This window comes from Bos grunniens, chromosome X (genome assembly GCF_055505025.1).
Source record: "Bos grunniens cultivar Pamir isolate PY7600 chromosome X, Bosgru_T2T1.0, whole genome shotgun sequence".
Lineage (NCBI taxonomy): Eukaryota > Metazoa > Chordata > Mammalia > Artiodactyla > Bovidae > Bos > Bos grunniens.
Window position 1 is genome coordinate 43,296,330 of NC_141194.1, and position 144,179 is coordinate 43,440,508.

The following is a 144,179-nucleotide window of genomic DNA, read 5'->3' on the forward strand; positions in this document are numbered from 1 at the left end:
TAAAAAGTTTGATAATATGTATGCACAATCTTATAGATGCCACTTCATTAATCCCACTAAAAATCAGTGCCAAAGACAATAAAAGAGTCCTTATGCATAAAGATATTCATTGTAGGGTTTCTGTTTTGTTTTTCATGATGAAAAGGAGTAGAAACAGTAGGGGACGATAGAAAGTGTCCAATAGTAGATGAACAGTTAAAGAAATTAGGGAATGTTATGTTTATAAAGACTGTAATAACAAGAAAGTGCTTAAGTGAAAAAGCTTGTTTACCAAATTGCACTGACAATTTTATTGCAAGTGAAAGTGAAAGTCTCTCAGTCGTGTCCGACTGTTTATGACTCCATGGGCTATACAGTCCATGGAATTCTTCAGGCCAGAATACTGGAGTGGGGAGCCTTTCCCTTCTCCGGGGCATCTTCCCAACCCAGGGACTGAACCCAGGTCTCCTGCATTGCAGGCAGATTCTTTGCCAGCTGAGCCACAAGGGAAGCCCAATTGCAAGTGATTTATTCAATTTCTGCTAAAAAATGCAGACTTGATAAAATGGAGTAGATAATGTTGCAAACTTGATTCTAGCCTGTTGGCTATTACTGGACACAAATTCCTGTGCCCCACACACGGTGAGGCCAAACAAACTGAAACATCAGGGTTCAGAGCAAAGAAAGTTTTATTGCAGGGCTATGCAAGGAGAGAAGGTGGCTTGTGCTCAAAACCCCCAAACTTCCTGGTGGTTTTGATAGGGATAGAAGAAGATAGTTATACAGGTAGTTGTAGAAGTCTCAATGGGATTATAGATAGAGAGGGGAACATAGAGAACTTTGGAAGACCACTGTAAGTTAATGATCGCTCAAGAAAGCTATTGGAATGTTGTGGAATGAAACTGGCTTGCTTAACTATAGAGTCATAAATAAAAGCATGAGATACGCCCCAGGTCATTAAATGAAAGAAAAAATGTTACCACCCTTCTGCTGATTTGAATAAGCACTATGATGGTCCTAGTGTAACCTCAAAGGATCAGACACTCTCCTGCCCAATGTGAAGAAGGAGCTAGTGATGTAAGCCTGATGTCTACTCGAAGAATAAGGAAGAAGCAGTCTTTTCCCCCAAACCCACTTTCCTTTGATTATAAAAATACAACCCACTTAATCCTTAGGGTAGAGCATGCTCCCTGCCCACTTGCATCTCTCAGAAGTGGCCTATATTAATAAATCTACTTCTTACCTGTCACTTTGCCTCTCACTGAATTCTTTCTGTGCCAAGACAGAAAAGAGCCTGATCCTCAGTAAGTCCAGACACCAGGTGAGTGATTCTAATTAAAAGACTATAGGTTCAAGTCCCAATCTGGATTTAGACTGGTTTCGAGTCCCAATCAGAGGTGCATGGTTTCAGTTTTAGGGGAAAAGTTTTTATAGGCAAAAGTTACCTGAAGTTACTATACTCTGCCTGGGTGGGAGCATTAATTCCTGCAGAACTCAAAGTATTGTTATGTGTAGTCCTTGAGGAGGAATCAGGACCCTGCCCCAAGGCTGCACTGTTTTTTTTTAAGTTGTTTTTTTTAAACATATTTTTATTTTTGCCTGTGCTGGGTCTTCATTGCTACCTGCAGGCTTTTTCTAGTTGCAGCAAGCAGGGACTGCTCTTTAGTTGCAATGCAAGGGCTTCTCATTGCGGTGGTTTCTCTTGTCATGGAGTATGGGCTCTAGAGCCCAGGGGCTTCAGTGGTTGTAGCACATGAGCTCAGTAGTTGTGGCCCTCAGGCTGCAGAGCATGGGTTCAGTAGTTGTGGCACACAGGCTTAGTTGCCCGCCACGCCCGCCCCGCCCCGCACCCCCCACCCCCGGCACCGCCCCGTTGGCATGTGAAATCTTCCCAGAGCGGGGATCAAACTCCTGTCTCCTGCACTGGCAAATGAATTCTTTGCCACTGGACTGCCAAGGAAGTCCTGCAGTATTGTCTCTTGATGTCTCCTCCCTTGTTTCTGCATCGGTTTCCTTCCCTGATTAGCAAATGTTTGAATCTGCCCTTTGGAACTCAGGGAAGGTCAAGGGGGCTGAATGAAGCCTATTTCCTATAAACAAGAAATGAGGGACATGATAAGGATTTGTACCAGGGAGGGCCCCATAGAATCCTGCTTGTTTGAGAGCTAAATGGTTATAAGATAGTGTTACCAAACCAAACTTGGGTCTGCTTACCTATGCCCAGTAAAACCAAACTACTGACATGGGTGAAACAGGAGGGAATGGGGCAGGTCACAAATTTTAAAAGAATGACATAGTTCAAGGACATGACATAAACTGATTAGAACCAAATAGATCCAAGTTGAGAGACAGTCAACTTCCACTAGACCTTGAGCCTCATTATATACACATCAACAAGCTAAATGACACACCCACGGGCACCATGACAGTTCCAAGGCCAACCATAAAGGTGAAAAAGTGGGCAGTGGCTCAATTCCTGGAAATCCCCACCCGTTCCCCCAAATAGCTGGGATACTGTTCCCACTAATTAGCCTAGGAGATTACTCAACCCCATAAAAACTGACAATCCCATATCCTGGTGCCGCTTTCGCCTTCTGAGCTAGCCCACACTCTGTCTGTGGAGTGTGTTTTTCTCTAAGTAAATCCACTTCTTACCTATCACTTTGTTTCTCCCTGAATTCTTTCTGAAAAGAGACACCAAGAATCTGAGCTTCAGTAAGTCCTGAGATCAGGTGTGATCTCAGGCAAAAGACCGTGGGTTCAAGTCCCAATCTGGGTTTGGCTGTGTTCAAGTCCTGGCCTGTGAGTTCAAGTCTCAGTCTGAGATGCAGTTTCACCAGGTTGTGGTAAGAGAAAGTGCAGCATTTAAGTTGCCACACAAGTAGTTCAGGACAACTAAGGCTCAGAAAGCCTGAACACCCCAGTGGGGCTCAGCAAAGCATTTTTAAAGGCAAGGGGAGGGTTGGACCATAAAGAAAGCTGAGCACTGCAGAATTTATGCTTTTGAACTGTGGTGCTGGAGAAGATTCTTGAGAGTCCCTTGGACTGCAAAGAGATCAAACCAGTCAATCTTAAAGGAAATCAACCTTGACTATTCATTGGCAGGACTGATGCTGAAGCTGAAGCTCCAATACTTTGGCCACCTGATGTGAAGAACTGACTCATTAGAAAAGACCCTGATGCTGGGAAAGATTGAAGGCAGGAGGAAAAGGGGACAACAGAGGACGAGACTGTTGGATGGCACCATAGACTCAATGGACATGAGTTTGAGCAGGCTCCGGGAGATGGTGATGGAGGGGGGAGCCTGGCATGCTGCAGTTCATGGGGTCACAAAGAGTTGGACGCAACTGAGCCACTAAACAACAGCAACAAGGAGAGGGAGGAGGAGTCCCAGGGCAAGTGATCAGTTCCTGCACAGTTCTCTGATTGGTTGATGGTGAGGTAACAGGGGTTAACATTATCAGTCCTTTCAGTTCAGTTCAGTCACCCAGTCGTGTCAGACTCTTTGCAACTCCATGGACTGCAGCAGACCAGGCCTCCCTGTCCATCACCAACTCCTGGAGTTTATTCTAACTCATGTCCATTGAGGCAGTGATGCCATCCAACCATCTCATCCTCTGTCATCCCCTTCTCCACCCGCCTTCAATCTTTCCCAGCATCAGGGTCTTTTCAAATGAGTCATTTCTTCACATCAGGTGGCCAAAGTATTAGAGTTTCAGCTGCAGCATCAGTCCTTCCAATGAATATTCAGGACAGATTTCCTTTAGGATGGACTGGTTGGATTTCCTTGCTGTCCAAGCGACTCTCAAGAGTCTTCTCCAACACCACAGTTCAAAAGCATCAATTCTTCAGTGCTCAGCTTTCTTTATAGTCCAACTCTCACATCCATACATGACTACTGGAAAAACCATAGCTTTGACTAGATGGACCTTTGTTGGTAAAGGTCTCTGCTTTTTAATATGCTATCTAAGTTGGTCATAGCTTTTCTTCCAAAGAGCAAGCATCTTTTAATTTCATAGCTGCAGTCACCATCTGCATTGATTTTGGAGCCCAAGAAAATAAAGTCTCTCAGTGTTTCCATTGTTTCCCCATCTATTTGCCATGAAGTGAGGGGACCAGATGCCATGATCTTAGTTTTCTGAATGTTGAACTTTAAGCCAACTTTTTCACTCTCCTCTTTCACTTTCATCAAGAGGCTCTTTAGTTCTTCTTCGCTTTCTGTCATAAGTGTGCTGTCGTCTGTGTATCTGAGGTTATTGATATTATTTCCAGCAATCTTGATTCCAGCTTGTGCTTCTTCCAGGCCAGCATTTCACATGACGTACTCTGCATATAAGTTAAGTAAGCAGGGTGACAATATACAGCCTTTTCGTACTCCTTTGCCGATTTGGAACCAGTCTGTTGTTCCATGTCCACTTCTAACTGTTGTTTCTTGACCTGGATACAGATTTCTCAGGAGGCAGGTCAGGTGGTCTGGTATGCCCATCTCTTGAAGAATTTTGCAGAGTTTGTTGTGATCCACACAGTCAAAGGCTTTGGCATAGTCAATAAAGCAGAAGTAGATGTTTTGGGGGAACTCTCTTGCTTTTTCGATGATCCAATGGATGTTGGCAATTTGATCTCTGGTTCCTCTGCCTTTTCTGAAACCAGCTTGAACATCTGGACATTCACATACTACTGAAGGCTGGCTTGGAGAATTTTGAGCATTACTTTGCTAGCGTGTGAGATGAGTGCAGTTGTGCGGTAGTTTGAGCATTCTTTGGCATTGCCTTTCTTTGGGATTGGAATGAAAACTGACCTTTTCCAGTCCTGTGGCCACTGCTGAGTTTCCCAAATTTGCTGGCATATTGAGTGTAGCACTTTCACAGCATCATCTTTTAGGATTTGAAATAGCTCCACTGGAATTCTATCACCTCCACTAGCTTTGTTCATTGTGATGCTTCCTAAGGCCCACTTGACTTCATATTCCAGGATGTCTGGCTCTATATGAATGATCACACCATCATGGTTATCTGGGTCATGAAGATCTTTTTTGTATAGTTCTTCTATGTATTCTTGCCACCTCTTCTTAATATCTTCTGCTTCTTAATATCAGTCCTTTAGGCACCAGTAGATCCGGGGCCTACATGCTCATGGTCATCATGTAATTAATTTCTTCCATTTGGTGGAGTTTCTTGCATCTGCAAAACAACTCCAGAAATGTACAGCAGATACTATTATCTAGATACTTCAAAGAGGAGCTACAACAGAGGATATGGGGGAGGGTTCTGTCCCAGGATAGCCCCAGAGGGTCCTGCTTGGTTAAAGTAGAGATAAAAGAGTACTGGGTAGAAAAATAAGCGAAGACAGCCAGGAGAACTCTAAAAAGGAAGAGGAATGAGAGAGGACTAGCCTGGGTGCATATTAAGATGTAATTTTTTTAAGTTACTAATTAAAACAGTGTGATACTAGTGTATGAACAGACAAACTAAGGGACTAGAATAGAAAGTCCAGAAATAAAAACAATATTTACCAGGGAATTCCCTGGCATTCCAGTGGTTAGGGGGCTTCCCTGGTGGCTCAGACAGTAAAGAATCTGCCTGAAATGCAGCAGACCTGGGCTCAATCTCAGGGTTGGGAAGATCCCCTGGAGAAAGGAGCAGCTATCCACTCCACTATTCTGGCCTGAAGAATTCCATGGACAGAGGAGCCTAGCAGCCTACAGTCCTTGGGGTCACAAACGCGAAAGTGAAGTCGCTCAGTCATACCCAACTCTTTGCAACCCCATGGATAGTAGCCTGCACCAAGCTCCTCCATCCATGGGATTTTCAAAGCAAGAATACTGGAGTGGGTTGCCATTTCCTTCTCCAGGGAATCTTCCCAACCCAAGGATCGAACCCAGGTCTCTCACATTGTAGACAGATGCTTTACCGTCTGAGCCACCAAAAAGTTGGACACAACTGAACGACTTTCACTTTTAACTTTCCTTTCCAGTGGTTAGGATGTGGCATTTTCACTCCATGGCCCGGATACAGTCCCTGGTTGGAGAAATAAGATCTCGCAAGCCACAGGGAATGGCAAAAAAGAAAAAAAAAACACTCCAAAACAAAAACAATATATATCAGAAATGAGTATACAATAAAGATGGAATTTCAAGCGTTCAGGTAAATATGAACTTCATTTTAAAATCTGTTGTTGAAACAACTAAAGCTGACATCTGACATCTGGAAATAGATACAGCTGAATCCATACTATACAATATGTACCTGGATGAACTCCATTTAATTTTTTAGATATAAAAATTAAAAAAATTAAAACTAATTGAAGAAAACTGGGCAAATTCTTTTATAACTTTGCAGCAGGGATGACTTTTTATGAATGACTCAAAATTTGATAAATTTGACTATATAAAAATTCAAACTTAAGCATAAAAAATAAGTAAAATCAAAAGACAAATTGCAAACAGAATAATCTTTGTAATTTTTATTGAAGGCAAAGGACTAACTTTCCTAATGTATAAAAGTTCCTTAAAAAGGGAATTTAAAAAAGACCAACCATCCCAGTAGAATAGCAACAGGCCCATACTCAATTCACAGAAAAAAGAAATATGAATGGCCCTAAAGCACACAAAAAACTCTCAACCTTAATTATAATAATTGGACATTTTAATTCTCACTTAAGAGATTAGTTAAAATTCATAAGTAATATGGTTAGAGTTGATATGTTCATGGGATACAGTCACATGTGTGTACAAGCATTCACTGTAGCACTGTCTGGAATAGGAAAAGATTGGAAGCAACCCATGTGTCCAGTCTTAGAGGACTACTTAAGAAACCATAGTGTATCTGCACAACCACAGCTATAATAAATAAGTAAATAAAAAGATAAGAACAAAGAATTTATCTATGTTCTGATTTGGAAAGTTTGCTAGGATATATTGCTAAAAGTAAAACAGCAAGATGCAGAACAATGTGCTCACTTTTTCTTTTTTAAAAAGCAGCTTTATTGAGATATAACTCATACAATTTATGTGTGCCATTTAAAGTGTTAAATGGTATAAAATATTATACCATTTAAAGTGTACAATTCACTGTTTATTAGTATATTACATTATTAATATTTAAAACTGTGGTATGGTAAATACACATATACACACATATATATATATAATTAAAATTTCCATTTTGGTGATCTTAAGAGCATAATTCACTGACATTAATTACATTCACAAGGTTGTACAACCATCACCACTACGTATTTCTAAAACTTTTTCATCACCTCAAACAGGAACTCTGTAATCATCAAACAATAATTTCTCATTCCTCTTCCCCTCAGCCCCTGGTTACTTCTATTCTACTTTCTGTCTCTATGAATTTTCTGTTATAGGTACCTCATAGGTGGAATCATGTAATATTTGACCTTTTGCATCTGATTTATTTCACTTAGCATAATGTTTTCTAGGTTTATCCATGTTGTAGCATATATAAGAAATTCATTTTTTTTTGCATAGCTGAGTAATATTCCATTGTATAGATACATTTGATTTCTCCTTTTAAGCTATGAAAGTTCTAGATGGCACCCTCTGAGAAAAGGCTGTTTCTTATACATTGAAAATCTGTTGTTTAGTGTGTGTTAGTTGCTCAGTTGTGTCTGACTCTTTGTGACCACATGGACTGTAGCCCACCAGGCTCCTCTGTCCATGGAATTTTCTAGGCAAGAATACTGGAGTGGGTTACCATTTCCTTCGCCAGGGGATCTTCCTGACTCAAGCATCGAACCCAGGTCTCCTACATTTCAGGCAACTTCTTTACCATCTGAGCCACCAGGGAAATCTGGTTGTTGTTGTTTAGTGTAGCCACCTGTATTAACTCATTATTTTAGATGGATAAACTTGCTGCAGCTTCTACATCAACACCTGGTTTTTCGCCTTGCATTCTTTGTAACAGAGATGGCTTCATTTCTTAAACTTCAGGAACCAACCTCTGCTAGCTTCAAACTTTTCTTCTGCAGCTTCCTTACCTGCTGTCAGCTTTGTAGAATCAAAGAGAGTTAGGGCCTTGCTTTGGGTTATGCTTTAGCTTAAGGGAATATTGTGGCGGGTCTGATCTTCTCTCCAGACCTCTAGAACTTTCTCTATATTAGCAATGAGTCTATTTAGCTTTCTTACCATTTGTGTGTTCACTGGAATAGTACTTTTAATTTCCTTCAAGGACTTTTCCATTTTATTCAAAACTTGGCTAACTGTTTGGTACAAGAAGCCTAGCTTTTGGCCTATCTCAGCTTTCAACATGACTTCCTCACTATGCTTAATTGTTTCTAGCTTTTGATTTAAAGTGAGAGCTGTGTGACTCTTTATTTCAGTTGAACACTTAGAGGCCATTGTAGGGTTATTAACTGTCCCTATTTCAATATTGTTGTGTCTCAGGTTATGGGGAGGACCAAGGAGAAGGAGAGAGATGGGGGAATGGCTGGTTGATGGAACAGTCAGGACACACACAACGATTATAGATTAAGTTCATTGTTGATATGTTGTTCCCCAAAGTAGACACAATAGTAACACCAAAGATCACTGTTCACTGATCACTATAACAAAAATAATAATAATGAAAAAGTTTGAAATACTGTGAAAACTATTAAAATGTGATATGGAGACATGAAGTGAGAAAAAGCTGTTAGAAAAATGGCACCAATAGACTTGATCAATGCAGGGTTGCCATAAACCTTCAGTTTGAAGGGAAAAAAACTGCTAACTGAGAAGCACAATTAAGAAAAGCACAATAAAACAAGCTATGCCTGTATTTCTAGTAGATTTAATTACATATACAATTATCATTCTTAAGCCTTAGAAACTTAATTGTTGGTGAAAATTAAGTAAGCTTATTGCCAAATTCAGACTTAAATTAAAGAAAGTAGGGAAAACCACTAGACCATTCAGGTATGACCTAAATCAAATCCTTTATGATTATATCAAATCCCTTATGATTATACAGTGGAAGTGAGAAATAGATTTAAGGGACTAGATCTGATAGATAGAGTGTCAGAAATAGATTTAAATTAAAGAAAGTAGGGAAAATCACTAGACCATTCAGGTATGACCTAAATCAAATCCCTTATGGTTATATCAAATCCCTTATGATTATACAGTGGAAGTGAGAAATAGATTTAAGGGACTAGATCTGATAGATAGAGTGCCTGATGAACTATGGACTGAGGTTCATGACACTGTACAGGAGACAGGGATCAAGACCATCCCCATGGAAAAGAAATGCAAAAAAGCAAAATGGCTGTCTGGGGAGGCCTTACAAATAGCTGTGAAAAGAAGACAAGCAAAAAGCAAAGGAGAAAAGGAAAGATATAAGCATCTGAATGCAGAGTTCCAAAGAATAGCAAGGAGAGATAAGAAAACCTTCCTCAGCAATCAATGCAAAGAAATAGAGGAAAACAACACAATGGGAGAGACTAGAGATCTCTTCAAGAAAATTAGAGATACCATGGGAACACTTCATGCAAAGATGGCCTCAATAAAGGACAGAAATGGTATGGACCTAACAAAAGCAGATGATATTAAGAAGAGGTGGCAAGAATACACAGAAGAACTATACAAAAAAGATCTTCATGACCCAGATAATCATGATGGTGTGATCATTCACCTAGAGCCAGATATCCTGGAATGTGAAGTCAAGTGGGCCTTAGAAAGCATCACTATGAACAAAGCTACTGGAGGTGATGGAATTCCAGTGGAGCTATTTCAAAAGTGCTGCATTCAATATGCCAGCAAATTTGGAAAACTCAGCAGTGGCCACAGGACTGGAAAAGGTCAATTTTCTTTCCAATCCCAAAGAAAGGCAATGCCAAAGAATGCTCAAACTACCACACAATTGCACTCATCTCACATGCTAGTACGGAGAAGGCAATGGCACCCCACTCCAGTACTCTTGCCTGGAAAATCCCATGGATGGAGGAGCCTGGTGGGCTGCAGTCCACGGTGTCGCTAAGAGTCGGACACGACTGAGTGACTTCACTTTCACTTTTCACTTCCATGCATTGGAGAAGGAAATGGCAACCCACTCCAGTGTTCTTGCCTGGAGAATCCCAGGGACGGGGGAGCCTGGTGGGCTGCCGTCTATGGGGTCCAACAGAGTCGGACACGACTGAAGTGACTTAGCAGCAGCAGCAGCACACGCTAGTAAAGTAATGCCCCAAATTCTCCAAGCCACGCTTCAGCAATACGTGAACCATGAACTTCCAGATGTTCAAGCTGGTTTTAGAAAAGGCAGAGGAACCAGAGATCAAATTGTCAACATCCGCTGGATCATCGAAAAACCAAGAGAGTTCCAGAAAAACATCTATTTCTGCTTTATTGACTATGCCAAAGCCTTTGACTGTGTGGATCACAATAAACTGTGGAAAATTCTGAAAGAGATGGGAATACCAGACCAGCTGACCTGCCTCTTCAGAAACCTATATGCAGGTCAGGAAGCAACAGTTAAAACTGGACATGGAACAACAGACTGGTTCCAAATAGGAAAAGGAGTACGTCAAGGCTGTATACTGTCACCCTGCTTATTGAACTTATATGCAGAGTACATCATGAGAAACGCTGGGCTGGAAGAAACACAAGCTGGAATCAAGATTGCCAGGAGAAATACCAATAACCTCAGATATGCAGATGACACCACCCTTATGGCAGAAAGTGAAGAGGAACTAAAAAGCCTCTTGATGAAAGTGAAAGTGGAGAGTGAAAAAGTTGGCTTAAAGCTCAACATTCAGAAAACTAAGATCATGGCATCTGGTCCCATCACTTCATGGGAAATAGATGGGGAAAGAGTGGAAACAGTGGCTGACTTAATTTTTCTGGGCTCCAGAATCACTGCAGATGGTGATTGCAGCCATGAAATTAAAAGACGCTTACTCCTTGGAAAGAAAGTTGTGACCAACCTAGATAGCATATTCAAAAGCAGAGACATTACTTTGCCAACAAAGGTCCGTCTAATCAAGGCTGTGGTTTTTCCAGTAGTCGTGTATGGATGTGAGAGTTGGACTGTGAAGAAAGCTGAGCACCAAAGAATTGATGCTTTTGAACTGTGGTGTTGGAGAAGACTCTTGAGAGTCCCATGGACTGCAAGGAGATCTAACCAGTCCATTCTAAAGGAGATCAGTCCTCGGTGTCCTTTGGAAGGAGTGATGCTAAAGCTGAAACTCCAGTACTTTGGCCACCTCATGCAAAGAGTTGACTCATTGGAAAAGACTCTGATGCTGGGAGGGATTGGGGGCAGGAGGAAAAGGGGATGACAGAGGATGAGATAGCTGGGTGGCATCACCGACTCGATGGACGTGAGTTTGAGTGAACTCCGGGAGTTGGTGACGGACAGGGAGGCCTGGCGTGCTGTGATTCATGGGGTCGCAAAGCGTTGGACACGACTGAGCGACTGAACTGAACTGAACTGTGAACTGTTAACACCAGCATTTTGTAGATGGAAAAATTGCAAATACATTTCATAGTTTCTAGAAGCATGTTCTTCCTCATAGTAAATTCTTCAATGAGTTACAAAACACATTTACTGAAAAGCCCAAGTATCTTTCATTCCTTTGTAAAAAATCAAAGTAGATAAACCTGGGTTCAATAATTAGTATTTCAATATTTAATCTTATTTGGAAATAATCTATTTACTCAATGAGCATCCATTATTTAACTTAACGTGTCTCACTCTAAAGTTTCAAGTTACCAAAAAGATTTTAGAAAAAAGATTTTTAAGAAGACATACCATAGAACATAATTATTGTTAAAAAGTTTATTTATAATCTTTCATCTTAATTATATCTATTTAATTTACTTGTTCTTAATACTTATATTTAGATTGCTCATGAAAATTTCATGAGACATTGAACAGATAACCATCATCTTAAGTTTTTTCTGTTTCTGGCTAATAAATTCTGTAATAAGGATAACATAAACTCATTTTACTTGAGAACTTGGGTAGAATAAAAGTTCCATGTCTGCATTATATTAAATGCTGATAACTCTGAAGACATGCCTATTTAAGTAAAGTCAACACTTAAACCAGTTTTTATTTATCTAAGATTGTCCCAGAGCCCATGAACTTAAAAAACACTGGATTAGTTTCTATATTTTTAAGAGTTTTAAGAATACTTAATTTATACATTTCTTTTTCTTTAAAACAAATAAAGCTCTTACAAATTAATTTTGGCAATACCATACAGAGGTGGAAAAATCACACATCTATAACATGCATATATACATATATGATATATAGAAACATAAAGACAGATGCAGAGATCTTATAGCATTTGTTCCAAAATTTTAGCCAGTAGAAAACAATGCAAAACTCACTAGTTTACAAAAGAAGAGTTGGGTGTGACTCAGGGAGCTCAAATCAGGTGCTCTGTGACAACATAGAGGGGTGTAAAGGGTGGGAGGTGGAAGAGACGTTCAAGAGAGAAGGGACATATGTTTACCTATGGCTGCTTCATGTTGCTATATGAAAGAAATCAGCACAATATTGTAAAGTAGTTATCCCCAATTAAAAAAAAGAACAATTGGGTCCAGACTGTGCTTCTGATGGATAGCATAAGTTGCTGCCCAGATGGCTGAAGTTTTTACTGACATCAACTCAATGGACATTAGTTTGAGCAAACTCCAAAAGATTGTGAAGGACAGGGAAGCCTGGCATGCTGCAGTCCTTGGTGTCACAAAGAATCTGACATGACTGAGTAACTGAACAACAATTACATTAATAGAGAAGATTTTTAAGATTTTCATTCCTTGGTATCCAAACAACTCCCCCCGCCCCTTTTTTTTTTTTTTTTTTTTTTTTGTCCTTCTTTTAAGAATTACCTCCCTGTAGTTTGCATTTCCAAAAAATGGCTCTGGGTTCCTAAAGAAGATGAGGTAGAATATTTACATCTCAAAGGCACAGAAGAAGGATGTAAGTTTCTCCAAGAAGGATTTTGTTTCCTAAGTCCAGATCTTTTACAATATCTTCAAGCCTTTTGAGGTGAATAAGGGAGGGTTTGGGTTTGGTAAAAAGGATAGATGGGCTTTAAATTGCTTTTAGAGCTGCATTTCTGTTCTTATAAAGAAAGACTCAATTAGTAAGACAAGAAGAGTTGTTTTTAATTCTTCAAATAATTGGGTTGCAATCTGAGTGATATAAGGGGCTGATCCCACTACATTCTTTTCAATTTGCTTCTTTACATTAGGGAGATTTCCAACTAAGATGGAAATCAAAAGATTCCTATCTGAGGACAGGATATCTAAAAAAAACAGTTCCTATCAAACTGAATATCAGCTTCCAATGTAGCCAAATTTTGACCATAGAGCTACTTAAAAAAAATTCTAGCAAACATCTTATCACTTTCAGTCAAGACAAATAGTAAATATCCCTAGAAGTATCACACAACCTTTTTTCTTTCCTTTTTCTTTTAAACTAAAGGCATATCTGGGCTTTCCTGGTGGCTCAGTTGTTAAAGAATCTGCCTGCAGTGCAGGACATGTGGGTTCAGTCTCTAGGTTGGGAAGATCCCCTGGCGAAGGAAATGGCAATCCTTCCAGTATTGCAATCCATTCGAGTATTCTTGCCTAGAAAATCCCATGAACAGAGGAGCCTGGCAGGCTACAGTCCATGGGGTGGCAAGAGTTGGACATGACTTAGTAACTAATCCACCAAAGGCATATCTATCAAATGACAAAACCAAAACCAATTAGCCCTTTATAGCTTATCCATGGATGCAAAATGTATCCCCATAGAGAGTGAAAAAGATACTACCCTCCCAAGATCTAGGGCCATGCCCAAAGATAACCAAAAGAAAGAGAGCTGGCAAGTCAGTAACATGCTAGCTGCAAATGGAGTACAATCCACATTTTGTCTGGCCATATTTTCAGTGCCCCTAACCTGACAATTGAGCCACTTGAATATCCAGAACCAAAAATCTCCATGCCCTGGACACAAAGAAAGCCAAGCCAAGTTCTCAGAACATACAGTGAAACAAACAGGAGAAAAACAGCTGTCCCTGGGAAGGAAAAGTTCAGTGACTAATAGGTACCCCCAAACCAAATTTTAATCAGAATCACAATACAAAGAACTAATTCTTACAAATGTTTTTCTCCTGATAATATGAATATTATTAGGAAGGGAAAATGTGAAATTTTTACCTTTCTCTCTTGACTGAGAAGTAGACAGAGAGCTGACTTGCATAAAAATTTTGACCCTTCACTGCCTTCTTTCAGTTTTCCAGGATTCCATCTGCAGGCTCTAAAGCAAGTAGAGCATCTCAGTGGGTCCCATCTGGGTTGCCAAAACCTCTGTGGAGGGGAGTGAATAATTTTTCTCTAGCATTCTATTGATAGTTTCTTGTGGGAGCCCCCTCCCCCTCCCCAGTAATAAAAAGATTAACAGGAGAAAAAGAGAAGTTTAATAAGATCTATATACCTCATGTACACAGGGGAGATACCTAGGAAATCTGTGTAAAACCTCTCCCAAAATGGCACAAGCCATCACCTTATGTGCCAACTCCAGCTAAAGACAAAAGAAGGATGCCATGAACTGGGGAGGTTAGTTATGGGAAGTTATGAGGAAAAACACAATGAACAAGGAGAAGATTGTCATGCACATTTAAGTCAGGTGCCTCCTCCAGTGAGTTTCTTGTGATGTAGAGTCATCCTTCTCTTTTAGGTACAGAGAGGGAGGGATTTCCCTTATAAATGTAAATGTCCCTTACAAAAGGGCAAATTCTACTCTGCTTTCAGAGTTTCTCCTGTGTCTGCAGCCTCTCGAAATAATTATATGAAAATAATCTTTAGGCCCAAGAGGCATATTTTGAAGTGGCATATTCTGCTATTCTTCAACACTAAAAAAAGTGGCTGAGGGTGAGGAAAAGGGTAGGTAGATATGGGGAGTAAGACTTCTCATTAGGTACACCTTTTTATATTGTCTTTAATTTTTGACCATCTTATAGTCCCAAAGCAAAACATTCACACCTTATGATGTTCTAGAATTACTAACAGCAAGAGACCCATTAATAAGGCAGAAACCCATGTATGACAAAGTGTGAAGGGGCAGGGTAGACATGAGTAGCAAGTTATCCACTCTCCAGTTAGTGAACTATTTCTTCAAGTCCAAATTTAGTAAGGAATAATTTAGTCACTTAATTCATTCTTTCAAACCACGTTTATGTTTTCCTTTATGCAAAGGACAAGAATGTCAAATTATGCTGATACTGCTAATGTTTATGTTAAAATAATGACACTTGTAAATAGCACACAGCATTGCTAGTAATATTGTTAGAAAAAAATTCACCCTATTAAATTTGAAGGTCTAATTTACCTTATTTGACAATTTATCCCATTTAGCAACTAGAAACATGCTCAGAGAGGTTGTACAAAATGGGAGGTTTTTATAAGAAGAAATGTGGGGCAAGGGAACTATTAGCAAAAGAAAAGAAAGGATTATTCTTAGACCAGGATCTCCCCTTTTGGGGGAAAGGGAATGGCAAGGGGTTTATCATGCAGATTGCCTCTTCTTCCTCTAGGGAATGGAGAGGACCCAGCTGGCAGATTACCTCATTGGTGCGGACCAGAAAATTACATATTAGTTGATTAAGATTACATTTGCAGTGAAGGTGGAAATGGCAATTAGTTTAGATATTAGATCTAGGTTTGGTTTCATGGGCTTTAGCTTAAGTGATGCCATTTTGTTTTTGTTCTTGTTTTTTTTTTTCATATAAATTTATGTATTTTAATTGGAGGCCAATTACTTTACAATCTTGTATTGGTTTTGCCATACATCAACATGAATCTGCCACGGGTGCACACATGTTCCCCTTCCTGAACCCGCCTCCCACCTCCCTCCCCTCTGGGTCATCCCAGTGCACCAGCCCCGAGCATCCTGTATCATGCGTAGAACCTGGACTGGTGATTCATTTCACATATGATATTATACATGTTTCAATGCCATTCTCCCAAATCATCCCACCCTTACCCTCTCCCACAGAGTCCAAAAGACTGTTCTAGACATCTGTGTCTCTTTTGCTGTCTCGCATACAGGGTTATCATTACCATCTTAAGTGATGCCATTTTGGACCTATGGTTTTCCTCCTTAACAATGCTATCTAGCTCTTTTTCAAATTACAGTATCCTGGGATGTAAGATAAGTAGTCTTCATAGGAGGGGAACAGTGGTTGAAGAAAGTCCATTGCACAAGTAAATAAACGAAATAAAAAATAAAGCCAAATTTCCCTGGTTCTGTCTGGAGTGGATAGCCTCACTGGAGAAATTAAACTCACACTGCCTCATACCTCCTTCCAAAAATGTTGGATTTTAATGGTCTAGGACCAGGAAAAGGAGACTGGGAAGCTGCTCTCTTTTATTGTAAACAGAAAGGCCCAGAGCAAGAGAGAAAGCATTCATTTTTCAAAGAAAGGCACAGAAGGAAGCAGGCAAGGTCCATAATAATGTCACCAATCATTTAACAAAAGGAAAATGAAAGCAGCACTCTTCTCAGATCAGTAAACATGCTATTGTTAAAGAGTATACAGAAGAGAATATTTTTCAGATGAGCCAGAGATGGTAGAGTAAGGAAATAACTCTCAATCAGATACGAATCCTTAAAGTCATAGACAAAATAATTTGCTTCAGCACCTGGCCATTCAAAGCTTGTTTGTGAGTCCCAGGACAACTCAATCTGTGGCTTTATCTTTTCTGGCCAGTTTCTCTATAACTCAACACACTTCCTCAGGGGACTAAGAGCAAGCATGTGACCAAGGCAGTCAGCCTTGAGTATATCAGGAGACAGGAAGGCTGCCAACAGCCCCATTCCCTGATATCAGTCTTCCTGCCCATAAGCAGATTTCAAAATAACCAGAATATCTAGTGCATTCTAACAGTTCGTAGAGCAATGGAAGTGGGTCTGTTCTTTGAGGGTGCTTTAAGAGTACACCTCACATTGAGTTTTAAGACCCTACATTCGTTCAGTGGAGAAATATCCAAAACATCAGACCATTAAAAACAAACATACAAGACAAAACAAAAAATAACCATTTTTTTCAGCAACCCGCTGTGCCATAATCACCTGGCCCTGTCTCCAGGGCTAGGAGCTTAAAAGGGACCATGCCCCACCCAGGGCAGGCAGCCAATTCATTTCCTCTAGATTTGAAATGAGTGTGTGTGTATGTGTGTGTGTTAAACCATTGTTATCTGCACATGAAAAACTAAATAGTAAACTGCCTATAAACTCAGAGCCTCTATTTGACTGATCCAATAATACTGTTGGATCCAAATAGTCCACAAACGGAGATGGGGCAAGGTGGGAGGGTGGAAGGAGGAAGCTGAGTTGTGCAGGTATTCTCTCAGTTGAAAAGTCATATTGGAGGAAATAGTGATCCCTCAATTCTACAAGGGAGCTCATTTCTGTCCTATCGTACTCATAATTATTCAACAATTGGATGAATTTTGAGAAATGCTGTCAGCATTAAAAAAATCTAACTTAGTGTCATGATGTTTTACTTTCATATAAGCAGGTCGTTATCAGCTTGTTTTTAACAGATACTCTACTTGGGTGGTGGGGCAGGTTTATGTTTAATGGCACCCCACTCCAGTACTCTTGCCTGGATAATCCCATGGACGGAGGAGCCTGGTGGGCTGCGGTCCATGGGGTCGCTAAGAGTCGGACACGACTGAGCGAATTCACTTTCACTTTTCACTTTCATGCATTGGAGAAGGAAATGGCAACCCACTCCAGTGTTCTTGCCTGGAGAGTCCCGGGGACGGCGGAGCCAGGTGGGCTGCCGTCTATGGGGTCGCACAGAGTCGGACACAACTGAAGTGACTTAGCAGTACATAAAAAGGATTTCAAATATTGACATGCAAGGTATCATTTCTGTTATCACTGAAAAAATGAAAAGGATAAACATACCCATCTGCTGATTTTAAAAAGCTTTTTGAAAGCAATTTTAGAGTTGTTTTAAAACCATTTTGAAGCTATTGTATGGGATTTAAGTGACTGGGTGAAGTAGGATTTTTATCTTTTTTATGATTTTCTGTATTTTCCAAATTTTCTATGACATTACTTTTAAAAGCAATTTGAAAGCAAAGTTTACACTCCTATAATGTAACTGGTATACAAGGATTGTTGCAAAGAACAGCAGTCCCCCAGTCCCACAAAGCCCATATCTCCAGAGGTGAAAATTTTCAACTCTTTTGACTGATTGTATTTACCTTGATATCTCCAAATATTCTTGATTTTGTAGTTTCAGGCCCTACCTATTGACTTCCCTCTATAGTAGAAGAGTTTTTACTTCTTTCATACAGGCATGACTCCCATCCTAAAACAGGAGGGAAGGAGGCAAGGCACAGCCTTTAAAAGCATGACATAGCCTAAGGACACAATATAAACGGATTAGAACCAAATAGATCCAAGATGGCAGATGAGTCCACTTCCACTAGACCTTGAGCCTCATTATATGCTGATTGTAACATATCAGCAAGCTAAATGACATACCCACAGGCACCATGACATTTCCAAGGCTGACTATGAAGGTCAAAAGTGGGCTCAATTCCTAGAAATCCCCACTGTTTCCTCAAAATAGCTGGAACACTCCTCCCACTCATTAGCCTATGAAATTACCTACCTATATAAAAACTGACAACCCCATACCCTGGTGCCGCTCTCACCTTCTGAGATGGCCTATACCTTCTGGAGTGTGTTTCTCTCTAAATAAATCCACTTTTTACCTATCTCTTTGTCTCTTACTGAATTCTTTCTGGGATGAGGTATCAATAATCTAAGCTTCATTAAGTCCTGAAATCAGGTGTGTGATCTCAGTTAAAATAGCGTGAGTTCAAGTCCCAATCTGGGTTTTGGCTGGATTCAAGTCCTGGCATGTGGGTTCAAGTCCTAGTTCGAGTTGCACAGTTTCAGCCCCTCTTATAGCCATTCTCTCAATATAGTCACAGTATCATTTTGGCTAGATCCTTCAGGTACTTACATTCCTGTGACTATATAAATCCTATTGGCCACTGAACATGTTATTTTGTACACAGAAAATGATACTCTTTGTTTTACAATTTGAAGGGGAAAAAAAAAAATTTACACTGGCCACTTCGGAAATGTTGGTAATTTATCTGTATACTGTGTCACTCAAAGACCAGAAATTTAAGAGAGCTTTTTGGCTGACCATCCATTCGGCACATTGCTGGCACTCAATACATAGTTATAGAATGAATGATTAAACACAGGCCTTCCAGTGACATGTTTTATCTGTTCAAGACTCTGATTATTTGACCAAGGTACACTATGTGAACAAGACATTTGAAGTCATCACAGTAGTCTTTCCTGACAATATCACTGTCAGACTTTTTTTTTTTTATAATCACATTCCTTTTTCCCCAAATTTATGTGGGCAACCTTCCCCTGACCAGGGAACAAATTTCAGTATGGAAAAGCAGGCTTCTAGTTTTTTACATACTGCTCATTTCTTCCCACATGATGCTGAAAAACCACACGATTTAATCACATTCAGAGCTCTTGTTTTTCTTGCAACGCACAACCAGTCTGGTGGTTTGGTGGTTTCCCATGGATTATTTTCTATAAATACAGCCAACTGTGGATCAGCATCAGGTTGAACCTGTTCCAGGTACACCCCTCACTTTGCCAGGCTACATCATGGCTCATCAAATAAACGCTAGTGAACAAAAACCTCTCTCCTCCCAGAGTATCACGTCTCAGAACAGAGCAAGCTGTCAGTCAGCCCTTCTCTTCCTGTATGTGCTACATATTTGCTAAGCACTGAGTCATACTTGACACTTCAGTGGTTTCACCTCACTGTAAAGCAAAATAAGAACCTAGTACATGATATTGTTCTTGCCAGTCGCGAATCTGCTTTTTCTTTGAGCATTATATATATAATCAATTTTGAATTTGCTATTACAAGCGTCCAGAAGTAATGTGATTCACGTGTGTGTTGGCCAGAAGAGGGGCTTCCCAGGTGGTGCTAGTGGTAAAGAACCCGCCTATCAAGGCAGGAGATATAAGAGATGCAGTTTTGATCCCTGGATCAGAAAGATCCCTGGGATTGGGGTGGGGAGTTGCGGGGGGATGGAGAAAGGAAGGAAATGTCCACCCACACCAGTATTCTTGCCTGGAAAATGTCATGGACAGAGGAGCCTGGCAGGCTACAGTCCATAGGGTCACAAAGAGTTGGACACAACTGAAATGACTTAGTATTCGTGCATGGCCACAGGAAGGGCAACTTTGGATCATGAGTATTCAGGTTGGTCTTTTCTCTATCTTGAGATATAAAATTCATAATTTACATAATGGAAAGCATTGTTTTATACTTGCTTTGAATAAACACAATAAATTTACCAGGGAGATCACTCTGATTTGAAAAATGACAAGAGTTTCAATGTCTTCATCCCACTATTTAACAAAGTTACATAATAGGGGTTTTAAGCAGATCACAGGTCCAATAAAATCCAGTTTTCAGATATTGCTCATTACAGTTCCAATTCAAACTTTGCTTTCTCAACTACTTGTCAGAAGCCATCACTAGCAGATTCACTTGTAGTGGCATTTACAGACTCAACAGTAAAAATTAATTGGGAGCCTGTTGATTATATTTATGATATTATTTTAAATTGGAGCATTCATATCATTATTTTCATCACTGCTTTTCAATGAAACACTTGTGAATCACTGACCCATTTAGATGAATTGTGGATTCAACATAACAATGTAATGGTAAATAAGAAAAAACACAAATTTAGCAAATGTACTCAATAGCTTGGAAACAATGAGAGATAATATTAGCCAAGCCAAACAATGCTGTTAATGTCAGCAGTAATGAACCGGCTATAATGGTGCTTGCAGAATATGTTTATCTGAAGATATACAAGTTCAGGAACTGAAAGGAAGCATGGCTGAAGTAAGATTTAGGGACTGCGTCCATACCTCTGGTTGATGGGAGAGCGAGTACCTTTAGAGCACATTAAAAGGACCTAGACCCTTAGGCTACCTAATCCTTGTGTTCAGGTCAGTTCAGTTCAGTTCAGTCGCTCAGTCGTGTCTGACTATTTGCGACGCCATGGACTGCAGCATGCCAGGCTTCACTGCCTATTACCAACTCCCAGAGCTTACTCAAACACATGTCCACCTAGTTAGTGATGCCATCCAAACATCTTATCCCGTGTCATCCCCTTCTCCTCCTGCCTTCAATCTTTCCCAGCATCAGGGTCTTTTCTAGTGAGTCCATTCTTTGTATCAGGTGGCCAAAGTATTGGAGCTTCAGCTGTAGCATCAGTCCTTCCAATGAACATTCAGGACTGATTTTATTTAGGATTGACTGGTTGGATCTCCTTGCAGTCCAAGAGACTCTCAAGAGTCTTCTCCAACACCACAGTTCAAAAGCATCAATTCTTCAGTGCTCAGCTTTCTTTATGGTCCAACTCTCACATCCATACATGACCACTGGAAAAACCATAGCCTTGACTAGATGGACCTTTGTTGGTAAAGTAATGTCCCTGCTTTTTAATATGCTGTCTAGGTTCGTCATAGCTTTTCTTCCAAGGAGCAAGTGGTCTTTTAATTTCATAGCTGAAGTCACCATCTGCACTGATTTTGGAGCCCAAGAAAATAAAGTCTGTCACTGTTTCCACCGTTTCCCCATCTATTTGCCATGAAGTGATGGGACTGGGTGCCAAGATCTTAGTTTTCTGCATGTTGAGTTTTAAGCCAACTTTTCACTCTCCTCTTTCACTTTCTTCAAGAGGCTCTTTAGTTCTTCTTTGCTTTATGTCATAAGGGTGGTGTTATCTGTGTATCTGAGGTTATAGATATTACTTCTGGCAATCTTGAATCCAGCTTGTGCTTCATCCAGCCCAGCATTTTGCATGATGTACTCTGCATATGAGTTAAATAAGCAGGGTGACAACATACAGCCTTGACGTACTTCTTGCTGATTTGGAAAAAGTCTATTGTTCCATATCCACTTCTAAATGTTGCTTCTTGACCTGGATACAGATTTCTCAGGAGGCAGGTCAGGTGGTCTGGTATGCCCATCTCTTGAAGAATTTTCCAGAGTTTGTTGTGATCCACACAGTCAAAGGCTTTGGCATAGTCAGTAAAGCAGAAGTAGATGTTTTGGGGGGAACTCTCTTGCTTTTTCGATGATCCAACGGATGTTGGCAATTTGATCTCTGGTTCTTCTGCCTTTTCTAAATCCAGCTTGTACATCTGGAATTTCTTGGTTCATGTACTGTTGAAGCCCAGCTTGAAGGATTTTGAGCATTACCTTGCTAGCATGTGAAATGAGTGCAATTGTACAGTAGTTTGAACATTCTTTGGCATTGCCTTTCTTTGGGATTGGAATGAAAACTGGCCTTTTCCAATCCTGTAGCCACTGCTGAGACTTCCAAACTTGCTGACATACTGAATGCAAGCACTTTAACAGCATCATCTTTTAGGATTTGAAATAGTTCAGCTGGAATTCCACTGTCTCTACTAGCTTTGTTCATAGTGATGCTTCCTAAGGCCCACTTGACTTTGCATTCCTGGATGTCTGGCTCTAGGTGAGTGATCACACCACCATGATTATCTGGGTTGTGAAGATCTTTTTTGTATAGTTCTTCTGTGTATTCTTGCCACCTCTTCTTAATATCATCTGCTTCTGTTAGGTCCATACCATTTCTGCCCTTTATTGAGCCCATCTTCACATGAAATATTACCTTGGTATCTCTAATTTTCTTGAAGGGATCTCTAGTCTTTTCCATTCTATTATTTTCCTCTATTTCTTTGAATTGATCACTGAGGAAGGCTTTCTTATCTCTTCTTGCTGTTCTTTGGAACTCTGCATTCAAATGGATATATCTTTCCCTTTCTCCTTTGCCTTTCACTTCTCTTCTTTTCTCAGCTATTTGTAAGGCCTCCTCAGACAATCATTTTGCTTTTTTGCATTTCTTTTTCTTGGGGATGGTCTTGATCACTGCCTCCTGTACAATGTCATGAACCTCTGTCCATAGTTCTTCAGGCACTCTGTCTATCAGATCTAATCCCTTGAATCTATTTGTCACTTCCACTGTATAATTGTAATGGACTTTATTTAAATCAGACCTGAATCGTCCAGTGGTTTTCCCTACTTTCTTCAATTTAAGTCTGAATTTGGCAATAAGGAGTTCATGATCTGAGACACAGTCAGCTCCCAGTCTTGTTTTTGCTGACTGTATAGAGCTTTTCCATCTTCGGCTACAAAGAATATAATCAATCTGGTTTTGGTATTGACCATCTGGTGATGTCCATGTTTAGAGTCTTCTCTTCTGTTATTGGAAGAGGGTGTTTGCTATGACCAGTGCATTCTCTTGGCAAAACTCTGTTAGCCTTTGCCCTGCTTCATTCTGTACTCCAAGGCCAAATTTGCCTGTTACTCCAGGTATCTCTTGACTTCCTACTTTTGCATTCCAGTCCCCTAAGATGAAAAGGACATTTTGGTGGGGTGTTAGTTCTAGAAGGTCTTGTAGGTCTTCATAGAACCATTCAACTTCAGCTTCTTCAGCATTACGGTTGGGGCATAGACTTGGATTACTGTGATAGTAAATGGTTTGCCTTGGAAACAAACAGAGATCATTCTGTTGTTTTTGAGATTGCATCCAAGTACTGCATTTTGAACTCTTTTGTTGCTTCTGAGGGCTACTCCATTTCTTCTAAGGGATTCTTGCCCACAGTAGTATATATAATGGTCATCTGAGTTAAATTCACCCATTCCAGTCCATTTTACTTCACTGATTCCTAAAATGTCAATGTTCACTCTTGCCATCTCCTGTTTACCACTTCCAATTTGCCTTGATTCATGGACCTCACAGTCCACGTTCCTATGCAATATTGCTCTTTACAGCATCAGACTTCCATCACCAGTCACATCCACAACTGGGTGTTGTTTTTTCTTTAGCTCTGTCTCTTCATTCTTTCTGGAATTATTTCTCCACCGTTCTCCAGTAGCAAATTGGACACCTACTGACCTGGGGAGTTCATCTTTCAGTGTCATATCTTTTTGCCTTTTCATACTGTTCATGGGGTTCTCAAGGCACGAATACTGGAGTGGTTTGCCATTCCCTTCTCCAGGGGACCACATTTTGTCAGAACTCTCCACCATGACCCATCCGTCTTGGGTGGCCCTACACAGCATGGCTCATAGTTTCATTGAGTTAGACAAGACTGTGGTCCATGTGATCAGTTTGGTTAGTTTTCTGTGATTGTAGTTTTCATTCTGTCTGTGATCAGATGGGTAAGGATAAGAGGCTTATGGAAGCTTCCTGGTGGGAAAGCCTGACTAAGGGGGAAACTGGGTCTTGTTCTGATGGGCAGGGCCATGCTTTAATCCAATTTTCTGTTGATGGGCAGGGCTGTGTCCCCTCCCTACTGTTTGACTAGAAGCATGGTGGAGTTGATGAAGATGATGGCGACCTCCTTCAAAAGATCCCGTGCACACACTGCTGTACTCAGTGCCCCCAACCCTGCAGCAGGCCACTGCTGACCCATGCCTCCACTGGAGACTCGTGGACACTCACGGGCAAGTCTGGGTCAGTCTCTTGTGGGGTCACTGTTCGTTTCTCCTGGGTCCTGGTTCATACAAGGTTTTGTTTTTGCCCTCCAAGCATCTGTTCTGGCAGCTCTATGGTGGGGTTAATAGTAACCTCCTCCAAGAGAGCTTATGCCATACCCAGGTCTGCTGCCCCTGTGGCAGGCCACTTCTGACCTGTACCTCCACAGAAGACACTCAAACACTGAAAGGAAGGTCTGGCTCAGTCTCTGTGCGATCTCCTGGTGTGCATAAGGCTTTGTTTGAGCCCTCCGAGCATCTCTGGCAGGTATGGAGTTTGATTCTAAATGTGATTTTGCCCCTCCTACCATCTTGCTCGGGCTTCTCCTTTGCCCTTGAACATGGGGTATCTTTTTTTTTGATAGGATCCAACATTCTCCTGTCGACGGTTGTTCAGCAGTGAGTTGTAATTTTGGAGTTCTTGCAGGAGAAGGTGAGCACACGTCCTTCTACTCTGCCATCTTGCAAGCTCCTTGTATTAAGGTCTAACTTTCCCCCACTGTTTTATCTAACGGCTTTTCATCACAATGTTAACAACTGTCAAGCCAACATGATATCTTAAACATTGCTGAAAAGTTAAACTTTTTGAAGGATCTGCTCAGAGATTTTCTCTACTTACCACTCCTGCATCTCCCAGCTACACTAAAAAGGTAATGCTCATTAAGAATATGCAGTTGACTAGAGAGTATCATACTAAGTGTAGTAAGTCACACAAAGACAAATTTCATATGATAGCACTTATTTGTGAAGTTTAAAAATATAATACAAAATAACTTATTCACAAAACAGAAAGACACTCACAAATATTGAAAACAAACTTTGGTAACAAATGGTTACCAATGGGAAAAGGTGGAGGGAGGGATAACTTAGGAATCTGAGAATAACATAAACAGGGGGCTTCCCTGGTGGCTTAAATGGTAAGGAATTCGCCTGCAATGCAGGAGACCTGTGTTCAAGCCCTGGGTCAGGAAGATCCCCTGGAGAAGGAAATGGCAACCCACTACAGTATTCTTGCCTGGAGAATCCCATGGACAGAGGAGCCTGGTGGGCTACAGTCCATGAGGTTACAGAGAATCAGATACAACTGAGCAATTAACACTTATGCACACTACTATATATAAAATAGATAAACAAGGACCTACTGTATAGCACAGCCTCAATATTTTATAACATATATAGAAAAAGAATCTGAAAAATATATATATATACATAAATATATATATATATATGTATAATTGAATCACTTTGCTGTATACCTGAAACTAACATGACATTGTAAATCAACTATACTTCAATAAAAAATAAATTTAAAAAAATGAAATGCAGCTGAACCTTTAACAACACTGGTTTGAACTGTATGGATCCACTTATATGGTGGATCAGTGGTAAATACTACAGTACTACACTGTGGTTGAATCCCTGGATGCAGAGGAACCTTGGATAGGGAAGGCTGACTATAAATTGTAGGAGGGTTAATCCTATCATTGTTCAAGGGTCAACTGTAATAGGATCACTGTGAAAACAACAATTAACCTTTTATTTCAACTTTGATGAAAGTGGATGAACAGAACTGTTTCAGTACTTTTTCCTCTGAAGCTACCTCACCATCCACAGACCCACTCCCCCTCAGTCCTCATCCCTTTTTTGCACAAGGATCTTCATTGGTCTACAATGGATAGCATTTGAAGCACTGCACTATAGTGGTTGAGTTTTTACTTTTCTCATTTTCCCTTCCTTCTTTTTCTCCCTTAAGTTCAGTTCAGGTCAGTTCAGTTCAGTCGCTCAGTCGTGTCTGACTCTTTGCGACCCCATGAATCGCAGCACACCAGGCCTCCCTGTCCATCACTAACTCCCGGAGTTCACTCAGACTCACGTCCATCGAGTCAGTGATGCCATCCAGCCATCTCATCCTCTGTCGTCCCCTTCTTCTCCTGCCCCCAATCCCTCCCAGCATCAGAGTCTTTTCCAATGAGTCAACTCTTCGCATGAGGTGGCCAAAGTACTGGAGTTTCAGCTTTAGCATCATTCCTTCCAAAGAAATCCCAGGGCTGATCTCCTTCAGAATGGACTGGTTGGATCTCCTTGCAGCCCAAGGGACTCTCAAGACTCTTCTCCAACACCACAGTTCAAAAGCATTTTGAGGATAGACAATACAGATCATAAGAGATATTTGGGGAGACTGCTGTTTCTCATCTGTCTTCAGCTCAAAATTATCCCTATGTCAAAAATGGCATATTATGGAGTGGCATATTATGATCCCTTACATGTGTATTATGCTTAGAACAGTGCCTGGCATATAGTAAGTATCCAATTCACATGTGTGAGTATTAGTATTAGAGTATTAATATTAGTAATCATCATTGTAAGGTACATGGTACATAAATAAGTATATGGTGGCTATTGTTACTTTTCTTCTGAACTTCCATGGTACTCTTCTTGTTTCTATCTCTCCTGCAAAAGTATCATTATGTTACTATTAGTTAAATACATCCTTCCTTGCTGAATTATAAACTTCTTTAGGGCAGGCTGTGTCTCACTCACATTTATGTTTCCAGTTGTATTTGTTATTGTTCAGTGGCTCAGTTGTGTTTGACTCTTTGCGACCCCATGAACTGCAGCACACAGGCTCCTCTGTCCTCCACTATCTCCCAATTGTATTCAGTTCAGTTCAGTTTGGTCGCTTAGTCGTGTCTTGACTCTTTGCAACCCTATGGACTGCAGCATGCCAAGCCTCCCTGTCCATCACCAACTCCCAGAGCTTGCTTATACTCATGTCCGTCCAGTTGGTGATGCCATCCAACCATCTCATTCTCTGTCGTCCCCTACTCCTCCTGCCTTCAATCTTTCCCAGCATCAGGGTCTTTTCCAATGAGTCCATTCTTTGCATCAGGTGGCCAAAGTATTGGAGTTTCAGCATCAGTCTTTCCAATGAATATTCAGGACTGATTTCCTTTAGGATTGACTGGTTGGATCTCCTTGCAGTCCAAGGGACTCTCAAGAGTCTTCTCCAACACCATAGTTCAAAAGCATAAATTCTTCGGTGCTCAGCTTTCTTCACAGTCCAATTCTCACATCCATACATGACCACTGGAAAAACCATAGCTTTGACTAGATGGACCTTTGTTGGCCAAATAATGTCTCTGCTTTTTAATGTTATCTAGGTTCGTCATAGCTTTTCTTCCAAGGAACAAGCGTCTTTTAATTTCATGGCTGCAGTCACCACCTGCAGTGATTTTGGAGCCCCAAAAAATAAAGTCTGTCACTGTTTCCACTGTTTCTCCATCTATTTGTCATGGAGTGATGGGACCAGATACCATGATCTTACTTTTCTGAATGTTGAGTTTTAAGCCAACTTTTTCACTTTCGTCTTATACTTTCATTAAGAGGCTCACCAATTGTATTGCCCCTCCATATTGATGTGCTAAATAACTTTGTTGTTGTTGTTTTAGTCGCTAAGTAGTTAAATGACTACATGCTTGTAAAATAGACCACTGATGATAACATTACATTTTCTGTGGCCAAAGACTACTATACTGTGAGCAAATGCTTTCTTTTAATAGCAGTCCTCCCTACAAGAGACTACAATAGGTTCTGGCCTTCCTCTAACACAATATAAAATGCTGTAGTTAACTAAGTAGATGTTCACTGAAACCACTAGCTGATCAGTTGTCTTCCTTCATCAGAGAAGTATAAATTTATTAATTTTCCCTTTTTGGTAGTGGAGCTATTGTCTAACTATAATGTGGTTTGATGCTTTCTATATTTCTATGTCTAATCCAATTTCAGTAAGAAATACTTCAAATATGAATAGGTAAAAATGTATTCCTCCTTTTATTAAAAAAAAAGATTATACTAGCATATTAATGAAGAAAAATTGAGAAATGATAGAATTTTAATTCAGAACGGACATTTTATGTCATGCTGTTTTGCTTCTAATGCAACTGTTTTCAATAAATGCAGACTGCACAGTGACAACAGATGTAATAAACAGAAAATACAGAGATCCATTTTGTCATCATGAGTTTCAGATTGTAAACAAATTAAAAGGATGCTATATTTAGCTCCTGAGAAGTCAATAGTAATACTTTGCTTGTTAGGATAAAGAATTTTATTCCTATCCAAAGGAAAAATGAATTTAAAACTCAAATACAATGATAAAACACATATAAACTTAATTCTACACTTTATGCCAATACATGCAGAAATGTACATGTAACTGTAACTGCAACCCAGGCAGCAGCTGCAAGACTTGGGAGTCAAGAGACTGGAAGGAATTACAGAAACCTATCCAAAATAAAGGTTGCCCTACAGGGTCACCTCCTGAAAGATGGTTTAATTTAACTATACAGCAGTTAAAAACAAAGATGGTTCCTGTCTTGAGGGGATTTAAATCTAAAAAATGTAAGCAGAGATGTCTCAGGTATTATTAATAAGCTATGTCAAAAATTAAACTAAGAATCTTCTATTGTTTTAGATTAACATAAATGGTATCACACTGTACATATTGTGCAACTGGCAGTTTTCTCTTAATACTGTATGTCTGAAATACATCTATAGCTCCATTGTACAAGTGCACTACATTTGTTTATCCATTCTATTATTGATGAATATTTAATTGGTTTATGCATCTCTTCTCAACTCTGTAGTTACTACTGTCAGGAGCTAGAAATCAACCACAATGTATTCACATCTGAGTAATATACAATGTCAGAAAACAGGGCTTTTTATTCCCCCGAGAGCCAGCAGTCACATATGGACCAACACACTACTGCATATCCTGGTGTTCATGAGAGGAGCCTTTCTAGATTATAGCCCTAGAAGCTGAATTTAAATTTTATTATATGTCATCTAATTGTCCTGGAAAGTATTTGTACCATTTCATCTTCCCACCACCAGTGTAAAAGTTTATTTTTTTCAAATTCTCACCAACACTTGGTATTTATTTTTGTCAAACTAATGGGTCTGAAATAGTATCACTGGCTTTTGTTTGTTAGTAACTGCCTTATTGAGATATAATTGACTTACAATAATTGCAATATGTAAAGTGTATGACTTGATTTTTAAGTTTTCATTGATAAGCAATGGCACTCATAAAACCATTGCTGTATTGTGACAAGCAGTAATGAACATACCTGTCATCACAGAATGTTTCCTTGTGCTCCTTTGTTATCCTCCCATTTCTCTTACACCCCCAGCCCAAGCCAATCACTGATCTTCTTGATATACCTATTGATTATTTTGCATTATGTAAAATTTATATAAATGGAATTATACAGTGCATATTCTTTTTGGTCTCATTTTTCTCAGTATATTTATTTTGAGATTCATTTATGTTGTTTGTAATTCATTTCTTTTTATTACTAATTAGTACTTCACTGTATGGTTAAGCTACAATTTCTTTATCCATTCATATATTCACTGATAATTGGGATATTTCTAGCTTTTGGCTTTTACAAATGAAGCATCTATGTGCAAGTCTTTGCATAGAAATATGTTTTCATTTCTCTTAGGTAAATATTAATACCTAAGGATGATGTTCCTGGGTCATATCATATGGTAAACATAGGTTTAATTTTATAAAAAATTGCCAAACTGTTTTCCAAGCAGTTGTGTAATTCAACATTCCCATCAGCAGTGTATGGGAGTTCTAGTTGCTCCGAATCCTTGTCAAACTTGATTTAGACAGTTTTGGTTTGTTTGTTTGTTTGTTTGTTTGTTTTGCATTTTAGGTCATCTAATATGTAATAGTAATATCTCATTGTAATCTGCATTTCTCTAATGACTAATAATTTTGAGCATCTCTTCATGTGCTTATTTGCCAGCTCTATGTCTTTTTCGGACTTCCCAGGTGGCTCAGTGGTAAAGACTCTGCCTACCAATGCAAAAGATCTGGGTTCAATCTCTGGGTCGGGAAGATCCCCTGGAGGAGGAAATGGCAACCCACTCCAGTATCCTTGCCTGGAAAATCCCATGGACAAAGGAGCCTGGGTTCTATAGTCCAGAGGGTCGCAAAGAGTCAGACATGACGGAGCACACAGCACACATGTCTTTCTTGGTGATGTGCTTACTCAAAACTTCTGCCTATTCTTTTGTTGGGTTGCTTGTCTGCTTATTAGTGGGTTTGAGAGTTCTTTAGGTATTCAGAATACAAATCCTTATCAGCTATGTGACTTTTAATTATTTTCTCCCAGTCTATGTCTTATATTTTCATCCTCTTAACCATATCTTTTGAAGAACAGAGGTTCTTAATTTTGATGAAGTACAATATATCTTCTTTTCCCTTTTTTTCAATTGCGCTTTTGATGCCGTATTTATGACAGCTTTCCTTCATCCAAGATCACAAATATTTCCTCCTATTTATCTGCCAGAGGGGAGAAAAAAGATATATTAGGTAGAAAACTGTGGAGGAACATTTTTAAAGTACTGAATATTTTATCAATTGAGGATATCTGTCAAAAGTTAAGGCGAAATAAAGACTTTTTTGAACATACAAAACCTGAAAGAATTCTTTACCAGAAGATCTGCACTGCAGGAAATGTTAAAGAAAGCCCTTCAGGCAAAAGGGATTATAATACTAGGTGGAAATTTGAATCTACACAAAGGAGTGATGAACACTGTGAATCACATATATATATAGGGGTATATATATGTATATATATAGAGGGGTGTGTATATATATGTGTGTGTGTGTGTGTATATGTATATATAGGGGTGTACTAGTTTTCCACTGTTGCTGTAGCAAATTACCACAAACTTGGTGACTTACTAGAAATGTATTCCTTTACAGTTATATATCAGAGGTCTGACACATGTCTCAGCTAAAATCAAGGCGTTGGCAGGACTGTGGTCCTTTTGAATCTGAGCAGAGCCCTGTGGCGCTCCTGGGCACAAAAACCTTTCCGTGTCCCACATTTCTTGATTGCAGGAAATGAGCTTCATTCAGCTTCTATGACCTTCCCTGAGTTCCAACAGTTGCAACAGTTGGGCAGGTTCAAATAGGTGCTAATCAGGGAAGGGAGGGGATGCAGAGACAGGGGAGAAACAGTCAAGAAACAATAGTGCAGCCTTGGGAGAGGGTCCTGGTTCCCCCTCAAGGGACATTCATAACAATATTTTTGAGCTGTTTTGCAGGTACTGAAACCCCCACCAGATGGGAGAAGTTAACTCTTTGCTACCCATGAGCATGCCGACCCCAGACAGGTTGGAACCAGAAGGCTGATGATGCTGACTCCCGCTTACCTCACCACCAACCAATCAGAAGAATGTCCATGAGCTGATCACACCCTCTTTGAACCATCATTATACAAGTCCTCACTACCCACTCCAGGTTGGTACATACAATTTTGGGAGCATTAGCCCACTGTGGCACCCTTTGCTTAGCAAAACAATAAAGCTATTCTTTTCTACTTCTTCCAAAACTCTGTCTCTGAGATGTAATTTGGTGTTGGACTGCAGAGGCTGGATTTGGGTTCACTTTTGGGGGCATCTAGGGAAGAATCCATTTCTTCACTGACTGTAGCAAGGGACTACCCTTAGCTCTTAGAGTTCTTGGTCCTTGCACATAACCCTCTGCATCTCAGTATCCTCACACAGCCATTTCTGTGACTCACTCTTTCATTTCCCTCCTTCACTTCTAAGACTCTTGTGAATATAATGAGCCCACCTAATAATCCAGGATAATTCCTCCATCTCAAGGTCCTTATCCTTAATCTCATCTATAAAGTCTCTTTTGTGCTATAGGGTAACATTCTTAAAGATTCTTGAAACTGGGACATGGACGTCTTTGGGGGGATTAATCATAGTGGTAAATTTGGAAGACTGTTTTCTTTTTATTTAAATAACTTTCAAAGATATTTGACTGTTTAAAGCTAAAATAAAAACAATATGTTTGGGGTTTATAACATGTAAAAGTCAGATATATGACAACAATAGCACATAATCCTGTAGGGGAGAAAAAGGAGTGTAATATAAGGTTCTAATACTATGAAGTGAAGTAAAGTTAGTCAGTTGTGTCCGACTCTTTGCAGTTCATGGGATTCTCCAGGCCAGAATACTGAAGTGGGTAGCCTTTCCCTTCTCCAGGGGATCTTCCCAACCCAGGGATTGAACCCAGGTCTCCCACACTGCAGGCACATTTTTTACCAGCTGAGCCACAAGGAAAGTCCTCTAATACTATATATGAAGCCATAAACTGAAAGTATTGAAGAGAGATTGAAACAAATTAAATGAGGTTTCCAATTTTACCTAATATGAGAAATGTACATCCTTGTGTATTTTTCCTTGTATTGTAAATGAGGGCTTAGGTTATCAGTGAAGGAAATTTTTAAGGTCAGAGAGCATGTACATATTCAGCTTCACTAGAAATACAAAGTCATTGTATTCATTTACAGATTTGTCAGCAATGAATGAGAATTCCTATTTTATCATGACCTTACTTGATGTTCTCAGATTGTTTAACTTTCATCAACTTCATAAGTAAGAATATGATATCTCATTTCATTTTACACATTAAGCATCTTTTCATACCTTCCACATTTTTATTTATTGCTTAGGTTTCTTCATCTATGAAAGCCCTATTGCTCCATTCTATTATTTGTTAGATTTATAGCCATTCTTTATATATCTGTATATCGACTCTCAGTCAGTTACATAGATTGTAAAACCCTTTGCTTAGTCTATGACTTGTTTTTCCATTTTGTTTAAGGGGTCTTTTTTGTATAGATTTTTATATCAGTGCAGTCAAAATTATTGATATTTTCTTTGAAGGATTGAATTTATTTTTATGTGTTGCTGAAGAAACTTACATTTTCTTTTGAAAGTTTCACAAGTCTTCTTCTCACATTTAAGCCTTTAATTTACCTGAAATTCATTTTTGTTTAAAGATCAAACTGGTATTTTGTTTCGATTTGTCCCAGTTGCCCCAGTATCAGTCCAGTTTCTTGCTTTTGCTTTATAATTCTGCCCCTGCTATATGTCAAATTTCCATAATTTCTTGAGTTTCTAAATGTTTACCATATTCAATCTGTTTATCTATCTCTGATGATTAGCACACTGGTTTATTTTACTATAGCTTTGTAATAAGTCTTAATATTCAGTACGGCAAATCTCACCTCCTGTTCTTCAGGAGATTTGGAGATATTCTATAAAATTTATTCATTGCAGATAGAATTTATTATCTTTATTGTAATTTTCTTTGATTGTAAATGAGCACTAATTTGATTAAAAAGCATATGTCAGTTTTCACCACACCTAGAAAAATGTCTAAATCCCTTAACCCTAATTCACAAAACCCTCTGTGGTCTGTCCCCTATACATTCCATCATTTGCCTTTAATCTTTCATATGAATTTTAGAATTGGGTTGTCAAGTTCCAAGTAAATTCATGTTTAGCTGTGTTTAAAATTGCATCACATTTGTAGATTTCATCTATTCTGCAATGCCATAGATTGTAAGACACATCATTATTTTATGTGTCACTAAGAAAGAAAAATTGCTTCCCATTAAACTATGACATAATGCTTTCTTATCACTTAGACTTTTTGTTTTATACTTACTGAAAAAGCTCCCTTAGACTTATTTAGATACACACTTTTATCACATTTTTTTTCTTGTGGGCCCACAAAAATGAAAATGTAAGTGAAATAAATTGGTTAAGATATCCTTAAAACTTATTGACATTCAGAATCTGGCTTTTCTGAATCAATATAAAACTTCAATATCTCTTTTTTTTCACACAATAATAGCCTCTGTGCCATCAAGGACATTAGTAATGCAGCATTTATTATAAGGAAAGTCCATCCACTTCTGTCTCTGAAATATTCTTGCCAACCACAGTACCCAAACATAATTCAGCTTCACGTACTTGTGAAATATCTCCCCTTTCTTGGGTCGTTGACTGTTCTTGGCAGGAAAATATGCAATCTCAGTCATTCTTATAATAAAAGAGACTTGCTTCCTTGATATCAAATATATGCCTCCTGCTTTGTTTCTCTATCTTCCTGCATTTACAATAAATTTTCATTTTAATGCTAAATAATAATATTACCATTTTAGGACTTTTTAAACAGCCATTCAACTCAACACATGCAGTCCCAAAATGCACATAACTCAACTGAAGTGACAAGAATATGAACAGCTATGATGAAAAGTTTATTCATATTCAGACAATGACAGCTACATCGTAGTCTATCCTGGGTACAAGGTATAAGAAATCACTCATTGTAAGCTACATCCCAATCTTAGAGATGCTTTAAAAAGTATGTTTATGATTGATGAACTATGGTATTTATTATAGTAGAATTGTCACCTTAAAATAAATAGAATTACAGAATTCTTAAATATCATAAGTGGAGATTTAATATAGATCTTCTTTGTGTATTTTAATAATGTTTAGTATTTTCTGATAATGTTTTTGCTATTATAAATGCTATATTGTAGTCAATTACATTTTATAGTTGATTATTGGGTTTAGGAATATTACTTTTGTTTTATATATTGATTTTATATTCAGTAATCCTGCTAAACTTTCTTACTGACTCTATAGATTTCCTTAGATTTTTCTACCCAGACAAATAATGTTGTCTACAAAAAATAGCAGCATTTCTCTCCTTTGGCAGTCTATACTTCCTAATTACTTTCCCTTTCTGTTTTCATTGGTTAGGACACTAATACAATTTGGAATAGATGTGGTTATAATGAGCATATTTGTCTTGTTTAAAAGTTAAGGCTTCTTAAATTTCACCACTAAACAAGAAGTTTGCTCTAGGTTTTTCAAGTTAAGGCCATTCCCTTATATTACTGGCTTGCTATGAATTTTAATCTTGAATCAGTGTTAAATTTTATCATAGGCCTTTTCTACTAACAGGGACATATATTAATAGTTCTTCTAATTCACTCTGTTAATGTGAATCCTGTTGATAAAATTTTCTGATTTCGGACAATCCTTGCAATCCTGGCATAAAGCCTACATGGTTGTAATGTATTACTTCTTTATGTAGGATGTCATTTAAGTTGCTATTATTTTATTTAGAATCTTTGAATCCACAATTCAATGTAAGATTAGTCTTATACCTCATAAAATAAAGTATGTAGCTGTCTCTCTTTTTTCTAGTCTCTGATACAGCTTGTATAAAATGAGCTTGGGGGATTTCATAAAACTTAACCTGTAAAACTTGGAGAAGGAAATGGCAACCCATTCCAGTATTCTTGCCTGGAGAATCCCATGGACAGAGGAGCCTGGCAGCCTACAGTCAATGGGGTTCCAAGAGTTGGACACGACTTAGCGACTAAACCACCACCACCACCTGCAGAACTGTCTTAACCTGGGACTTTGGTGGAGGTATATTTTATTACCAATTAAATTGGTTAATAGTCTGCTCAAGTTTTCTATCTCTTCTTGGATCAACTTTGTGTGTGTGTGTGTGTGTGTGTATAGTATATATAAATATATATTATAATTACCCCACCCTTTTTTTTTTTTAGCTGCACTGTGCAGCATTTGGGATCTTAGTTCCCTGACCAGGGATCAAACCTCTACCCCCTGCATTGGGAGCACGGAGTCTTAACTACTAGACCCCTTAATTGCACATTTTATATGTTCTTTAATTTAATGGCATAAATTTGTTAACAGTATTCTCTGACTATTTTTGCATTTCTACATTAACTTAATAAGAAATACTTTTTATTCCTAATTTCATTTCACTCATTTTTTTCTTGATCAGTCTTCTTAGAGATTTGTCTTTAATTTGTAAAAACAGTTTCATAAGTGTTTTGCATAAACATATTGTCTGTTTTCTTTCCCCTGGGAATTACTTCTGTAAGTTTTCAGTATCTTTATTGCTGCCTTCTAATTTAAAAATTAATGCTTGGTCAATAATTTAAAATTTCATAAGTAACTGATGTGTTGAATGTAGCAAATGATCTATTTGCTTATTTATTATTCCTTTTAAAAATATGATCTTACAGTACAGAATGTTTTACCACTTGCTATTATCTGGTATGAATATGCATTTTTTCCAAGTAAAGATATCTTACTTAGAGCGAGGAAAGTATTAACCTTAATGATATCAATTTAAACCTAAACAAAATTAATGAATTTGCTAAGTGCTATTTTTGGCTACAGACATTAGCCTGCAATTTGCCATGTACATTATATTCAGGATGAATCTTGCACTTGCACTGCATGTAAATATTTAATTCTGTCATTTTAACTTGCGGGCATGTGTATTAAGAAACTTCCTTTTTCTTGGCTTGGCTTAATAACAGCTCACATTTTGCCCTTAAATATATTGGTTTTGATTTTAATCAATTTTGTCTATAATGTCACTACATTTTTCAAAATATTTGGATTTCTCTTTTTTTTTGGTTTTGGAGCCCCAGTATACCCTCCATGTACACAGCTTCCTGAGAGCAATGGCCTCAGGTCTCCCTGTTTATGAATCTCAAACCTCCAGCACAATGCCTGGACCATGACAGAAGATGACATTATCAATAACCACCACTCACTGAGCAAGTGCTGTATTCCAGGAAACATTGTGCCAAATGTTTTGTATGCCTTATCAAAATTTGTTGAGGTAAGAATTACTTTGTAAAAGTCAGGCCTTCTTAAATCAAAACCACAATGAGATATCACCTCATACCCATTACGATCGTCACCATAAAAAAAAAGGCAGAAAATAACAAGTATTCGTGAAGATGTGGTGAAATTGAAACCCTTGTGCATTGTTGGTAGGAATGTAAAATGCTGCAACTACTAGGGAAAACAGCAGGGAGGTTCCTCAAAAAAATTAAAAATAAAACTACCAAAAAATAAATAAATAAATAATAAAAATAAAACTACCATATGATCTAGTAATCCCACTTTTGGGTATATATCTGACATAAGCAGTGTCTTGAAAAGATATTTGCACACTTGTTCTCATTGCAATGTTACTCATAATAGCCAAGAGGTGGGAGCAACCCAAGTGTCCACAGACAGATGAATGGATAAACAAAATATGGTGTGTACATACAGCGGAATATTATGCAGCCACTTAAAAAAATCCTGTTACATGCTGCAACATGGATAAACCTTGAAGACATTATACTAAGGGAAATAAACTGGTCATGAAAGGACAAGTACTGTATGATTTCACTAACATATCTAAAGTAGTCAAATTCTTAAAAACAGAAAGCAGAATGGTGGATGCCAGGGACTGAGGGGAGGAGTAAGAGGGGTATTATTGTTCAATGGACACAGAATTTCAGATTTCCAAGATGCACAAGTTCTGGAGACCTGTTGCATATAGCTTACATGAGAAAACTGTTTTTAAAAATGGTTATAATGGTCAGTTTTATGTAATGTTCTCTTTTATACCACAATTAAATTTTTTTAAATGTTTTAGATCAGGCTTTCTTACTTTAAGGATGAAGAAACTAAGATTCAGAAGGTTTTGTGGTTCATCCAAGGTCAAAGAACCAACTTCAAAGCACAGAGCAAGAGTGTTCAAGCCACAGAATCCTTTCACTTACTTTAAATTTTGGTTTTATTTTCCTTAGAATCTAACAGAATTCAATACATACTAAAAATATCCTCTTGTAGATCTTTTAAAGGGGAAAGTAAACCTTTTCATGCTTATTTTTAGTCAACATGACCTTATGATTTGTCTTCCTGAAAAGGTTCACTTCTGGACAAAGCAAAATATGAATGCTTCCAGAGTCAACATTCACTTTCAAATAAAGTGATAAAAGGGTTTCCCAGGTGGTGCGTTAGATCCCTGGGTTGGGAAGATTCCCTGGAAGAGGAAATATCCACTTCAATATTCTTGCCTGGAGACTCCCATGGAAAGAAGAGCCTGGCAGGCTACAGTCCACAGCGTCACAGAGTCAGACACAACCGAAGCAACTTAGCACACACATGTGATAAGATAAAAATAAGTGGATGAGACCATTTAAAATCTTCAAGTATCTTGTATGGGGATTTTTTTTTTTTTTCAAATTGAGATGTAATTGACATATAACATTATACTGTTTTGAACTGTAAAACATAATGATTTGATATTTGTAGATTGTGCAAAATGGCCAGCAGGATTAGTCTAATAACCAGGGTGATATTTTGAAAAAGAAAATTTAATAAACTGATTTACATAGAATGTGTGAGATGTGCCAAGGAAATCAAAATGTGTTCCTCTACCAGGATTTCCATTTCATCGAGTTTCTTTTAACCTGTCCCCACTGACTGTAAAGAATTGCTGCTTTGTTCTTGCCTCAGTGAACTTTTCTAAATCATTATCCTCCTTCCACCCTCAGGATCTCAGTAACTATGCTTTTCTAAACAGTCTTAACTCTAGTGTGAGAGAGAAAGGGAAAAACTCAATTGGTATTGTAGTAGGTTGACTGATGTTCACCAAAACATACCTCATCCTCATCCTTGGAATTTGTAAATATCACATAATTTGGAAAAAGTACCTTTGCAGATGTGATTAAATCAAGGGTTTTCAAATGAAACAACAACCCTGATTATCAGGGTGGGCCCTAAATGCCACCACATATTTCCTTATATGTGGAACAGAACTCAGGAGGGATCTTACACCTAAGTCCCCACCTCATATAGCAATTTTGGCTTGGAGACAAGGACTTGTGTGTGAGCTACATGTGTGGGGACTCGGAAGTGCACAGGGATGGGGGAGAAGGCTGCCTAGATCTACAATCTTTAAATAGGGAACGTAGAGGCCCTCGTCTGAGTCCCTGAACTTTTGAAATTATGCTAAGGGTGAGCTAGCACAAGACTTAAAGTCTACTATTTGAGTGTGCACAAGAGCAAGTGCTCCTGATCCAGTGAGATCAGAAAACTATTCATTGCTACCTAAATTCCTTAGATCACAAAAACCATATTTAATTGAAGATGAGTTAGTGAACTATGGGCTTCACAGGTGGCTCAGTGGTAAAGAATCCACCTACCAATGCAAGAGACACAGGAGATGTGGGTTCTATCCCTGGGTTGGGAAGATCCCCTGGAGAAGGAAAAGGCAACCCACTCCAGTATTCTTGCCCAGAAAACTCCATGGACAGAGGAGCCTGGTGGGCTACAGTCCACGGGGTCGCAAAAGAGTCAGACACAACTGAGCATGCATGCACAACTCAACAGCTAGTGAGCTATAACTATTTACTGAGAGTGGAGGATTGTGTAATGGAGTTTCCTTGACCAAGACAGCAGAGCATTTTAGAGAGGAGGCTAATAACTTTTCAATGTTAAACTAAATGTGGTTACATTCATTCTCCTTTAAAGAAAAAAAATGTAATAAATCTCTCTGAATATCAGTCCCAAGTTCCATGCTTATAATTTATGGTAACATCTAATCAACTCCTAAGTAGCATACATCATTGTCAGATTATATTTTCTCACTTCAGCGCCTACATTTTTTGGCTGTCCATCCAGCCTGATACACATGAGTCTTTATTTTCCATCAGGGTATACCCAGGAACATTCATCTGTAATGTATCATTTGTTCATGTCTTATACTTAAATTTATTTGAGATGAGTAAGCATCTTGCTTGTGCTGTCATTAGGGAGACTATATGTTCCCATAGCCATGTGTAGGAGTATTTTTATTCTTTTATGAGTTCAAAAAAGGGCATCTCCCCAAAAGCCTTATTTGCATGTCCAAGTACAATAAAAAAGCAAACCAATAACTGCAGTCCTAGCCATGCCAAATATCTATTTTATTTCACTTATTTCCAATGTTAAATGTATGGTCTAAAGAAAAGAAAACAAAGAAGAAACTGATTTTATTATACAGCTAGGCACTCTATACAATTTGGTGCTTGAGAAGACTATAACTGCACAGTCTGAACCTAATAGCCACTTAAGTCTAATCAAACCACAGATCTTCCTTGACTTACAAAGGACTTATGTCCTGGCAAACCCACTGTAAGCAGAAAATATACCAAGTCAGAAAAGCACTTAATACACCTAACCTAAACATCTGCAAGAAGATCAAACCAATAAATCCTAAAGGAAATCAGTCCTGAATATTCATTGGAAGGACTGAGGCAGGAGGAGAAGGGGATGACAGAGGATGAGACGGTTGGATGGTATCACCAACTCAATGGACATGAGTTTGAGCAAGCTCTGGGAGATGGTGATGGACACGAGATGGTGTGCTACAGTCCATGGGGTCGCAAAGAGTTGGACACAATGGAACGACTGAACTGAAACATCATAGTTTAGCCTAACCTACCTTAAACATGCTCAGGACAGTTACATTAGCCTTCAGTAGGGCAAAATCATCTCACACAAAACCTATTTTACATTCAAGTGCTGAATATCTCATGTAATTTACTGAATACTGTACTGAAAGTGAAAAATAGAATGGTTGTATGGGTGCAGAATGGTTATAAGTGTATTGGTTCTTTCCTTTTTTTAAACATAAGTTTTATCTCTATCTATTATATCTATCTGACTAGCTGCCCCAGGTCTTAGTTGTAGCATGTAGGATCTTCTAGTTGTGTCATGAGAGGTCTTAGTTGTAGCATGTGGGATCTAGTTCACTGACCAGGGATTGCATCCAGGCCCCCTGTATTGGGAGCACAGAGTCTTAGCCACTGGACCACCAGGGAAGACCCTCTATTGGTTCTTTACCTTCGTGATCATGTAATTGACTAGGAGCTGTGGCTTGCCTCTGCTGCCCAACATCATGGGAGATTTTGTTGTTCAGTTGCTAAGTTGTGTCCAACTCTTTGCGACCCCGTGGACTGCAGGTGGCCAGGTTTACCTATCTATCTTCTGGAGTTTGCTCAAATTCATGCCCATTGACTTGGAGATGCTATTTAACCATCTCATCCTCTGCCACCCACCTTTATCACTTTTTTTTTTTTGCCACTTCACCTTTTGCTTTCAGTCCTTCCCAGCATAAGGCTCTTTTTCAGTGAGTCACCTCCCTGCATCAGGTAGCTAAAGCTTTAGGAGTTTCAGCTTAAGCATCATTTCTCCCAGTGAATAATCAGGGTTGATTTCCTTTAGGATTGACTGGTTTGATCTCCTTGCTGTCCAAGGGACTCTCAAGAGTCTTCTCCAGCACCATGGCTTGAAAGCATCAATTCTGTGCTCAGCCTTCTGTATGATCCAACCCTTACATCTGTACATGACTACTGTAAAAACCATAGCTTTGACTAGATGGACTTTTGTTGGCAAAGTGAGGTCTCTGTTTTTTAATATGCTGTCTAGGTTTGTCATAGCTTTCCTTCCAAGGAGCGTCTTTTTATTTCATGGCTGCAGTCACCTTCCGGACTGATTTTGGAGCCCAAGAAAATCAAGTCTGTCACTGTTTCCTTTGTTTCCCCATCTATTTGCCATGAAGTGATGGGACTGGATGCCATGATCTTAGTTTTGTGAATGTTGCATTTTATGCCAGCTTCTTCACTTTCTTCTTTCACCTCATCAAGAGGTTCTTTAGTTCCTCTTCATTTTTTTGCCATTAGAGTGGTATAATCTGCATATCTGAGGTTATTGATATTTCTCCTGGCAATCTTGAATCCAGCTTGTGCTTCATCCAGCCTGGCATTTCACGTGGTGTACTCTGCATATGAAAAAGTGAAAAGAAAGTGAAAGTCGCTCAATCATGTCCAACTATTTGTGACCTCATGGAATTCTCCAGGCCAGAATATTGGAGTGGGTAGCCTTTCCCTTCTCCAGGGGATCTTCCCAACCCGGGAATCGAACCAGGGTCTCCTGCATTGCAGGCAGATTCTTTACCAACTGAGCTACCAGGGGATCATATAAGTTAATATGAGTTATATGAGTTAATATGCAAATAAGCAGGGTGACAATATACAGCCTTGTTGTACTCCTTTCCTAATTTTGGTTTTAACTGTAGCTTCTTGACCCACATACAAGTTTCTCAGGAGACAGGTAAGATGGTCTGGTACTCCCATCTAAGAATTTTCAGTTTGTTAAGATCCACATGATCCACACAGTCAAAGCCTTTTCAAATAGGTTATTGTCAACGAAGTGGAAATAGATGTTTTTCTGGAATTCCCTTGTTTTCTCTATGATCCAATGAATGTTGGCAATTTAATCTCTGGTTCCTTTGCCTTGGAAGAGATCAAAATTCAAAGTACAGTTTCTACTGAATGCCTATCACTTTCACACCATTGTAAAGTTGAAAACTTGTTAAGTTGAACCGTTGCAAGTTAGGGACTATCTTTTTTTACACTCTGTACTGATATAGCAGACCTCAAAATAAAATTATTTCCCTTCTATGCAATCAAGAAAAGAGGAACTAAGTGTTAATGTTGAGAAGTGTTTACTGTTCTTTGATTTAATAATTGATTTTATCTTCGATGCTACTTATAAACATATGTGATTTTCCCAAAGTAAAGGTCCATTTAAATACAAAATAATAAAAAGTGTTTTTCCTATAACACACAAGAAGTTGTTTTTAAAAACTAGAGGCCCATTCCCTTGAGGATTCTTCAAAGGAGATTTTTCTTATTCTTTTTGTCATTTTCCCCTTTCAAAACATTTATTCTTTACCCTTTAAAAAGAATTTATGCATCTGCTGTTTTGAAAATATTTCAAGGTCTTCTTGGGAATTCACATATTATGCTCTCAAATCTTGAAATAGCTAGAATTCTGGAATATTTACCAGATTTGCTTACTTCTGAAGCTCATAAAGTCTTTACTTTCTTCAATTTTTGCATGTTTTCAGTTCTTTTGTTCCTGGGTTTCTGAGCATTATAGTCCTTTTTAAATTTAATTAGTTAGTTTGTTTGGTTTGGGCTGTGCTGGGTCTTTGTTGCTGCCCAGGCTTTTCTCTAGTTGTGGCGAGCCAGGGCTACTCCTCACTGCAGTGCACAGGCTATGTGCACTGTGGTGCCATCTCTTGTTTCAGAGCACAGGATCTAGGCGTGCAGGCTTCAGCAGTTGTGGTGCACGAGCTTAGTTGCTCCCTGGCATGTGGAATCTTCCTGGACTAGGGATCGACCCCATGTCCCCCACACTGGCAGGCAGATTCTTATTCACTGCGCCACCAGGGAAGTCCTGAGCATTATAGTCTTAAACCATCACTTTCCTTGCTCAGTATATCAGATGGTTATGTCATCAAGTTAGAGTCATGTCTAAGAAATCCCTTCTATATTAAGTCCTGGCTTAAGCTTTTCATGTGATGAGGCTAAGGTTCCTTTGGCCTCATTAAAAGCCCAGAAGGCTGTGGGGTGGCGGCAGACGTTGGTACAAGAGGTATCTTCCGTTAGTGCGCTTTACTGTCATTCAGGTCCTGTAAAATGTTAAAACTTCTAAAGCTCCAAACATGATTGTTGTTTATTGATCTAATTTAGTGAGATTAAATGTTTCCAAAGGAGTTTGCTCAAGAATATGCAAACCTATGTCTGTGGGATATCTGCTGTTGATTAGTATCCCTTGTGTGGCTCTACAATGGTTTATTCAATCAAATTCCTATTGACAGCCATATGGGTTGCTCCCAAACTTGTGTTTGTTCCACTAAACTCAATAAATAATTTTGTGTAAATGTTTTTTAAAATCTATACAGATGTGACTCACATTTGATTCTTAGAAGTGGGATTACTGGGTCAATCTATAAATGCATTGGCATTTTTGTTATATATTACTCACCCCTGCCCATCCCTCATCCCCTGACCCCCCACCAACACATATACTTTTTTTTCAAGTTTCTACTGGAGTATTGTTGCTTTACAATGTTGTGTTAGTCTCTGCTGAACAGCAAAGTGAATCAGCTATATGTGTACGTTTATCCACTCTTTTTTAGATTTCCTTCCCATTTAGGTCACCACAAAGCATTGAGTAGAGTTCCCTGTGCTATACAGTAGGTTCTCATTAGTTATCTATTTTATATACAGTATCAATAGTGCATATATGTCACCCACTCACTCTCCATCCCCCCATCTCCCACTAGCACATATACATTTTTTAAATGACTTAAGACCCACATACAACTCTTGTGTGTGGTTTCTGTGTAGTGTTCTTCCCTGCTCCATAGTGATCCTGGAGCACTGTAGCCGCTCAGTGGTGTAACATTAGAGTCTTCTGGGAAGGACAGGCAAGCATGACCCCCCAGTGTGATGTAGACAACACTTGTCCTCACTTCTTTTCTGTTGCTCTCTGCCTCTGTCAACATCTGTTATGGACTGAATACTTGCGTCCCCCTAAAATTCAAATGTTGAAACCAAGCCCCCATGTGGGGGTATTAGGCTGTGGGTCTTTGGGAGGTGATCAGGTCCTAAGGTTAGAGCTTTCGTGCATGAGACCAATGCCCTTACAAAAGAGACCCCATACATTTATGTAATGAAATGTTACTCAGCCATTAAAAAGAATGAGATAATGCCATTTGCAGCTACATGGATGGACCTAGAGATTGTCATACTAAGTGAAGTAAGTCAGAGAAGGAGAAATATTGTATGACATACCTTATATGTGGAATCTAAAAAGAAATGATACAAATGAACTTACTTACAAAACAGAAAGGGACTTACAGACTTAGAAAATGAACTTATGGTTGCCTGTACACACTGCTATATTTAAAATGGATAACCAACAAGGACCTACTGTATAGCACATGGAATTCTGCTCAATGTTATGTGGCAGCCTGGATGGGAGGGGGGTTTGTGGGAGAATGGATACATGTATATGTATGGCTGAGTCCCTTTCAGCTGTTCACCTGAAACTATGACAACATTGTTAATTAGCTATGTTCCAATACAAAATACGTTTTTTTTTTAAAAAAAGGATAGAGAGAGACCCCAGAGAGCTCCCCACTCCCACCCCTACTATGTGAAGATAAAATGAAAAAATGGCCATTGGCAACCTGGAGAAGGGCAAACTTGACCTTGTTGGTGCCCTGATCTTGGATTTATAGCCCCTAGAACTCTGAAGAAAACAATGTTTGCTGTTTGTAAGCCACTCAGCCTATGATACTGGTTTGGCCAAAAGTCTATTTACAGAAAAACCCAAACAAACCTTTTGGCCAACCCAATACTTTGTTATAGCAGCCTCAGCAGACTAAGACAGTGTCATTCTCTTCAAGGCCTTTGTGAGACACCAATGCTCCCCTCCCCTGGTCCCACCCAGGGCACCCTGGCAATGTTTCATCCATCCCTGCCCTCTCTCTGGTAACTCAGAATGACCCTCTGACTTTGTCAGAAAGCATCTCTTACTTTCCCAACTGACACCTTGTGTGAAGATTTAGAAATAATTCACAACATCATGTATTACTGCTTTACTCAAAGGACCAACCCTACTGGTGGGCCTAGTGACGGTCACCGCTCTATAGGGAGCCTTTGCTCCTGCTCCACATCTCCACTTGACGACGAGGTGCTGAGTGCTTTCCTCCCAGTCCCCTTCAACCACGTGACAACGCAAAGGATGCATTGCTTGTTTCTGCTGAATACATTCCTGGATTATTAAGTCTGATCATAGAAATATGGCCTGGTGCCTGGTGAAAGAGTAGTTTCCATGCTCGTTTTTTAATAAACTAGCCACAATCCTACCACAAAACTATGTTTTAGGGAGTTGACCTTATTAAGAGCTTAGATTTGATAACTGATGAATCAGCAAGGAGATAAATTCATTCCTTTTTCTTTGCTTTCTCCCTCTTCCTCTTGCTTCCACCAGCCAAGAAAATCCTAACATACAGATGATAGAGATTTGGGTGTCATGCACATACTGATCAAGCAAATATTGCACTCAGAGGTGGCCAGCTTGATAACACACCCTTGTATTGACTCTGTTCTTCTCTGCTTCACTTCCCCAAAGAGGTAACAGCATATACAACTTCTGCCTCAGGCTTTGCTTTCCAGGGAAATCAATTTAAGACATAAAAGGAAAAAAGGAGTAACAGGAGTTATAGTGTAGCTAAAATCTCTGATTCTAATTGAGAAGGGCTCATAAGAAGAAAGGAATCAGACTTTGGTGAGCAATGACTCAGAGAAGGATATAGCTTGGGAAGGTCCATTGGGCTGGGAGCATCACGAATTCTTGTGTGTTAAAAACTGAAGTTGAAAGAAAACATTTTACATGGCAAAAAGTTATGGATATTGTTCAAGAAATAAAAGAAACAGAAAAAGTATTTGCAAATTATATTGGAAAAGCTCTTTACAATTGAGAAAAAAAAAAACAACAGTAGGAAAATAGGTAAAAGATCAGAAGGTTCCTATGAAAAGAAAAGCAAAGAATCTTAAACATATGAAAAAGTGCTCAACTTCACCATAATAAGAGAAATGCAAGTTACAACTACACTGAAACACCATGTCTTGTTTATCAGATTGGCAAACATTCAAAATTGAAAATGCACTCTGTTGGTGAGCTTGTGGGGAAATAGGCACTCTTATTCATTGCTGGTGGGAGTGCAAAATGTTACAGCCCCTATGAAGGGGAATTTGGCAATATCTAGCAAAAATGTAAATGCATTTACAGTTTGACCCAGCAATCTCACTTCTGAGAATTAAATGTAAATTACACATGAACAGACTTGAAAGAACACGCACAATGTTATTTGCTGAGCATTATTTGTACAAACAAAAGTTTGGGAGCAACCCACATGTCCATCAATAGGTAACTGACTGAGTAAACCATTGTATAGCCACACAAGGGATACTATGCAGTTATTAAAGCAAAAAAAGAATAAGAAAGATCTCTGTATTAGTTTATTGTGATTGCCTTAATAAATGATCACAAGCTTGGTGGCTTAAAGTAATAGAAATGTATTGTCTCATAATTCTGGAAGCTAGAAGTCCAAAATTAAGGTGTCAATAGGGTTGGTTCCTTCTGGAGGTTCTGCAGGAGAATTCATCCCATGCTTCTTTCCTAGTTTCTGGTCACTGACCACAATCTTGGGTGTTCCTTGACTTGTAGCCATCTCACTCTAATCTCTGCCTCAGCATTCACATGAGCTTCTTCTCTGTGTTTCAAATTTCCCTCTCCTTTCTCTTTTATCTACACTCATGACTGAATTTAGGGCTCTCATCTTAAGATCTTGGCCTTAATTCTATCTCCAAAGACCAGTATTCCAAATAAAAACACATTCTAAGGCTTCAGGTGGACATAGTTTTTGGGAGACACAATTCAGCCCACTACAATCTCCATGTAATGATATGAATTTCTAGAACATGTCTAGCTAAAGAAGCAAAGGGGCGAGCAATGTTCATAGTATGCTATATTTTAATGTGAGAAAGGAGGAGATATAAGAATACACACGCACATATGTATATACACGTGTATATATTTTCAAACAGTGACACTGGGATAACAAGCCAGAAACTAATCACAATGGTTAACTTTGTGGGTGGGGAGGGAGGTGACAAGACAGGAATAGAAGGGAGACTTACGAATACACCTTTGAGTATATAAGTGTTGTTTTGGTTTTTGAAACATGAATGTTCTACCTATACAAAAATAAAATTTAATATTTTTAAAACCCTAAAGCAGAAAACAAATTTGAGCAAATGAACCTAACTTTTTATCAGGTAATATTACTACACAGAGAAAATCATTATTTGATGTGACATTATAATACTGAAATCTGTATCCCTTCATTGGGACATATTCTGAGATTAAAAAAAACTATAACAAATACTTAACTTCATTCCATATTTTCTTAGTAGTAACATTAGTGTCAATGTTTAAAACCCATTTTATGTATATATTGTGAAGTGAAGTCGCTCAGTCGTGTCCGACTCTTTGCGACCCCATGGACAGTAGCCTACCAGGCTCCGCCGTCCATAGGATTTTCCAGGCAAGAATACTGGAGTGGGCTGCCATTTCATTCTCCAGGGGATCTTCCCAACCCAGGGATCGAGCCCAGGTCTCCTGCATTGCAGACAGACGCTTTACCATCTGAGCCACCAGGGAAGCCCATGTATATTGTAAGAGACAGCAAATAAATAATTATGTTACTATTATTAGAAACCAATATGTTCAATGTAAGAGAAAAGAGATACAAGTAAAACTTCTTTTAACTTTTTTCCAGCTCTATTGAGATATAATTGACACATAACATTGTGTAAGTTTAAGGTGTACTACATGATAATTTGATATATGTCTATTGCAAAATAATTACCACAATAAAGGTAGTTAACACATCCATCACCTCACATAATTACCTTTTGAGTCTGTGCGTGTGTGTGTGTGTGTGTGTGGTGAGCACTTAAATTTAAGATATATTCTCTTAACAACTTTTATGTATATAATACAGTATTGTTAACGATAGTCACCATGCTGTACAGTAGATCCCCAGAATTTTTTCATCCTATAACTGGAAGTTTGTACCTTTTGACCAACATCTCCCATTTCTCTAATCCCTCTACCCTCTGGCAGCCACCAATCCACTCCTTGCTTCTCTGGGACTGGCTTTTTTAGATTCCACATATAAGTGAGATCATACAGTATTTGTCTTTCTCTATCTGATATATTTCACTTAGCATAATATCTTCAAAGTCTTTCCATGTTACTGCAATTAGCAGGATTTCCTTCTTATGACTAAATAATATTCCATTTTATATTTCAGGAGTAGAAAAATAGTCCCAGACATAAGGGAAAGCTCTTCATTTATGCAAAACATCTGTTAATAAATGGAGAAGAATTGATAACATTAGAACAATCACTATTTTTCTACCTTCACTGAAATAATAGATTCAGACAAAAATCATTGAAATCATTACATCTCTGTTACCTCATGGAGAACTGGATAGTCCCATGGTATCACAGATAACTTGCTAGATAAGATTTTCTTTTAATGTTAACTTAATAATGGAGAGATGTAGAATATAGGAAAAACTGTGAAAGGCTTTGGAATGGACCAAAGATTCCATTCTTCAAAGGAAAAGTAAATGTCATACAGGTCATCTGATTCTACTGGGTCTCTAGGTCTTACTTTCATTGTCTTTGAGCTATTTTATGACTCTTTAAATTGTAGAATACTGAGAATACTACAGATGATTCTTGTCTACAAAAGTGGAACTTGTCTTTTAGAAATACAGTTGGCTGTTTCCCTATGGATACTGACCAATTTACAGCCTGTATATGTGTCTGCTCTTCGGATTTTCCTTTGAACCAGCTGTAGCATCTTACTGGTTCCCTCATTAAAGAATAAGTTAAATAAAATCTTTAAACATGTTCATTTAATATTTGTCTGAGAGTCCTGAGTTTACCCTTGTCAAAAATCAAAATATTTCTGGTGTTTAAAAAAGTAAATATAAAAAAATTGTCCTTTAATAAGCAAGAATCATTCTAACTCAGCAAATAAAGTTAGCATCATTAATAATGGACACATTAAAAAATAGGCTTTTTGAAGTGACATATATGAAGCATATAACATCACCTCTATAGTGTGCTTTAAAAGAATATTTAACCTAAATCTAATCAAGCCTTTAAATCTAACTTTCGTTTATAAATCAACCGTGGGAAAAAAAACATTTTAAAGGCTCTAACAGAGAAATAATGATACAAAGTCAGAAAGTGAGACATTATACGAAACATTTGATCATTCTCTTCCAAAAGTCAGTGCCATGAAATTTGGGGCAAAAGGTCTAAATTTAAAAAGACTGAAGAGTGGCTTTTCTGGTGGCTCAGTGGTAAATAATTTGCCTGCAATGCAGGAGATGCAGGCAGAAGATGCGCGTTCAATTCCTGGGTGGAGAAGATTCCCTGGAGTAGGAAATGACAACTCCTTCCAGTATTCTTGCCTGGCAAAAAAATCCATGGGGTTGGAAGAGAGTCTGGGCAATTAAACAACAAGTGTATATATGTGGGTGAAAAAGACTGAAAAGACATGATTACAATGATCCTTTACTGGATTCTAACTCTAAAAAAAGTGATCAATTGGGGGTACTAGTAAAGGAAATGAGTATTTTGTGATCATAAGAATTACTTCTTTTCTTAGTATTATGATGATGCTTATGTGAAAGAAAGGTATCTATTTGGAGAAGGATGCTAAAGTTTTTATAAGTGAAATATCATGGTAACCATACTCTACAAAAGTTTAGAAATGAAGCAAATAAGGCAAAACGTTTAATTGCAACTTCAATTTCCTCTTCTTTCTATTTTGCTGCTGTAGAGGAAGAAAAACAAATTTCTTTCCTCCTATCTAGGTTCTTGACTGAGATATCCCCTGCTATTAACACAGATTAGCAGGAGAAAAACAAAGAGAAGTTTGATAATATGTATACCTCCTGCACAGATGGGAGATACCCAGGAAAATTGAGTTCCTCCTTGAAGTAGCCCAAGCTACCACCTTAAATAGTATCTCCAGCTAAAGAGAAAGGAAGATGTTGTGGAGGAAGGGTAGGGCAGTTACCAGGCAAAGCACAGTAAACAAGGGAATGACTGTTAGGCAGATTTAAATCTCTGATTTCCCCGTTGACAAGAGTTTCTAAAGATTTAGTCATCCTCTTCTAAGTAAACAGGGGGAAACACCCTTACAAATGGGAATTTCCTTTATAAATATAAAAGTCTCTACAAAAGGCAACTTCTGCTGGATTTTCAGAGCTTCTCTTGTGTCTGCTCTTCTTCAAAAATAACCAGCTCAAGATAATCCTTATACTAAAGGAGGATGTTTCTGGGGTGGCAGATTCTGCTCTCCTTCATTGTATGTTTGAAGTATATCATAATAAAAGTGAGAATAAAAGAAATCCCTTTGTGTGGAGGCAACATGGTTGAAAACATTCATGAGTTGGGAAGATAGCCTCAGTCATGTTTGTTTTCCAATTTTATGATGGGATGTTAATAAAATTAATGGTGATCAATTTATAATGATATAATTGTCTGTGTTCCATTTCATTAGTAATTTTTAAGTGCTAATCCCCTTTAGCAGGAACCTGGCAACAGGAGTAGTAATTATGGGTGGTCTATTAATCACGTGTACTGTTAAAGAGCGTGTCTGCTATGACGAGTGCATTTTCTTGGCAAAACTCTATTAGTCTTTGCCCTGCTTCATTCTGTATTCCAAGGCCAAATTTGCCTGTTACTCCAGGTGTTTCTTGACTTTCTACTTTTGCATTCCAGTCCCCTATAATGAAAAATACATCTTTTTTGGGTGTTAGTTCTAAAAGGTCTTGTAGGTTTTCATAAAACCGTTCAACTTCAACCTCTTCAGTGTTACTTGTTGGGGCATAGACTTGGATTACTGTGATATTGATTGGTTTGCCTTGGAAATGAACAGAGATCATTCTGTCGTTTTTAAGATTGCATCCAAGTACTGCATTTCAGACACTTTTGTTGACCATGATGGCTACTCCATTTCTTCTAAGGGATTCCTGCCCACAGTAGTAGATATAATGGTCATCTGAGTTAAATTCACCCATTCCAGTCCATTTCAGTTCGCTGATTCCTAGAACGTCGACATTCACTCTTGCCATCTCCTGTTTGACCACTTCCAGTTTGCCTTGATTCATGGACCTGACATTCCAAGTTCCTATGCAATATTGCTCTTTACAGCATCGGACCTTGCTTCTATCACCAGTCATATCCATAGCTGGGTATTGTTTTTGCTTTGGCTCCATCCCTTCATTCTTTCTGGAGTTATTTCTCCACTGATCTCCAATAGCATACTGGGCACCTACTGATCTGGGGAGTTCCTCTTTCAGTATCCTATCATTTTGCCTTTTCATACGGTTCATGGGGTTCTCAAGGCAAGAATACTGAAGTGGTTTGCCACTCCCTTCTCCAGTGGACCACATTCTGTCAGAAGTGAGAAATAGTGGAAGTGAGAAATAGATTTAAGGGCCTAGAACTGATAGAGTGCCTGATGAACTATGGAATGAGGTTCGTGACATTGTACAGGAGACAGGGATCAAGACTATCCCCATGGAAAAGAAATGCAAAAAAAGCCAAATGGCTGTCTGGGGAGGCCTTACAAATAGCTGTGAAAAGAAGAGAAGTGAAAAGCAAAGGAGAAAAGGAAAGATATAAGCATCTGAATGCAGAGTTCCAAAGAACAGCAAGGAGAGATAAGAAAGCCTTCCTCAGTGATCAATGCAAAGAAATAGAGGAAAACAACAGAATGGGAAAGACTAGAGATCTCTTCAAGAAAATTAGAGATACCAGGGGAACATTTCATGCAAAGAATGGGCTCGATAAAGCACAGAAATGGTATGGACCTAACAGAAGTGGAAGATATTAAGAAGAGGTGGCAAGAATACACAGAAGAACTGTACAAAAAAAGATCTTCACAACCCAGATAATCACGATGGTATGATCACTGACCTAGAGCCAGACATCCTGGAATGTGAAGTCAGGTGGGCCTTAGAAAGCATCACTACGAACAAAGCTAGTGGAGGTGATGGAATTCCAGTTGAGCTATTTCAAATCCTGAAAGATGATGCTGTGAAAGTGCTCCACTCAATATGCCAGCAAATTTGGAAAACTCAGCAGTGGCCACAGGACTGGAAAAGGTCAGTTTTCATTCCAATCCCAAAGAAAGACAATGCCAAAGAATGCTCAAACTACCACACAATTGCACTCATCTCACACGCTAGTAAAGTAATGCTCAAAATTCTCCAAGCCAGGCTTCAGCAATACCTGAACCATAAACTTCCTGATGTTCAAGCTGGTTTTAGAAAAGGCAGAGGAACCAGAGATCAAATTGCCAACATCCACTGGATCATGGAAAAAGCAAGAGAGTTCCAGAAAAATATCTATTTCTGCTTTATTGACTATGCCAAAGCCTCTGCTTTATTGACTATGCCAAAGCCTTTGACTGTGGATCACAGTAAACCGTGGAAAATTCTGAAAGAGATGGGAATACCAGACCACATGACTTGCCTCCTGAGAAATCTGTATGCAGGTCAGGAAGCAACAGTTAGAACTGGACATGGAACAACTGACTGGTTCCAAATAGGAAAAGGAGTACGTCAATGCTGTGTATTGTCACCTTGCTTATTTAACTTATATGCAGAGTACATCATGAGAAACGCTGTACTGGAAGAAACATAAGCTGGAATCAAGATTGCCGGGAGAAATATCAATAACCTCAGATATGCAGATGACATCACCCTTATGGCAGAAAGTGAAGAGGAACTAAAAAGCCTCTTGATGAAAGTGAAAGTGGAGAGTGAAAAAGTTGGCTTAAAGCTCAACATTCAGAAAACGAAGATCATGGCATCTGGTCCCATCACTTCATGGCAAATAGATGGGGAAACAGTGGAAACAGTGTCAGACTTTATTTTTTTGGGCTCCAAAATCACTGCAGATGGTGACTGCAGGCATGAAATTAAAAGACGCTTACTCCTTGGAAGGAAAGTTATGTCCAACCTAGATAGCATATTCAAAAGCAGAGACATTACTTTGCCAACAAAGGTCCGTCTAGTCAAGGCTATGGTTTTTCCAGTGGTCATGTATGGATGTGAGAGTTGGACTGTGAAGGAGGCTGAGTGCTGAAGAATTGATGCTTTTGAACTGTGGTGTTGGAGAAGACTCTTGAGAGTCCCTTGGACTGCAAGGAGATCAACCAATCCATTCTGAAGGAGATCAGCCCTGGGATTTCTTTGGAAGGAATGATGCTAAAGCTGAAACTCCAGTACTTTGGCCACCTCATGCGAAGAGTTGACTCATTGGAAAAGACTCTGATGCTGGGAGGGACTGGGGGCAGGAGGAGAAGGGGACCACAGAGGATGAGATGGCCGGATGGCATCACTGACTCGATGGACGTGAGTCTGAGTGAACTCCGGGAGTTGGTGATGGACAGGGAGGCCTGGCGTGCTGCGATTCATGGGGTCACAAAGAGTTGGACACGACTGAGTGACTGAACTGAACTGTCCTGTTAAATTTTGCCAAGAAAACACACTGGTCATAGCAAACACCCTCTTTAAACAACACAAGAGAAGACTCTATATATGGACATCACCAGGTGGTCAATACCAAAATCAGACTGACTATATTCTTTGCAGCCAAATGTGGCGAAGCTATATACAGTCAGCAAAACAAGACTTGGAGCTGACTGTGCCTCAGATCAGGAACTCCTTATTGGCAAATTCAGACTTAATTAAAGAAAGTAGGGAAAACCACTGGACCATTCACGTATGGCCTAAATCAAATCTCTTACAATTATACAGTGGAAGTGACAAATAGATTCAAGGGATTAGATCTGATAGAGTACCTGAAGAACTATGGACAGAGTGGACAGAGGTTCATGACATTGTACAAGAGGGAGTGATCAAGACCATCCCCAAGAAAAAGAAATGCAAAAAGGCAAAATGGTTGCCTGAGGAGGCCTTACAAATAGCTGAGAAAAAAAGAGAACTGAAAAGAAATGGAGAAAAGGAAAGATATACCCATTTGAATGCAGAGTTCCAAAGAGTAGCAAGGAGAGATAAGAAAGCCTTCCTCAGCTATCAATGAAAAGAAATAGAGGAAAACAATAGAATGGGGAAGACTAGAGATCTCCTCAAGAAAACTAGAGATACCAAGGGTACATTTCATACAAAGATGGGCACAATAAAGGACAGAAATTGTATGAACCTAACAGAAGCAGAAGATATTAAGAAGAGGTGGCAAGAATACACAGAAGAACTATGCAAAAAATATCTTCATGACCCAGATAATCACGATGGTGTGATGTCAGGAAGCATTTAACAGGAGGCTTCCTGTGTGCTGTTTTGGACCTGTCAGGAATTCTCTGCTCCTTATTAATTCCTGAATATTCAGGAATTAAGAGGAGAGGCAAGCCTCTCCCAGGACTGAGGAATCCAGGCATTTCCTTCATTAGTTTTTCTATACGGTGATAAGTACCCTCTTCCTTTTTATGAACCATATGGTAAAAGTGGTTATTTACAACTCTGTCTTTCATATGGAGGCTGCTGAAAATAGCTATCTTGTAAGACAGTATAAATACCTACACAATGTTGAATAAAACACCTTTGCTCCATCAGAGCTCTGGTCCCCGTGTCTTTCTCTTTCTTTCTCTCTCTCCTCTCTCTCTCTCTCTCTCCCCCTCTCTTTCAGGCTGATCCCCTGGAGCTCAGAGGCCCTCTGGGTTCACTTTCCTGCCTGGGCTTCTAAGACCCTCTCGAGAAGGTGCTTTGCGCCTTCACCCCATCAAGAGGGCGCCTGAGGCCTCCGTGAACAGAGCAAGCCCTGTGCCAGGGGCTTTACTGGCTTTCTGCATAAACCAAGGAATATCAGCCTCTTTCTCTCCTTTACTTTCTTATCATCGACTCCAGACCACCAGGTTCCGGTCCATTAAAGGACCTCAACAGTGTGATCACTCCTAGAGCCAGACATCCTGGAATGCAAAGTCAAGTGGGCCTTAGGAAGCATCACTATGAACAAAGCTAGTGGAGATGATGGAATTCCAGTTGAGCTATTTCAAATCCTAAAAGATGATGTTTTGAAAGTGCTACACTCAATATGCCAGCAAATTTGGAAAACTCAGCAGTGGCCACAGGACTGGAAAAAGTCAGTTTTCATTCCAATCCCACAGAAAGGCAATGCCAAAGAATGTTCAAACTACCACACAATTGCACTCATCTCACATGCTAGTAATGCTCAAAATTCTCCAAGCCAGGCTTCAACAGTATGTGAACCATGAATTTCATAGAGTCAGCAATGCCAGAAACTAGGTATACTGACTTTCAGTGTATTATCTATATTATTTCTTATATTACCCAATGGTTCTCAACAGGAAGGCCCACCTAGGGGACACTTGGAAAGGTGTTACAGATGGGAGGGCGTGGGTTGTCACAATGACTTGGGGTTGCTAATGGCATTTAGTAGCTAAAGGTTATGGATGTAAAAATGCTACATTTCCAGAGGGAATGTAAGGCAATAAAGGACTATCATACCTCGGATGCCACTAGTGCACTCCCCTCCCCCCACATACGCACACACACTGAGAAACTACTACTCAAGTGCAACTTAATGCCAATTTGGCTGATTAAATGCACAATGTAATCCCAAGAAAATTCAAAACAGGCAAGAAAAAGATAATTTACTTTTAGCCATTAATATTTTAAGAATCAAATTCTATTCGTACTGAAACTTGTTTCATGTTTTTACTAAATGTTACCTGGATTTTCTAGTCAAATATCAAATGGAAGAATTGTGAAGCCCTAAAGCATGATGGCCTGCAAGGAGATCCAACCAGTCTGTTCTAAAGGAGACCAGTCCTGGGTGTTCTTTGGAAGGAATGATGCTGAAGCTGAAACTCCAGTACCTTAGCCACCTCATGCAAGGAGTTGACTCATTGGAAAAGACTCTGATGCTGGGAGGGATTGGGGACAGGAAGAGAAGGGGATGACAGAGGATGAGATGGCTGAATGGCTTCACCGACTCGATGGATGTGAGTTTGAGTGAACTCCGGGAGTTGGTAATGGACAGGGAGGCCTGGCGTGCTGCGATTCATGGGGTCGCAAAGAGTCGGACATGACTGAGCGACTGAACTGAATTGAACTGAAAGCATGCTGGGGCAATCTTGAGATTAAAACTATTTCATAAAAAACTTATGTTGATATAAGTTGTGAACCAAAACTAGAATGAACATAACTAATTTACTAAGGAGCAACCCCTCCCCCCACAATAAAACAAATAAAGACAAATAAAAGAAAATAAACCAACCTAGAGAACTCATTTGCCTTGAAATTGAAACCACTTTTGTTTTCCAAACTCAGCAAACCAAAGGGGAAAAAGAAATCACAATATGTTCAGAACAAACCAGTATTTCATTCTGTTTAAGACCATATAAATGAACAATGACATGTGTCAAAGGGCTGTGGTTAACTGGAACCATAACTGTTCTGTATATCATAGACCTCTGGGCTTATAATATGAATGCACTTCTTACGAATGGGCTTCCCAGGCGGTGCAGTGGTAAAGAATTATCTGCAATGCGGGAGACGCAAGTTCAATCTCTGGGTCGGGTATATCCCCTGGAGAAAGAAATGGCATCCCACTCGAGTATTCTTGACTGGGAAATGCCATGGACAGAGAAAACTGGCAGGCTACGGTCCATAGGGTTCACAAATATTTGGATATGACTCAGTGACTAAACAACAACAATGTTATGAATAATATAGCTGTCACATTTTGCATTTATCTTACCAACCAGTGTTCAGCAAATATGCCTTAATTTATTTTAGAGATAAGAACGTGGAAACAGAATGCATAAAGTGCTCCAGAATATACTTAGTAGTTCTGAAATGCTATGGTATATTCATTCATTCAACTCTCAGCTGAGTACCTGCTTGTTGCCAGACTGTCTGGCATATCGGTAAGCACTGGAAATGAAGTGTCTACAGAGAGTCGGAAATGACTGAGCAACTGAGCACACACATGCACACATACACACACACACACAATATCAGGGACAAAATATAGAAATATCTTTGGCATTCGAGAATTTGGCAAATTTGTAATTGATTAAATAGTGATACCAACAAGGTTTTAATTAATGAATCAACACCAACCAGAGTGGAAATCTTTCAGATCATATCTATCCTTGGTCAGTTATCTTCAGCACTTTTACTAGCAATGTAAATGAAGATAAAAAGACTTTTAAAAATGATAAGACTAGCAAGAATAAGGCTCAGAAGGACAGCATCATCAGTGTGAGATTACAGAGAGAACTTCACAGGCTGAAATGATGTGCCCCGTAAGAAAGATGAAATTTAAGAGTAATAAATTCAATGTACATTTCCATGTTTAGTTTTTTTTTAATTTTATTTTATTTTTAAACTTTACATAATTGTATTAGTTTTGCCAAATATCAAAATGAATCCACCACAGGTATACATGTGTTCCCCATCCTGAACCCTCCATGTTTAGTTTAAATAATTCCATTTATACAAGTTCAGAATGGAGAAGACAAGGCAGTTTGGGTATTTTAGAAAATTAGGAATTTTATTTATTTCCATATAATATCAACTTAAACCAATGCTTTGATGTGGACCCTAAAACTTAACTGAAAACAGAGCCCTGTTAAAAGAAGCAAAGTATCAAAATCATTAATTTGCAATCCTTTCTATCCCAGCATACCAAGGGCTAAGACAATCGGAAAACCAGGGCCATATCTTTATCTTAAAAGTGTATCATATATCACTTATATGTGGAATCTATAACATGACACAGTTGAACCTGTCTTTGAAACAGTCTCACGGACATAGAGAACAGACTGGTAGGTTGCCTGGGGAAGGGGGTTGGGGGAGGGATGAAGTAGGAGGTTAGCAGATGTTAGCATTTATACATAGAATGGATAAACAACAAGGTCTTACTGTATAGCACAGGGAACTATATTCTATATCCTATGATAAACCATAATGGAAAATAATTTTTAAAAAGAATGTATACATATGTATAAGTGTTAGTCACTGAATTGTGTCCAATTCTTTTGGACCTCATTGACTGTAGTTCGCCAGGCTCCTCTGTCCATGGGATTCTCCAGGCAAGAATCCTGGGGTAGGTAGCCATTTCCTTCTCCAGGGGATCTTTCAGACCCAGGGATTGAACCTGGGTCTCCTGCATCACAGGTGGATTCTTAACAGTCTGAGCCACCAGGGAAGCTCTTACGTGTATATATAACTGAATCAAATATTGAATTACTTTGCTGTACGGCAGAAAGTAACACAACATTGTAAATCAACTACACTTCAGTTAAAAAAGCAAGTGTATCATAAGGGGATGGAGGAAAAGGAGACAAGTTAATGGGCCAATGGGGTTTTAAAGAACTTATTGGATGACTGATTCTTGAACTCACCTTCCTCACTCTGATATAGACTCAGGTGGGTAATATTTCCATAATACATTTTAGGAAGAATATGGACAACCAAGATAAGTTCTGAGGAGAGAAATTGGGAGAGTGGGCACTTGACAATTCATAAAATGATAACTAGAAGGAAATGTTTATCTTTAATTATTTAGAGGGGCCTTGTGTTATATCAGATCTTAGTTCCCCAACCAGGGATTAAACCTCCACCCCCTGCATTGAAAGCAGGGTGTATTAACCAGTCGACAGCCAGAAAAGTCTCAGGAAATGTTTATCTTTAAAAAAAAAAAAAGATGAGGGGATCCATAAAACAGTGTATCATGGTGGATCACAGCCTAAGCTCTGGGCTTAAGGAGACTTGGGTTCAAATCCAGCTCTACCAGCTCATACTATGAGTTATGAGAAGAGACAGGATTAGATAGAAATGTAAGGAATCCAGAACCCAACTAGGGGCAAAAAGAGTTAGCTGCCACCTGAGTGGGGTTGCAGCTTTCCAGCTAGCCAAATTCAGGTGGCTAAAACTTTGTAGCAAAATGTGTGGCATTGAAATCCCCCATGAACCAAGTGACTATAAAGAACAGAGTTCCTTTTGTACTTGGTGGCTAAGGTAGAATCATCTGGGAAGCATGAAGCTCTAAAATACTGTATCTTGGTCTTGAATATCTGACTAATGAGGAAACATACCCTGATGGCCAAAGCCATCTTCTAACTTCAGCTCAATTCACCTGATATGGTGAACCTGCTACTCTTATTTGAGTGACTTTTCAACACTGGGGAGAACTTAGAATGATATAATGAAGTGGCTCAGACAGTAAAGAATTTTCCTGCAAAGTGGGAGACCTGGGTTCAATTCCTGAGTTGGGAAGATCCCTTGGAGAAAGGAATGGCAACTCACTCTAGTATTCTTGCCTGGAGAATGCCATGGACAGAGAAGCCTGGCAAACTACAGTCCATGGGGTCACAAAGAGTTGGACATGACTAAGCAACTAATACACACACACACACACTCACACACACACACACACATACACAATGAAGTAAATAACCATCATAGAAATGCTTTTGTGTGAATTAAAACTCACCTTTTTATAATGTTTAAGAGAATCTGCCATTTTAGGAAATCTGTCAGATTAAAAAAAGTATAAGAGAATTTCAATGAGTGCATACACAGTATTGAAATGTTTAAGAGAACTCAAGATTCAACAGACTTCCAGGCTTATTATCTTCACTGAGTCATTTAATCACCTAGTTAGTAGGATTTTATTTGTTAGGATTATACTTATGCCTTGTCAGGCATTTGAAGGGTTTTACAAGTTCAAATATGTTAAATATATGAGAATAGTTTTAAAAGGGGAATTAAGTAAGTTTATAAATGAGATTGTTTAAAGTGAACATAACCTTTTCGACTTGTGTTGACTATTAATCAGAGAACAAATGAATGTAATTGCCCTTATTTTTTATAGCAATTACAAGATTTATAAATAGCATAACTAACAATATTCTCGATCTAAATTTAGCACTTTGAGGAAAACAGAAAATGTAAGTTTAAAAAATCAAATATTAATATAAATCCCAACAAACTGTAGATAGTCCAAGAGTTTCCCTAGCCTAGGTAATTAACATAGATTGACATTCCCCTCTATATGTCACCTTGTCACCTGGATAGCAGTCTCATCTATAAAATTCCTAAAGTTTTTTTGAAGATTAAATGAGATGATGTATCTAAATCCAGATATTTAGTCAGTATCTCTTATAAAGTTTCACTTGACAGAGCATTCTGTGTATAAAAGTCCTCAAAAATATGGATTTAAATATGTAGATTCATTGTCAGGTGGAAGAGGAACCAAATGCATTCTGTAATGTCCTGGAGAATGGAGTTGGTAATTCCATGAAGATGAATAATATAGGTTTTCAGATTCTGGGTACTTATTTATGTTCCAAGCAATCTGCTAAGTGATTGACATATGTCATTTTGTTGATTCCTTACCGTGTACTGGTATTTTAGAGTTTGATCAGAGAAGCAGAGTCCCTGTAAGTAATATAAGAGATTTATTCTTGGGATAAGACCTTATTGTCATGGGAGCTGTATCGCCTATGTATAGCTCTTACTTCTGTATCTGATGGCGGGCCTGAAGTCAGCCTGGCCAGCAGTGGAGAAGGGAAGGTGGCTTGAAGGAGCGGGAAGAGCAAGAAGGAGCTGAAATCCACACCTGTCTCTCATCAGAACATATTGGTGGGGCCTTCCCTGGTGGTCCAGTGGCCAAGACTCTGACCTCCCAATGCAGGGGGCCTGGGTTTGATCCCTGGTCAGGGAACTAGATCCCACATGCCACAACTAAGAATTTGCATGCCACAATGAAGATCGAAGATCCTGCATGCTGCAACTAAGACCTGGTGCAGTCAAATTACAAACAAAAAATAGGTTTTTTTAAAAAGTCAAATTGGGACTTTACTGGTGGTCAAGTGGTTAAGACTACACCCTTCCATTGCACGGGGCCTGAGTTCAATTCCTGGTCAGGGAACTAGATCCTGCATGCCACAACTAAGACCCAGCACAGCCAGACAAATAAATATATTTAAAAAAAGAAAAGTCAAATTGGCAATAGTGATCTCACATTGAAACCTTTGTTGATCTCTAACCCTCCATCTTTGACGATGCAGGGGACTTGCCAAAGAGCTGGCACACTTTGCCATGGAATTGCACACAGAGTTGGTCCAGAATTCTGAGATGCTGAAGGAGAAGATCTGGCAAGACCTGGATGAGCTGCAGGTCTAGTCCTGACGCGCATGAATGACTCAAACCAGAAGGTCTGTAACAATACCGGGAAACTGGCCCTACACTCTTCTTACCTCACTCTGCCCTCCAATTTCTCTTGTAGATTAAGCAGCTCTAGCCCAGAACTCTTCCAGCCAAGGAAGAGAATTCAAGGAATCTCAGTTCCAACCTAGCAAATTTGATGTAATGCTAAGCCACCACTGTCCTGTGAGCCCTAGAGAAATAAACTGGATGAGGAAGTTAAATAATTTATGCAAGGGCACACAGATAGTAAGGGAGGGAGCCAGAATGTGAACTATGAACTGGCCCAGAACCTGGGAATTTAACCACTGCCTTCTACTGCCTCTCTCTAATGTCTGAAAATTAGAGGAAAGCAAGTTTCAGCTCAATGGAAAGATGACAGTAGGAGTTCACCCACACTGCGACAAGCTGCCTTGCAAAGGAGAGGGTTCCTTGTCTCAGATGATGTTCAAACACAGGCTGGTGGCCATCTGTCAGAGACTTTACACAGAGAGTGCACACCAGGAAGGAGAAGGAATGGGGTGGCTATTAATGGCACTTTCAACTCCAAGATTCTATATTTCCAGAATATACAGTTCAGAGCGAAGGTCTAAACTCACAGTGTATAAGGAAAGTAATAGAAGAGAAGTGGAAGACAGAAGCCCTTAATGGTGGGCAGGAAAGAGATTTGGCTAAGCTATGCCCAGTAGTGCCAAAACCCACTGCGAGGAAAATAAAAATTATGGTCAACCCAAGAGCTGTTTTTCACACACAGGATGCTGCACAATAGCTATACCGTGGTGATTTTTTTTTTCCCCTGTAAGTTGATTTGATTTCACTGAACAGACAGGCCATTTTTCTTATTGTGTAGACATGATCTTTAAAAGTCTGATGAAGGATTGCAAATTCAGCACACCATGCACAGACTCTTTAAAATTAAATTTTAATCAATTGAAGGCATGACAAAAAGTTTGAAGCAAATATCCAAATATTTCAAAGAACTGCTTAGAAATGAATTTTCACATTTGAAGCTCTGCCAGCATAAACACATAATAATGAAACATGTCTTGGTAACAGTTTAAAAAATTAAAGGAAAAAGGCAGTGACTAGTCCAACGTTTCTGCAGCAGATGTATCCTCATGACATCTTTCCAAAGCAGATATTATAATAATTTTCTTTTTCTCCCCTCAAATTCTATACCAGCTGGTTAACCAATGATACAAATTGGAGGTCATGGAATACCTACACAGATATTAGATGGTTGACTTCTCACCAAGAAAAACCATAAATGTGTAAAGTTTATAGATGAACATTTAAAAAATCTCCAAGTTGATAGATGGAAATCCCCTAAGAAATGTTATTGTGATATGAGGATATCTCTCTCCACCCTTTCCCCCTGCTCTCCACCCAGGAGGCTGACCTGAATGGAGCACATCAGTGGCACCATTGTTGTCTGGCTTCCAATGGGAAGCACATAAGCAGCACCAGAAAATCAGAGGGCGAAAGCCCTGATGGTACCCTGGCACTCTTCTCACAGGGTTGCCTTGGGTTAACTGGGTCCCTTGACCCAAGATTGTGTTCCACTTGGGACTTCCCTGGTGGTCCAGTAGTGAGACTCTGCGCTCTCACTGCTGAGGGCTCAGGTTCAATCCCTAGTCAGGGAACAAAGATTCCACAAGTCAAGTGGTACAGCTGAATAAATAAGATTGTGTTCCCTTCAACTGTCTCTCTCTTTCCTTGTCCCTTTGGGCCCAGAGGAGGTATACACTCACCACTATTCATAGCCTCAGAGAACTACTCTACCTTGTGATGGTCCTACTCCCTGTCCCATACGTTTGTCAAAAATTGGCTTACTGAACACTCCTCAGATTCTATTAATTAGAGGATGCGTTTTGTTTCCTGCTGGTGTAGCCAAAATTTGACCTCTGTATCAGACTGAATCTCAGAGACAGAATTTTGGGTGAAGTAGAAAAGAACAGCTTTACTGCTTTGCCAGGCAAGGAAGGGCCACAGCAGACTCATGCCCTCAAAACCACATGTCCCTCCCTGGAGAGGGTAGTGAGAAGTTTCATAGTAATGGTTCAAAAAGGGTGTGATTGTCATTGAAATCTCAACTTCTCTGTACATGGGTGCCAAATAAAAGATCAGAGACAGAGTTTTGGATGAGGTAGAAAAGGATAGTTTTTATTGCTTTGACAGGCAAACAGAGACACACCAGGCTTCTGCCTCAAAAAACTATGTGTCTCCACCCCAGAGAACTCGAGGGTTTTTATAATGGGTGAGACTGTGGGGTCTCTGACAAGATTACTGTGTGAGCAGGGCTTCCACTCCCTTAACCTCATCTCGGATGGTTATTCTCCTAAAGATTAGATGACCTGTTCCTTTAATCTTGCCTCAGGTGGTTTCTTGGCAGCTTCTCTCTTGATTTTGTAATCTGCCCTTTGGAACTCAAGGAAGGTCAAAATGGCTGAAGTCTTGCGTGGGAGCTCCACAGGGCCGTACTCAGTTTCACTTTCAGCATATGGACGTTCTTCTGATTGGTTGGTGCTGAGGTAAGTGGGAGTCAGCATCATCAACCTTCTGGTTCCAACCTGTCTGGGGTTTACTGTGCTTGTGGGCAGCATAGAGTTAACTTCTCCCACCAGAAGGGATTTCAGTATCTGCAAAATAGCTCAAAGGTATCGTTATGTATATCCCTTGAAGGACCCTGCCCCAAGGCTGCAATATTGTTTCTTGGCTTGTTGTTGATAAGTCACAGTCATGTCTGACTCTTTGCGACCCCATGGACTACAGCATGCCAGGCTTCCCTGTCCTTCACTAGAACCTGGAGTTTACTCAAACTCATGTCCATTGAGTCAATGATGCCATCCAACCATCTCATCCTGTTGTCCCCTTCTCCTCCTGCCCTCAATCTTTCCCAGCATAAGGCTCTTTTCCAATGAGTCATCTCTGTGCATCAGGTGGCCAAAGTATTGGAGCTTCAGCTTCACTGTCAGTCCTTCCAATGAATATTCACTGTTGATTTCCTTTAGGATGGACTGGTTTGATCTCCTTGCTATCCAAGGGACTCTCAGGAGTCTTCTCCAACACCACAGTTCAAAAGCATCAATTCTTTGTCCTCAGCCTTGTTTATGGTCCAACTCTCACATCCATACATGATTACTGGAAAAACCATAGCTTTGACTAGACGGACCTTTGTTGGCAAAGTGATGTCTTTGCTTTTTAATATGCTGTCTAGGTTTGTCATAACTTTCCTTCCAAGAAGTATGTGTCTTAATTTCATGGCTGCAGTCACCATCTGCAGTGATTTTGGAGCCCAAGAAAATACAGTCTGTCACTGTTTCCATTGTTTCCCTATCTATTTGCCATGATGTGATGGGATCGGATGCCATAATCTTCATTTTTTGAATGTTGAGTTTTAAGCCAGCTTTTTCACTCTCCTCTTTCACCTTCATCAAGAGGCTCTTTAGTTCCTCTTCACTTTCTGCCATTAGAGTGGTATCATCTGCATATCTGAGGTTATTCGTATTTCTCCTAGTAATCTTGATTCTAGTTTGTAATTCATCTAGCCAGGCATTTCACATGATGTACTCTGCATAGAAGTTAAATAAGCAGGGTGGCAATGTACAGCCTTTCCCAATTTGGAACCAGTCTGTTGTTCCATGTCCAGTTCCAACTTGCTTCTTGACCTGCGTACAGGTTTCTCAGGAAGCATGTAAGGCATCATAGTAACCATTTGCATGAGTTATTTTACAACAGGAGGTCCTAGTAAGGAACACGGAACTAACAAGCCACCACCAACCAGAAGAATTGGGAAAGGTCAAAAGGAAATACCACATGTCCTACCACCTCCCAGATTCTTTCTCACTGGCATCCATCTTGGCTGATCAATATGCATGCCACCAGGAAGGACCCTGAGTTAGAATGATTGGCCAAAGAAAGCCCAGAAAGTAACCCCATCACTATAGAACCCAAGACTGTGAGCCACACGACAGAGTAGTCCTCCTGCGTTGCCTTACCCTACTGCACTCCACCTTGGGCTCCCCTTTCCAATAAAGTCTCTTGCTTTGTCAGCTCATGTATCTCCTTTGACAATTCATTTCCGAGTGTTAGACAAGAGCCCACTCTCAGGCCCTGGAAGGTGTCCCGCCTTCCTGCAACAATTTCAAAAAATTTGCATACACTGCAGGGGCAGCACTGAAATTGTTTACCTTTATACAATAATTCCTTCCCTCAAGAAGCAGAAGGATCTTCAGAAGGTTCAGAGACCACATAAACTCAAAGCCTGAATGTCTTATTAGTGTCCCAGGAAAGAAATTGGAGAAGGAAGACTTAGATATGAGAGGTATTGCATCAGGGGGCTCCACATAGAAGGTGGGGCTCCAGGATGGAGAGAGAATGAAAGAAGAGAAAAAGAAAGAGGAGCAGAGAGGATCACCTTGGCAGGAGGGAGTATACTAGCAAAGGCTACCAAAATCGTATACACCATAGTGTCAGGCATGTTCTAATACATTTACATGTATTAACATATTAATATACACCATCACCCCACATGAAGTAGGGATTATTGTTACTTCTCTTCCATATGAAGAAACTAAGCACAGACAGGTTAAGCAACTTGACCAAGGTCATACAGCTAGAGGCTGTCTGTCTCCATAGACAGTTCTCCTAATATCTAGAAAAAAGTTTGTTGCAGTGGAGCAGCCAGAAATAGTGATGAAGTAAGTAAAAGCCAGGCAGTGGAGAGCCTTGGAAGCCAGATTAAGGAGTTGCTAATTACAGATGATGTAGAAGACAGAAAGTTAAGAGTCAGGAGAGTTTCAGGCCAGGAAATCCCTTGCTGTTGGGTCACGGGGTCAAGGGAACTATTGCTGCATAATAAACCATCCTCCAATTCAGTGACTTAAAACAGCAACTGTTCATTTGCTCCCAGTTCTGCAATCCAGCTGGAGACTGGCAGAGACAATACATCTTTGCTCTGTGTGATATTGTCTGGGGTGGGTCATGTGGCTACATTGAGCTGGGAACTGGGCTGGAGCTGGAATGTGGCCTCACTCACATGTCCGGTGCCTCAGCTTGGGTAGCAGGAGTGACTACTGTACACTTGAGTTCTTCTCCACCTGACCTTTGTCTCTCTCTCTTTCAAGTTGTCGCTCGTCATTCAGAAGTCTGCTCTAAGTTTCTGTCCATAACAGCTGGTTTCCAAGAGAGCAAAAGCTAAAGTTGCCAAGTTTCTTAAGGCCTAGGCTTGGAATTGGCACCATGTCACTTCTACCATATTCTATTGGCCAAAGTAAGTCCCAAGTTTAGTTCATTTTCAAGTGGAGGGAAATAGATCTCACATCCTGATGAGAGGTGCAGCAAACCTGTGTAAGAATGGGAGGGATTGCTGGCAGCCATGTTTGCAAGCCATCTGCCCCAGGGACCAATGACACCATTTGTTACTCTTGTTCTCTCATTCTCTAATGCTGTCATGAATGACATTGTTTCAGCAGATCCCTAAATTCATTGAAGGATATCATATCAACATATCTTGTGCACTTATGAAACCAAGCAGGACCTTGTGGGGCTCCTGGGCACAAAGGCCTTTCTATGTCCCCCATTTTTTTTTAACTTGAATCTTAAGTTGTGGCATATGAAGTCTTAGTTGCATCATGTGGGATCTAGTTCCCTAACCAGGAATCACACCTGGGACCCCTGCATTGCAAGCGTGGAGTCTTAGCCACTGGATCACCAGGAAAGTCCTCCCATTTCTTGATAATGGGAAGTAGGCTTTATTCAGTCCCGTTGATCTTCCCAGAGTTCCAATAGGCAGATTCAAAAAGTTGCTAACTAGAGAAGGGAGGGGATGTGAGATCAGGGAAGAGCAGTAAGAGGAATAGTAGTACAGCAGTAGGGCAGAGTCCTGGTTCTCCCTTAAGGGATATACATAGCAATAGCTTTAAATTATTTTCTGATACAGAAACCCCCAACAGGTTGGAGAAGTTAACTCTATGCTGCCCATAAGCACATTGACCCCAGACCGGTTGGAATCAGGTTGATCTTGCTGACTCCCCACTCCCTCACCATCAACCAGTAGGAAGAATATCCATGAGCTGATCATGCCCCCTTTGAACCATTACTATAAAACTCCTCACTACCCTCTCCAAGTGAGGACATTAGCCTGTTGTCGCCCCCTTTGCCTAGCAAAGCAATAAAGGTATCCCTTCTACACCAAAATCTCTATGTCCAAGATTTAATTCAGTGTTGGGGTACAGAGGCCAGATTTGGCTTCACTTACTCTTCCCTGGTGGCTCAGAGGTTAAAGTATCTGCCTGGAATGCGGGATACCCAGGTTCAATCCCTGGATCAGGAAGATCCCCTGGAGAAGGAAATGGCAACCCACTCCAGTACTCTTGCCTGGAGAATCCCATGGAGCGAGGAGCCTGGTAGGCTACAGTCCATGGGGTTGCAAAGAGTCGGACACGACAGCTACTTCACTCACTCTCAATCCAAAAGACTTCTGAGCTAAGGAAAGAGCACAGCCAGGTTGTCACCAGGGAAAATCATTTCAGATATCACAGCAATCCCATCGGAGAGCTCAGCTCAGGTAGGGAGAGCCAGAGTACCAAGCACCCCACAGATTAGGTGGCTAGTGCACTGTGAGAACATTGATTTGACTCTATGGCATAGGTGGGCAAGACTACAGCCCTCTGGCAAAATCCTGCCACCAGCCCTTTTTTGGAGATAAAGTTTTATTGGAGCACAGCCATACTCAATCATTTATGTGTTATCTATAGCTACTTTAGCACTAAAAGAGCAGAGTTGAGTAGTTGCAACAGAAACTACATGGTCCATACCACCTAAAATATATACCCTCTGCCCTTTAGAGAAAAGATTTTACAACCAAGTCACTGATTGTATATATTCAGTGAGGGTACTTTTTCTCATACTTAATTTTGTCACCAGAAATTACATTGATCCCAGGGTTTACCATTTAACTGGCAGAAATAGGTCCTGGGCCACTCCATACAATTCCTTGAAGAGGGCAAAGAATGCAAAGCTTTCAATAATAGAATATTAAGATGGAAAATCTACATGACGCTTTTAAGTCAAACCAATTTGTGCCCTTAATTACTTTTAGAACCTGTCCTCTGGCTCACTCTCTCCATGCAACCATCACAATCTCCCCAGGGAAGAGACTTACAGTAGTTTTCCTATGTTCAGAGATTTTTAAAAAGATCATTCAATAGGCAAATTGGACATCCTCAGTGGAAAATCACGGTACCAATTCACAGTCAAGAGAATCCAACAGAGCTCCAAAACTCCGTTAACCTAGTAATACTTAAGTTTTCTGAAAAATTCAAGGTAATTATAGAGGCCTGCCCTTTTGCCTTCACTTGGTTGATACATGAAGGATTTTTTAAAAAACAGTTAACTTAAAAGAACATTTCATAATGTTTAATTGTGTTGTTCCATGATAAATTATTCTGACTATGTTTTCATATGCAAAATACAACTAAAAGATGAATTTTAACACACTATTTCCCTGGAACCCTTGAAGTTCTGCTCCCATATATATTTTTGAACTTTTATGCTTAAAAAGTTCTCAAACTCACATATTCACTGACCCAGCAATTCTGGTTCTTGAGTTTTATCTCCAGCCCATATGGTATGGTATAGTTTAAAGTTATTCATGGCAGAAATATTTATAATAGCAGGAAATCATAAATAGCCTAAATATCCATAAATAAGGGGCTGGTGTGAAAGCAGTAGTAGATAATACATATGTAAATGGGCATGGCTGTGTTCAACAATTTATTTAATTACAGTAAATCCACATGATGAATCAAAAGGAATGAGGAAGATCTTTGGAATCTTATAAAGAACAAATTCCAGCATTATTGCTAAGTGAAAAAAAAGCAAAGTGCAGAATAGTATGTATTTTATCACTTGTTAAAAAATATGGGAGGGATAGAATAGATATAATTTGCTCATACGTACATTAAATAACTCTGGAAGGACCCACATAAGAAACTGATCATTTTATCTGTTTTCAGGAGTGATTGTAAGTCAGGGTCCCAGTCTGAGAAATTGCTCTAGGGATTTCATTCAGGGGAATTTTAATACTTTAAACTGGTTACACAGGTTTAAAAAAAAAAAGAGTTAAGATGCTTAATAAGAGACTATAAGGTAGCCCAGAAGTTATTAATAGCAAAATATGTCTACTATTCATGGGGCTGGGGAGAACCAGGGAGGAAGTGGTGTTAGCAGATCTGAGAAGCTGGGCCAATGCAGCAGTAGTAGAACCATGGTGGGGACTGCCCAGAGGGAGCTGGGACCACAGACGGTGAGGCTGACTCACTCTCTGACCACAGTGTAGGAGGCAAAGCCAAAAAGAAGTTGCAGCAACTGCAGGAAGTTCTGCTCAAGTAGGAGGGGAGAGAAAAACACATTGGCTCTGCCCTCCTCCCACTCTCCAGTCTTTACCAGTGTCCCTCCTTCCATTGCAGGAGACCCCGGTTGGATTCCTGGGTCAGGAAGATCTCCTGGAGAAGGGATAGGTTACCCACTCCAGTGTTCTTGGGTTTTCCTTATGGCTCAGCTGGTAAAGAATCCACCTGCAATGAGGGGGACCTGGGTTTGATCCCTGGGTTGGGAAGATCCCCTAGAGAAGGGAAAGGCTACCCACCCTAGTATTCTGGCCTTGAGAATTCTATGGACTGTATGGTCCATGGGGTCGCAAAGAGTCGGACATGACTGAGTGACTTTCACTTTCACTTTCACTTTCTCCTCCCATTGCCTGAAGCTACCCATAGCCATCAGGTAAGAGAGTCTGGGAAATGTAGTTTCCTGCAGTACAGAGCTGAGCAAAGGGCAGTGAATGGATTTGTGAAGCAGGTAAATGACCAGTCCAGAAGGACATATGTTGACCTGGGAGACAGCAATGACAGGGAAACATTTTAATGTTTACCCTCTTAAGCTTTCTGATTTTCGAATCTTGTGAATATATGCTATCAAAATGGGTAAATTTAAAATACAAATGATAAATTAAATAAATGTATAATGGAGTGTGCGTTTTTTATTGGAAGATGAGATTTCAAGCTAAAAATAACTAAATGATCACTATCAGGGGAATGGTAAAAATATAGTGCACATGTACAAGAAAATGTGCTGTGTGCTCAGTCGTTTCAGTTGTGTCCAACTCTACAACCCAAGCTCCTTTGCCCATGAGATTCTCCAGGCAAGAATACTGGAGTGGGTAACCATTCCCTTCTGAGGATTTTCCTGACCCAGTGATCAAACCTGCATTTCCTGCATTGCAGGTAGATTCTTTACCATCTGAACCACCAGGAAAGCTTGTACAATAACATACCACACAGCTATTCAAAAGAATGAATCATAGAATACCTATGAAGGAAACACAAGAAAGTACTATCAATTCATGTCCAAGGGGAGATAGGCTGGATGGTTGTAGGACAGGTAACAAGACTGGGAAACAAGTAAAGCACTTATACCCTTTTGTACCTTCTGATTTTGGTGCCACATGTATGTATTACCTATTCAAATTGGAAATCAAAAAATCTTTAATTGTGGTAAAATACACATAACATAAAATTGGTCATTTTAATCATTTTTAAATGGTTTTAAATGTACAGTTCATCCTGAACCCCCCTCCCACCTCCCTCATATTTAGAAGAAATTTGATAGATGATTCCCCAAATTTGACAATAAACTTAAACAGTTACAAGGCATATCAATAATGAGTTGTATAGTTTTTCTAAAAAGAAAACTTCTTAAATGTACAGTTCAGTAATGCTAATGTATTCACTTTGTTGCCCTCCAGAAAATTTTCATCTTGCAAATCTGAAACTCTGTGCCCGTTAAACAACTCCTTCCACTTTCCCCTCCCCAGCCCCTGGCAGCCACCATTCTGCTTTCTGCTATGATTTTGATGACCTTAAGTACATCACCTACTCAATGGACATGAGTTTGAGCAAACTCCAGGAGCTGGTGATGGACAGGGAAGCCTGGCGTGCTGCAGTCCGTGGGGTTGCAAACAGTCAGATATGACTGAGTCACTGAACAGGTTGAACCTCATGTAAGTGCTACCACATTTGTACTCACATCATATTTATTCTTTTGTAAGTATGTGTATGTGTGTTCTAAGCCACTTCAGTTGTATCTGACTCTGTGACGCTATGGACTGTAGCCTGCCGGGCTTCCCTGTCCATGGGATTCTCCAGGCAAGAATACTGGATTGTGTTGCCATGCCCTTTTCCAGGGCATCTTCCTGACCCAGGAATCAAACCCGTGTCTCTTACATCTCCTGCATTGGCAGGTGGGTTCTTTACCACTAGTGCCACTTGAGAAGCCCTGTATTCTTTTGTGACTAGATTATTTTACCTAACATAATGTCGTCAAGGTTCATCCATGTTGTAGCATGCATCAGAAATTCCTTCCTTTTAAAGACTGATATATCCCATGGCTTGTATAAACCACATTTATTTCCCCATATATCTGTAGAAATGCCTTCACCTTTGGTGTCTTTTTTTTTTTTTTTAAGAGAAAAAAAGATGCTTAAAAGGCCATTCTTCTCATGGTGACAATACACTCAGAAAGATGGGGCTGTTTTCACGGCATCAAATGACCCACGTGACTTCTCTGGAACAGACAACCAGAGCAGCGGCCACCATCCCCCAAAAAACTCAGGTCCACAGCATGTTTCTAATATCTTTCCTAGATAGGTCTTTAGTTAAAATACCATAGGGGAAGAACTCACCGATAAACAAAGTGTTTCAGAATTATTAAATAAAGCCACTCTTACTGAATATTCTTGTGCAATCCTGAAAAGAAGAAATACAAAGATAAATCATATCATAATAAAAATATAAAAATACTAACATCAGATTCCTAATCTCTAATGACTATTAAATCACTTTAGCTAAGCAAAAACAGATTTTCCTGATTTCTATTTCTCCCCTCCATGTGGGAGCGTTCACCAACTTGTTTTATTCTCTTAACCCTCCACCTTCTGAAGGTGGACATTTCTTCCTTTATTTTTATTTGAGTGAACAGATGAGAATAAACTACTTTAAACTGTAGCTTGAGTCAAAGTTTTTTAAGGATTCTTTTCACAATTTCAAATTAGCCATTCAAAAAATGGAAAATAGGGACCTTCTTGGTGATCCAGTGGTAAAGACTCCATGTTTCCAATGCAGGGGGCAGGGAGTCAACCCCAGTCCAGGAACTAAGATCCCGCATACAGTGCCTCACAGCCAAAAGAAAAAGAAAGAAAAATGAAATCAAAGGTTTTCTAATGTTTAATGCCAAACATTTTCACAATGAATATTTTTGAAAAGACAGATAACCAAAGTTATGTACAGTATGATTCCAATTTGGGGAGAAAAAATATATATATAGATGCACAGGAAAAGTGCTTCCAGATGAGAAATGGAGATCTTCAGACAGATGGAAAAAAGAGAGCTCTAAAGATAGACAAGATCTGGAAAATGGGTTGGGTTTTAACATTAATATGGGTATAAGAGAAGATGAAAGATCCGGGTCCTTGATGGCACTGAGGGGTCCTTAATTTAACCCACCCCAGTGCCATCTATCCCTGGATTTATTGTTAATGGGAATATAAACTTTTCTGGATGTTTAAACCAATTCTGATTATTTTTTCTGCTCCATTCCAGTCTTACTTAATAGGATCTTCTGCATTTTACATGTTCTTATCCTCTTATATTTCAGTTCCATTATATTTTGATGTCCCCTTAATTATCACTAAAATATGTTGAATTTCTTATTTAGCTTTACTTATATTTTTACAAATTCCTTTTTTCTCATGCTTTCCAATGAAATTCTTATATCTTTCTTCAGCTCTTTCTTCCTCATGAAACTGCTTTGCTTTTTGCGTCAGCAATGATTTGTTAATGGTAAATTTGTTGGTGTTTGCCTGTAAATGTTTTTATGTAGCGCTCTTGATTGAACGATGGTTTAACTGCATAATGAATTCCTTTGACTGACATAAGTCAAGGAATTGGAATTATTCTGTTCTACATAAATCCAGGTCCTTGAAGGGATGAACCATTAGTAAAAGGAAGGAAAGGAAAAAACCCACCTGCTGGAGCAAACTGACAATGAAGAGTCTTTCTTTCTTTTCTTGGCCTCTGGGTAGGAAAAAGTCTTCCTTAAAGAATATATAACCCTGTGCTTCATCATGGTCCAGAAATACCAAAAAGAAAAATTAACATAAAAATTCTTCCCAGTCTCACAGCCCTATGTTCATAGCAGCACTACTCACAATAGCCAGGATATAGAAACAACCTAAATGTCCATCAACAGATTAATGGATAAAGAAGGTGTGGTACATGTATATGATGGAATACTACTCAGACATAAAAAAGAACAAAATAATGCCATTTGCAGCTACGTGAATGGACCTAGAGATTATCATACTAAGTGAAGTAAGTCAGGAAGCGAAAGACAAACATCAAGTGATATCACTTATATGTAGAATCTAAAATACAACACAAATGAACATATCAGTCATGTTTGGATGTGAGAGTTGGACTATAAAGAAAGCTGAGCACCAAAGAATTGATGCTTTTGAACTATGGTGTTGGAGAAGACTCTTGAGAGTCCCTTGGACAGAGAGGAGATCCAACCAGTCCATCCTAAAGGAAATCATTCCTGAATATTCTTTGGAAAGACTGTTACTGAAGCTGAAACTCCAATACTTTGGCCACCTGATGCGAAAAACTGACTCATTTGAAAAGACCTTGATGCCTGGAAAGATTGAAGGCAGGAGAAGAAAGGGATGACAGAGGATGAGATGGTTGGATGGCATGACTGACTTAATGGACATGAGTTTGAGCAAGCTCTGGGAGTTGGTGATGGACAGGGAAACCTGGCGTGCTGCAGTCCATGGGTTCGCAAAGAGTCAGACATGACTGAACGACTGAACTGACTGATGAAAAAGAAACAGACTCAGAGACACAGAGAACCACAGAGATTTGTGGTTACCAAGGAGGAAGAAAGGAGGGGACAAATGGATTGGAAGTTTGGGGTTAGCAGATACAAACTTTTATATGTAGAATGGATAAACAATAAGGTCCCACTGTATAACACAGGGAACTATGTTCAATATCCATGATAAACCAGAATGCAAAAGATATGAAAAAGAATATATATATATATATATGTTTGTAACTGAATCACTTTGTTCTACACCTGAAACTAACATAATATTGCAAATCAACTACACTTCAATGTTTTAAAAAAAAATAGAAAAGAAAAAAAAAATTCTTCCAAGTCTCTGTTGCCTGGGAGAAACAAATGCAAAAATGTTTTGGAGACCTATATCCCAAATCTGAGATGGATAGTATCACACAGATAAAGCTTCACTGATGTGAAGTTTAAATTTCAAATTATAAGACATAAGAGAGAAAGACTTCACTGTGAGTAAAAGTGGGCACATACATAGCACATCTATCTCTCTAATATACTTCAGGTACTAGAATAACCTAATACAGAGGATAGCCTAATACAGAGAATAAAATAAGTATGTTTAAAAAGTAAAGACATAAAGCCAGGATTGTAATCCATAAAAACAAGTCACTATTTTAAACATAACAAGCATATTTTGAACCAAACTAATCTCCTAGAATTTAAAGACACAATTACTGAAATTTAAAACTCAATGAACTTTGAACTTTTAAATTAAACATTGCTGTAGAGAATTACTAAACACTCTGGAGAATATATCTGAAGAATTTACTCAAAATGCAACACAGCTAGATAAAAAGATAGAATATATGAATTATGGAGTATATGAAAAAGAGATTATGAGTATCAAGGATAGAATTAGATAGTCAACTATATAGCTAAAGGGAATTCCCTAAGGAAAGAATAGAAAAACTGTGAGGATAAGAGGGTTATGGAGAGTCAGTATTTTAAGATATAATGGCTGATAATTTTTTTTTCTGTATTCATTAAAGTCTTAAACCTCAATTTAAAAAATTACATCCACATCAAGCAAGAAAAATAAAAAACAAACCCAAACCTAGACACATTGTAAAGAAACATCAACATACCAAAGTGAAATAGAAAATCTTAAAAGCCATCAGTGAGAAATAACAGAGCATTTTAAAAAAACAACACCAGAAGAAGCATTGCAACAGGAACATTACAGGCCAGAAGATAATGGAATAACATCTTCACAGGGCTGAGAGATGACAGCTGTGAGGTTGGAATTCAATATCCAACTTAATCATCATTTAATCAAGATATTTTCCAACACACTGAGAGAGTTTACTACAAACAGATCCTTGCTGAAAAGGAAGCCAAAAAAAAAAAGTTACCAGAGATGAAGAGGAATGTTTCATAATGATAAAGGGGTCAATTTTTCAAGAAGACATACATCCTAAATGAATATGCACCAAACATCAGAACTTCAAAAGAGTTGAAACAGAACCTGAGGAAATTTTAAGAAGAAATAGACAAATCTACAGCTGTTAGTCAAGATTTCAACACTCCTTTCTCAATAATAATTAATAGATCAAATAGACAGAAAATAAGTAAGGATATAGAAGACTTAAATGCCATCGACCAACTTGACATAATTGACATTTATAGAATGCTCTACTCAACAACAACAGAATATACATTCCTTTTCAAGTACACATGAAAGAGTTATCAAGGTAGATTATATGCTATGCCATAAAAAAAGTGTCAATAAACTTAAATGGATTGGAATCATAGTGTGTGTCCTATGACCACAATGAAATAAAATTAGCAATCAGTGATAGAAAGATAACTGAAAAAGTTTCCAAATATTTGGACACTAAAAATATACTTTTAAGAAACCAATGGGTTAAAGAAGACATTTTTAAGAATTCAAAATGAATAAAAGTAAAAATATCAAGTTTTGAGATACTGGCCATTTGCAACTGGGTTGACCTAGAGAGTATTATGCTTAGTGAAACAAGTCAGAGAAAGAAAGACAAATACTATGTTATTACTTATATGTGAAATATAAAAAATAAATGAATGTATATAACAAAACAGAAACAGACTCACAGATACACAAAACAAACTAGTAGATACCAGTGGGGAAAGGAAGTGGGAAGGGGCAAGATAGGAGTAGGGGATTAAGAAATATAAACTACTATATATAAAATAAACAGCACAGATATATTGTACAGCACAGGAAATTACAACCATTATTTTGCAATAACTTTAAATGGAGTATAATTTATAAAAATTCTGAATCACTATGCTATTACACCTGAAACTAATATAATGCTGTAAATCAACTATATGTCAATTAAAAAAAAAGAAAAAATGTGGGGGATGCTGTAAAAGCATTGCTTAGAGAAAAAAATCTATAGGCATGATGCTTATTTTAGAAAAAAGAAGGGTTCAAAGTCAATTATCTAAGTTTCCACTATAAGAAGCTAGAAAAAGAAGAACAATCTAAATTCAAAGAAATGAAGAAATGATAAAAACAAGAATAAAGATCACTGACCATCAATAAACAATTAGAAACTGAAATGTTAAAAAATACAATTTACAAATGGCAACAAAGAAATAAGGTAGATTTAACAAAATGTGCAAAACTTTTACACTGAAAATGATAAAGTATAGTTGCGAGAAATTAAGACAATTAATTTAAATTAAAAATAGAACAATACAAAAATGACTATGGTTTGGAACATTCAATAGTGTTAAGATGTAAATTCTCCCCAAATTGCTATAGCTATTCAATGCACTCTCAGTTAAAATCCTAGCAGGTTCTTTATTAGAAATGATAAACGATTATAAAATTTATGTGAAAATGTAAAAGGACCAAGAGTATCCAAAACAATTTTGGAAAAGAAGAACAAATTTGAAGGTCTTACAGGACTTATGCTAAAGCTACAGTCATCAAAACAGTTAAATATTGGCCTGAGGACAGACATATGCATTAATGAAACAGAATAGGGAGTCCAGAAAGAGACCCACGTGTATATGATCAAGTGATCTTTGGAAAAGGAGACAAAGTAATCCTGGAACAGTTGTTGTTCAGTCACTAAGTCGTGTCCGACTCTTCGTGACCCTATGGACTGCAGCATGCCAGGCTTCCCTGTCCTAGGTATCCATATTTTGAAAAACAGATCTCAGTGCTCACCAAATAAAGAGTCAAAGGGATGATGGATCTAAATATGAAAGTTAACCTACAAAACATATGGAATAGAATGTAAGAGGGAATAACCTGGCAGTCCAGTGGTTAGGACTCTGCACTTCCACTGCCAGGGGCTTGGGTTCTATCCCTCCCAATGCCCTAAGCTGCACTTCAAAAACAACAACAACAAGAAAAACACAAAATATTTGTGTACTTTGGGTAGGAAAGATGTCTTAGGACACAAAAGCACTGCTGCTACTGCTAAGTCGCTTCAGTCGTGTCCGACTCTGTGTGATCCCATGGACGGCAGCCCACCAGGCTCCCCCATCCCTGGGATTCTCAAGGCAAGAACACTGGAGTGGGTTGCCATCTCCTTCTCCAATGCATGAAAGTGAAAAGTGAAAGTGAAGTCGCTCAGTCGTGTCCTACTCCTAGCGACCCCATGGACTGCAGCCCACCAGGTCCTCCATCCATGGGATTTTCCAGGCAAGAGTACTGGAGTGGGGTGCCATTGCCTTCTCCAACAAAAGCACTAACCCCCCCCCCAAAAAAAAAGATAAATTGGGCTTAATCAAAATTTAAAACTGCTGTCTGAAACATATCTTAAAAAAAATAAAAATTCAAGCCACAAGTTAGTGGGAAATATTAATGATTGCATATGTCTGACAAAGAACTTGCATCCAGAACACATAGAACTCTTTCAACTCAATTGTAAGAAGAAAAACAAACCACATTGAAAAATGGGCAAAATATTTAAATAGACCAGGAATTCTACTTCTAGGCGTTTATACAAGAGAAGGAATAATTCAATACAATGACTGATACATGAATGTATGCAATGACTATTCACGATAGCTAAATAATGTAAACACCTCTAATGTTCATTAACAGGAGAATGGATAAGCAAATTGTGATATATCCATGGCGTGGACTACTACTCAGCCATAAAAAGGATGAACTATTGATACATACAGTAGCATACATAAATCTCAAAATTCTTAGACCGAGTGAAAATAACCAGACACAAGACAGTACAATTCTGTATGATTCCATTAACATAGAATTTTAGAACTGTCAAATCTAATCTATATTGACAGAAAACAGATCAATGGTTGCCTGGAGCTGAAGGTGAGAGAGGAATTAACTGCAAAGAGGCAGGAGGGAACTTTTGCAGGGGATGGAAGTATTCTATATCCTGATTGTGATGCTTGTTACTGGTTGCATGTACATAACTCTGTAACAATTGTCAAACTGCATCAAATTATATGCTTTAAATAGGCTTAAAATAGGTTCATGTCATTGTAAATTACACCTCAACAAAGCTGATTTAAAATCAAAAACAAATGCTTCGTGGTGGGTTTGTCATTTGTCAACTTGGCTAAGTTGAATTGCATTTCCCAGTGTTCCCCTTCCTGTATGTTTCCAGTGAAACCCATGGGTGAGATTTGAAGGGCAGAAGTGAAATGGTAGCCATTTTGTGATTCACACATGTTGTCACTTGTCTTGTGGCTCATCTTGTTGGTGTGATGCAGTGGCAGCAAGTGCTCCATCAAGATCAGTGGCAACAAGAACTAACATGGGCTTCAGTCTGTTCTCATGGGCTCCAGCCTGTGTTTGTGGTTCTGACTTGTTCTTGCACTCCCCTGCTTTTCATCCACCTTCCCTTACCAACTGCTTGCCCTATGAACTTGAATTTCCAGCATGAGATGTGAAGACAACTTTAAAGAGTCTATTTTACCAGCTTCTATGATTGCATAAGATTAAATCCCTGTAACAAATCCATACATGTAAATATATTCATTCCCTGTGGTTCTGCTTCTCTGATTGAACCATTATTGTTAAAGCCTCTTTAGGAAAAAAAAAAAAAAACTCATTCAGCCACTGTCATTGTTATTATGTATAATATGTTCCAAAGGAAAAAAATATGTAGCACCACTATAAATCTATATTATAGAAAAAGGAAAATAAGTGAGCATTCCACAAGCTGGTCACTACTAGAATCATTATTTAATTTCTACTGTAACTCTTTCACCCCCAAAATATATGAATTGTTTAACAAAAAGAGACAAATTCAATAATAGGGAAACACTGAGAAAACAAGGGAGACCAAAGCTATGTCAATAATAAAGGCCACTATAGGATGGATGAGAGAGGTCTGAGCTCCCTAATAACTAAGACCCAGAGGGAAAGAAAACAAAAATATATGTAAACTTATATACATTAAAATAAGGAAAAAATACTCATAACTATTTATTTTACTCCATCAGGGTCAAGAACTGACACAGGTTGCAGAATACACTTTGACATAAATCACAGCATCACTTTTTTGAATTTGTCTCCTAAGACAAAGGATACAAAAGCAAAAGTAACCAAATGGGATCTAATTAAACTTCAAAGCTTTTGTATAGCAAAGGAAACCATCAACAAAACAAAAGACAACCTCCTAAATGAGAGAAAATATTTCCAACTGATATGATTGATAAGGGGTTAATATCCAAAACATATAAATAGCTCATACAACTCAACATTAAAAAAAAAAAAAAAAAACCATGAAAAAATGGACAGAAGACTTGAAGAGACATTTTCCAAAGCAGACATACAGATAGCCAACAGGCACATGAAAAGATGTTCGACATCATTACTCATTACAGAAATGCTAATCAAAACCACAATGAGATATCACCTCACACCTGCCAGAATGGCTATCATCAAAAAGACCACAAATAGCAAATGTTGGCGAAGATGTGGAGAAAAGGGAACCCTCCTACACTGTTGGTGGGAATGTAAATTGGTGCAGCCATTGTGGAAAACAGTATAGAGCTTCCTCAAAAAAACTAAAAATAAAACTACCATATGATCAGCAATCCCACCTCTGGGCATATGCTGGAAGAAAATGAAAACACTAATTTGAAAAGACACATGCACCCCAGTGTTCATAGGAGCATTATCTACAATAGCCAAAATATGGAAGCAATCTAAGCACCCATAAAAAGATGAATGGATAAAGAAGACATGGTATATATACACAATGAAATACTACTCAGCCCTGAAAAAGAACGAAATTTTACCATTTGCAGCATCATGGATGGACTTAGAGGGTGAAAGGTTGTTGTTGAATCACACGAAGACACCGGGATTCTCGGCCCCCAGAGGAGAAGAATTCAATCCGGGGCCAGAGACGAGGCTTGATTGCTCAGAGCTTTTGTGTAATAAAGTTTCATTAAAGTATAAAGGAGATAGAGAAAGCTTCTGACATAGGTATCAGAAGAGGGCAGAAAGAGTACCCCCTTGCTAGAGTTAGCAATGAAGTTATATACTCTCCAATGAATCCAAAGAATGTCTGGAGGTTGAAAAGACCTCACCAGACCTACTCCCATAATTTACATTTTAAGATTACAGAATTAGCCAGAAGGTTTAATCCAGAGACTGTCTTCAGGTAGGATACATTATTGTTATATAATCCTTGCAAAGACCAGGTCTACTCCCATAATTTACACTTTAAGATAACAGAATTAGCCAGAAGGTTTAATCCAGAGACTGTCCTCAGGCAGGATACATTATTGTTATATAATCCTAAGGAATGTGGAGAAGGAAAAAAAGGTTTGTCTTTTCTTCCTCCTTGAGAATTCCAGACCCCTCTCTCCTTGGGGACCCCTAGACTCCTTATCAACCTGCCTAGGAAATGACTCTCTCAAGGGTATTATATTAAGTGAAATAAGTCAGAGAAAAAAAATGCTGTATGATATCACTTATTTGTGAAATCAAGATAATAAAACAAACTAATGAATATAACAACAACAACAAAAACTGACTCACAGGGCCGGAGAACATACTAGTGGTTACCAGTGGGGAGAGGGAAGTGGGAAGGGCATGATAGAGGTAGGAGATTAAGAGGTATAAATTACTATGTATTAAAATAAATAAGCTACAAGGATATCTTGTACACCACAGGGAATATAGCCAATATCTTATAATAAATATAAAAGAAGAATAATCTTTAAAAATTGAGAATCACTATGTAGACCTGAAACTTATATAATATTATATATCAATTGTACCTCAATTTTTTAAAAAGGAAGAAAGAAAAAAAAGAACTGATAAGAGATTTCAGTCTGCCCTTGTGAGCTCCTGCTTGGGCTTGTGGGTTCAGTGTTGTCTTTGATCTTTCCCCACTCGGCATCCATCTTCCCTTCCCCACTGTCTGCCCCTAGACTTCAAGTTGGGAGGACAGTGGTCTTACAGCTTCTACAATTGTGTAAGGTCAAATCCCTGTAACAAATACTTATCTTCTAATGGTTCTGCTCCTCTGATTTAATCTTGACTGTTACATGAAACATTATAGATACTTCCTTTAAACTTAAGAACAAGAAAACAAACCCATATCACTATTTTATTTAATATCGTATTAGTGATTCTTGCCAGTAAATTAAAAGAAGAAAAATAATTAAAATATGTTAGAAACAAGACTGTTGTCACTTGCAGATGATATGATTATGTATATGGGATTAACAAACTATTAGAACTAATGAGATTGTTCAACAAAGTTGTTGAGTATAAATCTCAAATATAAAAGCAATTTCCCCCTTCTCTACTATCATCAAAAATTATAAAATGTAATTTTTAAAAAGATAACATTTAAGATAGCAATAGAACCTAAAGTTCTTTGAAATAAGTCTAACAAAATCAGAAATACATACTTATAGATGGAAATTCTCAGCATCATAAAGATATAAAGTATGCCCACACTAACCCGTAAATTCAATGTAATTTCAGTCAAAATCTCAACAGGATCTTACATGGAATGCAACAATCTCAACTTAAAATTCATTAAGAAAGATAGAGGACCAAGAATAGCCAGATCAGATCAGATTCAGATCAGTCGCTCAATCGTGTCTGACTCTTTGGGACCCCATGAATCGCAGCACACCAGGCCTCCCTGTCCATCACGAGCTCCCAGAGTTCACTGAGACTCACGTCCATCGAGTCAGTGATGCCATCCAGCCATCTCATCCTCTGCAGTCTCCTTCTCCTCTTGCCCCCAATCCCTCCCAGCATCAGAGTCTTTATTTTTCTGGGCTCCAAAATCACTGCAGATGGTGACTGCAGCCAGGAAATTAAAAGACGCTTACTCCTTGGAAGAAAAGTTATGACCAACCTAGATAGCATATTCAAAAGCAGAGACATTACTTTGCCAACAAAGGTTCGTCTAGTCAAGGCTATGGTTTTTCCTGTGGTCATGTATGGATGTGAGAGTTGGACTGTGAAGAAGGCTGAGCACCGAAGAATTGATGCTTTTGAACTGTGGTGTTGGAGAAGACTCTTGAGAGTCCCTTGGGCTGCAAGGAGATCCAACCAGTCCATTCTGAAGGAGATCAGCCCTGGGATTTCTTTGGAAGGAATGATGCTAAAGCTGAAACTCCAGTACTTTGGCCACCTCATGCAAAGAGTTGACTCATTGGAAAAGAATAGCCAAGGCAATCTTAAAGAGAGAAGGGAAAATTTGCTTTCAGATGTTAAAACCTATTATGAAGCTATAGTAATTAAAAGTATTGTTATTAGTGCAAAGATAAATTAATCTGCCATGAGACGGGGAATACAGAGCACAGAAACAGGCACACATATATTAATAACAGGCCTAAAAGTCTGAAAACACTATGGGTAAGGATCTGAAGCTATAAGAGCCTTCAGATGTGTGATTTGGGGAACAAACTGATCATATGTAACAAAGCTAATTATGCGTCTACCCAACAACTCTAAGTTACACTTGTCAGTATCCACCTTGGAGCAACTCCCCCAAATGTGCCCAAGTAAACATGTATACCTGTTTATTGCAGCACTGCAATTGTGGGGGCAGGTGGAAATACATTTCACTTCCATCAGTTTTAGTTCAGTTCAGTTCAGTCACTCAGTCGTGTCCGACTCTTTGTGACCCCATGAATCGCAGCACACCAGGCCTCCCTGTCCATCACCAACTCCCGGAGTTCACTCAGACTCACGTCCATCGAGTCGGTGATGCCATCCAGCCATCTCATCCTCTGTCGTCCCCTTCTCCTCCTGCCCCCAATCCCTCCCAGCATCAGAGTCTTTTCCAATGAGTCAACACTTCACCTGAGGTGGCCAAAGGACTGGAGTTTCAGCTTTAGCATCATTCCTTCCAAAGAAATCCCAGGGCTGATCTCCTTCAGAATGGACTGGTTGGATCTCCTTGCAGCCCAAGGGACTCTCAAGAGTCTTCTCCAACACCACAGTTCAAAAGAATCCATTCTTCAGCGCTCAGCTTTCTTCACAGTCCAACTCTCACATCCATACATGACCACAGGAAAAACCATAGCCTTGACTAGACGGACCTTTGTTGGCAAAGTAATGTCTCTGCTTTTGAATATGCTATCTAGGTTGGTCATAACTTTCCTTCCAAGGAGTAAGCGTCTTTTAATTTCATGGCTGCAGTCACCATCTGCAGTGATATTGGAGCCCAAAAAAATAAAGTCTGACACTGTTTCCACTGTTTCCCCATCTATTTGCCATGAAGTGATGGGACCAGATGCCATGATCTTTGTTTTCTGAATGTTGAGCTTAAAGCCAACTTTTTCACTCTCCTCTTTTACTTTCATCAAGAGGCTTTTTAGTTCCTCTTCACTTTCTGCCATAAGGGTGGTGTCATCTGCATATCTGAGGTTATTGATATTTCTCCATCAGTTTAGGGATCGATAAATAAATAGCTGACATTCATCATTTTTCAGTGGATTTCTATGTGTACAAGAACACTGCACACCCACTTTAGGATCCTGATTTTCTTTAGGAATGAAAAGGAGGGGAAGGGAATGGGATAAAGCCTTAGCTAAAGTCGAATCTTGTTCTTTCTTTATTTTGTTTCATTTTATTCTGAAAGAATAAAGTCGCCTGTGTTAATCTCTGGTGTTTTTTTTGTGTGTGTGTGTGGTAAACTATATGTAAGTGTTGATTGTTCTGTCTCTTTGTATATTTTTAATGCTCTGTAGCAAAATATTTTAAAGCCAACAAATCTCCACTCTTTTGATTTACACCATGTCAAATGATAAGTGGGACTCTTTTGTTGTTTCCCACTAAAATAACTATTTTGGAGTAGCATAAATGGGGCCAAAGTCACACATCAGCTAGAACACTTGAACATTCTTGACCATTCCTTTAAAAACAACTCATTTAGAGAAATAAAGCTACGGGCAATGTTTTACTTTATCTTCATCTAAACATTTGCCTTGGCATTTACGAGAGCCTAGAATCTCGTGAAGGTATGATTATAAAACTTTCAGAGTTTCTGGCCTAGATTTAGCATCTATTAACAGTTCGACATCCAAACAGGGGAGGAATTTTCCCAACAAACAAGCCATAAACAAAAATATGGTTTGGAAATATGTGGGGTAGAGGGTAGGGTGACAGTTGTGGAAGCTTCCACTTTCCTAGGGAAAATCCGTTTTCTTATTGCTGTGGCAAGCAGTTCTAAGACAATGCTATTATTTTAATATTACTTTTGAGCATTATCTTGGTTTCATGTTGATTGAAGAAATAATTCATTAGAATGGCTAGTACCCACTTGAGAAAAAAAAAAACAAACCATGGAGATTATTGGAGCCACAAGACCAGGTCTTAAGATTCCTAGAGACTGAAATAGCTGAGAAGACAGAACACTAATACAGTTACTTTACTGCACAAATCAGCATCATCAAGGAGGTTTGATTAGGACCCCACCCCCCTCCACTGTGGGTGAGAGACTTCCTGCACTCCCCACAAGTCCCAACCCCCCACCCCATGAAAACATGTGACCTAAGTAAACTTTGGACTTGCATTTTCAAGATCAAACAACAAATGGCTAGATCATAACATCATTAGGTAGCATCCTAGGAATATGTCTATTTGCATCAACAGATTTGTCTAAGAGCTCAAACCCCATTACAGACAGTGGAATGGTCGTAAAACATGAAATACACAAAGGATTGGCAAGGAAAGAAACATACCACGGGTTTTTCCTTCTTCTGAATTAACGCTCTAAGTTAGACAAGGGGAAGACAAATGCAACATGAGCTCTGAATTATTCTTTTTTATTTATACAATTCAGCAGTTCATTGTTGCCTTATCTCCTGGAGGTTGAAACTAATGAGAGGCTGAATAATTTCATGTAAGTCAAGAAAATGGAAATTGGATATGTTTGGAACAGTCGCATAAAATACGGTTGTTTTTGTTGCTTTTAACTTTTGCTCAGTAGACTATCTTGTTAATTCATTTAAAAAATTTATGAAGGTGAATGAATAATGTTTGTAAGTTTCTTTAACTTTCTTAGATGAAAGGGGCCATATAAAAACAAAGTATACTGTGTTGCATTATTATTTTATTTCATAAGCTCTGTAGCATAAAAAGTTACATATAAAATCTCTCAATGTTTTCAGGAGCCGGAACATTATCTTCTTAATCTTGGAAATAGATCTTCAGGCTTTTGTGAAAGTAGCAATGCCTATTTTTTTTACTGCTCAAGTTTTGTGTGCTCAGAGGCAGATTTTGACAGGTGAAGTTTTGTTGAAGTTTTGTGCATGGCTTGTGTGTGTGTGTGTGTGTGTGAACTCAGATGATAAATGGGTCCCACACAGGATGAGTCAGATATTCAATTAGGTGTCAGTTTATGATCAATATTTATTTTGGATTGCTAATGTGCATTGCTATTCTGAAATTGGTATATTGTTTTTTAAAACAGACAATTTGGGGGATTTATATTCAGGGTCCAGAAATTGATGAGAAAAATTTGTGTCTTGTCATCTCATGACATCACTGAAATTTATGTCATGATCCAGAATTAAATTGCTCAACAAAGATAAATTGAATATTGTTATGAATTCTCACATAATTGCAAGCTGTGTTTAGTGAATTAGGAAATTTAATACAAGTTGAATACCTTATGTTTAGAAGGTGAGGAGGGCTTCTCTAGTGGCTCAGACAGTAAAGCATCCACCTGCATTGAGGGAGACCTGAGTTCGAACCCTGGGCTGGGAAGATCCCCTGGAAGAGGGCATGGCAACCCACTCCAGTATTCTTGCCTGGCGAATCCCTATGAACAGAGGAACCTGGCAGGCTACAGTCCATGGGGTTGCAAAAAGTTGGACACAGCTGAATGATTAAGAACAGCACAGCACAGAAGGAGAGGAAGGGAGCAAAGCATATGGGCATCAAAAGTTAAATAACTACAATAGATAATATATGTCAAAGTTGCCAAATGAGTAACATGATCATGTACAGATGCTGTGTTCAGAGGTAAAAGTGGAGAAGCCACCAAAGAATCTGGGATAAATGGACAGCAGAGTCCTCAGATGGTGGTAAAATAAATAGTTGTGAGTATTTTTTCCTTATTTTAATGTGTATAAGCTTATATCACCTTAAAATAATATCATAATTCATTTTTTTCCTCATTTATGATTATCATCAATTATTTATTTCAATTAAGCTCTTTCCCTTTTCAGTTTTTGTCCTTAAGTCTCTAAATATTAATATGTATGCTGCCCAGGTCTTGCTTCTTCAATAAGTACAAAAGAAACAGGTGGTAACAAGCAATCTTGGTTGATGGTGATAATGTTGAAAATATTTTATTTTATATTGAATGCTTTCCTGATTTTTTATCCAACAGGCTCATGATACTGTCAGCCACCTTGAAACACTATATATTTGTCATATCTCTTTCTAATTCCTTCCATCTTACTAGTCTGGATCTGTTGTCAGCAGTCTTGAATGTTTGAAAACAAAATCAAAGAGATATGGAGAAATCAGAACCCTCATACATTGCTGGTGAGAATGTAAAATAGTGCGGCTGCTGTGGAAAATAATTTGGCAGCTCTTCAAAATGTTGAACATGGAGTTACCCTATGATCCAGCGATTCCACACCTAGATATATACCTAAGAGAAGTGAAAACACACATAACACAGAAACTTGTACACACACGTTCATGGTGGCATTGTGCACAGCAGCCAAAAAATTCAGAAACAGCTCAAATGTCTATGAACTGATGAATCGATAAAGATGTGATGATGGTGGTTTAGTCGCTAAGTCATGTCCTACTTTTGGGACCCCATGGACTGTAGCCTGCCAGGCTCCTCTGTCCATGGGATTCTCCAGGGGAGAATACTGGAGTGTGTTGCCATTCCCTTCTCCAGGGGATCTTCCTGATTCAGAATCAAACCTGGGTCTCCTGCATTGCAGGCAGACTCTTTACCATCTGAGCCACCAGGGAAGCCTAAAGATGTGGTATACCATAGAATAGAATATTCTTCAGCCATACAAAGGAAGAAGCACTGATACTTGCTATAACATGGGTAAACCTTAAAAACATTCTGCTAAATGAAAGAAGCCAGTCACAAAGGACCACATATTGTATGATTCTACTTATACGTATGTTCGAATAGGCAAATCTATAGAGACAGAAAGTAGACTAGTGGTTGCCTAAAACAAGGGCAGAGGAGATTTTGAGAAGAATGGGTGGGAGCTAGGGGTGGGGGATGACTGATAAAGTGCTTCTTTTAAGGGTAATGTAAATATTCTAAAATTAGATTTTAGTGATGTTGCATACTGTGAATATACTCAAAACCATTGACCTGTACACTTTAAATGAGTAGTTGTATATTATGCAGTTTATATCTCAGTAAAGCTGTTTTAAAAATGAAACATAGTAAGATTTTTTTTACAACCTTTTCTTGCTTTGTATTTTGGCTATTCCTCTTGGTAGTCTCGTCCTCCTGCTAATAGCCATACAACAGTTATTTTATGCTACCTATTTTCCTCTATAATTTCCCTGAATCATGCATTTTTATTCTAGACACTTCTGGAATACTCTTAGTAATCTCAGGGTTTGACTTCTTTTCTGCATCAAATGATGAAAAGGAATAAAAGGGAGCAACTGTGCTTTTATAAATTCTTCTTTATGCTCAGAAATTGAAATTGGTTTCTTACAAAATGTGGTATCAGGGAAATGACATTATTTTTACAACAGAAAACCCAACGTTTCTGATAAAAGCTGAGAGTTATTATTTAAATGAGATAAGATGTAAAATTATACGTGTGTTTTGAAACAAGCACACTAGAATGTACACTTCTAAGAAGGTTGCTAAGAAGATTTAGCAACCTTCTAGATAGCCTTTTTATGATGCTTTGTATTAATGCCAAGATTGATGAAATCGTGAAACTCTTATTATGCTAGGTTTGCCTCGAAATTATGATATGGGATTTTTAAAATATACTGAATGGCAATACATTTTTGTCCTTTAATAGTGATTTCGTAGTCAAAAGCCACTCATGCTTGATAAGTAGGTCAAAAGGCCAACCTGAAGAATACTTTTTATTGTCAGAATGCAATATGACTCTAGGGTAATGAAGTTTTTCTTTCCCCAGTAACTCAGACTAAGTCTGAAGGCACTTTGCTGTACTGCAGTAACCAACATAGCATTGTAAGTCAACTATGCTTCAGTAATTTTAAAAAATAATAAAAATTTTAAAATTGCAATAAGGACATAATAACTGTCTACCCTTCTATGCTCAATTGTATCAATTTTAAAATATGAGAAATATCTTTTTCAAAATTGGTCACTTTCCTTTCCTCTCGGAATGCTTTACAATTTGTATTTTCTAATTCTACCTACTGTGTGTACGTCCACGCTTGAAACTGGGCTAAGTTTTCATCAAAGAAATGAGGCTTTTCTGCCCTTTCAAACATCCTTTCTTATCTCTTCATTTCAGATCTAGAACTAGAAAATAGAAAGTTCAACCTGGCAAAATCTGAGTGCAGCACCTTTCTCTTCTAATAACACCAAAACTTCTCATTTACCCTAGATCAAATTTGTCACAAGTTCATAGTCCGTGGAATCCAAATTAGTGAGGGTTTGCCATGTTTCCTCCCTGAGGTCCTTGGAAGGCCCCCATGCCATGCATCCTGTAACAGTGCTTTTTTGCTTATGAAATCAGAAAACATAGCCAAGGGAGCAAGGCCAAAGAAAGGTATTAGGAGGATAATGTTGACACCAATAAGAAATTTAAAACCATGAATATAGCTAGGGGAACTGTCCATCCAGGAATAAGCATATTAATGTAAATGAGTTAAGAGTCAGAAATTAATGAAGTCTATTAACTGAGTTGATTCTTATAATCTGGCAAAATTCAAATAGCATCTTCTTTTAATTGGCCCATGAACTACCTGAATGAACACCACTAGAACCATCAGAAAGCAGGTTTGGCTTAAAAATAGAACAATACTTAAAATCTTTTAGCAGAGCCACAGCAAGGGTAGCTGAACCACCACTTTGCTTTAGAGCCATGAGTGGAATTAATAAAATAATAATAGCGAACATTTATACAGTAGTGAGTGAAAAGTGTTAGTCACTCAGTCATGTCTGCTTCTTGCAACCCCATGGCTCTTCTGTCCATGGAATTCTCCAGGCAAGAATACTGTAGTGGGTTGCCATTCTCTTCTCCAGGGTAGCTTCCTAACCCAGGGATCAAACCCGGTCTCCTGCGTTGTAAGCAGATTCTTTACTATCTGAGCCACCTGAGAAGCCTAGCACCTATGTGCTAAGAATTGTTCTAAGCTGACTCCTTTAATCTCCATAGTTGTACTGCTGCTGCTAAGTCACTTCAGTCGTGTCCGACTCTGTGCGACCCCATAGACGGCAGCCCACCAGGCTCCTCCATCCCGGGGATTCTCAAGGCAAGAACACTGGAGTGGGTTGCCATTTCCTTCTCCAATGCATGAAAGTGAAAAGTGAAAGTGAAGTTGCTCAGTCGTGTCTGACTCTAAGCGACCCCATGGACTGTAGCTCACCAGGCTCCTCCATCCATGGGATTTTCCAGGCAAGAGTACTGGAGTGGGGTGCCACTGTCTTCTCCACCATAGCTATACAGGAGATGCCATTACCATCATCCCCATTTTACAGGTGAAGATTTCAAGGTATGCGTAGGTTAAGTGATTTATCCAGAGTCACACAGCTAGTAAGTAGTGAAACCAGAATGAATTTTATTTCTCATTTTATTTTTTATGGAAGTATCGTTGATTTACAATGCTGTGTTAATTTCTGCTGTATAGCAAAGTGACTCAGTTATATATATATATTTAAATATTCTTTTCCATTATGTTATATCACAGAATATTGAATATAGTTCCTCATACTGTGTTGTAGGACTTTGTTGTTTATCCACTTAAATATAATAGTTTGCCTCTAGTAACCCCAAACTCCCGGTCTATCCCTCTCCCTCCCCTCATATCCCTAGGCCACTATCAATCTGTTCTCTTATGTCTGAGTCTGTCTCTTAGATAACTTCATCTGTGTTGTATATTAGATTCCATGTATACGTGCTATCATATGGTATTTGCCTTTCTCTTTCTGACTTACTTCACTTAGTATGGTAACCTCTAGTTGCACCCATGTGAAACCAGGATTTAAATGTGTTCTAAGCCATTACACTGCAAGGCCTCTCTTCATGCTATGCTGCCTCTGATGTGAAGTGGCTTGACAGAGGACAGGGCTTACAGCTACAGTCTCTTTTTCATGGGTCAGAAAACTTTTGCTGAATGCTATATTCATAAGCTTATATATATATAAAAAAAAGCATGAATCTTCAAACACAAATGGTTGGAAGAATTTGCCTTCTAATGAGAAAAAAAGTCTTTCACCCCTTGCTAATTGAGTCCCTTGTGGTGGATTGTATTATTCCAACACGTCTTCCCTCCCTGCATCCATTTCCCTTGCCATGTAACTTTGCAGTTCCTCTCACTAGAGAGGAGTGGCTGAAGCCTATTGGCTGCTAGTTCATAGGCATTCTCCTTCCTGAGTGCGTTTAGGGCTCAGGACTCACAATTATTGGAGGACTGCAATAACTGAAGACTGTGACATCCTTGTTTACTGATAGGACAGGAAATACTCCATTTCTCAGTACAATTCCTCCCACCCATGAAACCCATTCAGACACATTCACCTATATTTTTTTTATAGCAAATACAGCCATCTTTCCCTCTTCCATCCCTTTTCTCCTTAATATGGCTTTATACCACCACACTCATCTTTTTTTCCCCTCTTTAGTACTCTGACATACTTCTGCTTGATCCACAACCACGTCTATGATGGGATTGGTGGTACTGTGACCCTGAAGGTAACACAACTGATCACCATTCTCTACTCTATGCACACTGCCATCTTATTGGTAAAGTAATCCAAACAAGTATGTTCAGAAGGAAAATACAGAGGCCAGTTTTCAAAAGCCAACAACTCACTGATTCTCATAATCTAGTTTATGAGCTGATTCTAAGGGACTATACAAAATTTCCAACTAGTATGGATTTAATCAATCACGACATGTACCTCTTCAATAAATGTGCCCATAGCAGTCATGGACATCTTGGTGGAACCCTAAGTCACTCTTCTAAACGTGGATGGAGATGCACTCACGCATGGTAGTTACGGGTCAGCAGGCGCAGGAAACAGAAGTAGACATGGGTCCCAGTTATTGTCCCTGATAAGCTAAGAGTCGAGGTAAGTAACACACTAGCATGGCAAAATTTTAACTCAAATCTAGTTGGTAGATATATCAGTTCAGTTCAGTTCAGCTGCTCAGTCATGTCCAACTCTTTGTAACCCCATGGACTATAGCACACCAGGCCTCCCTGTCCATCGCCAACTCCTGAAACTTACTCAAACTCATGTCCATTGAGTCGGTGATGCCATCCAACCATCTCATCTTCTGTCATCCCCTTCCCCTCCTGCCTTCAATCTTTCCCAGCATCAGGGTCTTTTCCAATGAGTCAGTTCTTCGCATCAGGTGGCCAAAGTATTGGAGTTTCAGCTTCAGCATCAGTCCTTCCAATGAATATTCAGGACTGATTTCCTTTAGGATGGACTGGTTGGATCTCCTTGAAGTCTAAGGGACTCTCAAGAGTCTTCTCTAATACCACAGTCCAAAAGCATTGATTCTTTGGCACCAGCTTTCTTTATAGTCCAACTCCACATCCATACATGGCTACTAGAAAAACCATAGCCTTGACTAGATGGACCTTTGTTGGCAAAGTAATATCTCTGCTCTTTAATATGCTGTCCAGGTTGGTCAATGGCAACCCACTCCAGTACTCTTGCCTGGAAAATCCCACTGGATGGAGGAGCCTGGTAGGCTGCAGTCCATGGGGTCACGAAAAGTCGGACACAACTGAGCGACTTCACTTTCCCTTTTCACTTTCATGCATTGGAAAAGGAAATGGCGACCCACTCCAGTGTTCTTGCCTGGAGAATCCCAGGGATGGTGGAGCCTGGTGGGCTGCCGTCTGTGGGGTCACACAGAGTCGGACACAACTGAAGCAACTTAGCAGCAGCAGCAGCAGGTTGGTCATAGCTTTTCTTCCAAGGAGCAATTGTCTTTTAATTTCATGGCTGCAGTCACCATCTACAGTGATTCTAGAGCCCCTCAAAATAAAGTCTGTCACTGTTTCCACTGTTTCCCCATCTATTTGCCATGAAGTTATATTTAAGTCATTTCAAACACACTCAGAAAAGTTTCAAGAAGAATACAATAAAATCCCAATCAACCTTCACCCACATTCAGCAATGAACATTTTGCCACATTTGCTTTATCGTTGTCTCCTTTTCTTTCTCTATTTTTTCCTGAACCAACTTGAGAGTAAATGGTAGATATCACAACTCCTTGCTCCTAAATTCTTCAGTGTACATTTCCCAAGAGCAAGGACATTCTTTTGCATGATTACAGCTAAATTATTCAAATCGGAACACTTAGTCTTGATGTCATGCTATAGTCTGATATACAATCTGTATTCAAATTTTGCCAATTTCTCAATAATATCCTTTATGGACTATTTTCTCCTTCTTTGGATTCCTTGAATCCAATTCAGGATAACAGATGGCAATTAATTGGCACATCTATCTAGTCTCTTTTAATCTAGAACAGCTCCTTAGCCCCTCCTTGGCTTTCATGACCCTGGCATTTGGGGTTATGCATTTTTAGCAAGAATACCACATTGTTTGCATTTACATTTTAAATTTATTTTTAATTGTGATGAAAACAACATGCAGTATAAATTAAAGGGTCCAGCAAGTGAAGAATAATTTTTGAGGGCAGAAGAAGTTGGGCATTCTACCTATATTTTAAGCCAATATTATTTCTCTGTGGTATATTCATTGTGACCTAGAAGAATAGTCAACTTTAACAAGAGCATACTATAATTACTGTCATGTGGTAGTTACAGAAAGATTTTGGCTCTGCAAAATTTTCTAAGTTTTGGGGTCACAGAAAGATGTTTTCAATTTTGTGAGCTCTATAACTCTGAGCACCTGTGCTGAGGAAGGCAGGGATCTCTAACCATTTTGGCATCAGACCAGGACTGTACTAGATAACCACTAAGGTGCTTACTGACCCTGGTATGTGCTTCAGGAAAGCTAATGTCTACATTCACTCTAACTTTCTAGTTGCAGGTAAGGATATCACTCTTTGAGTCAACAAGAAATTTTATAGCATATCAAGAGTCTGCATGAAAAGATGCTCAGTTTTCTCAGTTTTAAAAATGAAAAATAAAACTGTGTTAAGATACCATCTTTTACCTATGAGATTAGCAAAAATCTAAAAGTTAATAATAAACTGTGTTGATGAGGATATGGGGAAATAAACACTTTCATGTATTCCTGGTGAGAACTCAAATTGTTATATAACCTCTCTGGAAAGTAATTTAGTAATAGCTATCAAAATTATAAATTTATTTGCCCTTTAATGAGCAACAAAACTTTGGGGAATTTATTCTACAGCTATACTTGCACACATAGAAGATAATATAAGTACAAGGTCACTCTTCAAATGAAGCACCATTTGTAACTGCAAAAGATTAAAACCAATGCAAATGTCCATCAGTAGGGAACTGGTTAAATAAATGTTTATTTACCCATCCAATGGAATACCATGCAGGTTTCAAAAAAAGGGTAGAGTGGGGGAAGGAAGCTTGCTACTTACTGATTTAGAAAGAACTCTACATAGCAACACTATTCACAGTAGCTGTTTCCGTGAAACAACCTAAATGTCCATCGACAGATGAACGGATAAGGAAGATTTGGTACGTGTGTATATAATGTATGTGTGTGTGTGTGTGTGTGTATGCATATGTGGGTATACACATATACATATATAAAAAAAGAATGAAATGATGCCATTTGCAACAACATGGATGGATCTGGAGATTATCATACTAAGTGAAGTAAGTGAGACAGAGACAAATATCATATGATATCACTTACATGTGGAATCTAAAATATGATCCAAATGAATTTATTTACAGAACAGAAAGACTCACAGACACAGAGAACAGATTTGTGGTTGCCAAGGGGGAGGGGGTGTGAGAGGAAAGTACTGGGGATTGGGATAGCAGATGCAAACATATATAGGGGGGATAAACAACAAGGTCCTACCGTATAGCACAAGGAACTATAGGCAGTATACTATAATATACCATAATGGAAAAGAATGTGAAAAAGTGTGGATATATAGACATGTGTATGTATAAATGAATCACTTTGCTGTAAGGTAGAAATTAACACAACACTGTAAATCAACTATAGTCCAATAAAAAAGAAAGAGTGAAAAATGCAAGTTTTTATATGTAGCACCACTTTTATACTATTCTATCTTTGGTATACAAGGGAGGGGACTAAAAGACTATCTTTATATTTGCTTGCTTGTCCACATATAAACTAAGAATAGTAGTGAGAGGAGATCTTGGCAGATAAGGAGTTGGGGGGCAAAGATTAGCAAAAGGCTTTCATTGTCTATCCTTTGTACCTTCAGGCTTTTTTTTTTTTTTTTTACCTTCAGGCTTTTGAACCACATAAACCTATCCAAAAGCTCACTTTAAAAAGAAATAAACAATGAACAGAAAACGGTAAAATAAAAACAAACAAAAAAGAAATAAACAATGAACAGAAAACGGTAAAATAAAAACAAACAAAAAAGAATTTATGTTTGTCTTCCTGCTTGCCTGGAATTATGAACACCAGAGGCAACTTTCCAGTATTTAGGACTTTTTCTCTGTCAAATATGATAACAATGAGCCCCAGGTATAAAAGGCATTGTCAATTGTGTATGTGTGTGTGTGTGTGTGTGTGTGTGTGTGTGTGTGTGTATGAGTATGAGAGAGAGAGTCTAAATTTGTTTTCTTCCAGGAAATCAAATCCCAGTGCATTTATATAAGCATGGTGTAGTCTCCCCTGTTGCTCTATGCAGATCCCCTTGGGGTCCCTTCTATACTGTGACAGCCCCCACCATTCCCAACTGCTGTGTGCTCTGCCTATAATGGCCTGCACCTGTGATACTCTTTGGAGACCTGCCCTTGGCCTGTTCCAGCTACTGTGCTGTCTTGTGCAGAGAGCAAGAAATGCCTGGAAATCTACTTCCCCTGGGGCAGACTTAACCAATGATTTACCAGCGTGGGAGTGTGAAATCCTAGCTCCTTGCCTTGGATCTGAATAGACTTGAAGGTATAATTTATGTTCTAGCGCTCCCCACAAGATCAGGCTGAGGTTAGGACTTCACTGGAAATTGTTTCCTTGGCTTCTTTCCCTTCCAGGTTCTAGTTCTCCCACTACTTTACTCGTTTTTTCTAGGAATACTTTTTTCATAAGTCATTTGTGTGTGAATCCATGTCTCAGGATCCCTTTCTGAAGAACATGACCAAAGACATATGAGTTATTTGATTTGGAGTGGCTGTAACATGACACCAAAGTTTTTTTCCCCAAAGATAGATTTGAGAAGTTGAGGAATCATTATTATAAATTCCAATCTCACCTTTGATATATTGCAAATACTCCAGGTGATACCTCATTATGCAATTACTTTATGATGTATAATAATTTAAATAACTTGCTTCTATGAGCAAATGGGTTTCAACACACACCTAATCATATAACCAATTTAATGCAGAAGTCCTGCCCTTAGGGTCTAGTATTTTAAAAGACTGTAAATGGAATTTGTAGTGCTCCAAGTAGACCAACAAGGAGGTAACAAAAGAAAAAATCTCCCACACCATCTTGGGTTATCTGCTAACGTCCTGAAGCATGAGATCTTATTACTCCTATCATTATTTATGCCTGCCTACCTAAGGATGTCAAGAAAGCTCAAAGTAGAACACAGCTAATTTAATAACTGCATGTTTGCGTTTCTCCCTATAAAAGCTTGTTTTCTCAAATATAACACATCTTTGCTCTTACAAAAGAACCAGTTTCCTGGGCAACATTTTCTATTTCTTCCTTCCCCATAAACACCTCCTTGGTATCTGGAATTTTCCTACATGTAAGGGCTTTTGTCAAATGTTTGATTCTTTTAAGAAGTACATCCATAGTACGGCGAACGTCAGAGAAAACACCCTTGTCCTTTACAGGTTTCCAGTCTGAAATGAGAAGGATCAACATCTACACGAGAGGCCAGCAAACAGCAACCTCCAGGCCAAACCTAGCCTACTGCCTGTTTTTGTATCAAGCCATGAGCTCAGAATAATCTATACATTTTAAAATCATTGAAAAAATTAAAAAGAAGAATACACATTTTTGACAAAAATTATGTGAAATTCAGATTTCAGTGTCCATAAATAAAGTTTTGTTGGAACGTTGCATCACTCACTTGTTTACATATTGTCTATGGTGGCTTTCAGTGGAGTAGTTGTGACAGAGACAGTGTGAACCTCTGTGGTCCGCAAAATAGTGCTTTAACCTTGGAATCTGTAAATATGTGACCTGACATGACAAAGAGACTTTGCAAATATGATTAAGGTTACAAACCTTTTTTAAAAATATTAAAGTATAATCGATGTATATTTTATATGTTATAGGTGTGCAATATAGTGATTCATAATTTTTAAAAGTTAGATTCCATTTATAGTTATTATAAAATATTGGCTATATTTCCTGTGCTGTGCAATTGTAGCTTTTTTTAACATTATTTATTTATTTTTGGCAGCACTAGGTCTTCATTGCTTTGCAGGAGCTTCCTCTAGTTGCAGTGAGTGGGGGCTCCTCTTGACCAGTGCCTGGGCTTCTCATTGCGGTGGTTTCTCTTGCTGCAGAGCACAGGCTCCAGGTGTGTGAGCTTCAGCAGTTGCAGCACACGGGGTCAGTAGTTGGGGCTCGCAGACTTAGCTGCTCTACAGTGTGCAGAATTTTCCCAGACCAGGGATCAAACACATGTCTCCCGCATTGGCAGGCGGATTCCTATTCACTGCACCACCAGGGAAGTCCCTTTGTAGCTTATTTTATACATTATAGTTTGCATTTCTCAATCTCCTCCCCCTATCTCATCCCCCCACCTTCCCTCTCCCCACAGGTAATGTCTAGTTTGTTCTGCGTATCTGTGAATCTGCTTCTTTTCTGTTATATTCATTAGTTTGTTGTATGTGTTACATACAAATGATATAATACAGTATTTGTCTTTCTCTGTCTGACTAATGTTGAATGAAATAAGGTTACAGACCTTAAGGTGAGGAGATTATCCTAGATTATCTAAGTAGGTCTGATCTAATCATATGAGCTCTTAAAAGCAGAGAATTCTCTCCAGTTGGAGTCAGAGAGATATGACAGAAGGGAAAGTCAGAGAGATTCGGAGTATGTGAAGGATTTGAGATGTTGTTGCTGGTTTGAAGATGAAGGGGACAACATGACAAGAACTGTAGGTTGTGTTAAGGAGCTGAGAGAAGCTGACAGCCAGCAAGGAAGTGGGGCATCTAGCTACATTGGATTGGATTCTGCCAGCCACCTGAATAAACTGAGAAGCAGCTTCTGCCCTGAGAGTCTCCAGGAAAGTGGCTCAGCCAACACTTTGACTTCTGTCTTTTGAGACACTAACCTGCTGAGCCAATCATTCAACCAAAGAACTATGAGGTTATAAAAAATCTAAAAATAATATTGTTGTGTGAAAATTGTCTAAATCCTAATTATGTTGAATTGGTTCACAGTGCTTTTCAGATCTACCATATCCTTCTACTTCTCTGCATATGTGGTCTATTAATTTTTGAGAGTTTGATATTGAAACACCAACTAAAAATCTTAATTTATCTACTTAATTTTAATATATAGTAGAACTACATATGACGTTCTGTATTTTCCAAGTCTCCTATAAATGTATTATACTTTCATAATTTAAATATATATATAGCATATAACCTTGTAAAAAATCTTAAAAGAACTATAAGCTTATAAATGAGTATTAACTTTAAGCTGCTAAATTTTGATAAAGTAATCGGATTAGGCCCAAGATGGAGTCACTCATGCTAAGCCTCATATCAGTAAATCAAACTAACTTAACTAAGTTTCCATGGTTCACTTTCCTGGAAAAGGAAGGCTTAGGTCAGCCAATCAGTGCTTGCCTGCTCCACACAAGATACTAGACCTGGTCCAAGACTTCCCTTTGCACCATATGACCAATCAGCAAATGTCTAGTATGACTTCCTTGTCCCTGCTCACTTTGGTCCATAAAAATCTCTCACCTTATTCAGCTCTGCAGAGTTCCTTTCTATCTGCTAGCTTGAATGTTGCCTACTTTATGAATCACTGAATAAAAGTCTACTAGATCAGAACATTTCTGGGGAAAATTTTCTTATAACATTTTGAAGCAATTTGTTACAGGGGAAAGAGAAAACTAATACATCCTCAAAGCCTAACATATTTACTATCTGGACCTTTCCAGATAAAGTTTGCCAAACCTTGATCTGAAACCTTGCTCTCCAAATTGCGGGGACCTTTGCAGATAAAGTTTGCCAAAGCTTGATCTGAAACCTTGCTCTCCAAATTGCGGGTACTCAGACCAGCAGCATTGGTATCAACTCTAGAGCTTAATAGAATTACAGAATATCTTAATTAACCAGATGGAAGGGAGTTTTTCACAACATATATCAAATCACCACAATGTGCATTTTAAATATCTTACAATTTTACATGTCAGTTATCTTCTATAAAAGTGAAATTAAGGCAAATAAAGATTAAACTAAAAAAACCTCAGTACCCATATGATATATGCCCATTATGTGAGTTCACTCAATTTTTTTTTAAATAGGAATACAGAACTCATTGAGCCCTACTGAATTAGGATCTGCATTCTAACAAGATCCCTAAGGGATTCTTTGCACATTCAAATTGGAGAAGCACTGGTCTAGATTTCATTTTGCTGTTGTCTTAGCTGTTACCAAGATGGTCTTAGCTGCCTTTGTCTAGATGGAGAGTTAAGCAGAGATGTACACAGAAATAATGTTAGCGAAAAGCTGGAAGCTGGACTTAGCTGGATATTTTATAGTTACTGCAGTCACAGCATCGTCATCTTCATCCTTGGCATTATCATCACCACATTCATCATCAGGCCAGAGCAGCATCAAGAACCAATTTCTGGCACCTGCACTACAATTATAGCCTATGTTACTTGACTCTTTCAATTCCCCAGAAAGTCACTTTATGACTAGTTCCTTTGTTGTTGTTGTCTAGTTGCTAAGTTATTAATAGTTCCTTAGGGCCCCTGTAACAAATCACCATAACTGAATAGCTTAAAATAACAGAAATGTATTCTGACAGGTTTGTAAGCCAGAAGTCAGAAATCAACATGTTGGCAGGGTTGGTTCCTCCTGGAGGCTCTAAGGAAGAATCTGTTCCATGCCTCGCTCCTGGTTTCTGGCAACTTTGTCTTTCCTTGACATACATAACTCTAATCCCTGCCCCCACCTTCAGAACATCTTGTCCTCTGTGTCTCCAATCTCCCTCTGCCTATCTCTTATAAGAACACCTGTTATTGGATTTAGGGCCCACTCTGAATCTAGGATGACCTCATCTCAAGACTCTTAATTACATCTGCAAAGACTCTTTTTCTAAATAGGTCACATTCACAGGTTCCCGGGAGTTGGAGTAGGGGATTTTGGATGGGGACATATCTTTTCGGTGGCCACCATTCAACCCACTACAACCACTTGTTGTTGTTTAGTCGCTCAGTCATGTCTGACTCTTTGCAACCCCACGGACTGTCCTCTGTCCTCTGTCCATGGGTTTTCCCAGACAAGAACACTGGAGTGGGTTGCCAACATCCTCCTTCAGGGGATCTTCCCGACCCCGGGGTTGAACCCCCATCTCCTGCACTGCCAGTGAATTCTTTACCACTGAGCCACTGGGGAAGCCGACTGCAATCACTGTAAGTTGGTTAATCAAAGCAAAGATGACTCACCACAGTGAGCATGAACCCATCCTTACTGAGTCTTAGTGAGATGTCTCAAAATGGGAAAATGAACAGACGTTAGTTAAAGGTTGTTAAGGCCTGGAGTGGGTGATTTTAAGAGGAGTCTTGCAAAGCAGAGTATGGATTGGGATTGGGCAGAGTTTGAAAGTGAAAGTGTTAGTCGCTCAGTCGTGCCCAACTCTTTGCAACCCCGGGAACAGAAGCCACCAGGCTTCTCTGTCCACGGAATTCTCCAGGCAAGAATACTGGAGTGGGTTGCATTTTTCTACTCCAGGGCATCTTCCAGACCCAGCGATCAAGCCCGGGTCTCCTGCACTACAGGCAGATTCTTTAGCAACTGAGCCACTCCCTGGGCAGTTCATGACATAATAAATTTGGATTGGAGAACACAGTGTGGAAAGCCTTGATGATCAAGCTTGTCACTTAACAGCCTAAGTTTCCACAAACATAAACTTCTTCCAGGCCTCAGGCCTGTCTTCTAGACAATGAAAGCCTGCTGGAAAGGCAGATGAAGCTCTTTCCGTCATTTATACCTCAATAGTGTTGAGTTTGTCTGATAGCTTTCAGAGAGTTCACTTTGACAGGGTAAAATGAACTTGAACCATGATTCAGGCTAAAGGAGAAGGAAACCTCATAAATAGCCAGATCCTTTAAGTGGTTATCCAGCCAAGCTACCTCTTTCCCTTCAGTAAAGCAAAATTCTAATCTCTCAGTATTCAGGGGGCACTGATCATATATTAGATGCAACTAGGGAAAAAATGTATGTCCTATTCACTTATGTATAGGCACCATTTGAAAAATAGAATATTAACTTGTTTTATGTATTTATTATCCATTTTCTTCTACTGGAACATATTCTTTCGTAAGGGACTTCTGTCTTGTTTATCATTCCAATCTGAGAACTCTTTCCTGGTGCAAATGAAGTGCTTGGTAAATATTTGTAAGATAGATGAAAATAGGCTATAGCTATTTGAACAAACACATTAAAATACTATAGGATATATATGGACGACGGAGTCAGGCAGAAAATGTTGCCTGCTTGCTTATATCTTGAAAGTCAAATAAGTCAGTTTCTAGTTAAGATATCTTCAAATCCCACTGATTATGATAGTAGAGATGTTTTAGAAGAGAAAGGTGGTAATAGACTTTTGAAATAGAAATACATAATTTGGTTCTTAAAAGATTTAAGGTAAGGTGAACTGAAACTGCATCTGAACTGCAGGATGAAGATAAAGCTCTGAAATCAAATCAGAACATATAGAACCCAAACTGCTTTTCATAACAAAAGTGGAAGCCAGTTTGTAGGATCCTCTTTAAAGTAGCTAGTATATGTTAAGGCAGAGGAAATGATTATAATGATTGATTTTAATTTAGTACAAGTCTGTCTTTAATAAATGAAGTATTTTCTCTTACAAGAAATCTAAAATATCTTGGAGAGGTTGTCAAGAGAGAAGAGAGTTAAACTTTGCCAGAAAACAGAGAATGATGTTCTTATGGGGAATTCTGAAGAGTATTAAAATTGACTAATTCATTAGAAGAGACTTTTGTGAGCTTATTACAAGTTCTTCATTATTGCAGGTCTTCCAAAAGAGCTTAAAGGGCTTTTTAATGCAAAATGAAGAGTACATCTTGCCTTGATGTTTCTTAAATATCTAACTTTTGGAAAAAGGAATAGATAGATATAAAAGCCATACATATTTTCAGCTTCTCCAATGATTTTAAATGTTATTTTCTATGATTCAGATAGTTCAGCAATTTGTTCATTGCTATTTCACTTTGTTCTATAAAATCTTTTGTCTCGTACACAAAATACTTTTATTAGTCTGTGCAAATATGTTTTGTTAACTTCTTTTTTTCCTCGAGTTTTGAGATATAACTGACATAATTGATATAATTGATATAACTTGACAGACAACACTGTATAAGTTTAATGCATACAGTATATTAACTTGATTTAATATACCATGAAGTAATTATCACAATAAGTTTAGTGAATATCCATCATCTCATATAGGTACAATCTCTTTCTTATGATGAGAACTCTTAGGATTTATTCTCCTAACTTCCATATATAACACACAGCTGTGTTAATTATATTTACCATGTTGTACATTACATCCCTAGTACTTAGTTATCTTAAAACTGAAAATTTGTACCTTTTGACTACCTTCATCTTATTCCCCCTCCTCCACCTCAGTTTATTAACTTTTAACATACTCCAAGTTGGAGGGGCATTTGGGGGAGAACGGATGCATGTGTATATGTAGGGCTGAGTCCCTTTGCTGTCCACCTAAAACTACCACAACATTGTTAATTGGCTATACCCCAATACAAAATTAAAAGTTTAAATGTAAAAAAATGCAATTCAATCCTTCTCTGATATTAGCACCATCACAATTCCCTCATTCTTAACAGGACCACGGTTCATTGTAAAACTACGTAAATGTAAAAAAAAAAAAAAAAAGGATCTTCTTTTTCTTCACTGATTAGTTGTTGTTAGGTCAGTTCCCCCGAAGTCTGATGCACATATGGCTATTTGAAAAATCTGCCTTGAAAAGATGCTCAACATCTTTCATTAGTAGAGAAATGCAAATCAAAACTACAATTAGGTACCACCTCACATCAGTCAGAATAGACAGAATCAAAAAGTCTACAAATAATAAATGCTAGAGAGGGTGTGGAGAAAAAGGAACCCTCCTAAGCCATTGGTGGGAATGTAAATTGGTACAATCAGTATGGAGAACAGTATGGACTGTCTTTAAAAAATTAAAAATACAGCTACTGTATGATCCAGCAGTCCCACTCTTGAACATATATCCAGAAAAGTTAAAAACTCTAAATTGAAAAAAAAGCATGCACCCCAATGTTCATGGACTTCCCTGGTGGCTCAGCTGGTAAAGAATTCCCCTGCGATGTGGGAGACCTGGGTTCAACCCCTGGGTTGGGAAGATCCCCCGGAGAAGGGAACCCACTCCAGTATTCTGGCATGGAAAATTCCAAGGACTGTATAGTCCATGGGGTCACAAAGAGTTGGACACAACTGAGCAACTTTCACTTGCCAATGTTCATGGCAGTACTACTCACAATTGCCAAGACACAGAAGCAACCTAAATGTCCATCAAGAGATGAATGGATAAAGAAGATGTGGTGATATGTATACCATATTATTATAATTTCCATTATATATAATATAATATATTGTGTGCTATAATATATAATATATATTGTAATATATATAATGGAATATTATACATAATGGAATATTATTCAGCCATAAAAAGAATGAAATAATGTCATTTGCAACAACTTGGATTGACTTAGAGATTATCATACTCAATTAAGTCAGACAGAGAAAGACAAATATATATCACTTATAGGTAAAATCTAAAAAAAAAAAATACAAATGAACTTATTTACAAAACAGAAACAAACTCACAGATTTAGAAAACAAACTTATGGTTACCAAGGGGAAAAGATAAGAAGGGATAAATTAAGAGTTTGGGAGTAACATATACACAGTACTATATATAAACTAGACAAACACCAAGGACCTCCTGTATAGCACAGGGAACTATACTCATCATTTTATAATAATCTATATGGGAAAGGAATCAGAAAAAAATATGCAATATAGCTGAATCACTCTACTATACACTTGAAACTAATACAATGTTGTAAATCAGCTATACTTCAATAAAAAATAGATTTAAAAAAAAGAGGTATCTTAAAGAAAAAAGAAAACTTGTCTTACATTTAAACCCTCATCTTCTCTTTTAAAGTTTTCAATTTATATGCCCCCAAATGATTTACATCCTCTGTCTAGTCACTGTTAAGAAAAACTATACAAAACTTAGAGACAAATCAAAAAGGGAGGCATCTCATCCTTTCACTATATTAATAGTACAGAGAAGAAAGCTCACCCAAGGATTATCTAGGGGAATGTACTTTTCTCACTTTATCATTGATTGAAAGTCAAAGACTTCATAAAGTTACACAAAAACTTAAAGAATTTTGTCCAGGAGAGATGCAAATGATTTTCGTCCAACAGAAAAAATAATCCCAGGATTTTTTGCCGTGAAGGAAAGGTTTGTATCTAACACAGCGATTTTAACCTAACTTTCCTTTTGTTACCTATATATACTGAGCTCTTCACATACTCTTCAAACTAGTCTTTTTAAAAATTTTTATTTATTTTTTGGTTGGTGGAAAATTGATTTACAGTTTTGCATTGGTTTTTGCTGTACATCAATGCAAATCAGTCATAATTATATGTATGTGATGTGCTTTGCTTAGTTGCTGAGTAGTGTCCAACTCTTTGCAACCCTATGGACTGTAGCCCTCTACGCTCCTCTGTCCATGGGGATTCTCCAGGCAAGAATACTGGAGTGGGTTGCCATGCCCTCATCCAGGGGATCTTCCCAACCCAGGGATCAAATCCAGGTCTCCCACATTGCAAGCAGATTCTTTACCATCTGAGCCACAGGGGAAACCCAAGAATACTGGAGTAGGTAGTCTATCCCTTCTCTGGGGATCTTCCTGACCCAGGAATCAAACCAGGGTCTCCTGAATTATGGCCATTGCAGATGGATTCTTTACCAGCTAAGCTACCAGGGAAGCCCAATTTTATATATTTTTAAAAATGGATATATATACATATCTGCTTCCTCCTGAGCCTCTCTCCCCTCCCCCCATCCCACCCCTTTAGGTCATCACAGAGCACTAGGCTGGGCTTCCTGTGTTATTTAGCAACTTCCCACTATCTATTTTATATATGATAGTGTATATATATATCAACGCTACTTTCTCAGTTCGTCCCACCTTACCCCTCCCCTTGCTGTGTCCACAAATCCATTCTCTAGTAGGTTCATCATTACTATTTCCCTAGATTCCATATATATGCATTAATATGCAATGCTTTTTCTGACTTACTTCATTCTCTATAAGAGGTTCTAGGTTCAACCACCTCACTAAAACTTACTCAAATTCATTCATTTTTCTGGCTGAGTAATATTTCATCACATAAATGAACCACAACCTCTTTATCCATTCATCTGTCAATGGACATTAGGTTGCTTCCATGTCCTGGCTATTGTAAATACTGCTGCAATGAACACTGGGGTATACGTGCTTTTAGAATTGTGGTTTTCTCAGGGTATATACTCAGTAGTAGAATTGCTGGGTCATATGGTAGATATATTCCAAGTTTTTTTAAGGAAGCTCCAAAGTGTTTTCCATAATGGCTCTATCAGTTTACATTCCCACCAACAGTGCAGGAGGGTTCCCTTTTCTTCACATCCTCTCCAGCATTTATTGTTTGTAGACTTTTTGATGATGGCCATTCTGACTGGTGTGAAGTGATGCCTTATTGTACTTTTGATTTGCATTTCTCTAATAATGAGCAACGTTGAGCTTCTTTTCATGTGTTTACTGGCTGTCCAAACCAGTTTTAATAGCCTACTGGTCCCTGCATTAACTGAGTTGAATAAAATATTTGGCATATGTTCCTTTAACATATGTATAAGAATCATGATATGATCTTTTTTGAAAATGATACCTTAGTGTCTCTTAACACCTCATACCTCCGCCTACAGGCAAGTAGGTTCTGGGCTACTCCTGTGGGAATATAAACCAAAATGAAAAATTACTGAGGTTAAGAAAAACATATATTCAATCTTTGAAGAGGAAAATAATAATCAATCACCGTAGAAACCAGAGTGGTAATGACTTTTATTTGGCCCTTATTCTCTTTCCTTTGATGGGAAAATGGAAGCTCTGGGTTCAAGCACTAAGAGAGGGCAAGAGGATGCATTGCTTGTAAACTAGAGGTACTTGGTTCTCAGATTTGATTACAAATCTTTTCTCCTCTCATTGAAATCCCTAGGATCCTTTGGCTGACATACTGAGAACACTTCATTTCCTTTTTACGTGTTAAAAAATAATTATCATTCAATTTCCTGAGGTACAACGCTTATCTTCTTGCCTATCCCTGTTTTCAAAGGTCACTTGCTTCATATTTCAGGTTTGAGTAACATTTGGTTATTACCCACCAGTGTCGGTCAAGTGGGGATAAGCCATGTCCTCTCCCTTCAAGGAAGTCACAGTCTCAGAAAGAGAGGACAAAGGAGCAGAGAGCACCCAGGTCAGTGGAGGACAGAGAGACAGTCTGGAAGGATCTACAAAGATCTGCCTATGAATAAGTGAGAAAAGTCTGAAGTGAGAAAAGAGGGTAAGGGGTTCCACCTTAAGGAGTGTTCCACCTTAAGGCATAAAGACAGTGGGCTGAAGCCCAGCTGGACTTGAAGTTATTTTTCTAGGAAATGAATCACCCTGTGGATTAGGTACCCTAACTTTAGAAACTAGGTAAGAGCACTTAAGCCTTATACCATTTAATCATTTAGCAAACATTTTCTAGGAACCAAATTTGTTTTTAATTTGAGTAGTTCTTTTTGTTGTGCCGCCTGGCCTGCGGGATTTTAGTTCCCTGAACAAGGACCGAACCCGCACCCCCTGAAGTGGAAGCACAGAGCCTTAACCACTGGATGGTTGAGGACGTCCCTGTGTTATTTTTAATTTTTTCAGTTAGTGAGGAATAATAAAACACTTAAAAAAAAAAAACATACTCTTAAGTGGTCTTATGTGCTAAACTTTGGCCTTGAACCAAACCCCAGGGACATACCAGTAAGACAGCAGCTTTTCAAAGGAGACAAAAGCCAGGCCTCTGACATGAAGGGAAGAGAAAGCCTGGGATTCAGTCTGGGGCAAGAAACGTCCCCTCGGATACAAATGTGAGCCCATGTATCAATGTTATATCCCCTCGCTTCCTTCTGTCATACAAGCCCTTAGGCTTTTCATGAGTGAATCCCTCCTGCTATTGCCATGAGGTTCATTTTAACGAAACTATTTGTTCTGATGTAAAGAAAATTAGAGATACCAAGGGAACATTTCATGCAAAGATAGGCACAATAAAGGACAGAAATGGTAGGGACCTAACAGAAGCAGAAGATATTAAGAAGAGGTGGCAAGAATACACAGAAGAACTGTACAGAAAAGATCTTCATGACCAAGATAATCATGATGGTGTGATCACTCACCTAGAGCCAGACATCCTGGAATGTGAAGTCAAGTGGGCCTTGGAAAGCATCACTACGAACAAAGCTAGTGGAGGTGCTGGAATTCCAGTTGAGCTCTTTCAAATCCTGAAAGATGATGCTGGAAAGTGCTGCACTCAATATGTCAGCAAATTTGGAAAACTCAGCAGTGGCCACAGGACTGGAAAAGGCCAGTTTTCATTCCAATCCCAAAGAAAGGCAATGCCAAAGAATGCTCAAACTACCACACAATTGCACTCATCTCACATGCTAGTAATGTAATGCTCAAAATTCTCCAAGCCAGGCTTCAGCAATACCTGAACCGTGAACTTCCGGATGGTCAAGCTGAATTTAGAAAAGGCAGAGGAACCAGAGATCAAATTGCCAACATCCACTGGATCATCAAAAAAGCAAGAGAGTTCCAGAAAAACATCTATTTCTGCTTTATTGACTATGCCAAAGCCCTTGACTGTGTGGATCACAATAAACTGTGGAAAATTCTGAAAGAGATGGGAATACCAGATCACCTGACCTGCCTCTTGAGAAACCTATATGCAGGTCAGGAAGCAACAGTTAGAACTGGACATGGAACAACAGACTAGTTCCAAATAGGAAAAGGAGTACATAAAGGCTGTATATTGTTACCCTGCTTATTTAACTTATATGCAGAGTACATCATGAGAAACACTGGGCTGGAAGAAGCACAAGCTGGAATCAAGATTGCCGGGAGAAATATCAATAACCTCAGATATGCAGATGACACCACCCTTATGGCCGAAAGTGAAGAGGAACTAAAAAGCCTCTTGATGAAAGTGAAAGAGGAGAGTGAAAAAGTTGGCTTAAAGCTCAACATTCAGAAAATGTAGATCATGGCATCTGGTCCCCTCACTTCATGGCAAATAGATGGGGAAACAGTGGAAACAGTGGCAGACTTTATTTTTTTGGGCTCCAAAATCACTGCAGATAGTGATTGCAGCCATGCAAAAGAGGCTTACTCCTTGGAAGGAAAGTTATGACCAACTTAGATAGCATATTCAAAAGCAGAGACATTACTTTGCCAACAAAGATCCGTCTAATCAAGGCTATGGTTTTTCCAGTGGTCATGTATGGATTTGAGAGTTGGACTGTGAAGAAAGCTGAGCGCCAAAGAATTGATGATTTTAAACTGTGGTGTTGGAGAAGACTCTTGAGAGTCCCTTGGGCTGCAAGGAGATCCAACCAGTCCTAAACTCTCTAAAGGAGATCAGTCCTGGGTGTTCTTTGGAAGGACTGATGCTAAAGCTGAAACTTCAATACTTTGGCCACCTCATGCGAAGAGTTGACTCATTGGAAAAGACTCTGATGCTGGGAGGGATTGGGGGCAGGAGGAGAAGGGGACGGCAGAGAATGAGATGGCTGGATGGCATCACCGACTCGATGGACGTGAGTTTGAGTGAACTCTGGGAGTTGGTGATGGACAGGGAGGCCTGGTGTGCTGCGATTCACAGGGTCGCAAAGAGTCGGACACGACTGAGCAACTGAACTGAACTGAACTGAAAGTATACCAGCTAGGAAATAAAGAAAAACACAAAATAGAAATCACCCCATAATACCACATCATAGAGGTAACACTCAGTATTTTGGTTTAGGTACTCCTTCAGTGTGGCTCAGACGGTAAAGTGTCTGTCTACAATGAGGTAGACCTGGGTTTGATCCCTGGGTTGGGAAGATCCCCTGGAAAAGGCAATGGCAATCCACTCCAGGACTATTGCATGGAAAATCCCATGGACAGAGGAGCCTGGTAGGCTACAGTCCGTGGGGTCGCAAAGAGTCAGACACGACTGAGTGACTTCACTTTCACTTTCAGTGTATACCCGCAATAGTTTGCCAGGGGCTGCCATAACAAAGTAACACAAATTGGATGGCTTGGGCAACAAAAATTTATTACTGTTCACAATTCTGGGGACTAGAAGTCCAAATCAAGGTGCCAGGGGAGTTGGTTCCTTCTGAAGGCCGTGTTTCAGGTTTCTCTCCTGGGCTTGTAGATGGCCGTCTTCTCCCTTTGTCTTCACATCATCTTCACTCTGCGAATCTGTCTGTGTCCAAATTTTCCCTTTTTATAAGGACACCAGGTGACTCAGACAGTAAAGAATCCGCCTGCAAAGCAGGAGACCTGGGCTGGGAAAATTCCCTGGAGAAGGGAATGGCAACCCACTCCAGTATTCTTGCCTGGAGAATCCCATGGACAGGGGAGCCTGGTGGGCGACGGTCCATAGGGACACAAACCATCAGACATGACTGAGCAACTAACACTTTCACAGTCATTGGATTAGGATCCACCCTAATGATTTCATTTTAGTTTAATTAACTCTGTAAACACTTTATGTCCAAATAAGGTCATATTATAAGGCACTTGGGTGTTATGACTCCAACATATCTTTTTTTTGCTGGGAGGGGGATACGATTCAATGTCTAACAGTACTTGACATATTGACTGAGCTGATTATTCTCTGCTTGCCCCCATTTTCCACTTCTTGGGCTTGTTTTGTGCCCAGAGAGAGTGACCTCTACAAATAACATCAATGGCCCCTCTCCATCTGGCTTCCAGTTGGGTTGAGCCAATAGGAGACACTGGCAGAAGATCAGAGAGCAGAAAGGGGGAAGAAATTTGGTATTCATTTGCTCCATTTCTGCCCCTCAGCATTCCAGACCAAGGATTAGAAATGGTTTCCCCACTGTTACTAGTGCCTGGAAACCCCAATATCTCATTTTGATCTTCCTAACCCTATCCACACCTCTACATATTCAGTCACTCAGTCATGTCTGACTCTTTGTGACCCCATCGACTGTAGCCCGCCAGGCTCCTCTGTCCATGGGATTCTCCGGGCAAGAATACTGGAGTGGGTAGCCATTCCCTTCTCCAGGGGATCCTCCCAACCCAGGAATCGAACCCCAGTCTACTGCACTGCAGGCAGATTCTTTACCATCTGAGCTACCAGGAAAGCCCATGTACACCTCTGTAAGTAGTCAATTAAATCCTTTGATAAAGCATGAATTTCCTTTCAGGACCCTGGCTAATACTTAGACATATGACATATTTTATATAGTTGACATACAGTTTGTTAAGAAAAATATCCAAAATTGGAATAAGGCAAAGGGGAGGAGACATGTCCTTTCAATGTCACATTGGGAGCATCGTATGACAAAATAATTTAATTCTCTAGGAATACCTGTGTTTGACTTTGCTGTTTACTATTTAATTAGAGCCCAAACACTGGAAAATTATATGTTAACTTGGAGCTTATTTTTGTCTGGTAAAAAGATAACTTCAAAGGTTATAGTTTTATTGCCCCATGAATTATTTAATCAGTTGTGTATTGTATATAATCCTTATTCTAACATTCTTTTTTTATTAAGATCTATTGAATTACAATAATATGTTTTATTTAACCCAGAATACCCCAAATTTTATCACTTCAACATACAATCAACATAAGAACAACTGATAGCTATTGTACATTCTCTTTTTTTGAACTATATCTTTGAAATTTGGTGCATTTTTTCTCTTTTTTATTTTTTAAACTATGAAGGTATGATACCACATTTACAGGAGACTTGGAAAATACAGAACAAAACTACATATAGTTCCACTATATATTACAATCATTTTTAAGTAAATAAATTAAGATTTTTAGTTGGAGTTTCAATATCAAACTCTCAAAAATTCATAGAATGAATATACAGAAAAGTAGTTGGGTCTCCTGCATTGCAGGTGGATTCCTTACTGCCTGAGCCACCAGGGAAGCCCACAACATTTTCAATATCAAACTCTCAAAAATTAGTAGAATGAATAGACAGAAAAGTAGAAGGATATAGTAGACCTGAAAAGCACTATGAACCAATTCAACATAATTAAGATTTATGCAATTTTCACGCAACAGTAGGATACAAATTCTATTAAATTTCCCATAGACTATAAACTGGGAAATACTAGAATTTACCCAGGGACGTAAAACAAGGTGCAAAAATTTCATGGTCTAAAGGTATTGAAATCATTCAGAGTCTGTTCTCTTATCACTGTGGAATTCTGTTAGAAATCAATATCAAAAGATATTTGAAAATAATCCACATAGTTTCAATAGCAATGTGACATTTATCAGGAGAGATCTTTGACTTAGCCATTGAAAGCTTCAATAAAGTTAGAAGACTGAAAAAAACCACAGAGGGTGATTGCAGAGAAGAAAACATTTAAATGAGAGAGTAATATTAAATATACTTTAAATGTCCATTTTTAAATGACAGGTGTATGTAAGAAGCCATAACAAGGAAAATTAGAAAATATCTGTAACAGAATAAAAATGAAAAGAGAATTTACCAAAATTCATTGCATGCAGCAGATGCTGCTCAATGCAATGTGGAATCTTGAGTAAGGCATGAAAACAAATAATGGACACTGGCACAAACCTTTGTGAAATTTGAACAAAATCTCTACTTTAGTGACTAATACTGATACCCAGTCTATTAAATGCTCTTTGAACCAGCTTTAGAATCTCACTGATGCCCTCATGAATAAATCAGAAAAACTTTGGTATACTTTTGTTCTATATTTATGTGAGTTTAATTGTTACTTTTTTGAAAATTATGCTTTGACATACTCTACACAGTTTTGCATTGTATTTTTTAAACTTAACATGTCATCAGCTAATTTCATGCAACCATTACAAATGTTGGAGATTTAGGTTACTTCTTCTCTTCAGCTGTTATAAATAAGCTGATGATATTCACTTTTAACTGTAGTTCTGCTGCTGCTACGTTGCTTCAGTCGTGTCCAACTCCTTGCGACCCCATAGACGGCAGCCCACCAGGCTCCCCCATCCCTGGGATTCTCCAGGCAAGAACACTGGAGTGGGTTGCCATTTCCTTCTCCAATGCATGAAAGTGAAAAGTAAAAGTGAAGTTGCTTAGTCGTGTCTGACTCTAACGACCCCATGGACTGCAGCCTAGGAGGCTCCTCCATCCATGGGATTTTCTAGGCAAAAGTACTGGAGTGGGGTGCCATTGCCTTCTCCGTAACTGTAGTTCACATGTAGGCAAGTGTTTGTGGGGAGAAGAATGGTATACAGTTTGCACCAGCTTTCACCTCCTATATTCAGGATGGTCCTGCCCTCTTTTTCTTCCCTGTCCTACTGTCATCTCATCACTCCACTGCAGCCAGGACGGAGGCCTTCTGGAATTTACAGCCAGTTTGGGGTATGGCCTGAGCGCACTCCTTGCTAACAATAGTACCAGACATGTAGTGAATAGTTACTTATGTCCAGACACTCTGATAAGTGTCTGATATGCATTATCACTTCTGGTCCCCATGACTACCCATTAGTCAGGTCCTGTTGTTATCATCCTTTTCTCCCTGTGAAAAGGCTAAGTTGGGATTTAAACCCACGTCTGACCATAACTCATCTCACATGCTAGTAAAATAATGCTTAAAATTCTCCAAGCCAGGCTTCAGCAATACGTGAACCGTGAACTTCCAGATGTTCAGGCTGGTTTTAGAAAAGACAGAGGAACCAGAGATCAAATTGCCAACATCTGCTGGATCATGGAAAAAGCAAGAGAGTTCCAGAAAAACATCTATTTCTGCTTTATTGACTATGCCAAAGCCCTTGACTGTGTGGATCACAATAAACTGTGGAAAATTCTGAAAGAGATGGGAATACCAGACCACCTGCCCTGCCTCTTAAGAAACCTATATGCAGGTCAGGAAGCAACAGTTAGAACTGGACATGGAACAACTAACTGGTTCCAAATAGGAAAAGGAGTACATCAAGGCTGTATATTGTCACCCTGCTTATTGAACTTATATGTAGAGTACATCATGAGAAACGCTGGGCTGGAAGAAGCACAAGCTGGAATCAAGATTGCCGGAAGAAATATCAATAACCTCAGATATGCAGATGACACCACCCTTATGGCAGAAAGTGAAGAGGAACTAAAAAGCCTCTTGTTGAAAGTGAAAGAGGAGAGTGAAAAAGTTGGCTTAAAGCTCAACATTCAGAAAACTAAGATCATGGCATCTGGTCCCATCACTTCACGGCAAATAGATGGGGAAAGAGTGGAAACAGTGGCAGACTTTATTTTTCTGGACTCCAAAATCACTGCAGATGGTGATTGCAGCCATTAAATTAAAAGACGCTTACTCCTTGGAAGGAAAGTTATGACCAACCTAGACAGCATATTAAAAAGCAGAGATATTACTTTGCCAACAAAGGTCCGTCTAGTCAAGGCTATGGTTTTTCCAGTGGTCATGTATGGATGTGAGAGTTGGACTATAAAGAAAGCTGAGCACCGAAGAATTGATGCTTTTGAACTGTGTGTGGTGTTGGACAAGACTCTTGAGAGTCCCTTGGACTGCAAGGAGATCTAACCAGTCCATTCTAAAGGAGATCAGTCCTGGGTGTTCATTGGAAGGACTGATGTTGAAGCTGAAACTCCAATACTTTGGCCACCTGATGCAAAGAACTGACTCAGAAAAGACCTTGAAGCTGGGAAAGTTTGAAGGCAGGAAGAGAAGGGGACCACAGAGGATGCGATGGTTGGATGGCATCACCAACTCAATGGACACGGGTTAGGGTGGACTCTGGGAGTTGGTGATGGACAGGGAGGCCTGGAGTGCTGCAGTTCATGGGGTCGCAAAGAGTCGGACACGACTGAGCGATTGAACTGAACTGAACTGACCATAAAGTCTGTGCTCTCAAACACTGAGGTGGGAAATGACTGTGTATGTATTAAATACCTGAGTGAATGAATTAATGAATGGTCAAAACACTCCTGAAGGGACTTCCCTGGTGGTCCAGTGGCTAAGAATCTGTATTACAATTCAGGGGACAGCAGGTTTGATCCCTGATAGGGGAACTAAGATCCCACATGCCACAGGGCAACTCAGTCAAGGCGCCACAACTAAAGAGAGAAGTCCAGGAGATCCTGCCAGCTGCAAGTAAGACCTGATGAAGCCGTTAATTAATTAATTAATAGTAAAACAACAACAACAAACAAACAAAACCACACTCCTAAAAGGGCTCAACTGGAGGATCAGAGTAGCTGAGTCTCGCCAGCTGAGTACAATGCTAGACGCCTCCTCAGGCCTCTCCGTTGCCCCTCTATTTACAGTTTTCGGCATACTCTGTTCAGGCTTCCCTGGGGGCTCCGTTGTACAGAATACGCCTGCCAATGCAAGAGACCTGGGTTCAATCTCTAGGTCAGGAAGATCCCCTGGAGAAGGAAATGGCAACTCACTCCAGTATTCTTGCCTGGAGAATCCCATGGGCAGAGGAGCCTGGTGGGCTACAGCCCACGAGATCACCAAGAGTCTGACACGACTGAGCGACTAACACTTTCACATACTCTGCTCACCTGCCTTCTGGTTGTTGACCAAAAACAAAAAAGCACAGCCTAAAGGCTGAAGATTATGCTTTATTTGGTGCACTGGCTGAGGACTTAAGACCCAAAAGTAGCCTGTCAGATAGCTTGGAGGCACTGCTCCAAGAAGTAGGGGAGGAGTCAGGATATACAGGAGTTTTTGCAACAGAAACTGGGTACTGGGAACATTAAAAGATTACTGTTAATTAAAGAAAAAGCAAATATCTCAATGTAAGGAATGTACATTTTCTATGTATGGGAAAATGCATGAATCTGGGTTCATTGGAATCATTCCTTTGATATGCATCTCAGCTATCTGGGGCCAGTATCATTTTTCTCTCTTTTCTGAATACCCTCAGGGTACACAATCCAGGTAACTAGAGTGGCTGATGGCTTTTTTAAAAAATATTTATTAGGGTATCATTGATTAACAATGTTGTGCTAACTTCAGGTGTACAACAACGTGAATCTGTTATACAAATACGTATATCCAATCTTTTTTAGATTCTTTTCCCATGTAGGCCATTATGGAGTATTGAGTAGGGTTCCCTGTGCTGTACAGTAGGTCCTTATTAGTTATCTATTATCGTAGTGTATATATGTCAATTCCAATCTTCCAGTTTATCCCTCCCCTCCTCTTTGCCTCTGGTAACCATAAGTTTGTTTTCTACATCTGTGACTCTACTTCTGTTTTGTAAATAAGTTTACCTGTAGCCTTTTTTTAGATTCCACATATAAGTGATATCATATATTTGTCTTTGTCTGACTTCACTCAGTATGAGAACCTCTAGGTCCACCCATGTTGCTGCAAATAGCATTATTTTGTACTTTTTTATGGCTGAGTAATATTCTTTTGTGGGGCTTACCAGATGGCTCAGTGAGTAAAGAATCTGCCTGCAATGCAACAGACACAGGAGACTCGAGTTCAGTCCCTGGGTTAGGAAGATTCCCCTGGAGGAGGGCATGGCAACCCACTCCAGTATTCTTGCCTGGTGAATCCCATGGACAGAGGAGCCTGGCGGGCTACAGTCCATGGGATTGGAAGAGTCAGAGACAACTGAGGAACTGAGTACGCACACATATTCTGTTATGTTTATGTACTACATCTTCGTTATCCATTCCTCTGTGGATGGACATTTAGGTTGCTTCCATGTCCTGGCTATTGTGAATAGTACTGCAATGAACATTTTATCTAAGATCAGGAACAAGACAAGGATGTCCGGTCTTACCACTTTTATTCAACACTTCTAAAGTCCTAACCATGGCTATCAGAGAAGAGAAAGAAAAAGATTCCAAATTGGAAATGAAGAAGTATTGTGACTGTTTGCAAATGACATGATTGTATACATAGAAAATCATAAAGATGCTACTGGAGAGCTCATCAATGAATTTGGTAAAGTTGCAGGATACAAAATGAATACACAGAAATCTCCTGCATTCCTATACACTACAATGAAAGATCAGAAAGAGAGATTAAGGAAACAATCCCATTTACCATTGCATCAAAAAGAATAAAATACCTATGAATAAACCTACCTAAGGGGGCTGATGGCATGATGACCACAACATCCTTTGTTTACTGATTTGGCAGGCGACATTTTGCATACACATAGTTCAGGGGTTGGCAAACTTTTCTAAAGGGCCATACAGTAAATATTTTAGATTTTACAGGTCAAGTACAGCCTACATATTCTTTTTTTTTTTAACCTTTTAAAAATGTGAAAACCATTCAGTTCAATTCAATCGCTCAGTCGTGTCCAACTCTTTGCAACCCCATGAACTGCAGCACGCCAGGCCTCCCTGTCCATCACCAACTCCTGGAGTCCACCCAAATCCATGTCCATTGAGTCAGTGATGCCATCCAACCATCTCATCCTCTGTCATCCCCTTCTCCTCCTGCCCTCAATCTTTCGCAGCATCAGGGTCTTTTCAAATAAGTCAGTTCTTCACATCATGTGGCCAAAGTATTGGAGTTTCAGCTTCAGCATCAGTCCTTCCAATGAATATTCAGAACTGATCTCCTTTAGGATGGACTGGTTGGATCTCCTCGCAGTCCAAGGGACTCTCAAGAGTTGTCCAACACCACAGTTCAAAAGCATCAATTCTTCGGTGCTCAACTTTCTTTATAGTCCAACTCTCACATCCATATATGACCACTATGACCTCTTTTTGCTCACTTAGCCCAGTGACTGGAGGGCCAGATGTGATGGGTGAAACATAACTCATACAATTTCTGCCTTGTGACTGCCACCTATTTGCCCCTCTCGTCCACTCCTTTTTATTCTGGATTCTGTGACACTGGTCAAAGTGATGGCTGTGGGTCTTGCTAGATAATTTGGATTTGCTGAGCCATCCTTGTCATGCCCAAGCCACTCCTTCATCCTTTTATTGAGAATCACTGGTGTGATTTTTCATGGTTTTTCCTCTATTGGGTGGTCTTTCTCTTACCTAGGGATCGAACCCAGATCTCCTGCATTGCAGGGTCTGCATTTGCCTGTTCATTTTAAGATGATCAGACGTTTTCTAAAAGCTTCCTTTTTCTCAGCATCCGATGTAGGTCATACCAGCTACTGCTTAACAGAGGCTGTTCTGTGTCTAGGTGAAGCGGATTTGCAAAGATGCTAGTCTGATAGACAAGAAGAGGCAGAACCTGAAGCAATGTTCCCAATCTGTTTTCTTTAGTCAGCATTACTTAGATTCCGGGCTTGTTTGTTTGTTTTTCTGTTTTGAAGTTGTAATTTGTATACAGTAAAATTCAGTCCTTTTGGTGGTATAGTTCTGTGTTTTGATAAATGCATACAGTTGTGAGATTATACTATAACTAAAATATAGAAAAGTCTCGTTGCCCCAAAGATACCCTCAGGCCCCACTGTAGTCAACCCCTGCCCCTACTCCCAGTCCCTGGTAACTACTAACCAGTTTACTGCTATCATACGTTTACCTTTTCCAGGCAGTCATAGAAATAGAATCATAGAATATGTAGCTTTTTGTATCTGGGTTCCCTCATTTTGCGTAATACATTCCTCCAGGTTTTCGCATGTGTCAGTGGTTTTCCCGTTTTATCACTGAAGACTGTTTTATGATATTGATGTACTTAGTTTGTACAAATAGTCACCCATTGAGAGGTATTTGGATTGCTTATAGTTTTTACCAATTATGAATTAAGCCTAGGTTTATTTATGAACAGTTTTTTGTGTGTGAAACATAAAATTTCCTCTCTTTAAGGTCAACATCCAGGAGTGAGATTGCTGGGTCTCATAGGGAGTGTATATTTACTGCCCAACCATTTTTCGAAGTGGCTGTACCATTTTCAATTCCCATCAGGAAATTATGAGAATTCTGGCTGCCCCTCATCTTCAGCAGTTTCTTGGCACTGCCATTATCCTTAAGAATGTTATCGATTATAATAGCAGTGCAGCGCTATTTCTTTGTGGGTTTCATTTAAATTTTCCTAATAACTAATGATGCTGAACTTGTTTTCATGTGCTTATTTGCCATCAATGAATCTTCTTTAATGAAATGTCTCTTCTAAATCTTAGCCCATTTATTATTCGGATTATTTGTTTTCTTATTATTGAGTTTCCAGAGTTCTTTTTTTATTTTTTAAGAGATAACCTACAAACCATAAAATTCACCCTTTTAGTCTACAAGACAGTGATCTTTAGTGTATTCACAAATTGATGCAACCATTCCTACTGTCTGATTTCAGAACATCTTCATCACTTCAACAAGACCCCTAAGTCACTAGTAGTCACCCTCTATTCTCCCTTCTCTAGTTTCTGGAAATCACCAATCTATTTTCCATCTCTACAGATTTGCCTATTTTAGACATTTCATACAAATGGAATCATACCATGTGTAAACTTTTGTGTCTGGCTTCATTCACTCAGTATAATGTCTTCATGGTTCAGCCATGTTGTAGCAAGTGTCAGTAATTCTTCCTTTTTACTGCTGAAAAATATTTCATTATATGAATATACCATATTTTTCTGATCCATGAACAAGTTGATGGACATTTTGGATTGTTTTCACTTTTTCACTATTATAAATAATTTTGCTATGAACATTTGTATACAAGTTTTTTGCATGGCTGTATGTTTTCATTTCTCTTATATATTTAACTAGGAGTAGAGTTGCTGAATCATATCATAAATCTATACTTCAAGAATCACCAAATTTTTCCACAGCAGCCGCACTATTTTACATTCTCACCAGCAATGTATGAGGGTTCCAATTTTTCCCCATCCTTGTCAACACCTGTTATTATCTTTTTTATTATGTCATCCCAGTGAGTGTAAAGTGGTATCTTATTGTGGTTTTGATTTGCATTTCCCTAATGACTAATGACCACCTGATGGGAAGATCTGACTTATTAGGAAAAAACCCTGATGCTGGGAAAGATTGAAGGCAGGAGAAGAAGGGGATGACAGAGGATGAGATGGTTGGATGGCGTCACCGACTCAATGGACATGAGTTTGAGCAAGCTCCAGGAGATGGTGAAGGACAGGGAAGGCTGGCGTGCTGCAGTCCATGGGGTCACAAAGAGTCAGACATGTCTGAGCAACTGAACAACAACATAATGACTAATGACAGTAAACATCTTTTCATGTGCTTATTGGCCATTTGTGTATCTTTTTTGGAAAAAGTGTCTACTCAAATCCTTCTGAATTTGATTAATTGGGTCTTTTCTATTTAAGTTTTAAAGTTCTTTATGTATTCTTGGTACAAGTCCTTTATTAGGTGTATGATTTGCAAGTATTTTTCCCATTCTGTGGGTTGTCTTTTCACTTTCTTGATGATGTCCTTTAAAGCACAGAAATTTTATAGCTTTGACAATGTCCAATTTATCTATTTTTTGTTTGTTTTTTCTTTTGGCATCATATCTAAGAAGCCATTGCTTAATCTAAGGTTATAAAGATTTATATCTGTCTTTTTCCCTAACAGTTTTATAGTTTTAGCACTTTCATTTAGGTAAAAAATTTTTGTTACTGATTGTGTGGAATAGATTTTTCCATTTTTTTTACTTTCAACGTATTTGTGTCTTTGAGACTAATGTGTGTCTCCTGTAGACATCATAGAGTCGGAGCGTGTTTTTCTTATGCATTCTGCCAATCTCTGTCTTCTGATTAGAGTGTTTCTAGGGGAAGGAAGGCAATGGCACCCCACTCCAGTACTCTTGCCTGGAAAATCCCATGGATGGAGGAGCCTGGTAGGCTACAGTCCATGGCGTCGCTAAGAGTCGGACACGACTGAGCGACTTCACTTTCACTTTTCACTTTCATGCATTGGAGAAGGAAATGGCAACCCACTCCAGTGTTCTTGCCTGGAGAATCCCAGGGACGGGGGAGCCTGGTGGGCTGCTGTCACTGGGGTCGCACAGAGTCGGACACGACTGAAGTGACTTAGCATAGCATAGCATGGGAGAAGGAAATGGCAACCCACTCCAGTGTTCTTGCCTGGAGAATCCCAGGGACCGGGGAGCCTGATGGGCTGCTGTCTATGGGGTCGCACAGAGTCGGACATGACTGAAGTGACTTAGCAGCAACAGCAACAGCAACAGGGAATGGCCAGGAAAAAGTCAGATGATGACTGTTCTGCTGGAATAGGGCTTTTGGAGAGCTCCAAAATTCTTTTGCACCCAGTGGCTGCTAGGTTGCTCGTTTTCACAGCTTCTTTTGTTGTAACACTGCTGCATTTCAAGACTTAGGAGTATCCGGGAAGAAGAGGACCTTATGAGGCAAGTTAAAGTACCACAAAGCTCCCTATTCTTACTGAGACGCCACTGTTTTTGCTTGAATAAGCATTCCTTGAATTGTTGCAAGCCTTTGGTTACTTTCAGAGTTCTAAAAAGGTTGATGTGAACAATTTTTATCAGTGTTCTCATTGTTCTTACAGAGGAGTGAATTCTTGGAGGTCCTTACGCACCATTCCCATGGATGTCATTCCTCCAAATGTGCTTTTTATCTAACCACGCATGAAGGAAAATATTTCATTTTTTTATGAAAAATTAAAGCATCTATCTACTTTTCTACTAAAAATGTAAAATGGAAAACATCTTAACAGGCAAGCACAATTAGGAGATACAAAGAAGTAAGGAGCAGAGAATAAATTTTATATAATTCAGAAAGATAAGGAGCAATTTGAAGCAGTAGAACAAAGTAACCCATATTTTCATTTTGTATTTTACAGAATTCTGCAAGTTAAGGCACCCAAACTAGAAACTCCCTGAATTTTTCCTTCTAGCACCTGAATCTTCCTAAGATACTATACTAGTTCTCTGTTGCTGCCATGCCAAATCACCACAAACCTAGCAGCTTAAAACAACACCGTTTATGTGCTCACCATTCCGTATGTCAGAAGTCTCAGCAATCTCAGATATTTTCTCTGCTCTGGGTTTCATAAGGCTGAAAATAAGGTGCTGGCCAGGTTGTATTTGTTTCTGGAGGCTCTGAAGAATATTTCTCTCCTAGACTGTGGCTCAGCTGGTAAAGAATCTGCCTGCCATGCGGGAGACCTGGGTTCGATCCCTGGGTTGGGAAGATCCCCTGGAGAAGGGAAAGGCTACCCACTCCAGTATTCTGGCCTGGAGAATTCCATGGACTATATAGTCCATGGGATCACAAAGGGTCGAACACGACTGAGCGACTTTCACTTCACTTCACAAACCATTGAGGGAGTTCCCTGGTGGTCCAGTTCATGCCTTTATTGCCAAGAATGCAGGTTCAATATCTGGTTTGGGAACTAGGATCCCGCAAGCTGTGCAGGGTCAAAAAAAAAATAAAAAGACCATAGATATTGTTGGTGGAACTCAGTTTTTTTGCAGATGTAGGACTGCTGGCTATCACCTACGGACTGACTTCTGTTCTTAGAGATGATCCACATTTCTTGGCTTGTGGCTTTCTTTTGGCCATCTTCAAAACCAACATAAGTGCATCAAGTTCTTCTTGTGCTTCGGGTCTCTCAAACTTCCTCTTTTGCCACCAACTAAAAAAAAAACTCTCTGTTTAAAGAGATTCAAGTAGGTGGCGCTAATGGTAAAGACTCCGTGCAAGAGACATGGGTTTGATCCTTGGGTCCAGACAATCCCCTAGAGGAGGAAATGGCAACCCACTCCAGTATTCTTGCCTGGGAAATTCCATGGACAGAGGAGCCTGGCAGGCTACAATCCATGGTGTCTCAAAGAGTCGGACACAACTGAGCACACACGTGATTAGATTAGGCTCACTGGGATAATGTATTTTAGGGCCAACTATGCTACAGAACATAATTAGGGGAATCTGGGATTAGGGCATAGAATCTTGAAGGAGCCATTTTTGGAGTTCTGCCTACTTAAATGAAAGCTAGTTTGTTTGCAAAACGATTGGTCTAAGTTTGAAGGCAAGAGATATTCCCACACAGAGAAAAAATTCCCCTCGATTTTTACTTTAGAAATTTGCAAACATACAAAAAAGTGTATAATGTGCACATATACATCAAAAATTCAGTATGTATCAAATATCAATATATATCAAAATGTCAAAATATTGATATATCAATGTATATCAAGAAAGCAGTATAATGTACACATATGTATCAATAACCTCACATATGCAGATGACGTCACCCTTATGGCAGAAAGTGAAGAGGAACTGAAGAGCCTCTTGATGAAAATGAAAGAGGAGAGTGAAAAAGCTGGCTTAAAACTCAACATTCAAAAAATGAAGATCATGGCATCTGGTCCCATCACTTCATGGCAAATAGATGGGGAAACAATGGAAACAGTGAGAGACTTTATTTTGGGGGGCTCCAAAAATCACTGCAGATGGTGGCTGTAGCCATTAAATTAAAAGATGCTTGCTCCTTGGAAGAAAAGCTATGACCAACCTAGACAGTATATTAAAAGCAGAAAAATTACTTTGCCAACAAAGGTCCATCTAGTCAAAGCTATGATTTTTCCAGTAGTCATGTATGGATGTGAGAGTTGGACTATAAAGAAAGCTGAGCACCAAAGAATTGATGCTTTTGAACTGTGGTGTTGGAGAAGACTCTTGAGAGTCCCTTGGACTGCAAGGAGATCCAACCAGTCCATCCTCAAGGAAATCAGTCCTGAATATTCATTGGAAGGACTGATGCTGAAGCTGAAACTCCAAAACTTTGGCCACCTGATGTGAAGAACTGACTCATTGGAAAAGACCGTGATGCTGGGAAAGACTGAAGGCAGGAGGAGAAGGGGATGACACGGGATGAGATGGTTGGATGGCATCACCGATTCAATGGACATGAGTTTGAGCAAGCTCTAGGAGTTCATGATGGACAGGGAAGCCTGGTGTGCTGTAGTCCATGGGGTTACAAAGAGTTGGACACGACTGAGCAACTGAACTGAACTGAACTGAACTGATATATCTACCAACTAGATTTGAGTTAAAATTTTGCCATGCTAGTGTGTTACTTACCTCTTAGCTTATCAGGAACAATAACCGGGACCCATGTCTACTCCTGTTTCCTGCGCCTGCTGACCCGTAACCACCATGCGTGTGTGCATCTCCATCCACATTGGCCAGGATGGTGTCCAGATTGGCAATGCTTTCTAGGAGCTCTACAGCCTCATGGCCAGATGCCAAGTGACAATATTGGGGGAGGAGACTCCTTCAAAACCTTCTTCAGTGAGACAGGTGCTGGCAAGCATGTGCTTAGGGCAATATTTGTAGACATGGAACCCACAGTCATTGATGAGATTCTCACTGGCACCTACCGCCAGCTCTTCCACCCTGAGCAGCTAATCACAGGCAAAGAAGATGCTACCAATAACTATGCCCAAGGTCACTGCACCATTGGCAAGGAGATCATTGATCTCTTCTTGGACCAAATTCGGAAACTGGCTGACTAGGGCACAGGTCTTCAGGGCTTCTTGGTTTTCCACAGCTTTGGTGGGGGAACTGGTTCTAGGTTCACCTCCCTGCTGATGGAACGTCTCTGTCGATTATGGCAAGAAGTCCAAGCTGGAGTTATCCATTTACCCAGCCCCCCAGGTTTCCACAGCTGTATTTGAGCCCTACAACATCCTCACCACACCCCACCCTGGAGCACTCTGATTGTGCCTTCATGGTAGACAATGAGGCCATCTATGACATCTGTTGTAGAAATCTTGACATTGAGCACCCAACCTACATGAATCTTAACTACCTTATTAGCCAGATAGGGTCCTTCATCACTGCTTCCCTGAGGTTTGATGAAGCCCTGAATGTGGATCTGACAGAGTTCCAGACCAACCTGGTGCCCTATCCCCGCATCCACTTCCCTCTGGCCACATATGCCCCTGTCATCTCTGCTGAGAAAACCTACCATGAACAGCTTTTCTGTAGCAGAGATCACCAATGCTTGCTTTGAGCCAACCAGCCGGATGATGAAATGTGACCCTCACCATGGTAAATACATGGCCTTCTGCTTGTTGTACCATGGCAATGTGATTCCCAAAGATGTCAATGCTGTCATTGCCACCATCAAGACCAAGCACAGCATCCAGTTTGTGCCCCACTGGCTTCAAGGTTGGCAGTAATTACCAGCCTCCCACTGTGGTACTTGGCAGAGTCCTGGCCAAAGTACAGTGAGCTGTGTCCATGCTGAGCAACACCACAGCCATTGCTGAGGCCTGGGCTTGCCTGGACCACAAGTTTGACCTGATGTATGCCAAGCGTGCCTTTGTTCACTGGTACGTGGGTGAGGGCATGGAGGAAGGAGAGTTTTCTGAGGCCCAGGAGGACATGGCTGCCCTTGAGAAGGATTGTGAGGAGGTTGGTGTGGATTCTGTTGAGGTAGAGGGAGAGGAAGAAGGAGAGGAATACTAATTACCATTCCTTTGAGCGCTGCAGCATGTCATACTCAGCTTCAGCATTAGTTGACAGGTATAAAAACTTTCTGACTAGATTGTCTTCAGTTTCAACTATGATCATGTATTGCTTTTCCATGTGTGTCTGTAAGACTTATGTCCTGTCTCAAAAGTAAAGATTTTAAGAAAGAAAAAAAATTTATTTTGACCTAATAGTCTTTTCTATCAAGTATCATGATATCACACTCCTGATGTTTTTGAACATGTATCTCCCAAGAATAAGGATATTTTCTTATATCACCACAATGCCATTTCACACCTAAGAAAATTAATGATATTTCCTTTAAAATATCTACTATGTAATCCATATTCAAATCTCCTCAATTGTCCAAATGTGTTTTATACAGCTACTTTTATTTCAAAAAATGATCCAAAGTTAATGAAATGCATTTTTTTGTAATTTCTTTGTTGTTGTTTTTTAACCTAAAACTGTCTCCATGTCTTTTAAATTTGCATTTCAATGACTTTGAAGAGGGAAGATCAATTTGTAGCCCTGTAGAATGTCTTCCATCTTTCTGGATTTGACTGTTTCCTTGTGGTATCATTTAACTTATTCTCCTAGACACTCCCATGCAAAAGGTTGAAAGACAATAATATTTCATATGCTGTTTACTTCATACTGTGTCATACAAGGAGTACAAAATATCAGACTGCCACGCTCTTAGTGTCATTAAATTTGATTCCTGACTTAAAATGACAACCACCAGATTTCTCCATTGCAAAGGTACACTTTTCCCTTTATAACAAGCAAATTATCTCTGAGGTAACAATTTGGCACCATGCAACAAACCTATTTATCAACAGCTTGATATTTAATGGTTTTGCCATCCATTGATAACCTCTTTCTGAATCAATTGTGTCACTACCATTTGCACAATGGTGACTTTATAATTTGATCATCCATTATATTTATCAGTTGTAATTCTTAAGAAGCTTCTCTGTTCACTTAAAATAAGAGAAATACTTAACTTTTTTTCGAATTACAAATCTTTGGAGAAAAAGTTAATGCAAAGATCATCATCAGGCAGGTTTGATCCCTGGTGGGAGAAGTAAGATCCCACAAGCCAAGGGGCATGGCCCCCCAAAAAAGTCATTTTTAATGCTGGCAAATGAATGGTTTTTCTTTCTCTTTCTTGTTTTTATTATCAATATAAATGTATGAATTTTGTCCTTCTCCAGGGGATCTTCCTGACCCAGGAATCAAACCCAGGTCTCCCACATTGCAGGCAAATTCTCTACCAGCTGAGCCACCAGGGGAGCCCTTACTTATTTATAATCAATTATATTTATCATCATCATCATTAATGTGTGGCTGAATTACACTGATTCCATTTTGTCAGTTCCATTTTGATACCAGCCTGCAGTCTTTACCCCTTCCCCTTTCCACATAACTGAGCTTTAGCTTACTCAGAAGGAATGCACTCAAGCCAGAGAAGTTCCCTGTCAACTTCTACTCTTGCCTTCATCTGATCTGAAAAGTGGAAGAGTGCCTTTTGCTGAAACAGATGGTTAATGGTCATGAGACACCTCCCACCCCAGGGAGAACCCCTCTAGTTTCCATCCATGCAGATGTGTTTCTCCCTAGTAGTCAGATTCTATTTTTAGCTTTGGCCCATTTAAATTCTCCTGTACCCCTTTCTGCAGTGCGGAGTGCAGCTGTGAATGCCTCTGGATGATCATCTGCCCAGTCCTGCCTGTATGTAAGTTACCCACAATAAACTTCATAATTGTACTTTATGGAGTAGCTTGCTTCATTTTTCAAAGTTCCTTCTCATTTGGGGGGATATTATTCAACATCTCCACCTCCCAGCCATTATCATTATTTGATGCTCAAATTGCTCAGTCAAATTGGCCAGTGGGAACACCTTCAGTATGATGCCGATCTTAGAGGTTTCTTATTTTTGTTTTGCTCTCTGCCAGAAGGCAACCCAGGCTTATCTTAAACATTTTCTGCCTTAGGTCTGGAGTCAGCTATCTCTCCAAGAAGCCTTGATTCCTTTTAGTGGGAAATAGAATTCAGAAACCAAAATGTAGGTGCTAAATGTTCTCATTGCTGTTGGGTGCACAGGCATGGAGTCTAGACCAGGGGTCAGAAAACAGCAAACTATGGACCTTAAACCACTGCCTGTTTTTGTAAATAAAATTTTCCTGGAACTTAGTCATGCTCATTTGTTTACACATTGTCTGTGGCTGCTTTCACACACTAAGAACAGAGTTGAATACTTGCAATAGAAACAATATGACCTGCAAAGCCTGAACTGTTTACTATCTAGCCATTTACAGAAAAAGTTTGCCAACCCTGGTGTAAACATGTAGAAATTATATTTTACTGTAATAACATTCTATGTTTTTAATTCAAATTGGACCTCAAGTGATTTCTTAATGCCTTTGATTTTTATATTTGTTCCTCTGCTTTCTTGACTGAAATTCTTGATTCTTAATAAAATGAACATACTTACATATTTTGCTTTTCCCTACAGTAGATAAAAATAGTTTCAAAATTGCAATGTCAGTATTACTTCTGAAAATAAAATGACTGAGGAAAGTTTAAGATGTCTTTGTAGCCTTTTATGTCTTTATGATATATTCCACCAAGAATGTACAGTATTGTGCTCAAGTCATTTAAAATAAATCTTTTCTCTGTGGGTAATGCTACTGATTTGATATACTCTAAAGGTTCATCTATTTCACTTTATATTTAATTTTGGGATTTGCTTTACATACTTTTTTATACTGATATTATTTTGGAATATGTAAAGCACAATTCTAAAAGAGAATTTTAACAGGCTTATTAGAAATTAATAAATTAAGACTATAAAACACCAGTAGGAAACTATAGGAGACTTAGGCAATACAATTAGCAAGCTTGAGAAAGCTATCTAGTTAAATTCATGAAGTTAATACAGTCTTGATATCAATAACAAAAAAGAGAGTGTAGAAAAAGTATAGGCCAATCACACTTACAAAGACTGGTATTCAAACCTCTAACTACAAAAAAAATTAGCAAACCAAATTCAGTGGTATGTGTGTGTTAGGTATTTGATAGATGGGTAGATAGACAGATAGACAGGGAAGCAATATGACATGGAAGCTGAAACAGTAGACTATGAAGCCAGAATGCATAAATTTTGAATCTCAAGTTTCACTAATTACTATCTGTGTAACTCAAGTAAATCATTTAACTTTTCTTTTCCTTAGTTTCCTCCTGTGCAAAATGGAGATAATAATAGTAACTATCCTATAGGGTTGTTGCAAGGCATCAGTCAATTAGCATATGTAAAATACCTCACACAGAGAGTGTTATATCAGGGTCTGCTGCTATTGTTTCTGTTTTTATTACATCCGTAGAGTGGTTGCCGCTCATAGTTTCCACCCAGAGTTAGCCATTCTTGAGGTTAAGGGCTCCAGTGATGTATGAGGGACATAAGACTAGGTTAAGAGTTCTGACTTGAAAACAGTAAAATGATGGGGATTTCCCACAGAGTGCAGAGTGGTAGACCTCACCTCCCCAAATCTGTCTCATCCACTTATAGGGACAACAGTGATGACACCAGGAAGCCAAACAGATGAAGCCACGTCACCTAAGTGCCCCAGCCAGTGTCCCACGTCTGGAAGGCAATGTATTAATAGCACAGCGTTAAGGAGAGAGGAAAGCTGAGCACTGAAGAATTGATGCTTTTGAACTGTGGTGTTGGAGAAGACTCTTGAGAGTCCCTTGGACTGCAAGGAGATCCAACCAGTCCATTCTAAAGGAGATCAGCCCTGAGTGTTCTTTGGAAGGAATGATGCTAAAGCTGAAACTCCAGTACTTTGGCCACCTCATGCGAAGAGTTGACTCATTGGAAAAGACTCTGATGCTGGGAGGGACTGGGAGCAGGAGGAGAAGGGGACAACAGAGGATAAGATGGCTGGATGGCATCACCGACTCTATGGATGTGAGTTTGAGTGAACTCCGGGAGTTGGTGATGGACAGGGAGGCCTGGCGTGCTGCAATTCATGGGGTCGCAAAGAGTCGGACACGGCTGAGCAACTGAACTGAACTGAACTGAAGGAGAGAGGATTCTAGATTCAGAGTGCCTGAGTTTAAAACCTGACTCTATTGTATTCAAAGCATTACCTATTGCAAGATTCTTAATCTTGCTAAGTCTCACTCTGCCTATCTCTAAAACAGAAATTATATTAGTATTACATCATTGATTTGCAGGGATTAAATAAAATAATACATGCCAATCACTTAGTGCCTGGCTCTAAGTGTTAGCTATCATTATTATTCTCTACACTGTTTATGAACTTGTCATCCTAACATTGCCTTTAGCAATGAGGACCGTTTTCCTCTCTCCTGGTCCTGAGGAAACGGCAGTGGTGGACAACAGGAGAGATTTCAGTAGCCACACAGATTCAGAAAGTTAGAACTGGAGGAAGGGTCCTCAGTGAGTTCCCCGCCAGGCTCGCCTCTGTAAGTTGGGATGGTGCATGCGCTAAGGGAGCGCAGCGGCAGAGTAAGGCTGAGCATTTGGCTTGAATTGCTCTGAAAAGGGAAATCTGATAAGGGAGATAGCTGCATGGACTCCTATTACATATAGCCCCGGAGATCTTTTCCTCCTTCGGCTAGGCAGCAGCTCTTCCTTTCAATCACGTGACTTGAGAGATGCCAGCTCCCGATCAGTTACACAAACAGGGGCTGCTTCTCATTTTTCCCCTCTTGTTATCAACATCAGACTCTCAGTATTGCAGTGACCTGCTCAGAGGGCCTCAGACGGTTTCCAGAGTTCCCTGTGCTTGGCTGGAATCTGAGCTGCAGATGACAGAAAGCCAAATGAAATTGCTTATGCCAAAGAGGATTTGTTGAAAGGGCTGAGGGGAGCTCCGAGAAGCAAGTGATTTGCTAAACAAACAAGAGTCACAGAGGCAAAATCAGGACAGCTCCAGGGACCTCATACATTGGAAAGTTCCTCAGAACCAGCGTTCGTCTCTGCAGCTGTACTCCATGTTTCTCTCTGCATCTGTGACATTCTCTCCGCCCAGCTTTTGCCCAGAAGCTGAGACCAAGGCCCTGGCAGCTTTGGGGTCCACATACATTCAAAGTGACCTCTTTCTTTTTTTGTTCTAATTAAAAACTCCTGGAGGCCACGGGCCCATCTTAGGTCACAAGTTCATCCCTGAGTCCCCTCACTGTGGCCAGGGATCAGGCCAGTTTAGTCAGGTGCCACCTCTAGCCAATCACTGTGGTAGAGGAGGTGGGGTCTGTCAGAAGATGACAATTCCCCTTTGACCCTAGGGTTAAAGGAGCATCTCCCAGAAGAAAGCAGAGTCTTGCATCAGAAGAAAGGAGGGAGGGCGCTGGGCAAAAGAAATGAATAGATAACCCTCCAGTCTCATTAGAGACACAAATCTAATCCTTGATCCCTCATACTAATCAACATGACTTCCACAGCCATTTCAGATGAATATTCATAATGCAGCAAGTCCTGATTCAACAATATATGAGAAAACGTTTCCACATCCGTGATTTTTCTAGGTAACTGAACATTATCCCTTTAAGTGTTAAAGTGTGTTCCTTTAGATAATTTTCTATAGTTTCTTTATAATATGGCAGGAACAATTGTTCCTGCTTTTATAAAAAGTGTGTCCTGAGCAAAATTTAACCCTGACTCGTCACCAAGTAAAAGTTATCAATGATTGCATATTACTGATGTTCTCCTGGACTGTTGAGGACTATAGAGCTATTTGCCCATGTACCATGGGCACCAGACTAACATGTGCTGATTTCTGAGGTTGTTTCTCAGTTTTTGGTCTCCTGTTCTCAGATGTTATTCCCCACAGTCACTGTGCCTGTCTCTAGCATCTTTTCCCCTTAAATACTTCCTCCCTTGCTTATTTGCCAATTCTAATCCACCATGCTGTGGGAAATCAGATGACCAAAAATGTTACAATATTGTGTAAAGTATTTTCAAATTCAGAAGCTAAAATTTACTTCTCTGTGAAGAAACAGCCTCTGAAAGACAGCTGAGGAACTCGTCCATGAATAAATTATGAGAGCTTTTTAACACTCATCAAAAACAACAACTATTTCTACATACTTGTCATTTCCTTCCCTAGGTTCACTTGTCTTGGTTCACAGATGTATACTAGGTGATTGAGGTACCAAAAGTATGACTTTATAAGAACTGAGATATTTCTTAACTACTTTTCTTCATATTAGCTTTTTTCTAGATTCCATTCTCTTCCTCCCATTTTTAAATATCCAGTTGTCTGTGAGTCCTCACTCCACTATTTTGGAGTAATGGCCTGAATATTTATTTCCAAGAAGTCAAAAACATAGAACATACCCCACCCCCCACCTTAAATCAGCAAATGAATATGCATAAAAAATAGCATTAAAATATACACTGACCCATCAGCTTCCTGTCATGGAGAGAGAAAATTATATAGAGATGACTTTTTCTGTAAATAAATCACTATTAAGTGCTGTGATTTCAAAATGAACAGAGAGCGGTGCCAAATTCAGGAAAGTGATGAAAACATTTCCTTGTGGGAAAAGAAAGCCCACAACAACCAAAATTGCCACTGAATTGAGAAAAGATCCTTCCCATAGATAATAAAAAGAGGAGAAAAAAATCAGCCCCTTCTCTGCTCCTAAATGAGGGTCAGTTGAAATGACTATGGCCGACATGTCCCAGAAATGAAGACCTAAACTGAAAATTTCGTATCCAAAAATAACAAGTCTGGCTCTGCTTACATCTGGCTAAACAAGTCAGATTGGTGGATTCAGGGAAAAATAAAACAGATTGTATGACAGAATTAAGTAGGTATTCCAGTTCCTCAGCTGTGTAATAAATCACCCCAAAACTTAGTCGTTTAAAATAGCAACATTTATCTTGCTTACAAATTTGCAATCTAAGCAGGGCTCAGAAGGGACGACTGGTCCCTGTTCTGCTCCGTGTCAGCTGAGGTGACTCAAAGGCCAGCTCCATTTGGCATGAACAAGGGTGGCGCAAAGACTGGGGCCGGGATCCATCCAAAGCTCACCCACTCACACGTCTGGAGGTTGAGGCTGAGGAGACTCACACAGCTGTGGGTTGACACAGCTGTTGCTCCTTGGGCATCTCTCTCCACCTCTGTGTAGTCACTCTAGCATGGAGGCCTCTGGCAGCCAGAATTCTTATGTGATGGGTTTGGTATCCCAAGGCAAGAGTCTCGAGAGAGCAACAACCTGGCAGAAGCTATATTACCTTTTATGACCTACCATCAACAGTCACCCAAGGTCACTTTCTCCACATTCTATCCATTGGATATGAGTCGTCATGGGCCAACTCACATTCAAGGGGAGGGGAGAGACTCCACCTTGGAGGTTGTAGTGTCCAATAATTTGTGGGAACTGTTTTTTTCCATAATTTTTAAAAATTGAGGTATGTCAGTTTACAATGTTGAATTAGTTTCAAGTGTACAGCAAAGTGATTCAGTTATACATATAAATATTCTTTTTCAGATTCTTTTCCCTTACAAATTATTACAAAATATTCAGTAGAGTTCCCCGTGCTATACAGTAGGTCCTTGTTGTTTATCTATTTTATGTATAGTACTGTGTGTATGTTAATCCTAACCTCCTAATTTATCCGTCCCCCCTTCCGATTGGTAACCATAAGTTTGTTTTCTATGTCTGTGAGTCTATTTCTGCTTTGTATATAAGTTAATTTGTATCATTTTTTTAGATTCTGCATATAAATGACATCATATGATATTTGCCTTTCTCTATCTGGCTTACTTCACTTAGTATGATAAACTCCAGTACTTTGGCCACCTCATGCGGAGAGTTGACTCATTGGAAAAGACTCTGATGCTGGGAGGGATTAGGGGCAAGAGGAGAAGGGGACGACAGAGGATGAGATGGCTGGATGGCATCACTGACTCGATGGACGTGAGTCTGAGTGAACTCCGGGAGTTGGTGATGGACAGGGAGGCCTGGCGTGCTGCGATTCATGGGGTCGCAAAGAGGAGGACACGACTGAGTGACTGATCTGATCTGATCTGATTTGGCTTACTTCACTTAGTATGATATTCTCTAGGTCCACCCAAGTTGCTGCAAAGAACATTTTAAAACACTAGTGGGTGACTCTGTCTGCCTGAGGAAGTTCAGTTCAGTTCAGTCTCTCAGCCATGTCCGACTCTTTGCGACCCCATGAACTGCAGCGCACCAGGCTTCCCTGTCCATCACCATCTCCCCGAGTTCACCCAAACTCACATCCATTGAGTTGGTGATGCCATCCAGCCATCTCATCCTCTGTCGTCCCCTTCTCCTCCTGCCCCCAATCCCTCCCAGCATCAGAGTCTTTTCCAATGAGTCAACTCTTCGCATGAGGTGGCCAAAGTACTGGAGTTTCAGCTTTAGCATCATTCCTTCCAAAGAACACCCAGGACTGATCTCCTTTAGAATGGACTGGTTGGATCTCCTTGCAGTCCAAGGGACTCTCAAGAGTCTTCTCCAATACCACAGTTTAAGAGTATCAATTCTTCGGCGCTGAGGAAGGGACAACAGCTATTGCTGGATCAAGCTTCTTCATGTGGCAACTCCAGACCTAATTCCATTCCCTCCTAATCATTCTGGCCAGTGAGCAGCTCTTCCTAGCATCTCTCCAAAATGCATCAACTTTCATGTATGTGCTGACTAAGTGCTAATTTGGGGATGATTCTGACAGCAAGGGAGAGAAGAAATGACTGGGCTAAGTTAGTGACTACCCCTTCCCAGAGGCCTGGCAGTGAGGCAGCTCTTCTGAGATCAAAGCAGCCTCCTACGCCCACCATTCGGGTTTTATCGGAACAAGATCCTTAAAGCCAAGGGCTCCATGGATGCCACAGTGGTGATAATTTCAGAGAACACAGTGAGGAAGTGAGAGAGCTCAGGTTTACAAGTGCCTCAGAGTCACCAGATGGTCCCTCCATAGTCATTTATGTTCATGATGCAAGGGTTTTTAAAAATAAAATCACTCATAATACATACTTTAGAGTTGTAAGTTACTGTGGGCTTTGTAAAGTATAGCCACATAAATCCTCTCCTTTTCTGCTCTGTTGTAGCAGAAATTTGATTACTTCTCCTCTATCAAATGGCAACAGAGGCCATTATCAAGTTCATCTTTAAGGAGGAAATTGGATCAGTCTTTGAAAAGATGGCTTCCTATGATGAAGGAGGCTTGGGCAGCTTGCTTGCAGTGGTGATGTCCATTGATCAGGGTGAGTTACCAGGTTTTTCATAAATCTCTCTCGGTACTGAAGCTAGAAGTAACTGCTCTTTTCTCTTCATTCTCGTAGCACAATGATTACACCTTTATTTCACATTTGTTCTCTTCCAGGTGCCGTTTTGATTAGCTCTTTTCACATCCCTACCCTCACAAGTAATTTGTGAACTTTTGAGCATTAAGAACCATTTTATTCCATTATTACTCCCCAAAGCACCCACGTGATGCCTTGCATGTTTATGTTTGTTGAGGAGTGAATGTATAAGTGAATAAGTGAATGGTCATGAAAATGTTTTATACAGAGCCTAAGAACATTAAAAAATGTGGAACTGTTTAGTCAGCCATAAAAAAAGAACACAGTACTGTTAACATAACACAACATGAATGAACCTTGAAAACATTATGTTAAGGGAAAGAAATTCACAAAAAAATCACATATTGTATGATTCCATTTATATGAAACATCTAGAATAGACAAGTCTTTAGAGATAGAAAGCAAATTAGTATTTGGTTAAGGTGGCAAGGGGAATGAATTGAGGGGAAATGGAAAGTGACCTAATGAGAATAGGGTTTCTTTGGGGATGACAAAAATGTTTTAAAATTGTAAGAATGGTTATGCAACTCTGTGCACTGAAAACTACTGAATTATATACTTTAAATAGGTGAATTTTATGTTATGTTAATTATCTCAATAAAAATATATAACTATAAAATATGTGAAGATGTATGTCACTCAGTTGTGTCTGACTCTTTGCAACCCCATGATCTGTAACCCACCAGGCTCCCCTGTCCGATGGAATTCTCCAGGCAAGAATACTCGAGTGGGTTGCCATGCCCGCCTCCAGGGGATCTTCCCAACCAAGGGATTGAACCCAGGTCTCCCACATTGCAGGCAGATTCTTTACCATCTGAGCCACCAGGGAAGTCCATAAAGTATGTGAAGATGTATGAATATCACACTCATAATGGTGGAAGATGTCTCTTCTAACTAGAAAATACTAAGAAAAAATGAAATAAAAGCATATTATCTTGTTTATGGTATGAAGAAATACTTCAATATCACCATCTATCTGGACCTAAAGATGATTATACTAAGTGAAATTAGACAGAGAGAGATGAATGTCATACGATGTCACTTACATGTAGAATCTATGAAATGATACAAATGAACTTATTTACAAAGCAAAAACAGACTCACAGACATAGAAAACAAAGTTATAGTTACCAAAGGGGAAAAGGGGTTTGGGAGGAATAAATTAGAGTTTGGGATTGACAGATACAAACAACTAAATATAAAACAGATAAACAATAAAGTCCTACTGTATAAGATATTTAATATCTTATAATAAGCTATAATGGAAAAGAAAAAAATATTCTCATCTATCACTTTTGATAAGCATGTGCTTGGTGCATCTTAGTGGGCCTACATCAATATTTTCATCATTCTCATCAACAGAGAACAGACTTTTAATATTTTATAGCAATTTTATGACCTCTTTTGAAAATTGCATGGGTATTATGAAAGACTCATTATTTTAATAAGCTGGATTTATAGAAGACATTTCTAGTGTAAAATGAAGAGGCGCCTCATCATACTTTCATTGTAAATGACTTTTCATATTGCCAACTCAATTATTATGGTTCTGAGACACTGAACCCAGAAAATCATTTCAGAGTCAAGAATGCTTGATTTGTAAGATGTGAAATGAATGAATGTCTTTGCTTTGAATTACTGTGAAAACCAAAGATAGACAACCCATTACCTTTTGGAGGGAAGAAGACTAAAGGCCAGTGACATGAGACTAATTCTTCACCTCATGGTCAAGGAGCTCATTGTCCATGTAAAAAAAACAAATCATGAGTTTCATATAAGGGACAATGCCACTCACTCTATAAGCAGAATAGAGGATGATTTGACTTCTTTGAGGTCATGGGGCCCTGAGTCCCTGCTGGTGCAACCTGGAGCCAGGAGAAAGAGAGTGGGTTTCCATGCACCTGGCTCCTAGCGACTGCCATTCTAACTCAGTTAAGGTTGGGCCACAGCCCTCCCATTCCCCTATCCTGGAGTCATCTGATCTGCTTTCTGAATTTCAATGCACAGAAACAATCTCACTGGGAATTTACCTGGTGGTCCTGTGGTTAAGGATCTGCCTTGCTGTGCGGGGGATTCAGGTTCATCCCTGGCCAGGGAAATAAGATCCCATAAACCACAGGGAAACTGAGCCCACACACCACAACTAGGGAGCCCATGTGCTGCAGCAATAGAACCCACATGCTGCAACTAAGACCCGACACAGCCAAGTAAATAAATACCATCTCAAGATAATTTTAAAAAAGGAAAAAGAAATAATCTCATTCAATTAGTGTAATAGAAGAATCCCACCTGCTGTAAGGGACACAAGATTCTTTTAAAAACAATTTATTTATTTTTTGCTTCACTGGGTCTTCGTGTGCTGGCTTTCTCTAGTTTCGGTGCACGGGCTTCTTATCGTACTGGCTTCTCTTGTTGCAGAGCACAGGCTCTAGGTGCATTGAGTTTCAGTAGTTGCAACTTTCAGGCTCTAGAGCATGGGCTTAGTAGCTGTGGTGCATGGATCTAGTTGCTCAGAGGCATGTGGAATCTTTCTGGACCAAGGATTGAACCCATGTTCCCTGCACTGGCAGGCAGATTTTTATCCACTGTGCCACCAGGGAAGTCCAGGGGCACACATTTTCCTCAAAAGTAAACACCTCTGGGAGAAATGGAGAGGGCAAAGCAGATGTCATTCCTCTTCATCTTTGGGAAGGGATGGGCCTTGAATAGAAAAAAAAAAAAAAAATGGGAAGATCATCCTCGATTTAGGGTTTGTTCCACATGTAACTTACATTGGGTCATGCCCCCAAAGGAAGAAACAAGTTCATTACAGTGAGGAATACCAGTCACACTCCAAACCCTCAAAATTCATCTGAATCCCAGAACTACTATTTCCCTTCCTGGCAGTTTGAGGGTCCTTGAGACTCCACTTGCATCCTGTGAATTTCCTTCTTCTTACCTTTCACTCTACATCTTCTCATGGCTTCTGTGCTGACACTTGCCAACCCAAGCCCCAGCTACTCCTCCTGGCTCCTAAGTTCTCACTTTCCTAACCATGCGGTGCTACATCTTCAGCTGAAAGGTGGGGAGAGGGCCCATCTGTCTCCAGGGTGTCTTTGTTCAGAGGCACAAAGCAGAGCCCAGGATCCCTGCTCCAGGCTCTTCCTGAAACCCTCTAGACAGAGGACCACAACCTCCACCAGTCTCTGCATTTTCCCTTAGACACCTAGGCCTAGTCCCTTGGGAAGCTCCAACATGACACGGTGCAAGGGGCACTGCTTACTGCCAATGATGAATGTCCTCTCCCTGTGATATCCTGTCCCTCAGGCTGTGCCCTGCTCCTCTTCCTTCAATGTGAACTCCTGATCCATCCATTCCTGTCCAGCACATTAAGAGATGCTTGGTAAGCTCCAGATTTGGGGTGTTATAGCCCTGATGATTGAGGGGTACAAATGTCAGAAGCCATTAACATGAAGAGGTATATTGCACACACCCAAAACAGACCATTCCAAGTGGCCAGCTAACATGAGCTGAAAGGGTCACTGCCAGCATGCAGGAGTTTAAGGGATCCAAGAAGAAAGATCTCAAGGCCTGAGAAAGCCAGAAGGAGCTGCATTCAAAGAAGTCCATCCAGACATGTGGTTCTGGGGTGGGGTTTCAAAAGCAGAGGTGGAAAGTCACAACTATGCCTGGGAACCCAGAGCTGCCTGTATTGAAAGGGCAGAGTATTAACCACTGGACTGCCAGGGAAGTCCCAGTAAAAGCTTTAGAAAAGCTAAGAAGCCCTGGAGCTCAGGTTACTTGGTTGAGGTGGCATAAGCCACACCACTTCTGTCACCCAGTGCCGTATGATGGCCGTTCCCCAGGTCACGAAGAACTCTTCCGTAGCTCAGCCTTCAATGGCTACACAATAAATACTTCTCCACGTGGGTAAACCAAAGTGCTTCCATTATTTTCCTGCTATTGGACATCCTGACTGCCTCCAATTTTCCACAAAGCTTTTTCCTTCTTTTTAAATTAAAGCCAACCCTAGCAGCAGTATGGAATCCACATTGGGTAAGAGGGAGAGACTCACTCAAGACCAATGTAGCCAGTTATGGGGCAATGGTTAAGAATGAGATATTGACTCCAAGTGGAGGCAGAAGAAAGAGGAGAGAATAGACCAAAGCAGATTTGCAAGAGAAAAGACATTTGGGCTCCTTTGAAATATCTGTTTTAATCCACAACCATAGCTTCAACTTTTAGTTTCAAGTCATGGCAACTTAACCAAGACTAATTTGTTAACCTGCCTTCTTTTTTTAATTTTGCTTTTATTGGAGTATCAGTTCAGTTGCTCAGTCATGTCTGACGCGTTGCAAACCCATGCACTGCAGCACGCCAGGCTTCCCTGTCCATCACCAACTCCTAGAGCTTGCTCAAACTCCATCACCAACTCCTAGAGCTTGCTCAAACTCATGTCCATCAAGTCGGTGATGCCATCCAACCATCTCATCCTCTGTCATCCCCTTCTCCTCCCACCTTCAATCTTTCCCAGCATCAGGGTCTTTTTCAAATGAGCCAGTTCTTTGCATCAGGGAGCCAAAGTATTAGAGTTTCAGCTTCAGCATCAGTCCTTCCAATGAATATTCAGGATTGATTTCCTTTAGGATGGGCTAGTTGGATCTCCTTGCAGTCCAAGGGACTCTCAAGAGTCTTCTCCAACACCACAGTTCAAAAGCATTAATTCTTCGGTGCTCAGCTTTCTTGACAGTCCAACTCTCACATCCATACATGACCACTGGAAAAATCATAGTTTTGACTAGATGGACCTTTGTTGGCAAAGTAATGTCTCTGCTTTTGAATATGCTGTCTAGGTTGGTCATAGCTTTTCTTCCAAGGAGAAAGTGTCTTTTAATTTCATGGCTGCAGTCACCATCTGCAGTGATTTTGGAGCTGCCCAAAATAATGTCTGTCACTGTTTCCACTGTTTCTCCATATATTTGCCATGGAGTGATGGGCCAGAGGCCATGATCTTAGTTTTTTGAATGTTGAGTTTTAAGCCAGCTTTTTCACTCTCTTCTTTCACTCTCATCAAGAGGCTCTTTAGTTCCTCTTCCCTTTCTGCCATAAGGATGGTGTCATCTGCGTATCTGAGGTTATTGATATTTCTCCCAGCAATCTTGATTCCAGCTTGTGCTTCATCCAGCCTGGCACTTCATATGATGTACTCTGCATATAAGTTCAATAAGCAGGGTGACAATATATGGCCTTGACATACTCCTTTTCCTATTTGGAACCAGTCTGTTGTTCCATGTCCAGTTCTAACTGTTGCTTCTTAACCTGCATACAGATTTCCCAGGAGGCAGGTCAGGTGGTCTGGTATTCCCATCTCTTTCAGAATTTTCACATAGAATTTTCCACAGTTTGTTGTGATATACATAGTCAAAGGTTTTGGAGTAATTGATAAAACAGAAATAGATGTTTTTCTGGAACTCTCTTGCTTTCTTGATGATCCAACAGATGTTGGCCATTTGATCTCTGGTTCCTCTGTGCTTTCTAAACCAGCTTGAACATCTGAAATTTCATGGTTCACATACTGTTGAAGCTTGGCTTGGAGAATTATGAGCATTACTTTGTTAGCCTGTGAGATGAGTACAATTGTGCAGTAGTTTGAGCATTCTTTGGCATTGCCTTTCTTTGGGACTGAAATGAAAACTGACCTTTTCCAGTCCTGTGGCCGCTGCTGAGTTTTCCAAATTTGCTGGCATATTGAGTGCAACACTTTCACAGCATCATCTTTTAGGATTTTAAATAGTTCAACTGGAAATTCCATCACTTCCACTAGCTTTGTTCATAGCCATCCTTCCTAAGGCCCACTTCACTTCACATTCCAGGATGTCTGGCTCTAGGTGAGTGATCACACCGTCATGATTATCTGGATCATGAAGATCTTTTTTGTGTAGTTCTTCTGTGTATTCTTGCCACCTCTTCTTAATATCTTCTGCTTCTGTTAGGTCCATACCATTTCTGTCCTTTATTGTGCCCATCTTTGCATGAAATGTTACCTTTGTATCTCTAATTTTCTTTAAGAGATTTCTAGTCTTTCCCATTCTATTGTTTTCCTCTATTTCTTTGCACTGATTGCTGAGGAAGGCTTTCTTTTCTCTCCTCGCTATTCTTTGGAACTCTGCATTCAGATGGGCATATCTTTCCTTTTCTCCTTTGCCTTTCACTTCCTTCTTTTCTCAGCTATTTGTAAGGTCTCCTCAGCAACCATTTTGCCTTTTTGCACTTCTTTTTCTCAGGGATGGTTTTGATCACTGCCTCCTGTACAATATTATGTACTTCTGTCCATAGTTCATCAGGCACTCTGTCTATCAGATCTAGTCCCTTGAATCTATTTCTCACTTCCACTGTATAATTGTAAGGCACTTGATTTAGGTCATCCCTGAATGGTCTAGTGGTTTTCCCTACTTTCTTCAATTTAAGTCTGAATTTGGCAATAAGGAGTTCATGATCTGAGCCACAGTCAGCTCCTGGTCTTGTTTTTGCTGACTATATAGAGCTTCTCCATCTTTGGCTGCAAAGAATATAATCAATCTGATTTTGATATTGACCATCTGGTGATGTCCATGTGTAGAGTCTTCTCTTGTGTTGTTGGAAGAGGGTGTTTTCTATGACCAGTGTGTTCTCTTGGCAAAACTCTGTTAGCCTTTGCCCTGCTTTATTCTGTACTCCAAGGTCAAATTTACCTGTTTCTCCAGGTATATCTTGACTTCCTACTTTTGCATTCCAGTCCCCTAAGATGAAAAGGACATCTTTTTTGGGTGTTAGTTCTAGAAGATCTTGTAGGTCTTCATAGAACCATTCAATTTCAGCTTTTTCAGTGTTACTGGTTGGGGCATAGAATTGTATTACTGTGGTACTGAATGGTTTACCTTGGAAATGAACAGAGATCTTTCTGTCATTTTTGAAATTGCACCCAAGTACTGCATTTTGGACTCTTGTTGGCTATGAGGGTTAGTCCATTTCTTCTAAGGGATTCTTGCCCACAGTGGTATATATAATGGTCATCTGAACTAAATTCGCCCATTCCAGTCCATTTTAGTTCATTGATTCCTAAAACGTCAATGTTCACTCTTGCCATCTCCTGTTTGACCACTTCTAATTTACCTTGATTCATGGTCCAAACATTCCAGATTCTTATGCAATATTGCTCTTTACAGCATCAGACTTTACTTCCATCACCAGTCACATCTACAACTGGGCATTGTTTTTGCTTTGGCTCTGTCTCTTCATTCTTTCTGGAGTTATTTCTCCACTCTTCTCCAGTAGCATATCAGGCACCTATATTGGAGTATAGTTGATTTATAATGCTGTGCTTATGTCAAGTGTACAGCAAAGTGATTTAGTTATACATATATCCATTCTTTCTTTTCTCAAATAGGCTTTCACACAATACTGAGTAGAGTTCCCTGTGCTATACAGTAGGTCCTTCTTGGCTATTTATCCTATATATAATTGAGTGTATACATTCATCCCAAGCTCCTTAGTTATCCGTCCCCTCTAAAACCTGCTTTCCTGAAACTTAACTGAGCAACCAGGTTTCTGGGCTATTGCTTCTTCTCCATTTTCCCCTTGAGCAAATGCTGACTGCTGTCAGTGGCTCACTGATTCTTTGGGGGTCCTCTGCCATTACATATCTCCCCTAAGGACAAGTGGCAGGCTGCACATGTCTGGCAGAAGCCAAGGTTGACAAAAATGAAGTGCTCCCATTTTCCAAGAACTATTCACATCACTAAATGGAGAGAAACATTATCTTTACATTTTATGATTTTTCTCTACAGAAAGGCATTGCTCTTACCAAGAGAGAATCTACTAGCTTAGGCATCTAAATGTTTTCCTTAAGAGACTACCTTCAGGGACTTCCCTGGTGGCTCAGTGGTTAAGATTCTGGGCTTCCAATGCAGGGGGCGAGGGTTCGATCCCTGGTCCAGGAACTAAGATCACACATGCCACGCTGTGCAGCCAAAAAAAAAGACAAACAAAGAGAATACGTTCAGATCTAAGAGTTGAGAGTCAAGATTCTGGATGTTGGGATAAATTTATTTGACTTTTTAGCAATACCAATGTTTTAAAATTCAAATTTAGAGATGCTGACTCCTGATGTTTTGGTTATATATATGCATTCAAAGTAAAGATCCTTGCGAGAGCACCACATGTGATATTCACCACATCACTGCATTGGAAGCCTATGCGACATTCTAAAATGTGTCTTAACACCTTGCCAAGGAAATAACATGAGCCTCATAGTGAATTCAGAAATCTGCTCTGCTCTCTTACGGGTGCATGCTTCTGTCAAAACAGATTGCTTTTTTCGAACATTCTAGAATTTGGTTGCTATCAGATTCTCACTTAGCTCTTCAGCCTTGAGAACTTCCCTTAAAGAAGCAGCCGTATGCTGGGGAAAAACAATTCTTCCACTTAGTTTCTATGTTAACTGTACCACCTTTTTTCAGGAAAATTTGATAAAAATTGATTGTCCCTGTTTTCAGGTGTTCGAGACAACAAAAAATTCTCTCAGGGGGTGTGATGAATTCTAAAGAAATGTCCAGCTCCAAGAGTCTATGGGTTTTGGTTTTTTTTTTAATTTATGTATTGTTAATCGAAGAATAATTATTTTACAGTATTGTGTTGGTTTCTACCAAACATCAACATGAATCAGCCATAGGGTTAACTCATGTCTCCTCCCACTTGAACATCCATCCCACCTCCCTCCCCAGAGTCTATGGTTTTTCAAATCTAAGTTCAAGTTGTTTTTAGAAATAGATTTCTCAACCGGTAACAAAAGTAAACTCTGAATTTTCCTTCTACAGCTGTCCTGTGCTCCCTGAATTAGTTAAGTCAAGGTCAGCTGTGAACTTGATACCAAAGCCACACTTAATATCTCAAGTCCAAGACAGTCACAGCAAAGCAGAAACTAGGAAGATTGCTGAAGCAGCGTGGCAGAAACTAGAACCAGCTAAAGTGGTAATAAGCCTCTTGACTAAGAAATAAGAAAAAAGGTATAAAAATCATGGGAGCAAGCTGTGTAATGAAATCCAAACACTTTATTTTCGC

General features: G+C 39.4%; 1 long non-coding RNA gene and 1 pseudogene across 2 annotated transcripts; one reads left to right on the plus strand and one right to left on the minus strand.

The window, feature by feature from the left end:
- Window positions 1-30,719: 30,719 nt before the first annotated feature.
- LOC147340227 (uncharacterized) lies at window positions 30,720-81,534 on the minus strand. 2 transcript variants are annotated; one of them, XR_015158461.1, is made up of 5 exons: window positions 81,255-81,534; window positions 74,143-74,234; window positions 73,197-73,290; window positions 72,802-72,865; window positions 30,720-30,925 (listed from the first exon to the last, which is right to left on the minus strand). It is a non-coding gene; the product is annotated as an uncharacterized LOC147340227 (long non-coding RNA). The 2 variants fall into 2 exon arrangements; XR_015158462.1 differs by lacking the exon at window positions 30,720-30,925 and adding an exon at window positions 60,346-60,385.
- A 42,880-nt stretch (window positions 81,535-124,414) lies between these two features.
- LOC147340228 (tubulin alpha-1B chain pseudogene) lies at window positions 124,415-125,912 on the plus strand (annotated as a pseudogene).
- Window positions 125,913-144,179: the final 18,267 nt, after the last annotated feature.